We start from the raw sequence: 140,515 nt of genomic DNA on the forward strand, positions 1-140,515 counted from the left end.
TAGATATTATTTAATCTAAATTTAAATTTAATTTAGATATTATTTAATTATTAATTAATTGAATTCAATTAATTAATTATTAATTGATTCAATTCCTAATTGAATTAGGAATTGATAATTCCTAATAGATTGCAGTAAAATTCTTGTTTTGTGTTATTGTGTTATTGTTATCAGAAAAACATGCCGAAGCATTTAGACCTGAAGGGTCCTGATGTCTGCAACAATTTTCAAATTATTAGGAATAACAGGGGAAAAAAAAACCCTAGTTACACGTAACAGTGGTCTACTACTGCGCAATGAGCTCAGATTCAGAGGCATAAAACAGTAAGATTACACATGTCGTATGAGGAATTCTGGGGATTCCCACTGTAAAACAGTGAAGAGGTGAAAAATGAAGAAAGAGTATTTTGGGCCTGGACTGTGAATCTAGCTGTGGTCATGTTCGAGCTCCTGCACGCAGAATTGTGGAGATCCAAAGATCATCATAGGTCCTTCTATGAAAGAATATACACTTCATTCATTTGATTCACCCCACAAACACTTAATGAGCACCTACTGTGTACCAGGCACAGCTCCAGACCATGAGTTCACATCTCTGAATAAGACAACCGTTGTCCACTCTCACGGAGCTTCACTTACAGCAGGGCTAGCTAAATAATGAACAGATAAGGACATTACGTCGTGATAGGCAGTATAAAAAATACGATGCACTTAAATCCTAGAGAGTGAGCGGATAATTGCTTTAGATTAGGCTGTTAGCCAAGAAAGGGCTGAAAAGGAAGGTCGCAAAAAAGAAAAAAAAAAAAAAGCCAACCCTCCTTCGCTCCCCCAAAATGTTATTATCTCACATGATTTTGGAGGGTCTGGAATCTGGAGCCGCTTAGCAGGGGATATTCTGGCCCGGGTCTCTCCTGAAGTGCAGTCAAGGTGTTGACCAGGGCTAGAGGCATGGGGTGACTTGTTGGAGGCAGGAGGACCCACTTCCAAGACCTGCAGCACGGCTGTCAGTGGGAGGCCTTGGATCTTCGCCCTGTGGACCTCTCCGCGGGGTCCCTGGAGTGTCTTCATGGTGCAACGGTTGGCTTGCCTGCCAGCTGAATGAACCCAGAGGGACAGAAAGGAGGAAGCCATGATGCTTTTTATGACCTGGTCTTGGAGGTCTAAAACCATCCCTTCTGCCACAATTCATTCTTCCGGAGCGAGCTGCTGAGTCCAGCCCATACTCGAGTCTATGAGGAATGAGCAGAGTATCAAATAACACTCTTTGCAAGTCCTGAACAAGATTTGTGATTTTTTCTAAAGATTTTATTTATTCATTTGACAGACAGAGATCACAAGCAGGCAAACAGGCAGGCAGAGAGAGGAAGGGAAGCAGGCTCCCTGCCGATCAGAGAGCCTGATGTGGGGCTCGATCCCAGGATCCTGGGATCATGACCTGAGCTGAAGGCAGAGGCTTTAACCCACAGAGCCATCCAAGCACCCCAAGATTTGTGATTTTGATAATTATTAGCATGAGTGTTTTACACCGCTGGTACCTCCCAGGAGGAGGGGTACCGCCTAGACCTTCCGCTTGCCCAGGGGATCCTGACGGTGTCCGCAGGAAAAGATTGTGGGGAAGGACAGAAGAAAGGGCCAAAACTTGGCCTAGAAACAACCATTACCCTCTGTCTTCATCACACCCACTGTGCCCCAAGAAGGAAGAGGCCACCGTGACATTTTCAGTGACTGCTTCTCCCTAGGATGGCCGGGGCTGCCCAGTGGGGTGGGACCCGGTTGTCTCCAGCATCTGCTCTCTGGCACCTTGCAGTCGCACTTGGGGGGTATCAGTAGGTACGTGGTGGGGGCCGTGCTGTAGATTCTCACGCTTGCCGTCTGTGCACGTGGCTGAACCCTTCTGTGTGTTCATTCCTGAGGCTCGCTGTTCTGTTAAGGACCCCAGTGTTGCTGGAGACGGGCATCACGAACCCCTCCTCACCAGCACAGTGAAACAGAATGATGCTCCCGAATTCACCCAGTCGCCAGAATCACAGGGACAGAAAACACCCCACACTTGCTGTGTCCCAGGTTCGGTGTGAGGTGATGTACATATGTAATGGAAATAATCCTCAGAGCGACCCTGGGTGCTGCTTGCTGTGATCTCCATTTGCAGAGGACACAAAGGCACAGAGGTGCCTGTGGCTCGGAGGGCTGAGCACCTGCCTTTAGCTGGGGTCACAATTTCCAAGTCCTGGGATGGAGCCCCATGTCGGGCTCCCAGCTCAGTGGAGAGCCTGCTTCTCCCCCTGCCTCTGCCTCTTCCCTTGCTTGTGCTCTCTCTCTCTGTCTCTCTCTCTCAAATGAATAAATAAAATCTTAAAAAAAATATATGCCCAAGGTCATGGCATTCAGAGCCTGATCCAAGAATCTGTGTGCAAAACCATCACGCTAGATTGCCTCTTAAAAATTGCACAGGTCACAGGACACTGGCTGAGCCCGTCAGAAGAGCCTGGGACGCTTGATCTGAGGGTCATGAGTTCGAGCCCCACATTGGGTGTCAAGATTACTAAGAAAATAAATAAAATAAAATAAACTTTAAACAAACTTGCACAGTTCATCTTTAGCGTAAATTGCAAGCAGGAGGCGGCACTGAAATCACCTATAAATCACCTATATATAATTGAGCATTAAGATTTAGGAAACTAGAAAGCCCACATAGCGTACAACACTAAGCAGGCAAGAACACAGGGGATGCTGTCCCAGGATCTGCTGTGGGGAGCAGGGGAGGTCTGCAGCTCTCCTCCCCCAGGTCCCACCACAAGACCCCACGGGAGTCTATCACATGTTGTTCCTCTGCCAATGTCCAGGTTTGCAAAGGCCACCGCAGCAGGCCCAGGCTGCCAGGGACACTGGTGGCAGGCTTCCAAACGGGCAAAAGGTGGCATATGTTCCTGAGACCCCCTATAGGCAGAAGGGCACTTACAGAGGGGAGGCAGAGGATTTCTGGTCATTGAAACTCAGGTGAGTTTTGTGCAGGGAAGAAGCAACTGACTTCCGTCCTGCGACGGAGACCATTCTTGGCGTCTGTGAGCAAAGTAGCGTCAGCTTTCCAGACCGTCTGTCTCTGGGTCTGCTCTTGACATTCTCCTTTGAACCGGGTCATACTGGGTCCTTCAATGGAGGAGTTCAACGCAATCTTGAAGATGCGTTCATATCTAAATGGCAGTCATATTGTTTTTAAGTTAAAAAAATTAAAGTTCCTTTATGAATATAGTCTCCTTGCAGCCACTCTGGCCACCCCCCTTTTGCCCCACCTAGTCCATTCTACACCTACAGGAGGCAGAGACCGCTTTTCCCAGGGCACATCCAACTGTGCTCTGCTCCGGCTTAAGACTGACATGCTGTGTAGACCACGGACAGCAGTGGGAGCCGTCATGCTGAGCCGGGCACCCTGCCTGGCATCAAACAGTGGGGCAGTCCCCAGGGAAGGCGTCCTACTTGCTGGGATGAGACCCTGCAATGCCCCCCACGCCATGAAGCTCAGATTTCACCAGACTTGCCTTTCTAGCACAGGACAGAGAAGGTTCGTGGGTTTTGTTTTGCTTTTCAGATGTAAAGGTCTACTCCCTTAAACCTCATTCCTTGATTTGGTGCCAAACTGGGCTTTTTCCTTTTTTTTTTTTTTTTAAGATTTTGTTTATTTGAGAGAGAGAGAGAGAGCAAGCATGAGCATGGGTTGGGGGTGGGGAGGGAGAGGGAGAAGCAGACTCTCTGCTGAGCAGAGAGCCCGATGTGGGGCTCAATCCCAGGATGCTGGGATCATGACCCGAGCCGAACCGGATGCGTACCCAACTGAGCCACTAAGGCAGCCCCCAAACTGAGCTTCTAAGCCTCTTGCTATAAAACCAAAACCAAGTAAACTTTGACTCCGAGGTCAACCGCTGGCCTTTTGTGTTTAATTTCTTTCTTTAATACAGCCCTCTGTGTGCTCTTCAGGCTAGAAGAAAGCACAGGGTCCTTGCAAGGACCTTCCCAATGGCCCCTGCGTGATCCGGGACTGCCTACCTTCTGCTCTCCCTCTCTCTGGTGCCGCGACACCGGCCTCCTGAGCGAGCCACGCCTTCCAGACCCGGGGTGTTCCCATTTTGCATCAGGACAGCCTGATTCTGTTCTCCACCACCGTCTGCAAAAAACCCCGATATCCATCCCTTAAGTCTCCTTCCAAACATTACACAGCGCCCTCAGAAGGGTCTGGCTGGTTCTTTGCCCCCTTCTGTGATCCTGGCACCCGCCGCTTCTTGACAGCTGCGGAGCCATCATTATTTAGTTATTTAACTATTTATCACTACTGGTTTAACGTCTCTCCCAAGAGACCATAAACCCCAAGAGGCGGAACCCACACCAACTGTTGCTGAATCTGTCACCTTTGCTTCCCGCTGTGTTTGGTGTACAGGAAGCGATCAGCTCTTTGCCCATTGGCAGGAGGGTTCTGAAGCCCAGATGTCAGGGTAACACATGGGGGCTGCGAAGGGAACTATGGGTAGGGCTGGGTGGCTGCCTGGTCCCTACCTCGTGGTCCAGCCTCCTTCCCCGGAGCCTGGCCAGCCCATAATCAGGTATTGTATTCTTTGATCTCCAAGTGCATTCCTGGGTCCTTGTTTCATCAAGTCCGGATTTTCCTTCGGACTCTTCCTCCCCCGCTGACCTTTCTTTCTGCGAATTGGCCTTTAATCCTTGACATGAAAGTGCGTGTTCCCAGAGTACCTCGACATGCAGTCATCCATTCCAGAGAGTTTGGCGCTTCTTAAAAAGGGGAAACAGGGTTACCGTCCGAACCAGCAAGTCTACCCCTGTGAGCACATCCCAAGACAGAGGACAACCCACATCCACAGAAACGCTTGCCCAGGAGTGTGCGCAGCAGCACCGCTCACAGCAGCCAAAAAGGAGAGTCAACCCAAATGTCCGTCGGCTGATGACTGGGTATGGAAAATGTGGTATATCGATACAGCGGAATATTACTCAGCCGTAAAAAGGAACGACGCATCCACTCACACGACAGCACAGATGAACCTTGGACACGTTGTACTAAGTACATGAAGCCAAAGGCAGGAGACAAGAGTGTACTCCACTTCCACGAAATGCCCAGAAGAGGCAAATCCGGAGAAATGGAAAGTAGACTATTAGCTGCTTAGCGCTGGAGGTTTGGGAGAAAATGGGTAATGGGTATGGCGGGTTTTTGGGGGAGCAGGGATGGAAACATCTGGAACTGGCGGGGGGGATGGTCGCACCATTCCGTCAACCTACTAAAGACCACTGCAATGTATACTTTAAATGAACGAGTTACATGGTGTAGGAGTTCCACCTCAATACGGCTGTTCAGTTTTTTAAAAAGCAGTACGTCCTCACCTCGCCACGTCAGGAATCTGAGATGAACCTACCGACAGATGTGGACTTTCTCTTGCCTCTGTCCCCCAGTCCCTCACTCATGAAAAATCCCTAGATGCAAGTACATAAAAGCTTCATCAGAGGGCGCCTGGGTGGCTCAGTGGGTTAAAGCCTCTGCCTTGGGCTCAGGTCATGATCCCAGGGTCCTGGGATCGAGCCCCGCATCGCATGGGGCTCTCTGCTCAGCAGGGAGCCTGTTTCCTCCTCTCTCTCTGCCTGCCTCTCAGCCTACTTGTAATCTGCCTGTCAGATAAATAAAAATCTTAAAAAAAAAAAAAAAAGCTTCATCAGATATCGGGAGAGTCCCAGATGGATTCCTGTCCACTCATCAACCCCTCAGAGGGCAAGAAGCCCCAGGGGAATGCTGTGTGAGACTATCACTAATACACAGATATTGGGTCAGGTGCACAGCTCAAAGATTTCCTTCCCTCCACACCTCATCTTGGCCTTTGACCCCTCCCTTGCCACAGTCCCTCTTGTCCCCTCCCCTTCCCTTCTCAAGCTGTTTTGACTCCTTTCTTGATCAAGGGCAGAAGGCAACGTTTCAAGATGGCGCCCGCAACCTTCACTCCCTGGCGCTACTCCCACGTTCTGTGGTAAAATGGAGATGGTCTGGATAAAATTCTTCAAATGACCACTCGCCCTCTTATCAGTCCTGGCCTGTGGTGGGAGCTGTCTCAACGTCCAAATGTTAGAAGTTCCAGAGAGGGGAAGCACATGGCCCTCAGTGTGGGGGAAGGGGGAGAGAAGCCTGGAAGGGTCAGAGCGCCTCCAGCTTGCACAGAAGATGTGGGACCCTGGCCTGGAGTCTGGGAAGGGACAGAGAGGGTAAGATCAGGTGGGTGGCTGAGGGGGGTGTCCTGATCTCAAGGGCCAACAGCTAATCCCACAGAAGCATGGACTGTCCAGCTAGTTGAGAGAGAGAGAGGTCGCTCGGAGAATCGTTCAGCTCTCTGTTCGAATCCTGTCCTCAGCTTTTGGGCCATCGGGGGCTGTGTGTGTAGTGTGGCCTTACACCTGACGGACATGAGGATGTCTGTCTGCCTGGCTGTGTGCAGGCTGGGCTCCTTCTTGTTCCCTTCCTCCCCTCCTTTCCATCTGGAAGAGCTAACAGATCCCACGGGAATGGTGTGTTCTAACCCAGAAAGGGAGTCGGCGAAGGTCTCCCTCCCTCTTGCCTCCCTTTACCCATAAAACACCCAGAGCCCTACTTCCTGCCTTTGCTGACCAGAACCACTCATCTTGGGAACAAATTCGTTCTTTCTGCCTCAACAAGCTGGTGTCTTTTCTTGTTGCAAACACTCTAATCAGGCCCTTAACTCCATCTTTTTCTTGGAAGGTGGCCTCCTGCGTCTGGGAGCCCAAATCTGCTCTAACCACAGTCTTGGGCTTTTCTCTGTGGGTCCTGGGCCCAGGGTAGATGTGCTGACGGGCTGGGGAAAGGCGTGGGGGTCTGTCTGCGGCCGCTGCTCTCCGCTGCTCCTCAGTGAGAGGTTCTGGGGGAACCCGGGGCCTTTCTGCCCCTGTCTGTGGGCTGGGGAAGGAGTCTGCGGATTTGTGGCTTTGCCTGGAATCAAGAAATCTGCCTAGACTCACAGAATTTCTTCTTCCCGGCCAGGGCTGGGCCCCTTTGGAACCTTGAAAAGTGCCGCAGTATCAGAGTGACTTAGCCATACATGTGTGAACACGTGTGGGGTGAGATAAGCTTGTGTGTGATCTCAGGGATTCTAAGTGTGACTCTGTTTGCAGCCCCCCCACCCTGGTCAGTCAAGCAGGAAACCTGACACTCCAAGGGTAAGGAGTGGGAGGGCCAGGAGGGAGGGAGAGGAGGAGGGAGGGGAGTCTAAGGGGAGAGGGAGGGAGGGGGAGGGGAGGAGGAGGGATGGGGGGAAGAGGGAAGATAAGAGGTAGGGAGGGCTGGGGGGGCAGGGGGGGGGCTGGGCCAGGGCTGAGGGCTTCCAGGCCCGCCCAGGAAGCGGGTTCAGTGCTGGAAGTCTGGACATCTCAACCCCCACCTTACAGACACAGCAGAAAGGGGATTTGTGTGTTGGGGGAACCCTGTGTCCCACACCCTCTCCCACCCCAGAACCCTCGAAGGGGAGGGGAGGTAGTTTAGAGGCACACCCTTCCCCCCCAAACCTGTTTCCAGCTGCCCAGACTTCCATCTCCTTCCAATGAGAGTCTCGACTCACCCCCCACTCCTCCTCCCCCCCCAACCCCCCACCTTTCCACCCCACCGCACCCCACCCCCAGAGCTGCACTCCTGGACCTCGCCCTCCTGCCCTCCCAGCTTTCCGGGATGGCCCCTGCCTCTGGCCCCTTCCAGAGAGAAGTCCCTTAGGCCAGGAATGCCACCTCCGCAGCCCTCACCTGTGCCGCAGGGGCAGCTTGAGGTAGGACTGCCCTGTAGTTCTGAGTTTCTTTTCTGGGTGTTTCAGGTGAGGGGGCCTGGGGGTCCCGGTGAGACTCTGTGTAAGTTGGTGCAGACAAAGCCAGGGCTACCTGCCGCCCCCAGCGGGATCCCCCCCCACCCCCCGCAGGGACACTGCCCCAGTGCTCCCAGCAGGGATCCCACAGGCTCCCTGGATCCCTTGTTCCGTCCTGCTCGGACACAGGCTTTGGAGGGGAAGCAACCGTGCTCCCGCCTGGCGGAGGAAGACCCGGCCCAGGGCAGGCAGATCCACTGTGCATCCTGACCTGGTTATCTGTAGCCAGCGCCCCCGAGCAGGCATGCTGCTCCCGGAAACAGGGACAGTGGAGCCCTGTGGGGTTCGCACCTGGATGATGTGTGCGCGAATATACGTTTAAAAAAATGCTCATTTGTTCTTTTTATTGTTTCTTTGGGTTTTTTTGGTTTTTTTTTGTTTTCTTGGTGTTTTTTGGGTCCGGTCTCTGGTCTGAGTGCGAAACTTTCCATTTATCTCTACTCAGTTCTGCTGATTTTTTTCCTTTAAGATTGTGTTTATTTGAGAGAGACAGAGATAGCGAGGGGGGATGAGAGCGAGAAGGAGACTCCCCGATGAGCAGCAAGTCTGATCCGGGATCCTGGGATCACACCTGAGCCAGCAGACGCTTAAGGCTTAACTACCGAACAGCCCAGGTGCCCTGAGTTCTGCTGGTTTCCGACCATCATTCCCGCTGGCTGAGAGAGGAGTCCTTCCGGGCCTGACGCCTAGTCCCATATTAGCGTGGCTGGTACCACAATGCCTGTTGTAGGGTCCTGGCAGGTAGGGGAGTAGGGCTTGGCCACTAGGTTGGGGACAGTCCTTGACTTGCCACCTATAGAACTCCGACTTGGGAAGCTGCCTCCATGTGAATCTTTGAACCCCACTTAGGAACCCCAACTAAATTTTTTTTGAAGTGATAGAGGAAAGAAGGGTCCTGGGTACTCACCCTACTGCTGGTCTGTTTCTCTGTGCAAGTCCAAAGCCTCAGACATGTCAGGCCTGAGACTTGTTTTCTAGTCCCTGGGCTGCCTAAGTGACCAGCTTCAAGAGGGGGTGATTTCTCCCCCCAATGGGCCATCTTCTCCGTGAATAAGCCAAAAAAAGAGGCAGAACTTAGAAACACCTTACAGAATTTAATGTTTTCAGGGAGGGGAGGGACTGAGGCTCGAGGGGGGCAATGGCAGGGTGTTCGCCAGCACAAAGGCACAAGGGTCCCAGATGGCTGAACTGGGCTGACAGGACCGTGAGCTCACCGGAAACTTATCCTCTCTCAGTCTCCGCCTCAGAACGTTCTGGAACCGTGGCTGCTTCTTAAACCCGGACTTGCTGCTGTTCCTTCTTCCTCACCTCTGCCCAGATGTCCGACAGATCCTGAATGAACTGCTGGATCTAACAAGGCCAGGGGACCCGAGTTAGCCCACCCAGCACCAGGCCATCCCGTCCCCACACGTAGCACATCTGGGCATAACCCGGAAGGAGCCACTGTCCTCCTGGGACTGACTTCTTGGGGGCTTTAACTTTCTCTAACTTGACAGTCATTCTAGTTGAAGCGACAGGCCTAGCAGACCAGTAGGCACAGACAGGGAGCTCCTGGGGACCGACATGGTGACAGCAGGAAAAAGAACAGTGGACAGTCTGGTGGAGGGAGAGGTGAGGGGACACTGAGCTGACCCGGGCACTAGAAGCCTTTGGAAGGTGGGGGCCAGCAGTGTTGGGGGAAACAGCTCCCCACAATGTAATAGCCTTCAAGCAAGGCATTCACTTGGAACCCAGAACTGATGCCCATCTTGACAATCCTGAGTCACGGAGGGAAGCCAGAGTTCTGTTCACCAGCTTCGGTTTCAAAGAACATGGGCTCCAGGCGCCACGTGGGGACCTGGTCTCCTGACGCGGCTCTGGGGAAATCAGTTCATTGTTCTGGGACTCAGTTTCTTTATGTTCAGAAGGGCTGGCCTCGATGACCTCTAAGACCTCAGTTCTATCTCTCCTTTTCGAGAATGTTCCTGGAGATGGGACTACACAGACCATCCCAAACTCTCAACAAACCCGGGAATACTGTTGCTATTATGGATACAATTCCTGCTTTTGTAAAAGAGGAAGGAAAGAGTCAGTGAATTAAACGATCTTCCCCAGGGTTACAGAGAAGACAAGCCCAGAATTTCCTGAACTATGTTCTTTTAACCAGTCATCACACATGCCCCCAGAAAGGGTTCTGTGGTCAAGTCAGCTGTAGAAACGTTATCTGTGTGGAGAGTCTCAGGGCAGGACCACAGCAAAGACCATCTGACTTTGCTTCCCTGGGAGTTTTCCAAACCCATTAGCCCATGAACTCCTTTGATTCCCCCATAGGAAACTTACCCACCTCTTGGGGTCCTAGGATTTGCCAAGTGCAATTAGGAAAATGGCGCCCCAGAAAGCTTGGGTTTCGTTCAAGGAACACACTGGACCTTCCACGACACAGTACCGTTGAATTCAGATTCAGCCTTTTGCAGAATCATGTTTCTTAAGGTGCACCGTGGGACCATGCTCCTAAATTCTAGATAAGTGCCTGCCTTCCAGAGCCTGTGCATGGATGGGTCAGGGATGTCGTTGGGACGTCCATGCCCTGGGATGCTCTGTAGCCTCCTTGGGAAATTTCAATTGGAGCGAAGCACCAGAAAATGTTTGCTCTGAGCACAAGTACGTCTTCTCATTTTGGTACCAGAACTATGTGTTGCTTTTCCTTCTTGTCATCAGGGGATGCAGAACCAATGACTGACCCTCTCAGGCTCCTTTATACTCCAATCTGCAGTCTGTGTTTCTCACTGGTTCCTGGACCTTTGGTTGGAACTTTTACTTTCCCGGGTCCTTGTTTCTAATTGTCTCAGGCTAGTTGATTACGTGTACGTCTGTTCATAGGTTCACGTCCCACGGAAACACGGTGGGATATTTTTAAAATAATGACTTGGGGAGTAGGAAGTGTTCTTGTGGAAGCAAACTGAGGCCGAGAGCAAGTCAGAAAACTCAGAATGGGGAGTGGGCGGGCTGGGAGCTAGGGTCTGAGCAGGGGATGCTTGGGTAGGTCGGGGAGCTGGAGATGATCACCTCCTGCCCCAACCTTGCTTTCCAATAGCTAACGGAGGGGGCCTGAGGACCTCCAGGAGTCCCTGACACCATTCTGCCAGGGACAGGGGTTTGCAGGGGCAAAGTCCTTTTTCAATACCACGAAGACATCACTTGTCTTTTTCTCTCTTGAGCATACACGTTGGGGTGTTTCCACCATAGAAGAGCTCTATCGCAGAAGGCTGAATGTGGAAGCAGAAAGCAGAATCCATCCACCTGTCCTTGGGGAAGCCAGACATTAAACAGATTTGTGATTGCGTGACTTGTCCCCCAAAGTATTGTTTTGAAAATGTGTTTTTCATCAAGCAGGCGTTGATGGTGATGGGCTTCTTCTCGTCATTAAACAGTGACAATTCTTTTAAAAATTTCTGTTGAGAGTTTCTAATATGGGAAATATCAGTAGATAAAAGCTCTTTGCGGGGGGGTCCTCCATCCCGTTTTAAGAGCGTGCAGGTCTCCTGATACCAAAAAGTTTGAGACTCGCTGCTTTGGGACAAACGTTCTTATTAACTGCCTTCACGGTCTTCCAGTTGTCAGTAACTCTGCTCTAGACGCAGTTTGAGCAGATCGTCCAGTTTGGGGAAAATCCCTCTTTTGGATTGATCAGTGGGTGAAATCCTTTACATTTCCCAAGTCTTACTTTTTTATTTTTTAAAAGATTTATTTGAGAGAGAGAGAGAGAACAGACACACGTGATTTGGGGGAGGGGCCGTGGGAGAGGGAGGGAGGGAATCTCAAGCAGACTTGCCACTGAGTGCAGAGCCCCATGCAGGACTCGATCTCACGACCCTGAAGTCATGACCTGAGCCGAAACCAAGAGCTGGACGCTTAACTGACGGAGCCACCCGGGTGCCCCAAGTTTTCCTTTTTTTGGTTTTTGTTACAAAGGGCAAGTACCTTCCAGTCCATGGCTTTTATTGGCTTGTGTCTCATATTCATTCACCAAACACTTATTGGGCACCTACTGTGTGCCAGGCACTGTTCTAGATACTGAGATACAGTTAGGAACAAGATAAGCACAAATCCCAGCCTTCTGGAGCTGGTAGTCTATTATTTCATGGCAAAGCCTGAGGCTTTTGCCCAAGGAGTGAAGACTTAGTCACGGTTCTCTGCATGTCATGAGAAGCACGGGTAGTGCGTCTGCTTGTGCGGAGTTCCCCCATCTGTGGGGTGTGTGCTTGTGCGATCGGTAGTGAGATGACTTTGGGGTAATGGTGGATACATGTGGTAATGTTCGATGCACATGGCATTGAACAACTTAGAATCATACAGTGAGACACCTATTTCCTTCCCAATTTCCTTACAGTTACTTTTTAAATTTTTTATTTATTTGAGAGAGAGAGAGAGAGCACGCACACAAGCAGGGGAAGAGGCAGAGGGAGAGGGAGCAGCAGACGCCCACTGAGCAGGACCCGGGATCATGACCTGAGCTGAAGGCAGACGCTTAACCCACAGAGCCACCCCCCCCCGCACCCCTCCTTTCAGTTACTTCAAAGAGAAAACGTCAGATTGGTACTAGTAAGACCCTAACACTTCCTTAAACTTGCGGATTCCTCCTCCTACCCCCTCAACTCTCTTTTTCCAAGAATGGGCCATGGCGCGAGCCTTCAGCCTCTCTCTAGAATTCAGTAGGATTGGTGTGCACAAGTACCGGATTCTACAGGGATCCCGCCCTTGCCCGCGTTGACTATGGCCAACAGGGTCTTAGCGCTAATGCAGGGGTTCTCAAAAGCGCAGAACCCAGGCAACCACCATCATCTGGGAACGTGTTGAAAACTGGAAATTCACGGGTTCTTATCTCAGACCTACTGAGTCAGACACTCCAGAGCTGGGGCCCAGCCACAGCCCCCAGCCCGCAGGGGACTCGGATCCTGCTGAACTTGAGAACCACCGCCCTGGGGGGGTTCATTCTCGCCTTGGATCAACCGAGGACCGTCTCCGCTGAATAGACCCAGCTGGGCAGGGCACTTGCGCTCCCTCTTACCATGTCCAGCTGTTTGTGCGTGTCCTCCAGGGACACGGTGGTGGTCTCCTTCAGCTGCTTGCTCACGATCTGGAAGAGGTTCAGCGTCGCCATCTTAATGGTGCCAAGCAAGAGGGTCTTCTTGGCGGCAGTGTTCTGGATGTGAGCCCAGCGAGATTCCTGGGGTCGGGGTGGGGCCGGGAGGTGAGCAGGTGTGCGTGCACACGCGTGGGTGGGCGCCCCAAGCCACGCCCCAGCCACGCCCCCCAGCGACGCGACGCCACCCCCACCCCCACCCCTTGCTCACCCAGATGATGACATCGCTGCGGGCCCGGTCAAAGCGCATCTGCAGCCGCGCCAGCTCGTTGTTGTGCTGCAGGATCTCGTCGTCCTTCTCCTCCATGTAGCGCGCCAGCCGCGCCTTGGCGCGCTCGATCTTCTCCTGGCCCTCCTGCGCCGACTGCATCAGGTCCTGGTGCATGCTCACCAGCGTCTTGTAGCGCGAAATCACCTCGTGGATCTCCTCGAACTGCGACGAGGGCTCCATCAGTGCACTGCAACCCCCCACCTCCAGGGCCAGATGGCGGGGTGCCCCGCCTGCCAAACCTCAGTCTAGGGGTCTCAGCCTAGCGGGAGACCCTGCGGCAAGGCCAAAGGGCAGAGGCCGCGAGGACTTTGGAGTCCACCTGCTGGCCCTTTTGGGTTGCTAAGGGCCACTGGGACTTTATGTTGGGGGTAGGTGCCACTGGAGCTGGGGTCCTCGGTCTGCCTGTTGGCATCGCCTGGGAGCTCTGAAAAGGACACCTGTCTGACTCCGCCCCCAAGAGATTCATCATATATATATATATATATATATATATATATATATATATATAACTTATTTGTGAGAGAGCACAAGCAGGAGAGAGAGAGGGAGAGGGAGAAGTAGGCTCCTTGCTGAGCAGGGAGTCCGACACAGGCCGGGTCCCAGGACCCCAGGATCAGGACCTGAGCCCAAGGCAGACGCTTAACCGACCAAGCCACCCAGGCGCCCCAAGATATTCATTTTAATCAACGGGTTCGAGGTGGTCCCTGGCACCTGAATTTTGCAAAAAGGGCCCCTGGGTTATTCTAGAGGGTGCTGGCTGGGGCTCGAGGGTCAGGAGGGTGAATTTTGAGACATCTCCCAAGGCAATAATTATCCTGTCCAACAAGAATGAATGGAGAACCACTTGTAAGGCAGGCAGTTGGCTAAGTGCGAGGCACAGAGCAGGAGATAGGAAGCCAGACCCTGCTCTTATGAAGCCTATGACTTGGGATGGTGTGGAGGGAGGACAGACAGACAAGGAAAGCATTACAACACGAGTGATAAACCCTATCGATGACCGAGGAGAGGGGTCTGGTCAAAGACATGTAGCAGTATCTTCAGCAGAAGTCTTTCTGGAATTTGCTCACATTTGCTGAGATCCCCTTCCAGTGGGGACGGGAGATGCCACCAGTGGCGCACGGGGCCTGCCAGGCGCAGCTGCCTGCTCCAGCCTTGTGCCGGGCCAGGACACTCTGACCTGACCTTGCAGGCCAGCTGTCCTCCGTAGAAGGTGGTATGAGCGCTGGCCTCTCCATCCATAATGCCTCTGTGGGGAAGGGCCACCCAACTCAACATCAGAGGAGGTGGGAACAGCCAGGCAAGGTTTCCCGGGGGGAAAGGATGCTGCACTGAGACCAGAGGTATGAACAGAAGCTGGCTGGCCACGGGCAGGTGGGGGAAGGTGAGGAGAGGGAGAGGGAGCTGCTGCCTGCAAACCTCAGGGATGTGTGGCATATTCAAGATGCTCAAGGGAGATTAGTATGAATAAACTGTGATCAAGATGGGGAGGGACAGATCCATCGGAGGAAGTAACAATAGTGCCCAGGGGCCCCTGAGGAGGAGTGTGGACTTCCTTCATTGAAGGAAGCAGAGAGATTACTTGATGTCTGCATTTTGAAAGGTCATGGAGTACACGCACCATGCGACAGCGTGCGACAGCTAAAACGAGGGGAACTACCAGGAGCACCTGTCGAGGACTTGGTGCCGGTCCAAAGGACACAGGCACCAACCAGAAGAGGCTCCCACTGTTTAAAGATGGGACACTTTGCATATCCGAGAGAAAAAGTGCAAACGATCACACATACCAGATACACCGACCATCCAGGAATTCATACTAATGAATCAAGTGCTTAACAAGCTTTTCCTTTAAGACTCACAAAGTAAACAAACAGCTGGTGAAGGGAAGATTCTCTTGAGGAAGGCTTTCTTGGCCGTAGTTTCCTAGCTAACAGGTGAAGAAGAGACAACAAAACATTCCCAGCACCCTAGAACGGCCCACCAACCCCTTTCAGCACAGCGTCTGTCCCCACTGCCAAAGAAACCAGAATTGTGGCTTCTATCACCAAAGATCCACCTTGACCCGTTTTTAGATCTATCAGCGGGATCACACGTATGTCCTCTTGTCTGTCTAGCTTCTTTGGATCAGCATCAGAACGTCTGTGATACTCAAGGCACAAACATGCCACGTGGGAACCTTGTTCAGACCCTGATTGGAACAAAACAATTGTATGCAAAGCAGGTACGTAACAGATGAGGGAAGTCTGAACACTGACGACTTGATGTTAAGGAATTACGATCACATTTTTACCAGGTGTGACAATGGTATTGGCCTCATCTTTTTTTTTTTTTTTTTTTAAGATTTTCCATTTATTTATTTGACAGAGAGAGAGAGAGATCACAAGTAGGCAGAGAGGCAGGCAGAAAGAGGGGGAAGCAGGCTCCCCGCTGAGCAGAGAGCCCGATGCGGGGCTCGATCCCAGGACCCTGAGATCATGACCTGAGCCGAAGGCAGAGGCTTAACCCACTGAGCCACCCAGGTGCCCCTTGGCCTCATCTTTGAAGGTCACATGCTGAAATATGGATGAAAAAAAAAATCATTTGTTTCCCAGTGGTAGCAGTGGGATGGTCCTGGGGTTGATTTGATGAGTCTATAATTGTCGGAATTAGGTGATGAGTAACGGGCATTTGATAGATGATTCTATTTCTGTATATGTTTGAAATTTTCTGTGATGAATAGTTTTTTTTTTTTTTAAAGAAAAAGTATCCTTGATCAGAAAAAGCAAGTTACAGAGGCATGTGGAACACTCTTCAAAGTTTATGGAGATATACTATGGGACCAAAATAATACCCACAAGCATGAGAATGAGCGGTTAAAAAGTGAGGATGGCGGCCAGCTCCTCGGAGAGGGGAAGAGAAGGGGGCTTGGAAGGCGGCTGCCCAAGAGGGGTTGCGGTAGTGCCTTATTTAAGAAAAAAGAACTGGAAGCCAATAGGGGGAAATATTAAGAGTTGGCAAGGTGCAGTGGATACCTGGGTGCAATTATGTATTTTTCTATACCTTTCCGTGTGCTCAAAATATTCTGAAAGACTTAGGGGAAGACGGAAAGAGAGGAAGAAAGAGGGGCAGGAGATCACGGTGGGAGAGCGTGGCCAGAAATAAAGGCAGCGTTGAACTCCGGATGAGGGGCACTGGGGGTCTGGAAGAGGAAGGGGCAGGGGCCGGATTCCAGAAATACTTAGGAGGCCAGATCTGATGATTGATGGGCTGCGGAGAGGGAGGAGGGGGAGGAGGTGAGGATGAGGCCCCAGTTCTAACATTCACAGCAGGGGACACACTCCGCAGGAGGACTGGCTGCAGTGTGTGTGTGGGGGGGGTGGTGCGTGGAGAGCTGATGGGCTGAGCCCGAGAGTCCAGACCGAGGGCATTGGGGCAGGAATCTCAGAGCCAGACACAGGCCAGGCTCCTCGGTTGTAAGACACACCTTTCCCTAGGTCTTATTGGAGTCTTCTCTTATAATGTACCTGCTGCTTTGAGATGTTGTCTCTGCTCACTCCCCTCCCCGTGCCCCATGACGAATGAAACTTTTATTATGTGTTATGATGCACATAACATGGATTTGGGCTTCACACATGCTTAATTCTAGTTCTAGTATGGGATTTTAAGAGATTAGCTCTGGGACTTCAGAAAGCTGTCCATCTTTTGTCCCCCCCCACACTTGCACTGCACTCAGGACACACCCCCGAGGGCGTACCCTGTACCTATACCTGGCTCTCACCCCCCCCACAACCCCTCTTCCCATGAGGGGCCCTGCCTGCTGCTGTCACATGGGAGTGTGGGAGGCCCCCCAGGTTGCTCAAAGAGAAAAGTGAATGGTCAAGGACAAAGACCTGAGGACCACTGAAGGAAGGAGCTAGGAAGATGAGTACTCCCCCCAGCGCCCCCCAAGAGGCTGAGGAGGAAGGGGGGAGGGTGGGAGACAGGGGAGGAGCCCCGAAGAAAGGGCAAAGCTGTTTCACGGAGGCAGCCACCAGCCCTGGGCGCCGACCCACCAGCCCCGGGCGCCGGCCTGTGCACGGCGCTAACTCTACACTGGGCTAGGTGTCTGCCAGTTTCTCTCCCTTATTCTCACACCCGAAACGAGGTGGAGCAGGAGACGATGCGGCCTGATCCCACTGCCGGCAAGGCTGGTCCCTAGGGGTCCCAAGCGAAACCTTGCTCTCCCAACACACACACACAGACACACACACACACACACACACGCAGAGACATACACATGCCACCCAGATGCACCTGCGGACCCGGGATCCCTGGGAAACAAGCTCCGCCCCCACCCTGCAGGGCCCCCTCCCACTCAGCTGTCTGCTCAGAGCAGGGTGACCGTCCTGCCCCCCCCTCCCTGCGGCTGCACACCTCCTCTGCTGGCCCCAGGCCCTGGGGCAGTCCCACCCCCACCCACCAGCTCACCTCCGAGCTCTCCACCACCTTCTCCAGGTACTTGTTGAAGATGGAGTAGTCCTGCAGCCTCCCGCTCAGCCTCTGGTGCTCCAGCCGCAAGGCCGCCATCTCCTGCTTGGCCATGGCCAGCTCGCGCAGGCGCTGCCTCTTCAGTTCCCGCTCCTTGTTGGCCTTCTTCAGGGCCCGGATCCGTTTCTGGTCGTTCTCCTGGGGCGGGTGTGGGGGTAGGGGGAGGTGGCACCCGTGGGACACTGGGCCTGTCCTCCCTCTGTCTGCCGGGGATGGGTAGGGATCGCTGGGCTGCCCGTGTGGGTCAGGAGGTCTGGATTTTCTCCCTGTTTGGTGCTTGGTACTCCATGACTCAGTTTCTCATTTCTGTAGGAACCAGAGGCCCCGGGGGATGTGCTCCAGCTGGGGGAGGAATCAGTCAGGCCGGAGCCGCTGGTGCAGACTGATGTCCTCAGAGAAGGGGCAGTCGGGCTGACACCCCCTTCTTCATTCTACAGAGCCCTCCTGGCAAGATCAGGGACACACACACCCCTCGCAGTGCACCTGTGTAGCTTCTGTCCCTCTTCAGGGGCTCCCGGGGGGCTCCACGGGTGGAGGACATTGAGAGGCAGGTGGAGAAGGCACAGGGAGGGTTTGTACTCTGCCCCGTGAGCCTGGCAGAGGACCCAAGGTCCCCTAAACCCTAAATGCTGTATCATGATCCCCTGGGGAGCTTTTTAAAGAATGCAGCTGCTGGCCTGCCCCTCAGGTCCATTGAAAACACAGAGTGTCCAGGGGCTGGGTGGGTGGATAAGGGGCTGAGGCCCTGTCGGATTCATCTGTGCACTCCCCGTGCCCAGCCCCTCCGTGTCATCTCCCACCCATCCAGTCCCCGAGACACTGTATGTACCAGGCACATGCGAGGAAATGGTGACCCGCAGTCCAGAAGGAAACGGGAAATGACAAACTGTAATGAGCGCGGACATAAAGGGAGAAGCCCCAGGCCTTGCTGAACCCTAACCCAGGGTGAGGAGTCAGCAGGAGCAAGGAGGAGGAGGAGGAGGGGGAGGAGGAAGGGAGGAGGGAGGAGGAGGAAGGGAGGAGGAAGAGGAGGAAGGGGGAAGGGGGGAGGAGGAACGGGGGAAGGGGGAGGGGGTAAAGGAAGAAGAGGGGGAGTGGGAGGAGGAGGGGGAGGAGAAGGAAAGAGGAGGAGGGAGAGGAGGACGAAGAGGGCAGTTGGGAACCCGCAGGCCCTCGCACCTGGATGAACTGCTCGAACTTCTGGATGTGGGCCTTCAGCTGGGCCTCCTTGACACCCAGCTCCTCCCAGCGCAGGTTCAGGGTTTCCATTCGGCGCTGAAATATCTTGGGGCCGGGGCAGCACAGAGGTCAGGAGCGCCCCTGCGCCTCCTGCTCCCGGAACCTCTGCCCCTAGGCCTCCCGCCTTCCGTGCCATGCAGGGTTCAGAGCAGACGTCCCAGGCCCCTGCTACCCCCAAGACGAAGATCCCTTCTCTCTCCTGGGAGGGAACACAGAACCTCCGCGCAGGACTCCTGGCTCCAGCCACTGCTGCCCACATGATGGGTAGGGAGGTGTCCTCAGTTTCTGAACCCCGTGGCCCTTCCCGCACCCCAGGGCCAGGCCCCCACCTCCTTCTTCTGCTCCATAGCGCGGTGCATGATCTTGGCTTCCTTCTTCTTCTCCAGGAGCCGGATGGATGGAGACTCCGACTGGTTCTCAATGTTCGGGAACTTCCTGCCCAAGACACCGGGGAGAGAGGACTGTGGGTTCTGAGCGCGTGGGACAGGCTGGGACTAGGCCAACACCAGAGGGGGCCAGGGGGAGGAGGTGGTCCTGTCCCCCACGGGAGGGAAGGGACTGGCATGTGGGGAGGGAGGGCTGCATTGGCGTCTGGGAATGGCAGGGCAAGGTGACAAGGGCTGGGGGTCCAATTGGGGCTGTGGGTTGGTGCCAGGGTCGAGGCAGATGACTTGGGGCTCAGGGTTACAGGGGGGAGGGGAGAGGCTGGAAGGGGGCGCATGGGGACAGTGGGTGCCCCCTGACCCGGAGACACTCACTGCAACAGTTGTAGCAGCCTCTCCCCATACTGCAGCCGAAAGTACTCGGCCAGGTCTTCCTCCTCCATGATGCCCAGACTCATCCTGATGCTGCCCCAGGGGGCCCTTCAGCCCAGTCCTCACAGTGAAACTGAGGCTGGGGCGGGGGCGCGGTTGCTGGCTGGGCTCTTGCTTCTCCCTTCCTGCTGCTTCTCAGGGACCCACAGAGGGAAAGACGGCGGGAGACTGGCGGGTCCGCAGCTCAGGGTGGGTGTGGGCAAGTGCCGGGAGATCGGGTTACCCGGCAACAGGCCTCCTGGTTCTGTGGGCAGCCCGCAGAACCCAGGCTCTGCCCTCTGACCCTTGTCCCCGCGTGGACCCCAGTCCCGCTGGAACCCCGCCTTCATTTAACCTCCCCGCAGGAGCTCTGGGAGATTAGGCCTGATCAGGTTCTGGCGTCAGGCCTGGGAGGCAGGGTCTGGGGGTCCACGGCCCAACAGGGGGTTTCGGTGGAGGGGAGTCCTTGGGGGCTCAGGTGTGTATGAGGGTAAGGGGGCGGCTGGTGCTGGGACAGTCCGCCCAGAAGTAAAGGAGGCTGGGGTGGGGGCCCGCGGGAGGGGGGAGGCCCCGACCTTGAGGACCAAGCGGTGGGTCCGGATGGCCGGGAGGGAGCCTGGGGACCAAAGAGGCCGCGGGGGGTGGGGGGTGGAGGGGTCCCCCGCCCCGCCGGTGTAGCCGGCTCAGGGCCAGGGCCCTCAGAATATGAAGAAAAGCTGCCCCCTGGCACCGTGACCGGCACAGATTTCCCACGTGTCCCCGTTGAGGGCTGCCTTCCTTCATCCCGTGAGCGCTCCAGACTGGAGACCCCGTGGGAAGCGGGAGCCCCGGGGTCTCGGGCTGAGGGGCGGGCGGTGCCGGCCTCGACCTCGAGTCCCTGCTCCGGACACAGGCTTCCGGCCGAGCGCCGTCCCCTCGGTCCCCCGCCCCCGCGCCGGCCGCGGGGTTCGGCCCCTCCTGGTCTGGGGCGGGGGTCCCTCCCGGGCCGGGCGGTGCCCCAAGCGCGCAAGCCCACCCCGCGGCATCGCCGGTCTTCTGCCGCCCCCTGCTGGCCGACCGACGCGGGCCCGAGGGGGAGATGAGGTGGGGGCGCTGCCCAGCCCCCTCCCCAGTGCCCCCAGGAGCCGGCCACCGCCCGCAGGGACAGGGGTGGGGGAAGCAGGACACCCCCTACCCCTCCCTCAGGCCCCCAGTCCGCAGTGGTTCTCACCGGGAGCGCCCCAAGAAACGGGGTCCGCTAAAAGGGGACGTTTCTCTCCTTGTGCGCTCCTAGGGCTGGCGCAGGCCAGCTGGGCTTTACCTTCTTTTTCCCCTTGAGGGGGGGGGGCTGTCTGCTTCTCGGGTCACCTGTTTGCCAGAGTATATGCACGAATCCTGGGGTGCATCTGTGGCGTCAGGGGGCCCAGGGCCAAGCTCCTTCTGGGGCTTCCTCCGCACCTCGCACGAGAACCTTCTTCAGCACTGCTCGCCATCAGGGGTCTCTGGGGTCTCACTACCCCGCCTCAGAGGCTGTAGGGAGGATGCAGGGCTGTCTGGGAGTCCCAGGCTTTCGGTTCTTTCTGGGTGTACGTCCAGATATGGGATCGCCTGGTCACACCTTAGCTCCAGTATTGTGTCCAGTATTGCGTCCAGTATTATGAGGAACCACCGTGCGGCCCTCTAGGGTGACTGCGCATTTCACATGCCCGCCAGCGGGCCGTGACGGTTCCAATCTCCCTACACCTCCACCAATGCCGCGCATCTCTGTTTTTTCAGTAGCAGCCATCCCGATTGGGTGAGAGGTGATAGCTCACCTAAAATTATATTACCTTTAAATTACGAGAGTAATAAGGGATGACATTCTCATTCTAGAACATTCAAGTGATACCAGTCTAGCTGGAGCCCAGTTGGTCCACCATCAGACGCTGTGTCCCAGAGCCCATGTTCACATGAGCTCCAAAAATACCCCTGCCGAGGGGTGCCTGGGTGGCTCAGTTGTTAAGCTTCTGCCTTTGGCTCGGGTCATGATCTCAGGGTCATGGGATCAAGCCCCACATCGGGCTCTCCGGCTCTCTGCTCCGCTGGGAGCCTGCTTTCCCATCTCTCTCTGCCTCCTTCTCTGCCTACTTGTGATCTCTCTATCAAAGAAATAAATAAAATCTTTAAAAAAATAAAAAATTAAAATCTCTTCCATGGGATGTCTCTCCTCCAGGTCCTACAGATACAGAACTCAGGGTCTGTGAGCTTTCCAAAGAGCCTAAACAATGTTTGAAGCCTGGAAATGATTATTGGCTCTCAGATACAAAAAGGAAGCCATGAAATAAAGGATAAATGTTTAATTAAAAGCATACAAACGTAATATCCCAACTTTCTGAGTTTTCAACTTTAGCATTTCACACATTCAAAAGGAATCTGAAGATCCGATTTTCTCACTTCTCAAGAATTTCCAATTCTGCACAGATTTTTGGAAAAAAATCAAAGCAAATTGAGAACTAAATGAGTTACTCACTGACAATTTCAAAAGTGAGGTTGTGAAAATCCTCTCACTTCCCCCACCCAATCCAAATCGTGTTCAGTGTTGATGGGAGTGAATTTTAATTTGCTTGCTATGGTGGGGGTTAGGTCTTCCTTAAGTTCCTTGCAAGGTTGGGTTTCTAAGATGGCCCATGTAGGTTTTCACTAACAGAATTGTGCAAGACAGCAGTCTCACTGAACCCAGGAAACATTCTGTTACTCTCTTTGGCAGCTCGTGGAGCCTGAGGATGACAGGCCCCAGTGGAGGCAGTTTCAAGGGCATCTTGCCGCACAAGGGAGAGGTTCTGCCTCTTGCTGGCTAGCCATGCGCCAACTCTGAACCTGGAGTCTGGCCCCAAACCTCAGCCTGCTCCGTGGTTTGTCCTTGAAATAGTAAATGACTCCTTGCTGTGTTCTGATGCCTGCTTTCCCACCGCTTATGTTTCTGAGAACAGAATCCCCACTGGCCCCAACTAAAAGACCTCTGCTGAACAGTAGCTGAAATCATCCCTTTCCTTCTGACCTCAGTGTTCTAGGAATGTGGCCCTCTCCCTGCATCAGGAAGCTGGCGGATGCTCTTGGTCCTACTATGGGAGCTTCACCAACGACCTCGTGACCTAGGAGAGAACTACGTCAATAGCAATTAGCTTCTTATTCTCTGATCCAAGTTTTTCCATCTATTTTATTATTCTCTTTGCCTTTAGCAAGGACTCTTTGCTTTATCTCAAACAAGTATTTCCACAGTCGTACTTCTCCATCTTCGGACATCAAACCTGATTTTTAAAAGATAAAACGTTGCCTTTGAATACACACATATGTAATAAAAATGTAAAGAGCTATGGGGAATAATAGTAGACAAATTTAGGAAAATAGTTACTACCACTTGGTGCTGATGGGGGGAGGGTTACTATAAATTGGTAATGAATAATATCTTAGAAGGGGCACAAGTGTTCATTATATTATTCTACATACTTTTATTATTGCAGAAATATTTAATAATAGATTTAAAGGGAAAGACTTTTGTTTCTGCTCCCACGGTGGTTAAATGTGTTTGTTATTCTCAACACCTGCTGTCTCTCCTCTTAACCTCTACTCAATCACTGGTTTTCGTTTTTCTTGTGAACCTCTGCCAGCATCCTCTCCCTTCCCCTTGTTCCTTGAATCTTGATTGACATTCCTCCTCCAAACCTGACATCTGTTCTTGCTAATAATGCTCTCACTAGGTGGTCCCCATTATGCCTCTTTATCTCCTTGGAAACTGTGGAGTCTTAAAATATCAATGTCTCTTACCTGCCACCTCTGCATTTCCTGTGCAGAGTCACAGAATTTTAGAGCTAGAACCATTTGAGATCATCTATTCCAAACTTCTCATCATGTAGAAGAAAAAAAAAAGGACACTTGGGGATTTAAGTTCATCTTAAATGCAAAGCCAGGATTCCAAATGAGGCTAACTTCAAGTCAGATTGAAAACCAGGAGGAGGTCTTTGGTCCTGTCCCTGGAAATGTTGTGGAGGTGGGAGGCAGGTTGATGGATTCACTAAACTGAATGCAAAAACTAAGATGATATATTTATAATTGCACCAAAAAGAATAAAATACCTAGGAATAAACTTAACCGCAGAAGTGAAGGACTTGCAGTCTGAAAACTACAAAACGCCGATGAAAGAAGTTGAAGACAACACAAACAAATGGAAAGATAGCCCATGCTCATGGATTAGAAGAATTAATATTGTTAAAACATCCCTACTACCCAAAGCAGTCTACAGATTCAATGTAATTCCTATCCAAATACCAACAGCATTTTTCACAAAACAAGAACAAATACTACTAAAGTTTGTATGGAATCACAAAAGATGCTGAATAGCCAAAACAACCTTGAGAAAGAGAAACAAAGCCGTGGGTATCATAATCTTAGATCTCAAGATACACTACAGAGCTGTAGTGATCAAAACAGTATGGTATTGCCACAGAAGTAGTCACACAGAGCAATGGAACAGCATAGAAAGCCCTAAACCCACACTTATCTGGTCAATTAATCTTCAACAAAGCAGGCAAGAATATACAATGGGGGAAAAGACAGTCTCTTCAATAAATGGTGCTGGGAAAACTGGACAGCTACAGGTAAAAGCATGAAACTGATCACTTTCTAACATCATGCACAAGCATAAACTCAAAATGGATTAAAGTCCTAAATGTGAGGCTTGAAACTGTAAAAATCCTAGAAAAGAACACAGGCAGTAACTCCTCTGACATCAGCCATTTTAACAATTTTCAGATATGTCCTGCAAGGCAAGGGAGACAAAATAAAATATTAACTATTGGGACTACATCATCAAAATAAAAAGCTTTTGCACAGCACAGGAAGCCATTGTTAAAACAAAAAAGCAAAATAATGAATGGGAGGAGATATTTGCAAATGCTATATCCAACAAGGGCCTAATATCTAAAATATATAAAGAACTTATACAACCCAATATCCAAACCCCCCAATCTGATTAAAAACTGGGTAGATGACCTGAATAGACATTAAAAAAAAAAAAAAGACATAAAAATGGCCAGCAAATGCATGAAAAGATGCTCAACATCACTCATCATCAGGGAAATGAAAATCAAAACCACAATGAGATACCACCTCACACCTATCAGAATGGCTGAAATAAAGAAGACAAGAAGTAACAAGTGCTGACAAGGATGTAGACAAAAAGCAATCCTCCTACACTGTTGGTGGGAATGTAAATTGGTGCAGCAACTGTGGAAAACAGTATGGAGTTTCCTCAAGAAACTAAAAGGAGAAACACCATATGATCCAATAATTCCACTACTGGGTATTTACCCAAAGGAAATGAAAACACTGATACAAAAGCACCAATTCAAAAAGATACATGCCCTGATGGTGATTGCAGCATTATTTAACAAGAGCCAAGATATGGAAGCAACTTAAGTGTCCACTGATGGATGAATGGATAAAGGAATTGTGGTATATTATGGAATATATAATGGAATATTATGCAGCTATATAAAAGGACGAGGTCATGCTATTTGTGACAATGTAGATGACCTAGAGGATATTATGCTAAGTGAAATGAGCCAGACTGTAAAAGAAAAACACCTTATGATTTTTTTTGCATGTGGACTCTAAAAAAGGCAAATGAACAAACAAACCAGTAACAAACAGAATCAGATCTATAAATGCAAAGAACAAACTGACAGGTGCCAGAGGGCAGGGGGAGGGCATGATAGACAAAATGGTGAATGGGAGATACAGGCTTCCAGTTATGGAACGAGTAAGTCATGGAAAGAAAAGGTACAACATAGGTAACACAGTCAGTGGTATTGAAATAGCATTGTACAGTGAGCACAAAATAACATATAAACTTCTCAGATCACCATGTGGAATGTCTGAAACTCAAGTAACAGGCTGTGTTAACTCTACTCAAATAAAACAGAAATTTTAATTTTTTAAAAAGATTTTATTTATTTTTTGAGAGAGTGAGTGAGAAAGCATGAGTGAAGAAAGGTCAGTGGGAGAAGCAGACTCCCCACCCAGCAGGGAGCCCAATGTGGGACTCAATCCCAGGACTCCAGGATCATGACCTGAGCCAAAGCCAGTTGCTTAATCAACTGAGCTACCCAGGCATCCCAAAACAAAAATTTTAAATAAAAAATGAAGAGGTGGTTAAGGTAAAATAAGCTCATTAAGGAATTTATCAACTTAGAAAATTTATTGGTGTCCTTATAAGAGAGGAGATCAGGACACAGATGTGCAACTGTGGAGAGGGAAGACTACATGAAGACTCAAGGAGAGAAAGACCATCTGGGAACCAGAGAAAGGCCCCCAATGAGAAGAAACCAATCTTGCCAACACCTTCACCTCAGACTTCTAGCCTACGGAATTCTGAGAAACTAAATTTCTGTTGTTTAAGTCAAACAACAGCAAGTCAAAAATCTAAGAGGAAAACCCCAGTGAGGCAGAAAGTGGTTGGTGGTTGAATGCTTCTCTCTCTCACCATGTCTCTCTCTCTCTCTTGTTCTCTCAGCAGTCTAGAGCAGAAGAGGGCCAGATACCTAGAACAGGGTTTATATCATTTCCTTTCTCTCCTTCACATTGCTGTGGGATGACTGCTTCACACACTATTGCCAGTGGATAGAGAGAATTGACATTTTAATGATGTTAAGTCTGTCTACCAAAACACATGATAACGCTTTTCATTTGTTCCAGTCTTTTGTCCTTCAGCAGAATTTTAAAGTTTTCTTTATATAGGTCTTGTATATTTTTTGTTAAATTTATTCCCAGAAAGTCTATTATTTTGTTGTTGAAAGAGAAAATTCTAAAAGTTTCCAGAGAGAAAGCAGATCACCCACAAGAAACAATAAATATGTTGACATCAGACTTCTCAACATCAAACTGGATGCAAGAAAACAATGGAATATTTCAAAAGACTTGAGAGCTTTTCAAATCTTAGCATTATTTTATGCATTTTAACTGTTATTAAATGTGATCATGAGGGGATCTTGGGTGGCTCAGTCAGTTAAGCATCTGCCTTTGGTTCAGGTCATGATCTTGGGGTCCTAGGATTGAGTTCCACATCAGGCTCTCTGCTCAGCAGGGAGTCTGCTTCTACCCACCCCCTTCTGTGCTCTCTCTCTCTCTCTCTAAAATAAATAAATAAACAATCTTTTAAAAATGTGACCATGAATTAAAAATATTGTCAGGCATGTATATCCTCAAAAACTCTACCACATCAAGACCCTCTTTGAAACCATTTAACAAATTATTTTCTTAGTAGCTGCCCTGGGGATTACAATTAGCATTTTAATTTAAAACAATGTAGTTTGGATGGATAATAACCTCATTTCAATAGTCTACAAAACTTTTGCCCCAGTATACCTCCATTCCCTAACAATATGCTATTATTGTCATATGAATTACATCTTCAGACATTATAAGTCAATCAATCAAGCTTTATAATTATTGCTTTATGCAGTTGTTTTTAAATGACATAGAAGAAAAGAATTATAATAAAAATACATTTATATTGCCTTCTATATTTATGTACATAATTACCTCTCCACTATAGTGCTCTTTATTTCTTCATGTGTGTTCAAGTTACTGTCTGGTGTCCTTTTAAGGATTCCCTTTAGTATTTCTGAGCAGATCTTATAGTGACACGTTCTCTGTAATTGTTTATCTGGAAATATCCTAATTTCTCCTTCACTTTTGAAAGAGAGTTTGGCTGGATATAGAATTCTTGATTGATGGTCTTTTTCTATCAACCCTTTGAAGATACCAGTCTTCTGCCTCCATGATTTCTGATAAAAAGTCAGCTGTTAATCCTATTGAGGCTCACTTGTACATGAGAAAAAGTTTTCTTTTTACTGCCTTAAAGATTTTCCTGTCTTTGGTGTTCACCAGTTGGACCATGATGTGTTTAGGTGTGGATCTATTTGAATTATTTTACTTAGAGTTTGTCAAGTTTCTTGGATGTACACATTAATTGTTTTTGTCAAATTTGGGAAGTTTTTAGTCATTATTTTTTTTTTCAAATATTCTTTATTCCCCTTTCTCTTCTCTTTCTGGGACTCATATTAGGTATATGTTGCTATTCTTGATGGTATCTCACAGATCTGTGAGGCCCTGTTCATTTCTCTTTCTTTCTTTTTTTCACTCTTTTCTTTAGACTGGATAATCTCTATTTTTAAAAGATTTTATTTATTTATTTGACAGAGATCACAAGTAGGCATAGAGGCAGGCAGAGAGAGAGAAGTGGAAGCAGGCTCCCTGCTGAGCAGAGAGCCCAATGAGGGGCTTGACCCCAGAACCCTGGAATCATGACCTGAGCTGAGGGCAGAGGCTTAACCCACTGAGCCACTCAGGCACCCCTGGATAATCTCTATTAATCTATCTTCAAGTTTGTTGATTCTTTCTTTGGATAGCCCAAATTTCCTCTTAAGTCCCTTTTGTAAATTTTTCATTTCAGTACTTGTACTTTTCAACTCTAGAATTCCTCTTTTAATTTTTTTTTGTAATTTTATTGTTGTTGATATTCTTTATTTGGTAAGGCACTGTTTCATATTTTCCTTTTTTAAAATATTTTATTTATTTGAGAGAGAGAGTTCACTGGGGGGGGGCAAAGGGAAAGGGAGAAGCAGACTCCCCATTGAGCTGGGACCCCAGTATTGGGCTCAAACCCAGGACCCTGGGATCATGACTTGAGTTGAAGACAGATGTTTAACTGACTAGTCACCCAGGTGCCCCTCTTTTAATTCTTAAGGCATGTATCCTTTAGTTCTTTAAACATATTTATGATAGCTCGTTTAAAGTCTTTGTCTACTAAATTAAACATCTGTGCCCCTCGGTGATGTTTTCAGTTGGCTGTTCATTTTACTGTGTATATGACATACTTCTTGGTTTCTTTGCAGAGCTTGCAAATTTTTGTCTAAATTTAGGCACTTAAAATAATGTATTGTAACAACCTAAAATCAGATTCCTTCTCCCCAGGTTTGTTGTTGTTGCTGGTTTTTTAAAAAAAATCTTTATTGCTGTTTTTCCTGTGGCTGCTTATTTGTTTAGGGAATTTCCTAAATGAATTCTGTCCATTCTATATTCCTTGCAGAGTGCAGCTCTCGACCTCTTGCTGGCCCTTATTTTTTTCCTTAAAGTTCTTATTTTTAAATCTGGTTTTCTAGGGTTTACTCTTGGTTCAGTATAATTTAGTGGTGAACCAATGATCAGTCCAAAGATTTCCCTAAATGCCTTGTGTATATGTCTCCTACCCTTTTACAAGGGGATCTGTATCTGAAAGCACACATCAAACTTCAGTTTACAAAATGGCTTTAGCTCTTACTTCCTGAGTGCACAGGGTCTGAAGGTCAGCCAGAGGTCAGTGACTGGAGCCTTCTTCTCTCTGAGGTCTCTCCCAAGCATGCACACTGTACAACCTTCTAGATCCCCAGGAACATGTCGGAGCTTTTCAAAGTCGTCTGTGGTTTTCTAGTTATGCAGAGCTTACTTTTAAACTTCTGTTGGTGTTGGCCAGACTCTTGTTTCCTCTAACCAAAATCACAAACTTTGGCAGCTGATGTGTTGCCAGAAGACTACTATTGTTTTTGGTAGTGCCCTAAGTATAGTTTTTATTTTCCCCCGGAGCTGAGCTGTGAGTCAAATGAAATAAATAGCCACAACACCTTGGCAATGAAGGTTTTCCAGGGAGCTGCCAAAGTGGACAAAATATTGACAGGGCTCTAGGGATGGGGCTCTTAACAGAGCTTCAGAAGAAGTCAGTCTTCTCCATTAGCTTTGAGACTGTTGACTTTTCACGACTACTGGGCCACCAAGCTGCGGAGGGAGGGAGGATGAGAATAATCCCAAGTTAAAATGTGACAGGCACCACAGTCTTATTGAAGCTCAGTAATTTCTTTTGGTTAGATGATTCCCAGTTCATGTTGTAGCTCTGGCACTTTCCCAGAATTCTGAGATGGTTGGTTTTGGTTATTTGGCCAGTATTTTTGTTGCTTTTATGGAAGAGTGGTTCACCAAGGTCCTCGTTTTACCATTCCAGAAGTCAACCTCCCTTGAAAGCATTTTTAAAGGAGAAGTACTTCGCCAAGATGGGACATTAATTCAAAATGAAGCAATGAGCTAGGCAAAGTAAGAGAAAGAACATAACTTAGAAATGTGAAATGCTACTTAAATTAGCAATGCCTCCCTCCTAAAAAAAAAAAAAAAAAATCTGTTACAGATAATTTGGAAGTAACACCCTGGATTGGAAGCATGGCTGGGGGAGGGGCATGGTGACCTGGTGGGAGGAGGAATGGCTGGAGGGTGATGGAACATGTCGTGTTTAATCTAGAGCTGTCAAGGTTAAGAAATCGACAGGACAAAGAATAAATTTAAATAAGGGTCATGATACATCAGCATTAACCATGAGGAGGGTATAAAAAGGATGTATTGTTTTCTACAGAATAATTTGATCTTCGCAACAGAAAGCAGAAAATCCAAGGCAGGAAATTTTGAACTATTCCAAAGATGGAAAGGAGCAGAGAGAAAGCACAATAAACACAAAACACAAAATGATTCAGCAAAATATGTCCTGAAATAAAGTTAGGGTAGGCTGAGTCAAACTCACAGATCAAGACCTAGAGACTTTCTGATCAGATGTAAAACAAGATACAGTGATATATTGTTAGCAGGGATCATAGAAGCAAAATTGGAAAACCAACGGTTAAAAAAGCCTGGCACATTAAGAAAATAAATAACTCTAGGGTAGCAATTTTAACATCAGAAGAAAAAGAATGAATTTAGGGTAAAAATAAAGGACCAATGGAGAGCTTACATACTAATAAAGGATAATAAAAATATACCAATCATAAGTATATATGCACCCAGGAATGCAGCCTTAAAATATATAAAGCAACAAATAGCTAAGATGGGGAGATGGATATACCAGCAATTATATTTTGAGGTTTTAGCACTTCTTCAGAATATGATACAGCAAGCAGACCCAAAATAAGCAGGATAGAATATTTGACCAAGACAATTAATAATCTGGAGCTACGCTTGCACACACATACCTCTTTATATCTAACAAACAAAGGACCTGGCCATGCATTACAAAGGATGGTATTGGTTACATTTTCCAACTACAATGAGATGCAGATACAATCTAGTAAAAACAGAACATTTAAAAATCCCATATTCCTAGGAAAAAATGAAAACTACATTTGGGCTAACAAAGAAACCGCAAAGAAAATCACGAAACATTTGAAACTGTACTGCAAGGTCAGAGTTTGTACCAAAGCAATACATAAGGGAAATTAACATTCTTGACATTTATTGGAAAACAAGAAATACTCAGAACAACAGAGGCGAGTGTGTAACTCAAGGGGGGAAAGCAACAGAGTAAACCCAGAGAAAGAAGAAGAAAGGACGCAATAGAGCTAATGAAGAAATGAAAACAAAAACAATGGACAAAATTAGCAAAACCCGGGACAGGTCTTCTGAAAACTCTAAACACAAAACTCTGATAAAAGTAGTTAAGCAAAAAGGAATGTGTTCAGCTAAGTGTGCGTGACGTTTTTTGGTTCATACTTGTCAACTTAGTTGTGAGACAGCTGTTTCTCTTCCAAAGAAAGATGGAGTAGTAGGAGGAGGCGGAGCCCCTACAGGAGGCAGAGCCTATGCCCTGGAAAGCAAAGACTTCCCCAGACAGCCTGTGCATATTTCTACCTGCAAGCGAATCTGGGAAGGTAAGCATTTCACTTGAACACATTTGCTGCCAGGAACATAGTTTGGGTAGAGGAGAGAGAAGAATGAGTGTTGAGTAGGCAAGCAGCAGTTTCTGTCTCAACAACTATACACCAATGCATGTGAAAACTTGAGTAAAAAGGATACAGAAAAACGTACAAGGTCAGATGAATAAACAGAGAACTGAGAATGTTTGATGAACAGTTCTACCATTTGTTAACCAGATGAGCCTTTTTTTTTTTTTTTTAAGATTTTATTTATTCACTTGACAGACAGAGATCACAAGTAGGCAGAGAGGCAGGCAGAGAGAGAGGAGGAAGCAGGCTCCCCTCTGAGCAGAGAGGCCAATGCGGAGCTCGACCCCAGGGCCCTGGGACCATGACCTGAGCCAAAGGCAGAGGCTTTAACCCACTGAGCCACCCAGGCACGCCGACCAGATGAGTCTTATCTCTTATGAGTGGCTCCATAAAATAGAAAATATAAAGGCGAGACTGGCATAACCATAATGACAAAACTAGCTTAGGAAAAAGAAAAAAAAGCCAAGTGAACATTTATGCAAAAATCTTCAATAAAAGTCCAACAGTGTATTTTTTAAAAACACAATTTATTGGGATGAAATAGGGATTATCTAAGAGTTCACGGCTAGTGTGAAATTCACTACATGAATGGACTAAGGAAGAAAAATCACATGACCTTCTCAATAGATGCAGGATATTCTTGATAAAGTTTGTGCTGAAAATGTCATGAAAATGAGGAAGAAAAGGAAAGGTTTTTGTTTTTTGTTTTTTTTAACTTAATAAAACCCTCAGCAGACATCACACTTGATACTTTAGATGCATTCTTTTCAAGGTCTGGAGCAAAACGAACGTGGTATTAGAAGGCTTTGCTAACACACTTCCTGCCTGGACAGTTGCAACGGTCTGCCCAAGACCCCAAAATCTCCGCCCAGCTCAGACCTATTGTTTACAAGGCAAGGGGCAAGAGAGGGTCAAAAACTTTCAGTACATGTGTGGTGGCTTGTAAAACCTCGCCAGAAGCAGCATAATGTTCAGAGGAAGGACTGAGAAATTTGCAGTGGTCGGATCTGCCCTCAAGCCACGTTCCACCGTCTAATAGCCTCAATGCTGGGCAACTCAGTCAGTTAAGCTCTCCAAGACTGAGTTTCCCGGCTGTAAAATGAGCCATAGTGCTGTGAAAATTACGAGCATTCCCATATGCAGGTGTCAAGCCCAGAGAGGGAAGGCACGGTTCAACCTGCCCTAAGGTTGGCAGCTAGGGTCACCAACCTTGCTGTCCATGGCTCCTCCTACAAAATCCACTGCAGACTCGGTTTCTCGGCCCCGGGCCCGTCCCAGCCTCTGATCCCTGGTCCCTGGCCACTTATCCAAACCAGTTGTAACACAGAGACTGACAAGAGTGGCTCAAACAGACCTAGCCTGGAAGTTAGTTAGTTCACCTGTAAAAGGAGTTCATGCTCTGACTGAATGGGACAACCTTTGCCAAGTTCTTAGCATGGATTCTCAGGATCCTTGCCAGTCCGGGGGCGGAGCCCAGATTTATCTTTGAGCACCAACTCTGCTCAGTTGAAAAGGTCACACAGTGAACCACCAACATCGGAATTTTCTAAAGGATCGTCCAGGAAATACTAGTTCTGCAAGATAGTGGTGGGAGTTACTGCGAAGGAGGTCAGCTTACCACATGGCTACGGGGAATTACAGGTCCGACAGAGCCAAACGAGTTTGTTAGGGCTTTACGGAGCCTTTACTAGCTAAGGGGTGCTGTAACCTTCTAAGAGGTGACAGTAGTTTATACCATTTTCTGACACATGGTGGGGGAGGGGGGACACATGGCTCTTCATGTCAGCATTCTCCCAGAACTTGCCCCATGCATGTAACTTTTCTTTTGGCTGATTCTTTTATTATTGTTGTTTTTGTAATTAAGTAATCTCTCTGCCCAACACGGGGCTCGAACTCACGACCCCGAGATCAAGAGTCGCATGCTCCCCAACCAAGCCGGCCAGGCTCCCCTCTTCTGGCTGATTCTGGGTTGTTAACACTTTTCGGAGTTCTAGGAATCATTCTGGTGACTTCTGGAACCTGAGGGGGAGAGGGGAACCCCACATGTGTAGCTGGTTGGTTAGAGTGAGGGTGGCCTTGGGGGTCCGAAAGGAGATGGGGGCAGTTGTGTGCCCTTAGCCAGTGGAATTTGGCCTAACCCAGGGTGCTGGGTGTCAGAAGTCCTTGCAATTATGCAATGACAGAAGTTAGACATAAAATCGTAGATACCATAGTCTTTAGTATGTTTTACAAACCACTACATAGTGACAGAGAACCAACCGGTCAGTGGCTCTTTAGGACCAGAGTGGAGGAGGGATTCCCAAGGGGCAGGAGGAAATCTGGGGGGTGATAGATAAGCTCATGATGGTTTCAAGGGTGTGGATTTGTGTATATGTCAACTTGTACCATTTAAATATGTGTATCTTATTATATATAAATAATACCTCAATAAAGCTGATTTTTTAAAAAAAGATTTTATTTATTTATTTGACAGACAGAGATCACAAGCAGGCAGAGAGGCAGGCAGAGCGAGAGGGGGAGGCAGGCTCCCCACTGAGCAGAGAGGCCGATGTGGGATGCGATCCCAGGACCCTGAGATCATGACCTCAGCCGAAGGCAGAGGCTTACGCACTGAGCCACCCAGGTGCCCCAAGCTGATTTTTTTAAGTTTGGGGTTGGGGCACATGGGTGGCTCAGTCAATTAAGCATCTACCTTAACTCAGGTCATGACTACAGGGTCCTGGGATGGAGTCCTGCATTGGGCTCCCTGCTCAGTGGGGAGCCTGCTTCTCCGTCTGCCTGCTGCTCCCCCTGTGTGTGCTCTCTTCCTCTCTCTCTCAAATAAATAAAATCTTAAAAAAAAAAAAAAAAAAGCTCACTGTCGTCCTCACCTGTCACGACCCTTTCAAGAACCTTCCATGGTTTACCTAAAGCTTACAGAATTGAGGCCTTCCGTGACCTGGCCCTAAGCTCTCTCCCCAGGCTTGTCTGTCAGCAGCACACCATGCAAACCCCACGCCCCCACCTCCCCGAACTGTATTTCTTGCCATTCCCCAAACAGACTCCATGCTTCCCCCCCCTCGGTAACTCTGTTCATCTGTTCCGCTGCCTGCAATACCTCTCCCCGAGTGACCACTTTCTCTCCACCTGTTAGCTTGGCTTAAATGTCATCCCCACGAAACCTTCCTTGAATTCCTGAGTCAGGAACGATCTGTCCCTTTCCTCACTCCTGGGATGCTGTTTGCGGGGACTTTTCCACCAGGTCCTGTTCTGTCTAGGTATGCGTGTGTCTTTGCACAAAGCCAATCTCCCCGTTAGACCACTGGCTTCTTGGGGTTGGGGAGGGACAATGCATTTTCTTCATTCTTGAGTTCTCCAGGACAGGGGCTATGATTCTTCACAGAGGACGGTCACATTAACTAAATAGCCCGAAGTTTCTCAGTATCCTCCCCGCAAAATCTTTGAGACCCTTAAAATGTCAGGTCCCTTACCTCCTCCTCCTCTCCCACCTCCTGCTCCCTTTTCTCCTCCTTCCTTCCTTCTTCAGGTCAAACCATGTTTACTAACTTCAGTCCTTCCCCAAACCAAATCCTGTTCCCCATCCTTTTGTCTACATTAGAGGGACACACCCATGTTTGCATTTTGATATTATTGTGGGTTCCGTCTACATAGTAAGTTCTGCCTCCTGTCCAGTAAATTTCAAGTGCACCTGCCTTAAATCTTAATACTGAATTTCCCTCCTTTTCTCCCCTTCCTTAGCCGCACAGCATGGTGATTAAAGCCTCGGGCTCTAGGGCCACCAGACTGGATGTGAGTCCCAGCTCTGCTACATGTTGCCTCTTGACCTCCAGCCAGGTCCTGAGCTGTCATTCTGACATCTGTAAATTGGAGCAGGGGGGACATCGGCTGCGTCCTAAGATCGCTTGGAGGACTAAGCGAGCCAGCGCATGTCAAGTCTAGCACACGGTCACTGCTCAGTAGCTACTGTGCATTTTCCTGCATGCTAGAAGCGTTCCTGGAAGGAGTGGCGAGACAGACAGGGCTGGAAAGGGTAACTGAGCGGACTATCACTCAGAGAGTGCATTAAAAATACAGATTCTTGGGGCATCTGGGTCGCTCAGTGGGTTAAGCCTCTGCCTTTGGCTCAGGTCATGATCTCGGGGTCCTGGGATCGGGCTCTGCATCGGCTCTCTGCATCGAGAGCCTGCTTCCCCCTCTCTCTCTGCCTGCCTCTCTGCCTGCTTGTGATCTCTGTCTGTCAAATAAATAAATAAAATCTTTAAAAAATACAGATTCCTGGGCACCGGTCAGGAGGTTCCAACGGAACCACGGAGCCTGTCTTTTTGGATCTGCTCCCCAGATGACTTGGGTGGAGAGCCGGGCTTTGGAAACTGTGGCATAGCAGAAAAGGATCAAAATTCGGGGTAGAGGGGCGCCTGGGTGGCTCAGTGGGTTAAGCCTCTGCCTTCAGCTCAGGTCATGGTCCCAGGGTCCTGGGATCAAGCCCCATATTGGGCTCTCTGCTCAGCAAGGAGCCTACTTCCTCCTCTCTCTCTGCCTGTCTCTCTGCCTACTTGTGATTTCTGTCTGTCAAATAAATAAATAAAATCTTAAAAAAGAAATTCAGGGTAGGGAGATTAGGGTTCTGGTGGTGTTTCTTGCCAGCGATCCAATGTGTAACTTCTCCGAGACTCTGTCTTCTTTGCAACACGCAGAAAACAAATTTGGTTGATTCACAGGGCTGTTGGCAGGGGAGTGGAATTGCTAAAGCCATTTATGCCTGGGAATCTGGCTTGTCATGCAGGGAGGGACACAGACTTTGCAGTGAGACAGGCCTGGATGTGAATTCCACTTCTGATAACTGTGCTAGACATTGCTAGTTGACCATCCGACATTCAGCCCCCTTTTCTTCCTCACACAACCCTGATTTTACTCAAAATGCAAACGTGCCGGGCGGAAAATACTCCACCTCCCAGACTCCTTTGCAGTTCTGGGTGGCAGAAATCTGCCAATTTCTGGAAAAACTTTTGTTTTCCTGATACAGGGTCTCATTCCTGTTTCTCCCTTTGCCCTCTTCTTCTTTTTTTTTTTTAATTTTTTTTAAATTTTATTTATTTATTTGACAGAGAGAAATCACAAGTAAATGGAGAGGCAGGCAGAGAGAGAGAGAGAGGGAAGCAGGCTCCCTGCCAAGCAGAGAGCCCGATGCGGGACTCGATCCCAGGACCCCGATATCATGACCTGAGTCGAAGGCAGCGGCTTACCCCACTGAGCCACCCAGGCGCCCTGCCCTCTTCTTCTTGCCTGGAATATGAGATGAGAGGGCTGGTGGTGTGGCCGCCATTCTGTTATTATGAGTGGACAAATACGGGGTCTACGAGTAGAAGGTGATGGGAGCAGAGGGATGAAAAGACTCCCTGGGTGGCATCACTGGGCTGCTATGCCAGCTCTGGACTGCCTACCCCCAGACTTCTTATGTGAGACAAATCCCTAGTTATTTAAGGCAGAGGCTAATTTTGTTGTTGGTGGTTGTGGTTGTTTATACCCTAAGGCTTCTCAGGGAAAATTGAAAAAGTATAAATTTTCTAGAACCACGTATGACCCAGTGGACATTCATGTATTTGTCTCCTTTCCCCCAGTATGAGACGTTTCCGCATTCATAAAATGAGACCCTTGGAAATCTAGTATCCTATACTTACCTGATTATAAGGTAGAAGACTTGGTCTCTGGTGCTGGCTTCTGGAATAAAGAGCCCTTTCCTGCAGGGGGTGGGGGGAGGGTGGGGGGGTTTGAGCGGTCACCCCACTGACTGGCTAAGCACTGGCACAAATGTGGACCAACTATGGCATCCCCAACCCTATACAGGCTGTGCATCCCAACCAAGCAGTTGCAAACAATCTCTGTGAACTTGTGTGGAGTAGAGCGTGCATGGTATGGGCCCAAAGACAAGAAACTGCTCTTGCTCGGACCCAAGTATGGGAGACAATTCTAGCGATCGGACCCCTGGTGACACACGCACATTTGACAGTAAGAATGAAAACATATTAACTTGAATCCCTGAGCCCCCAGTGCAGAGTACGTCACCCAGCATTGGCTTAGGTCTCTGGGGGTGAGTGTGGGCACCCGCTTGGCTTTCATTCCCATTCTTACCTGCCCACAGCAGGGCCTCTGTAGGACCTGGCTCATGCTCTTTTAACCACGGCAATGCACGTGACTCACCAAACAGAGCCCGCTGCCCCCTCTGCCAAAGAGAATCCTGGGGGTTCCCACCATTCGTGCACTCCCACTGTGGCTCAAATCAACAGCACCAAGAGTCAGTACCATGAAGCTCTTGCAAACCTCACATGCCAAAACATGGGGTCTACAAAGGGCGCCTTTTTTTTTTTTTTTTTTTTAGCAAATGCATTTTTCTTCCATTCTTTAAAAAAGATTAAACAGCAAAAAGTCAAATCTCCTTTTACCTTAAAAGTAAAGAAAATCATGAAACGAGATGATCCCCGGGGTGGGGGCTGGGGTCCTGCACAGAATTGTACTCTCTCTCTCCAGACTCCCTTGCAGCCCCCTGGCGGGACGCAGGGCTTGTCCTCAGCAGATGAGCTCTTGTCCAGACCCTTGGGTGCCTTCCCGGGTTGGTACATCGTGACCTTGTCTCCGCCCTTCTATTCTGAGTCCTCCTCCCTCATGGCCTTCACCAGCCAGTCCCGCTCTGTCCCCTGCTCGGAGTCACTCGTGTCGCTGGCCTCCATGACCAGCAGTTTCGAGTAGTTGATTTTTTGCTCCTGGGGCAGTCGGGGCTGAATAGACAGGAACAGGGCCAGCCAGAGTAACAGGACCACGCAGCAGGCCTGATAGAGCACAGCCAGGCTGAAGGACATCACCACAAAGCCCCCCACAACGCTGCCCAGGCTGCACCCTCCCCCAGAAATGTGGCCTTGGAACATTGCACCCAGAGATCTCGCTGTCCCGGGAGTGGCCAGGTCCTCGACGGAGGCCTTCACGGCCCACCACAGGGCCCCGCTGCTGATGGCATTCAAGATCTGCGCAGGGAGGACCGACCACCAGCTCCAGAGGAATGAGTAGTAGAGGAGCTGGGCTGCCAGACAGCCCAGCCCCAGCCCCACCGTGCCCACCCTCGACAGCTTCCTAAGCAGTGTCGTTTTGAACGGATGGAGTAAAATCTCCCCCAGCGAGCCCAGGGCCACCGAGAAACCCATCACCAGCTCGCTGCTCCCATGGTCTTCCATGTGCCAGAATAGAAAGTTCTGCACCGCACTGGTGGCCGCGCCTACCAGAAACACAGTGAGGGCTAGGACAATGAGCCGCGGGGCGCCGCCCACGAGGGACAGCGCTTTGATGGTCTTGTAGCTGGGCTCCCGCCGCCTGCAGATGGGGACCGGAAAGGAGACGCTCACCAGTAAAGCCAGGGTGCCGACCAGCGAGTAGCCATAGAAATGCAACACACCCCGGGGGCCATTTGTCATCAGGACACATTCCAGCTGCCCCACCAAGGCTGTGACACCGCACACACCGGCTGACATGCCCAGCGGCCTCCAGATCCACAGGCTTCTGTAGCGGTCAGTGGCATCCACAAAATCCAAGTATTCATAAAGGCTGTCGTCGGCCACCTGCTCCAGAGGGGCTGTCAGCAGCTCCCAGAACACCAGGGAGCCCAGAGAGAGGAGGAAAGTCCAGTGTAAGCCTTCCAAGGAGAGGTCAAGGCCCCGGGCATTCCCCTGGGATGCTGACAAGTTGGCTGGACCCCCAGCCAGCAAAGGGAGGACTGTCCTGCCTGAGTTAAAAGCCCCTTCCCCAGGAATAGCCTTCACCCCTGCAGTGACAGGATGGAGAGCTGGGGACGTGGTCCTGGTGTAGCCAGGTGGCCCGCCGGCCAATACGTGGACAGTTCCCGCAGGTGCCTTCATGAAGCCAGCGGGGTCCACCATCCTGGTGCGGCTCTCCCCTGCGGGGCTGGGAGCCCCCGCCACATGGCTGGAGGCGGGCTGGGCCGAGGGGACAGTCACAGTTCCTGCGGCCCCCAGCGGAGGAGCAGTGGGGGTGGCCCTGTCGCTGGCGTTACAGGAGCGGTACCCCGGAACTTCGTGCAGCGGCGGCACGAGGACCATCACCATGCTGGCCCCCACCGAGCCGAGCAGCGAGCCCATCAGAAGCACCCTCCTCTTCTGGTAGCTTTTGGCCAGGAAGGCACAGAAGGGACCCCAGAAGGCGGCGATCAGGTGCTTGGTCCCCATCAGGATGCCCACCCAGGGCGCGGCCAAGCCCAGCTGCCTCAGGTAGAGGGTCAGGAACGGAGTCACGCAGGCGTCCCGGACCCCGCACACCAGGTGGAAGAGCTTGGCCACCCCCAGCGCCCTGCTGATGTCCCACTGCGGGTTGGCGCTCATGGCGGCCCGGCTCCGTCAGTCCCGGGCGGGCGAGGGGCCGAGCTGGGCGCGGGGCGGCCGCGGGGCCATGGCCCGGGAGAGGGCGCGGGGCGCGGGAAATCGCCTCCGGCCTCGGGCGGCGGCGCGGTCACCGGGTCAACGGCCGCCCCCCACCCCCACGCCCCGCCACGTCCGGCGGCCGTCCCGGAAGTGGCCCCGCCCCCCGGGACGCCGCACCTGCGGGGCGGGGCCGGCGCACCTGCCGGCCGCACCTGCCGGTCGCGGCGCGAGGGTGGGGCCTGTGACCTGCTCCGCGCGCTCCCAGCTAACCTGCTTGAGCTCCTGAGCTGCCTCGGGCGACGAAAACTGGGCGGCGGCGCGGGGAGCGGGAGGGGACTTCATGATGGGGGCTCCCTCCCTGTCTTCCTCAGGTCTTGGCGCCCCTCTTCCGTCAAGGACCGCCCTGTAACTTTCAGGGACCCGACTGTCCACCCTCACTGACAGATCCCACCCCCTCCCCTGCACGCATCGCCACCCAGAGCTCCACGCGTTTCCGTTTTGCGGGTTTATCTTGCTTCTTGGCTGTCTCCACCAGGATCCCAACCCCAGGAAGGCGGCCGTCCCAGCCCCTGTAACCCTATGAACGTATTGAATAGTTTTAGTCTACACCTGAGGGTGCCTTAGCGGTCTAGTTACCGGCTACACCCTCCATGAGCCACCTGCAGGTAAAGTCACCAGATACAGTGATATCAATCATTTCCGGTTTAAAACCACTCCGACTCACTGGGGACTGTCCCCAGTCCCTCTCTCCCTGGGTTCTGTTGGCGGGGTCAGTGGAGGATCTCAAGTCCATCCACTCCTCGGTCTTCACTCTGTCTAGGGCTGATGTCTACAGAGAGGCGGGCACCATTCTGTACTGGTGCTCCTTGGACCCCTCTGCCTAGACGCCCCCCCAGGCACCCCCTCTTACAGGGAGTCTTCCAGACTTGCCCCCACTCGCCAGGCAATGAGGTTGAAAGTAAAGCAGCTACATCTGTGCTTTTGGACCTGGGAACCTGAGAAGGGTTCATCCACACCCTCCACCCACTCCCCACTGCGACCCTGCCCTCTCCTCTGCCACCTTCCCTCCTGCCCCACACCTAGTCCAAAGGGTGAGGACAGTGGTCCCGTCTCCCTGGTCTTCCCTGTTTTACATCTGGATATACGTTTTGGAACTCAGAAGCCAGGAATTTTCACGTCTTTACTATCCGGCCAGGTATTAGGTCAAAGCAGAATCGCTTTAGTGTGCCTTTATTGAATCTGACATTTCCTCTCCTCCAGGAGGGACACCTGCCTTCCCATGCATGCGTGGACGGTGGCTGGAGGGATGGAAAGGGACAGACTCAGGAGAGAGGAGGTGCCTTTGCCCTGCTTCCCACTTCCCCCCAGGCCACAGGGCCCTGGACGATGCAGCAGCTCTCACTTGGGTTTTCAGGGGTGACGGGGGAGATTGAGTGGGAAGGGTGGGGCTAAAAATAGACGAAGGCATGTGGACATTTGTGCACGGAGCTGGGTCTTGCTTGCATGTGCGCAGCTTTGCTGGAGCTGTCCTCGGGCCTGGGTGTGGGCCAAGCTCCCTGAGCTCCACGGGCACAGCCAGAAGCCACCCAGCGCAGCCAGGCCTCATCCCGGCTGCTGGTGTGAGTGTTTGGAGGCTGATGGGGTAGTGTATCCTTCTTCTTGGTCTGGGGCTCTTGGACTCAGCCCTTCTGCCGCCCTTTCAGGCTCACTGGACGATGCCAGAGAACGTGTTGATGGGCATCAGAAGGGGCTTGGGCTTGGCTCTGGTCCCTTCTGCCTCCGGCTGGTGTGAACCAAGCCACGATGCCCTGGACTTGTGAGTCCCAGAACACGGCTCTGGGCAGGGAGCAACCTCGATTCTGCGGGTGGAGAGAGGCAAGCTCAGGAGACCCACCTCTGGGGTCAGATGTGCTGGAGCACAGTGAAGACAGCTCCTCCATTACAGGGTAGACGGGAGGAGGCCTTGCAGAGAGAGAAAGGGGAGATAAAGAGCACCCAGGCCAGGAGTAAACACCGGGAGAGGAAGTGTGCCTGCGTGGGCCCCTGTGTGCACCCCGTCTTACCCAAATACTGCACCCCAGTGGGGGGGACCACGAAGGGTTGCATTAACTGGGGCACAGATGCCATAGAAGGTCAGCCTGTGTGAGGGGGTCAGCACCCATGCAGGGGGTTAAACCTATTGCAGCTAACATTCATCGAGGAAATCTCCAGAACATTAATATCATCGGCTGCCCCGTTCATTTGCTTTTCTCCCTGGACTTCCAGGAAGCCATGGGGCAGTGGCCTCAGTCCACACCACCAGGTGGACCACACCTGCCCCACCCCAAGGTCTGCCTGCGTCCTGGGCTAGAGGCAAGGGGTGGTAGGGGCTGGCTCCATGGGACACAGAGTAGGGGCGAGGCCCGACCTCACCTGACCACATCCCTGTACGTTCGCCGACCGTCTTTGTCCAGCAGCAGCGTCAGGAGCCTCTGGTCCTGGCTCTGGATCTGGATGGTGGCTGTCCGGAAGGTGTTTGTCACCGTCTACAACCAAGAGCTCATGTGAGTGTCACCTTCGCGACAGCCAGCCTTGCCAACTCCTCCTGCTCTCTCAGTGTATTTCCACAGTCCAGCCCACCGGGTCCCCAGCTCTCTTCCTGCAAGTGACCTGGAGCCCCTGGGCTCCCCCTTGGACCTTGGGTCTCTCATTCCAGCAATTCTTCTCCCAATCTGTTGTCCTAGACCTCAAACCACCAGGAATGCAGGGGCCAGTGCTTGCCAGGTTATCCAGGGGCCCCTGCGCCCCCAAATCCCAGGCACATGTGTTACATGTTCAGTGTTGGGGGCAAGATTTGGGGGGTTCTCTGAGTCCTGACCACCGTTCTCACAGTGGGATTACACACAAAATTATTTTCCTGGGAAGCGGCCACCTGCCCTCATGACACAGACCAGACCTATAGCTCCCTGTATCATGGAAGCATCTAGGAAACAGACACAGGTGGGGCATTCAGGGGGCCTTTCGCCCCCCGACATGCAGACAGCAGTTCTAGGTGGTTCATTCCCACAACAGTCTGAGCCTTTAGCGTTCATTCTTGTTCAAGAATTCTCAAACCCTGTCTCCTCCTATGAATCACCTTTCCAAAATATAAAGTTAGAGATCCTGATTTAAGGGGTCTGGAGTGGAGCCCAGGCAAGGACTTTTCTTCCTTCCTTTCTTTTTTTTTTTTTTAAAGAAAGATTTATTTATTTGAGAGAGAGAGAACAGGGAGAGGGGCAGAGGGAGAGAATCTCAGGCAGACCCCCACCCTCTGCCGCTGAGTGCGGAGCCTGATGTGGGGGTTTCAATCCCACCACCCTGAGATCACGACCGGAGCTGAAATCAAGAGTCGGATGCTTAACCGACTGAGCCACCCAGATGCCTTACAGACAGCCTGCCTGGGTTGCAGTCTCAACTCTGCCACTTATTGGTTGTGTGACTTTGGGCATGTTTCTTAATCTCTGTGCTTTTATTTCCCACCTATTGAGAAAAACAAAAACAAAAACAAAAACACGGTAGTAATAGCAATTACGTTGTAGGATTATTTTGTGAACATTAAAGGGGAGAGAATACACCAAGTGGCCAGGACATGGTAAGCCCTGTATTTGTTGGCCTGTTGTTACTCTCCTTCTTCTTAACTATAGTTGTGCAAGGAGCCACGCATGAGTAGTGGCTTTAGTTGTCAAAGAGGACGGGGACCACACTGTGGATTCTTTCACTGTTTTCCTAGCCCAAGCCCCCTCCTGCCATCACTCTATCTAAAGACTCATTTATGAGTTGGAACAGGTCGGGTGGGGAGCAAAGGCAGAAAGACCCAAGCCTTGCGAGACAGAAGGTGACACAAAGGGAGAGAGGACTTCTCCCCTGCTGTTTATCAGGACCAACGGCAGCTTTGGGGCCCTCAGCTATGGTGGGGCAGCTGCGGCCCTGCGGCGGGCAGTGGAACCTAGTGGACACTGGCCAGACTGCCAGCTGGATGACTGTGAGCCCGGGGATGTCGTCCAAGACCTTCCAGAAGTACCTGGAGGGACTGCAGGGAGGCCGGGGTCCTGTGTGGGCTGGGGGATGGGGAAGCCAGATGCATTATGATAGCTTGGGGTACTCCACCTGAACTGAGCCCCACTGGTGAGGGACACTCTGGGTTCCCACAGGGACAAGACTTAGGGTCTGGAGGGACTGACTGTCATCTTCTAAAGCTTTCAGTAGTAGGTGTGGGACGCAGCTCCCAGACTCCCAAAACAGTGCTCCTTCTCTGAGTCAGGCCGCTCTAGGTGACTCCCAGTAGGATCTGGGCTCCCATGACCCAGCCCTCCAGGTAGCCAGAGGGAGTCCATGGGCCTCCTTCCACCTGTGTGCCGTGTGGACAGATGCCTTTGTTTCCCCTTTGTGGCCAGCCTGCTTGGACACATGCAGACCTGCCTGGCTTTGGCCCATGGGGGACCCCAGGACTCAGATTTCTCTATAGATGCAGCCCTGGAGGTCAGTTGGAAAATCCAGGCCAGCCAAATGTGCAAGGGGTCTCCATCTCAGCTCCCAGTTCACTACTGGTGAATAGTGGGCCTACTGGTGAATGGTGTGGGCCCGCCTCCCAGGCCCCCAGAGCTCCAATCCTACCATTCCTGCCTCATCTCCCGCTATTTTCCTACACCAACATCACAGTCCGGCCAATATCGTCGCTGCCTCTTAGACTCAGCAAGCCAGCCACAGTGAGCGCCCTTGCCCTGCCGGTCTCCTAGCAGAGAATGCCCTTCGCTCTAGCTCGCCAGGAGCCTCCCTTGCCGCTGGGCGTTCATCATCCACCCATCGGTGCAGATCGGGCCTGGGATCCAAGAGCGAAGAAGGGCTCCTGGAATTTCCCCCAGGAAGGCGGTGCAGGGTCAAAGGGAACTCGATGGGGCGAGAAGTTTAGATTGTTTAGACAGGTCATTCGAAACAGAAACTGTCGCAGGGAACTGACCTGCAAAGAGGAAATGCAGGAGGGTAAAGCGTTCCACCTTGGAGTCTGAGGCTGTGCAGGAGGAAGGCAGGTTTCAGCTCCAGCCAATCGGAGCTCCCCTGCAGCGGATGGGCTGTCTCAGAAGCACTTGGGTCAGGGTTTAAGTTCCGGAGGGGGTGGGGGCGGGGACAGGCTAGAGGCTTCAGCAAACATCTGGGAGCACCAGCTGTGGCCCCGAGTGTTCTGAGTGCTGGGGAGAATGGGGAGGACCAGGAGGACGAGGGCCGGGTCCAAGGCACTCGCAGTCCATCGCCGTACGGGGACCATGCCAATTAGTGGTGTTTCGCCTGCTCCCCTGGCTGGGTCCCCAGGGCTCTAGCCCTGGCTTACCCAACAGTGCGGTGGGGGGCAGGGCTGGGTGTGGAGGGAAGGGGAGAGAGCATCTAGGAGGGCCTCTTGGGGGAGACAACATCCGAGTTGCAATTTGAAGGAGCTACGAAAAGAAGGTGGGGAAGAGGAAGTTGGGACCGTGTTTGAGTTCATGTACAACACCTGAGCAAAGGCACGGACGTGTGTCTTCTAGAACACTTCCACATGCTAGGGGTAAAGGGCTGGGGGTTGTGGACATAGCGGAAGAGAAGCGACGCCATGCCCCAATGAAGTTTCTCTGCCCTGGGAAGTGACAAGAGGGGTTTTAAGCACGGACAGGTACATCCGAGTTTTATTTTAGAAAGAGCACTCGGCAGAGATGTGGGGGGGAGGGACCTAAGGGGCACTTCAGTGACATCAGGGGAACAGCTAGGAGGCCGTGGTGTGTGTCCAGGAAAAGGGGACGGTGTAGGTCTGGACTTAGGGTGACCAACCTGTCCTGATTTGCCTGGGACTGTCCAGGCTTTAGCACAGAATGTCGCACACCCCAGGAAGCAGTCCTCAGTCCTGGGCAAAAGGGCGGTTTGACAACCTAGGTGGCTCAGGAGGGGAATGGTGGGGAAGGGGAAGGTTCGAGAAGTGCTGAGATAGAAAACCAGCAGGACACAGGGAAGGGAGGAAGAGGAGGTCTCTGAGGAGACTCCCAGAACTCTGGCAGAGGTGACTGGGTACTGACGGTACCATGGAGAGGTCAGCCACAGTGGTGGGCGGCGGGGGCGGGGGGGGTGAAGAGGGGAGATGAATTAAAGATCATTGTTAGCACATACTTTTAGCACATACTTGGCACGCACTCTTCTGAGAGCTTTGCACGGCCCATCGTTTCGCTCCGCACAACAACTGGGTAAAGTCAGAGCTATTACTATCATCCCCATTTATAGGTGGTAAGACTGAGGCACAGGCAGGTTGATTAACTTGCCTGAAGTCACACAGCTGGTAAATGGCAGAGCCGAGCTCTGAACCCAGGCCGTCGCCGGGCTTTGGTTTTGCAGGTCTTGAGTTTGGGGTGTTGTAGGGCGTCTGGTTGATGCGGAGTTGAACGCAGAGTCAGAAACTCAGGGGGGCGACTGTCCAGGGGATAGAGATTTGGGTGTCCTGAACGCATCGGACACAAACCACGTATGTGGGTTCTGGAGTCCAGGAAATGAGAGAAGTGAGCCATGGACTGAAGTTGAGAACAATAGCGATTTAATGAGCTATTTAAGGAACCCATTTAGGAAAGAGTTCAGGGAAAGGGGCCAAAAAGTCAAAATGAATTGTATCCATTATGTCTCCACTGTATCCATTATATAGAACTTTGAGAAAAAGAGGAAAAAGGAAGGAAATAATTTTTAAAACACTAGAAAACACGTTAGAAACAAAAGATGGGAGTCTCCAGACTGATGATATCCTTTAAAAATCTATGATAATGAATGAGAAAGATTCCACCAAGGCTATTCCAGAACCTTCTATGAGGTGAAACGTCAGAAACTTCTAGAAAGGGAGAGAAAGGAACAGTCTTCTACAAAGACTAGGCAGAAGAAGGCATCCTAATCCCAGCAGCAGTGTCAGAAACTAGAACAACTCGAACCAACTGAGATCAAACTGATAAAATCGAAGCCATACTGGGAATATGGACAAAGCTTTATTTTGGAAAGATGACGTAGACCAACATTTCTACGCTGCAGATTAGAGTAATATGATGTGTTTCACCTAATAATTAAGTACCTTACTTTGTATTCTGTAGACAGAAAACACACATGTCCTCCTTAGGTATTGCAGGCTATTGAAAAAATCAATCCTATATGAGGCAGTGAAGAAAAAGCCCTATAAGTCCTCAAGTTGAGGTCACGTGGGTCAGATGCTCTGGTTGTCCCAGGGGCATTTGGTGATGACTGGAATCAAAGGGCTTGGGTTTCAACAGTCAAGGGGACCCAGGGACAGGCCCAAGGGACTGGAAACTGAGACCCCCTTCAACGACTCTCATCGAAAGAAAACCAGCACCTGTGTTATGGGGTGAGGAGGACGAGTCTCCCCTGGGAATTCCAAGCCACAGTCTACCCTTTGATGGGTCTGGGCTATACATGTTCACTGTCTGCATGATCTGGGAATTTCTGAGCTAGAAATTCACTCAAAATATGGTCCTGGGCTGATAATAGCCCAGAAGCAGAATTTCTCTAGAAGGTCAAGTTTTCGACCCTGGTTTCCCACAGATAAAACCCCAACAGGCAGGAGCTCCCATCTGAGGAGACCTACAAGGAAGGAAGCATCCATATGTCTGTAGCTATCCATCATGCACAGATATACAAAAGGAGGCTGGCTGGATGTTTGCTCTTGGAATAGTAACGCATCTTCTCCAGAAAAAGGGACTCAAGTGGTTTTACTTGTGTTTTGTTTTGCACTTCCCGTGTTATCACTAAACTTTTGTTTATAGGTTAAAGGGAAGGGAAGGAGTACACTAGTCGCTAGAGAGATAAAGCGGTCATGGTAGAGATTTTCCTTCCAGGAGGGAAAAGACCTGAGCACATTTCCAGGTTACGAGGGAGGAGTGGCAGATAGGGTCCACGCTGGAGAAAAGGGACCAACATATTGAACAAGAGCCCAGAAGAGATACGAGAGGCTCGAGCCATGAGGAAGGGTCCCTCTGAGGTGGGACCTCCTCCAGGTGTTTGCTCTGTGGATGTGGGATTTATTCTAGAAGCACTCAGAGCATACAGACTGAGTAGGTAGCTTGACAGACTGAGTAGGTAGCTTGATCCCAAGTGTCTCCCTGGTAGTTGGTGTCGTGGGAGGAGTGGGAGTCTGGAACAGGTGTAATCGTGGGAGTCACAGCCCAGCCGAGTAGGGAAGTGAAGTCCAGAGAGGCCAACAGATACAGAGCATATGGGCAGGTCCTAGGTCTGTACCAGTAAGGGAATCGCAATCAGAAAGTATCAATAAGGGCCAAGGGCAACAAGGCTGGAACTGGTTCGATGTGGTCGGAGGTTTGTTGCACAGGAGTCTGAATGCTGGTCATGTGGGGGCAGTCAGAACGTGCCTGGAGTTTCTATTTTTCAGGCATGTTCTAGGTCCTTGGAGGCCCAGCAGGTGGAAAGCAAGACCCTAACCTGCCTTACTCATGCTCAGGACTTCTCAGGTTGGGGAAAGGCAGATTCTTTCTGATAGGAAGATGGGCTTCAACAGCCAAGGCTCAGAAGTGATTTCCCCTTCTCAGAACACCCCAGGCTCCCAGCCACCATCCCTGAGTACCTCAATGGACCCCATACTTACAGAGAAGGACCTGCCCGCCAAGTTGGAGGACTTGACCACCTCCGTCACGCTGACATTCAGGCACGTGTGGTCTGTGATGGGAGCAGCAGAATGTGGGGCATGGGGGGAACCTGGGAAGAATGAGGTGGGATGTGACCTTGACGGGGGTCATTTTTCTGGCTTCATTACCTCTCCATTAAAAAGCTGCTAACACCAATGACGCCTAACTCCTAGGACTCAAAGAGTTGAGGTGTTGGCTTTGAACCTGGTCTGGCCTCCAATGAAGGTGTTTGGTGATGTCAATCCACCTGACGAAACTTTTCGTCATTCCAGAACACCAGGGACCTAACGAGAGAGCTCATAAGTTAATTTATGATATGCACCTAAATTGGAACCTTTTATTGTCCCCATTTTAGATTTAGGTAGTTAGGTAATTAGACTGACTCTCTGATTCATCACTGTATAGCTCTAATCAGAGCTAATCAGGTCATTGGCCAGAATTAGATAACTGGGACCAGCGGTGCCTTCTGTGAACTGGAGAGTTCCTGTTCCGTGGAACGACATTTGCAATACAACATCTCCAGACCCAGCACAGCTAGATCTGGGGCCCGGAGCAGAGGAAGGTGGGTAAATGCACCTGCCTCTCTCCACCCTCCAGTGGGTGTCTCATCAGGCTACAGGGTGTAGCCAGAGACCACGGCAACAGTATGTTCCCCGCTGCTGACAAGCCTGATGGTGGTCCCAAGCCTCGCCCAGGTACTTGCTGGCCGGCCCTGGGCCCAGCACCAGGAGCGACTCAACCTCACTCTAGGATCTCAGGAACAGGTGGGAAGCCCGACTCTCCTGGCTCTCCCCGTCTACTGTCACTCAACTGTCATCGTCTCCTTCTCCCCCGTCCACCCCGCTTGTCATGCCTTCTCTGCCTCTATCTGCTGTCCCCGCTTCTCACCATCAGTGTCACTGGTTGGAAGGGCCTTCAGGACCAGCCCAGTGGCCCGCAGGGACCCGGTGACCACTTGGGCGCGGTGGCTGAGCAGGGCCTGGGGAGGGGGGAGGCAGAAACAGACGGGGTCCTCAGAAGAGCCCTAGCCCTGGGCATCCTTGTGTCGACAGTCCTGCTTCCCGCCCCGGCCCTGACTGAGATTCTTGTCTGTGTCACTCATGGCCAACAAGGGGCTGGCAGAGAAAGGCTTAGAGCACTCTTGGCCCCGGGCAGCACGTTCAGCCTCCCAGACCCAAGGGAGTATATCTCTGCTGTTATCAGTTCAAGCGTCTGGTTGGCCAGGGAGGAAGGGATTTTTGAGCGATGGGACAGCCCCGTTCCTGAAATCAGATGGCCTCCTGGGCTGCATGCAAGGCCGACCGTAATCTGCCTGTCTCTGCAAAACTCTCCAAAGGCTGGGAGAAGCCTGGGGGAAGCTTTAATAAAAGGGGCTGAAAGTTCTTCCAGCTCTGTCTGCTCCCATTTGCACGTCCAACACCTGCTTCCACCCTGCTGTACCCTCCTCCTGCCCCCCTTCCTCTGAGCACGCCCACGGCCACGCACCTTCTGGTAGCAGATGGACAGCTCGGCCCCTGGGCCATCGGCTGCGCCCTTCCTCCTGGGGGAAAAGCCATCTGAGGGACAGGGGAGAAGAGGCTGAGGGTGGGGGGGTTCCTGCCCCTCCTGCCCCTCCCGCCCCGCTGTCCACCTCACTGGGGGCGAGCTGTGCTCCTGAATCTTGACAGCCTCTCCCCCTGCATGGAAGGAAGCACCATCCAGGCAGGCTTGGCTGAGCCAAGGGCATCCGGTATTCAGCGGAGGTGAGAGGAGGGAGGACTTTCTGGAAATGGGCTTGACGGAGAGCTGAGGCCACCCCCGTGGGAGGCAGGGGACGGATGCTCACCTTTGAGGAGTCTGGAGTCTTGGACATCCACCTTCAGCTCAGTGAGGAAAATGTCCTCTGTGGGGCCTTGGCTCAGGTCCCTGAAGATCTGGAGGGTTGTAGGGGGGCAGGAGGAGGCTATGAGGAGGCCAGCTTTGCCATGAGCTGCTCCCCCAGGGCCTGGGTCTCCCACCATCCTACTAATGCCAGATTCTGAGCCACATTCAGTGACTTCCTGCATCTGTGGTCCACATGCCTCCAGCCACGTAACGATTTGATAAATCGGGGAAAAAGCTGGTCTCAAAACTCCCTGTACCCACTACCATCTAATGGGTAGGGGGAGGGGGGCACGGAATTCCACGCGGGGTGGGGCTGTGTCTGGTGAGGGCCAGAGAGGAGAACCACATTCCTGACTTGCATTGCAAGGCAGGCTGGGAAGGAAGGGCTAGAGGGAGCTGAACCCCTACGGGCAGTGGGGGGCAGAAATCTGGAGCAGGGGGGCCTCTGAGGGGAGCTGGGTAGCGCAGTGGGGAAGAGTGGCCATGGGAGGGGGTGCTGGGGCACAATCCCGCTTTGGGGGCACCTCCACCAAATCACCTAACTCGAGCCCCAAGCCACACAATTAAATTCGTTCCAGCGGCCTCTGCCCGTGGCTGCCCGCGCCCATAAACCCAGATCCGTGAGCGGGGCAGGTGTGCTCCTGGGGCCTCCGGCTAAAGGCGTTGACCGTGGATGGTGGCCTAACCTTTCCTTGGTGGTGCCGAGATGTTTACTCCTTTTACCTGCGCTGTGAGAGGTTTCTTCCATTCGTTCCACTTTGTGTTGTATTGTCTTTTGGAAACCCAAGAAAGGGCCTACATCCCTCATTGAGGTCAAAAAGAGGGGAAAGACCCACCGTGGGATGCCGAGGGAAGGAGAATCCAGGAGACAAGAACGGCAGAGGCGGCCCCCAGAAACCTCCAGGGGATGGAACGGGACGGTGCAGGGCCTCCCCAAGAACATGGGAGTGGGGACTTGTGGAAACAGACATTGGGCTTGCACTAGCAGGGGGGCCCCAGCAGAAGCCCAGGACACGTGCCTGTGGACATCAGCTCTGCCACAGACGTTTGCGGGGGGAACGCAGGACGGGTCTTTGGGTGAACAGGACACAAGGGACCAACATCTGGTGGGGGAGGGGTCTCAAGAGTCCCTTTTGTTGCGACCTTACTCTGCACTGGACACCCTGAGAAAGGCCCTTGACCTATGTGACCTCCTTTAACCCCCATCAGCCCTGGGGGGTAGGTCTCATTGACCCCCTTTTAGGACCCCGGACACTGAGGCTCGGACATGTGCGCTGACTGGCCCGACGTCACAGGTGGCCAAGCTGGGCTGTCTTTCAACATCTCAGCCGCTGCTCTGGAATCCTCCATGTGCCCTCCTCCTTGCCCTGCCCCTCCCCCCCACGCTTTACCATATTTGAAGCCTCACAACACCCCTAAGGCTGGTGAAATTCAGCGTGGCTCCTTGATAGGCGGACAGAATGAATTTTAGAAGAGTTGAGGTGCCCATGACCACAGAGCTAGCAAGTGGAGGGACCAGCAAGGCTGTGGACACTCTGCCAGCCCACTGGGCCTCTGACCCCACATTCGGGCCCCCCGCTGGCCCACCATTGCCACACGGATCCACCATCCTCACACACTTGCACGCACACACACACTCACGCCCACACATACACCATTTACTGTGTTAGTGGTAGGAGACTGAACACTCAGATTCAAGGGGCCCCTGGCTGGCTCGCTGGGTAGAGTGTACAGCTCTCGATCTCAAGGTTGTGGGTTCAAGCCCCATGCTGGGTGCAGAGATTATTTAAAGATAAAACCTTTAAAAATGAGATTCACACAAAATGCGGACCCATCTCTCCAGGGACGCACAGTTTCGGTGGGGATCAATGCACAGAGCAGGCATGTGACAGATCCGTAGGGAAAAGCAAGGGCTGGTCCCCACAGTGCTGTGGACACAGGAGAAGCACCTGAGCCCGCTTGGGGGGCAAGAGGAGCAGAGGTGAGGGCTGGTGAGGATGCGGTCGGGGGACGAGGTGGGGTCGAGAAGGGCAGTCCAGGGTTGGGCATGGCGTGGGCAAAGCCATGGAGGCAGGAGCATCAGGGCGTGTATGGAAAGCAAAGACAGAATGAAGGGGCTGCTAGGTAAGGAAGTCTCCCTGAAGGTCGCAGAAGAGGAGAAGCAGGAGAGAAGGTTCCAGAAGTCAGGTGAGGGGCAGGCTTCATGAGGGGGGAGGTGTGTGCCTTCATCTTGCAATTGTGATGCACACACGGATATCACAAATGTAATTGTACAGTAAAGGAAAAAAGTATCATGGCCCACGGTGCCAAATGCAGAAAAGAGCCCAAAAGAGAGGACAGGAGAGTGTCCTTCGGGCCTGGCACCTGGAGGTCACTGGCAAGAACAGTGTCATAAGAGCCAGAATGCCTGGTTGGAGGACAGAGTGAGACAGAAAATACGGAGATGGTGGTCAGGCCATCTAGCCCGACAACACTGGCTTCAGGATGGATGGACATGTGACTCATCTCCTGGGTCACAGTGACAGGCATACAGATAGGCACTAGCCTTGATCCCACTGGAAAAGGGGTACCCTCTCCCCACTGGGGTTGCTGAGTTTGAAAAAAATGCTGGCCCAGGATGGCTATGGGTCATCGCCAGGAAGGGAGACGAAAGGAGACAGGTGCGGTACCCATCATCCCTGGAAACCCCAGACCCAGCTTTGCCAAAGCCGGTCAACTCTGCCCTTGCCGGCGAGGTGAGCTGATACATCTCTTCTCCCGACGCCGGTTTTTATGTCTTGCAACTGCGAGTCTTCCCTGACACAAAACAGGTGCCAGGAGGAGTGGAGGGCAGTGAGCATCCTTCCACCCCGTGGGGACCGGGAGGCCTGCCTGCTCAGACCCCGTGTCTACGGAGGCGGAAGCATCAGGGAGTGGAGATGCAGGGGTGTGTCAGGGAGGGACACTAAGAAAGCGACAACTGTCAGCAGACGCTGGTCGAACTTGGCACAGAGGGCAGAAACACCGCTCTTCCAAGAGGGCTCCTTTCTGGCTGGATCAGCCTACAAGAGCTAGAAAGTCTTGGGAACCAGAGAGGGTTTAAAATTTCGACTTCTCTGCTGCCATTTGAGCCTGGGAGCTTGAAAACAAGGTGGGAGATAAGGTCGAGACAAAGTCTGGGAAGAGTCAGATCCTCCAGCTCTCCCTCTCAGGCCCTGTCACTGGGCCACACATTTAGCAGGGAAAACAACAGAAACCTTGCAGGCTAAGGAGGCAGGTCCTGGGGGAGAAGATGAGAGGGTCTTGCCAGGACGAGAATCTGTGATCAGAGACTGGAAAGTGAGCATCTAGGATTTCCAAGGTAAAGCAATTCCTGGTAATTACTTTCTCAGTTGCCTGTCTCCAGTCCACCACAGGGTCAAGGCCTAAGGCATCCCTCCTCGAGAGCAAGTTCTTCTGCTTGCGCTGGAGGTCTTTGAGGCTGGGAATTATCTGATGCATTCAGAGATTGGGAAGCTACAGTTAACAACCAAGACCAGGGAGTCTGTGATTCGTGCCCTCGTACCCTGTGTTTCCCCAGAGCCAGGGTGTTAAGGGGGTGGCATCCCAGGGTCCTGCTGGTGCACTACCCATGGAGTCCCAGGGTGGGGGATACTGACCTTGACAGTGTAGATCTGGAAGTAGATGGGCAGGGTGCCCATGCGAACATAGTAGGTGATGACATCCAGGATGAAGGGGTCCACAGTCCGGGATGTGTCCAGGGAAGGGGGCTGTGAGGGGGCAGAGAAGGTCTTCAGTTGTGGGGGCTCCATGCAGTTGTGGAGGCTGCTATTCTGGTAACAGAGAAACTCTAATGGTCCCACGTGCCCTCTGTTGGGCACCAATCCAGCTGGGCACTCAAACACACTCCAGCTCTTTCCTTCCCCCTGATATCCACTCCTAATCCAGGCAAGTCCATCCTCAATTCATTCCACTTGCACAAAGACACTTGGGGTGCCTCTAGGTCAAAGGCACTGAGTGGGGTGTTTGGGGTAGACAAGATGCCTGAGATTACAGCCAACGATCACCAAGTCTGGGCTGGGTTCCAGCCACCCACTGGCCAAACAACCTGGGGCTTGAGAAGTGAGGGGATCTGCTGTCTCCTTCAGCTCTTGGGGTATCTCCATATATCAACAGATTAATTTAAACATGTGGGTTATTGGAAAAACACTAGTGTCATGTCTTACACAACTTCCTCCTATGGATATAAAGCAGAACCATCAGATATTTTTTTTTCCTTTTAGATAAACAGAATGCTTACATAGTACCAGAACTGGAAAGCAGCTAGAGTTTATCTCATCCAACCCCTATCTGATCCTATAACTCTCTATAGACCAGAATCTCCCGTCTGGTCTATAGAAACACTGTTCCCTTCAGAAAGGCCACACGGAGGAACAGAGAATGTACTCCAACAAGGCTGTCCTCACCTACACTGTTTCCCATCTCTTCACATGGAAACCGCTTTGGGAGGAAACATTGGGGCTGTACAAATTGTTAACTCTGAGGGCAAGGAGAGCAGGGAGGGCCCCAAATCCCACGTATGTCCCAGCATGAAAATAAAAACTACTGGCAAAAGAGCATAAGTAAGGGGTGCCTGGGTGGCTCAGTGGGTTAAAGCCACTGCCTTCAGCTCAGCTCATGATCTCAGGGTCCTGGGATTGAGCCCCGCATCGGGCTCTCTGCTCAGTGGAGACCCACTGCCTGCCTCTCTGCCTACTTGTGCTCTCTCTGTCAAATAAATAAAATCTTTTTTTTTTTTTTTTAAAAAGGAGAGAGCACAAGTAAGATCCTCCTCCTCTAACAGCCTCCAAGTTTTGAGGAAAAAGTATTTCAATACCCAGCTAAACAGTCGCCTGTGCATACACAAAGACATTTTTTGGGTAAGTGGTAACTCAAGAAGGAGGCCTCCCCCCACCCCTCCACGAGAAGGTACTAGAAAGCACCCCACTCAAGTAGACTGTCAAGTCAGAAATTAGGTACCTAAAATCAAGGTGCATAGCATCCTAAAAGAGGCTGACTCCCCTCCAAATTCCAATCGAAATCCTGAGGGGGGATTAAAAAAAAAAACCCCACCACATTTCTAATATTTATCTGGAAACAAACAGAAACAAACACAGTCTGAAAGGTTTCCAAGAAGAAGAGTAAGGGGATAAGCTTGCCCTGCCAGCTATTAAATGAAAAAATGCTAACGTGGCCGGAAATGAATAGATTGACAAGAAAGAGTAAGTGTCCCAGAATAAACTCAAGCATCTGTAAAAACTTAGTAGATGATAAAACTGGCATTTCAGACTGACGGGGCAAGATGGCTCATGCAATAAATAGCTTTAGGACAACTGGCTGAGCATTTGGAAAAAAGCAATTTGCATGCCTCACACTCAACCCTGAAATCGATCGCAGGCAGGTTATTTAAATGGAAAAACCAAGACCTGAAAAGTTCCGGTAAATGATCAGTGAATATTAATTTAATCTTGGATATAATTCAGTCTGTGGAGAAGACCTCTCGAAGCAGGACTCCGGTATCACAAAGAATAAAGTCCTGTGTGTAACTGCATAGAAATATCGAACTTCTGTAAGTCAAAAACTGCTACTGACGAACTTGACGAGCAAGTAAACAAAGTAGAAGAAAATGTCTGCAACCCCAAAAAGGTTAAAAGTCTCTTAATAGGAGGGGTACCTGCCCGGCTGGCTCAGTCAGTGGAACTAAAAGATTCTTAATCTCAGGGTGGCAAGTTTGAGCCCCACATGGAGGTAGAGTTTACTGGAAAGATACAAAAAAGACTCTCCTAATAGATGAAGGCCTTTTCAAGTCAGTAAAAGCTGGGAGCTCCCTCCCTACCGCCCCGCCCAGGAAGGTTGAGGGTACAGCCTGGTTTTGTGGCCAAGAGGATACGCTCTGGTTCCAAGCAGGACTCTACCTCTCATCTTACCACTTCGGACAAAGTTACCTAATTTCTTTGCACCCCGGAAGCTTGATCTGTACAATGGGGACATGGCAACGTTAGCACCCACCCGTAAGAGTGCCTGTACTTGGTAGGGCTGCTGTGTGTCGAGCCCGTGGGAGCTCTCAGGAAGCAAGGGTTCTTACAATCACAGAAAAACCGTCCCACGAACCTCAGAAGAGAAGGGACAAATCGGCCTATACACTTATGGGAGAATGTTCTGCTGCATATTTTCCCCAGTGTCCCCCCACCCCCAAGCAGGTGCCTGCTAAGAGCTCCAGCATGAGCTGGTTAGGGCTCCTCTCTTGTGCTCCCTTCCAGCCTCATCCCACCCTAGGGGACCCCAGGGCTGACTCTTGAGGCCGAGAGCCAAGGGTGGTATCTGAAAACGGGCCCCTCCCACCTCCCCCCTACCCTCGCGTCTCCCCTACCATTTCTGCCAGCTTGTGGATGGCCGGGCAGAGTGTGTTGACTGTGTTCTGGTACCACGGGTCTGCGCGGCCCAGGAATGCCGCCAGCTCTTGGAGCTCCGAATGTCTGCTTGTCGCCGGCTCCTGGGGACAGGGGGACAGGGCAGACCCATCAGGCTTGGTCTCTTGGCACTTTCTTCCCAGCCAGAGGGTCCCCTAGACAAACTGGCCAATCACTGAACCTCTTGGTTCTCTCTCAGTTTCTCTGCCATGTGAAGACGATTGGGTTTTACTCTCCCAGTGAAGCTGGGGTACCCTGGATGGAGGGCCACTTGCCAAGGACACTGAAAAAGGACCATGAGCCTTGGAAGTGGAGAGACAAGGACTGCTTTGAATTTAATGCTCCCCGAAAAGCAAACAGAGTGGGACAGCAGAAATGCAAAGATGCAAGGGTAAGCTTGTCCCCTACCCCCCAATAAATCAGGGGCTCCCACTGCCTGAAATTTCCTTTTATGTGACCCCAGGAAGTGTGCTGTGTGTGTGCCTGCATATGTGTATGTGTGTGTGTGTGTGTGTGTGTGTGTGTGTGTGTGTGTGAGAGAGAGAGAGAGAGAGAGAGAGAGAGATGGTCCCTGTTTGAACAGACGCTTCCAATGAATTCCATTAGAAAAGCCAAACAAGGGGCGCCTGGGTGGCTCAGTGGGTTAAGCCACTGCCTTCGGCTCGGGTCATGATCTCCGGGTCCTGGGATCGAGTCCCACATCGGGCTCTCTGCTCAGCAGGGAGCCTGCTTCCTCCTCTCTCTCTCTCTCTGCCTGCCTCTCTGCCTACTTGTGATCTCTGACTGTCAAATAAATAAATAAATAATCTTTTTAAAAAAAAGAAAAAGAAAAAGAAAAGCCAAACAAAATTCAGCAATGGGCAGGCTGCCCCCAGGAGGGCACATTCAGCCTCCAGGGCCCGGGTCTGGGGATCCTGGGACATAGAGCTGCCCTGGAAGGGCACTCCTGGCCCCGCATCCTAAGGAAGGACGGTCCTAGCCCCTGGAGTCAGGGATGTGGTTGCTTGGCCCCTAAGCCAGACCCCTGCTGTGGACAGCCCCTCGGTCCTCCCCCACATCCCCCCTCCCCTGCCCCGCCCTGCCCTGCCCTGCCACCTCAGGCGCCAGCACAGGGATGTAGTAGAGCTGCAGGCTGAGTCTGGGGGTCAGGCAGAACTTCTGGGTCTCCCGTTTCCTGGCAAGGGGCAGCAGAGCACAGGGGTAAGGGCAGGTGCTGTGGCTTTAGACAATTCCACGTCCTGGTTCTGATCGTTAGTCTAGACGGTCGGGGGCGTTGGGGGTGGGCACCCAATCTCCCTGAGCCGGTGTTCTCAGCTATAGAATACATACAGTAATGTCTATCTCAGGGGCGGGGGGCAGTGGCAAGGATTACAGAGCTCATGGCAAAGAGCCAAGCTAGTGAGTGTGGTGCTGGAGTCTGACCGCACCCTTGCTGCATCCTGGCCAGGCCCTCCCACCCTGTCCCCAGCTGTCCCCCCACCAGCCCCCCGCCACAGGGCCCTACCTGAGGCTGTGGTAGGCCTGGGCCAGGCGTCCCAGCATCCTGTCGTCCCCCAGGACCAGCACCCTGGCCGTGTGAAGCCGGGAGACCCCCGGCAGCACCCCCCCATCTCCGCTGGGCAGGCCTGTCCTGCGGTGTAGTCCCTGGGGCCCGTCCCAGCACGCAGGCATCAAGATGTCGGCGGGCCACACCCGCTTCTTGATGCCTCCTTTGCGCTGCAGCCCAGCACGCTCCGTCTCAGGGCTGCCGGGGACAGGCAGCTCATCAGCACCCATGGGCAGGTCCCGCTCAATGCCACTGTCAGTGGACAGCATGGATGCCCGGGCCAGCTCCCGGTCTGGCCAGAGGCCCTGCAGATCCAAGGCCTCCAAGTCGGCACTGAGGCGCAACTGGGATCGCGGGCGCAGGAAGAGGACCAGCTCCTTCCCTGGGATGCAGAGAACATGGGGACCGTCAGGGCAGAGAAGTTACGGGAGGCTGGCAGGGCCTTACCCCAGGAAGGCCTGTGGTTCCAGGTTTCTCAAACACCATTCAGCCCAATAGAAGCCCCATGAAGGAACAAAGGTTCTGTGGCCAACAAAGATGGAGAACCCTGAATATTCCTGCCACCTGTAGTTGAGTTCCATTAGTAAACATGTTAAAGGCTCTGAGAAGTCCTGTGGTAAAGAAGTCATCTTCACTCAGTAACTCCCATTTAGCTGACCCTGGGATCTTCTTTATCATATCCACTCCCTGGCTTCCTCCCATCCTCCCCCGGTCTGTAGCTTCCCCTGGGACATAGAGAACAGGCCATACCTGCTCCAGGAAAGACTTCTAGGCTTTTCTAATCTACTTCCATTTTACTATCCATGAGAAAACTGAGTCAGCCTAGCGTGACCCAGCACATGAAAGGAAGTGCCAGGACTCGGACCCAGTTCATTAGCTCAGGACTTCCTGGCATGATCCACACCCTTGTGCCCCCACCGCCCTGCCTGGATGGAGAAGGGCTGGGGACAGCTGCATGGGAACACCAGTGTGGACAGAAGTGTCAGGCAGGCGGGTCTCTTTGGAAGGGCCTCCAGCTGTGGGAACGGTAACTTCTTTCGTGTCACTGTCATTGTGTCCCTTCTTAGGGACATTCATTGTTGGGGTCAGCATGGCCTGCAGCAATTCATAATCCCAGGAGGCCAGCAGCTAATGCACTGAGCTATTCTGACATGGAGAAAATGGGTCCTTCCGCATATGCAGAACAACTCAGGCACTAAGGAGCACACACGTGGACACACACAGAATGCGGACACACACACAGACATGCAGACACAGTACACAGTCACAGGTGGACACAGACCCGTGAAGGCAGTTTCACATGCACACACACACACACACACACACACACCCCTCTTTCCAGCCAGCACCCCGCCAGCCAGGTGGGAGGCATGGGACTCACAGAGCTGCTCTTCGTCGGTCCACAGGTGGAAGGAGATATGGGGGCTGGGCAGAGGGATGCTTAGCTGTGGGTCCTGCAGGGGGTCACCTGAAAGCAGGAGGAGGGCTGTGGCATTCCCCTCTGCCCTCCCCGCTCCAGCTCCTGTAAGGCCCAGAGGGGGTGCAGAGACCCTCTCTCCCACATGGTCCAGCCCAGGCTTCCTCTCTGTCCCATCGGCTCACCCAAGGCCCAACAGCGCACCTGTCCCCTCCCTGCCCAAGGCTGTTTGAGCGCCACCCCCCCCCCCCGCTTCCTCCAAACTTCCTGGCTCGACCGTTAGGACCTTTCACAGACCAGCTCAGTGTCTTTCGGGACCTTTCCTCCCATGGTGGGTCCCCTCCTGCTAACCCCAAGCCAGAAGTACAGCCTGGCCAGGACGCCTTTCCTGCTGCTGTGTTTCTGTAACACAGCCTGGGTCTGATTCTTAAGAGCTGGGTGATGTTGGGCGAGATCTTTCAGCCTCTTTCTAACTCAGGCTTCTGGTCTGTAAAACGAGGGGCACAGTAATTTCTATCTCAGAATTTTACTCTGAGGATTAATCCATGCAATATTCAAATATATGCCAGGTGCCTCCGAACAGCAGCTGGGCCACGTTCTCAGCCCCCAACTTCCAAGTCCCCAGGCTCCCACCCGCCTCAGCCCCGCTGAGGGCTGTCAGGTGCACCGCTGCTCTCTGGCGCCCCCCTGCGGGCCCTCGCTGCCCCCGCCTGCTTACCGCAGCAGCGTCCCCTGGCGGCCGCCGCCGGCCCCAGCAGCCAGCCGTAAATCTCCTCCAGCCTCTCCAGGTGTCCCTCCCGGCTCGGGTTGGGTTCGCTGGCCATCTGCTCCACGGCGGCCACCACGGCGTGGAAATAGCACTCCAGGGCGCGGCGAGGGCAGGCCTGCCGGGGAGGGGCGCCAGAGCCTGGGTCCCGGCCCAGCACCCACCCACCCACCCCAGCTCTGAAGTTGCCTGAAGCTGCTTACACCTGTGGGTCCCTCCAGTCCCTCACACCGAGGCTCCCTGCAAAGTCTGGACCCCAGAGGGGCAGGGATCGCCGTCCTGTATGCAAACTCCGGGAAGGCAGACCTTTGGTCACAGCTGCACCCAGGGCCCCTAGAACATTTTCAACCACAGAGTAGTTGCTCAAGAAAACAGTTGCTGATTATTCCCTGGACTTCTGTCATTCCTGCGCTATCCTGACATACCGTGCTGATATTTACTTGCCATTTGTCTTTCAATCAGCTCATTCTTTTTGGTTCAAAATGACTTCAGAGGGACAATTTATGTTGCTGCTCTATCTGTATAAAAAGGCTAGTGGCTGAGCATATCCTGCTAAGATATGCTAAGATGAATATTAACAATCACAAGGCACTATTATTAAATTCTAGCCAGGTACTGAGGCCTGCCAAGCTTTAGAGCTTGGAGCTTGTCTTCTTTCTCTCTCCTTCTAAAAGATTCATTATTTATTTTAGAGCAAGAGCTCATGCATGAGTACTGGGGAGAGGGGGTGAAAACCGTAAACAGACGTGGGGCTCCCACCAGGGGCTCACTTCAGGGCATTGTGGGGTTCAATCTCACAACCCTGAGCTCGTGACTCGAGCTAAAACCAAGGGTCAGACGTTAACCAAACCAAGAGCTGGGTCTTAACCAACTGCACCGCCCAGGCACCCCTGCTGCCTTCTCTCTTTAAAAGAGGGAAGTTAGGGCGCCTGGGTGGCTCAGTGGGTTAAGCCGCTGCCTTCGGCTCAGGTCATGATCTCAGGGTCCTGGGATCGAGTCCCGCATCGGGCTCTCTGCTCAGCAGGGAGCCTGCTTCCTCCTCTCTCTCTCTCTGCCTGCGTCTCTGCCTACTTGTGATCTCTCTCTGTCAAATAAATAAATAAAATCTTTAAAAAAAATAAAAAATAAAAATAAAAAAAAGAGGGAAGTTAGTGTTAAAGAAGTTAGGGGTAAAGCACCAAGCTGAGCCCTTCTCCTTAATGGAAATTAACGGAACCAGGTTTTGGAAGCCTCTCTCTGTGCATTCCATGTTCTCAAGCATGGCTGCTTCCTGCTTCCTTTAGTATACACGGCATCTGTTCTACCAGCTCATTTGCTCTCTGATTCCATCTTCTATACTCTCCCTCTCTTCCACTCTGCTTTGGCTACACAGGTCTCCTTATTGTTCCTCAAACACGCCAGACATGCTTACACCCCAGGGCCTTTGCACTTGCTGTTCCCGATGCTTGCAGATTCTCTGCGATATCCACATGGCTTGCTCTTTCACTTCCTTTAGGACTTGACTCAAAAGTCACCTGACAAGGAGACTTCCCTGATCACACGATATAAAATTTCAGCCCCTCCTCCCAATTTCACATCCTTCTTAGCACATTTCCCCCTTTCGCTGTTATTTATCATACTGTACATTTTATTTATTATCACACACACAGAAAAAGAAAGAGATACACTACAATATAAACTCCTGGAGGACAGGAATTTTTATCTGGATCCCAGCATCTAGAAGGAACACGGCCTGGCATGTCGTGAGTGCTCAGTAAATATTTAATGTATTTATAAATTAAGCACCAAGATGAAATGGACCCTGAGGGTTTTTCCAACTCGGATTCATATGTTCCTCTAATTGCATTATTTGTTTGTTCTGCAAACATTTATTGGAGTCCCAGCTGGTCAGAATGACGTGCTCTCCCTTAATCAGGAAGCCACGACCCTCCTTGGCAGACCTCTAGCCCAGAACGGAGGTGGGCCTGCCTGTGTCCTTGTTAGAACCCCACATCCTCTAAGCCAGGAGACGAGCTCCTTCAGTGGCGGGGGGACTGAGGGAAGACAGCCAGAAGATATAATCGAGGACACTTGCTCAGAGGGTCTTACGGGCCATTGTAATGACTCTGGCTAGGACACCGTGTGATGTGATAAATGCACGTGACTACTCAGATCCCCCACTTTCAGGACTGAGACACACCCGAGTCCTGCTGCTGGGAGTGATGACAGCTGTCCACGGTGAGCTGACCTCTTGCCAAAGTTGGCCTCCGCTGAAGAAAGCCACCTCCAAGCTCACACCCAGCTCCCGAGAACAGTCCACTCCCAATAACTAGCAGATGGGGAAGGAAGAAAAAGGTCTGGTCCCTCATGGTAATTCAGGACAACTCTGATTCCTACAGAAACAGCTGTGGGCAAACTCCTTCTGCAATAACTAAGAGGGCTCAGGAGCTTGAAGACAAGAGGGACAGCTGACCCTGAGGAGATGCGGCTGCTCTCCAGTCCCACTGCTGATTTGGCGAGATCTCGCCCCCAAAGCTGTGTCTCTAGGCCCCTTGCTTGGCCTCATCCGCACATTGCTCCGGAAATCCCTGACACCCGCCTTTGCAAAGCAACACCCGGTTCCTGTTCCCCTGACCCCACGGTGCGGGACACACAGCCCCAGGTGGCACCGTCCCCCTCAAAGATGTCCTGTACCTGCTACAGCCCATGGCCGGAGCACCTCTAACCTACTGGAGCCTTGGCTGTGCATAGCCGCCCAGGCTGAGTCAGGCAGAGAAATTAGGATGCAAGCGGGTGAGTGTGAGAAAGGAACGAAATGCCCCGGACAGGAGCAGGGGGCAAGTTAAATAACTAGCAGCGCGCTCAGAGGTGAGAATATGGTGCAGCCATCAGGGCTACATATTTTCCAAGGAAAACACTCTGATGCGGTGTATTTCCAGTGGGATGGGGGAAATCGGCATTATGTAAGCGCACACATCCATGAGGTATATAAAAACCATATACAGAGTTTGGGAGCTCCTTTTATTAAAAAGGAGCGGTGGGGGAGCGGGGCTGGGAAGTGGCAGAACATAGGTCTGATGTCGGAGATCTGGGTTCAAATCCTGACTCAGCCTGTTTGTATCTGTGTGACCACGGGCAGATCAGCAACCTCTCTGGGCCCGTTTGGATCCTTCTACCCATTTCACAACGTTAAGATGGGATACCCATGAAGTGCTTAGCGCGGTGCCCGGGACACAGCAGACATTCACTCCACGGCAGCTATGAGGATGAGTGCTGCCAGTTTGGTTCAGGAAACAGACTGCAGTGTTCACTGCTAGTATGTCTGGGCATACAGGCCTGCGGGATTTTTGTTCCCTCTTCTGACTTACGTGCATTCTCCACCCCCCATCACATTCCGTGAGTGTGTCCCCCTTTTTACAGGAGAAGCGGGAGGGTGAGTGGGAGTGCCGGTGTGGGCGGCAGCCCAGGAGGGCTGGGGCGGGGCCATTACCTTCAGCTTGCTCTGCAGGGTGCTGGTGTGGCAGGCGTCCCCGAGCGCCGCCTGCAGGGCGTGGGAGACCACATGCCGCATGCAGACCTCTGGGGTCTGCTGCACCTGCGCCGCCTCGATCTCCAGCAGCAGGGCGCTGCACACGGAGGGAGATACCAGCTCCGGATCCACGAAGAGGAACACTCTGAGAGCAGAGACGGCAGGGGGCGCCGGTGAGGGTAACCCCCAGGAGGAGAGCCCCCGGAAGGGCACCGTAAGAGCCTCGCAGCCCCCAGGTGTTTTGTTTCTCCAAACACAGGAGCCTGGAGTTTGAAAGTTGAGGTGGGGGGATGGCAACAGGGAGCGGTGGGGACTGGGGCAGATCAGAGCAGGCAGGAGCAGCTACCCCCTGCTGGGGTGGTGAAGGGGGAGAGGGCTAGGTTAGTCTCATGTCCAGGTAAGCCCCAACCGAAATGCTGCTCCCTCCCCTAGCTCCGTGGCCCACTGATGACATCACCCTCCAGGAGGGACCCTAAATCCTTCCTGCCCAAAGGCACTCTGGACCCTGAGTGCACCCCATCTCCTCCCATCACCTGATCATACCCAAAAAACTAGCCTCCTGCACCTGCTCCCCTTCCTGGATGCCAGCTCCTCTGGGTCCCTCCAGCTCCCTGCACCCCAATCTGCCCCTTCCGAAGCTAGTTCAGTAGTAGCACCTGCAGGGCAGGAGGCAAGGCACCCCCACTCCATCAGCCCCTCTTTCCAACACGACAAGTAGACATTTGCTCAATCTTGTATAAAGGGCCGGGCACACACAGACCAGTGCCCCAGATTCCACAGTGTGCTTGTGGCCTGAGCTGTAAATACCCCAGGGCTGTCTCTGGCTGCCTGGCTGGTTGATGCTGCATCACCGCCAAGGATTGGGTGGGACAACAGAACTCCAGAGTGGCTCAGTGTCCATGTCACCTTCTGCATGGGAGCAGGATGGCTCAGAAGCCAGCCCAAGAAGAAAGACCTACCCTGCTTCTGGGGAGTCTCCAGAGAAGCCAGGCCCCGTACACCCTTGACAATACACCCCCCGGCTGGACACATGGCATGGACGGGAAGCTCTGCTGGGGTTCGTCCCCACCCCTCCCAGTCCCCCTCAGTGAGCAGTCACGGAGTCCCAACACCTAGAGGGCACAGAAGGTAACAGCCTTCCTGGGGCCACTCACCTCTCCTGGTAGGGGTACAGCTCACTCGTCAGGTTCTGCTCGGCAATGACCAGCCTTTGGTACAGCGTCCCTGCAAAGCAGACCACCTCAGCCAGCAAGCCCCTGGTCCCTGGCCCTCCTTCCTCACTTCCACAGGAGGTGTTGGGACTTCAGAGCTCCAGGGACCTCAGACAGAAAGCAAGACCATGACACGCTACTGCTGGGTCTGAACTGGGGCAGCGCTTTCCTGAGGTAACCTTTACCTGGGACAGCTCTTACTTGAGACAGCTTTTACCTGGGACAGCGCTTACCTGGGACAGCTCTTACCTGAGATGGGTTTTACCTGGGACAGCTCTTACCTGGGACAGATTTTACCTGGAACAGCGCTTACTGGGGACAGCTCTTACCTGGGACAGCAGTCTCTGTTTTCAGCCTTATGGCACAATCCAAGGCTACCGTGCAGTAGGGGGCGGGCAGGGTTAGCAACCTCGTGCAAAAGTTGTAGGTTCTCCGGTAGAGCTCTTCTGTGATGCCGGTGGCCTGGGTAGGAGGGAGGAGTCAGGTGCCTGGAGCCCTAGGACAGAAGGCTCTGAACGGGGCAGGAGAGTGGGATGGAGAGGAGGAAGGACGGGTCTGACAGCCAGAGCTGGGCTCACACCTCTCTCCCAAACGTACATCCCCAGCGTCTTCTCCCAGCACCCGTGACACACCTCCCGACACCCTGCTCTAATTCACTGTGGCGGGAACCCATCTCCTGTTCTGCTAGCAAATCCACCCCCCTCAGCGCCCTTTTCCTCATTCCTGCAGAGCTCCAGGCTCCAAGCTTGGCTGTCCCGTGGGCACGATGCTCACAGCGCAGTGCCCGGGGGCTCCCCTTCTCCACCCACACGCTAGGCTCCTGCCCTGCTGGAGCCCAGCCCCATCCTGCCCCTGGATTCCAGCAGCCCCTGAACTGCTCATCACGCCCCTCATCCCCCTCGCTGCCCACTCCCACCCCCGGCACTATACACAGCTCCTGGTTCCCGTTCTCAAGACGATTTCTCCACGGCTTGTCTATCCTCTGTGCGGGGTCAGCGATGGCCCCCAGCGCACAGAGGAGCAATCCCGAGGACCTCCTTCTGACATTCAAGGCTCTCATGCATTCTACACACCGCCTTCCCCGCTTCCCCCACTTCTGCCCCAGGACACCCCTCCGTGTATTAGGGCGAGGGCACAGCTGGAGTGGAGAAGCCAGTTTAGGGCAGGCAGTCCAAGAGTTCTAGGCCCGCCCACGCAGAGACAGGCATCCTCTGAGGGAGAAGACAGTGTCTGGCCCTGGTGCTCATGGGGTTCCACGATGCCCCCACCCTCCGCTCTAGCTCACCTTAGTGAGCACGTACAGCAGAGTATGCAGCAAGGGAATGATGACATGCCGGAGGTCTTCACTTACTGCCTAGAAAACAGGAGACCACGGGGCATTTACTGGGCTGGGGCTCGAGGGGGGGCTCACCACCTCCTAGCAGGGCACAGGTTGGGTGGGGGTAGGTGTGGGCAGGAGATGGGGTAGAAGGCAAGCATCCCACCACGCCAAGGGGAGGGAAAAGAGCACGGCCTGCCCCAGCAAGGAAGGGGTGGGGTGGGGAGGGAGCATGGGGGTGGAGAGGACTGGGAGAGCCTGGGGGGTGGGCGGCATCCACTCAGGGTAGGAGCTGGTGCCGAGCAGTAGGCCAGTCCCCGACCGTGGAGGTGCCCCGAGAGCAGCATCTCCCAAATGGATACGACACAGAGCATGGGGGAGGGGATCCTTTTGGGGAGGTACAAGAACAATTTTGAAACATTTTTAATAGGTATGCATTTATGTTAATCCGCGTTTCCTGTTCCCACAAGTGGGGATTTTCCATGTGTGGCCATGGTATAGAACTTCTTTCTGAAATACGCTAAGTCACGTGAAACCGTGGAAGTCTGCCCTTCAAGAAGTAGAGGAGGGAGACAGAGCTGCTGAAAATCACGCAGGAGGTCCACAAAGGACCAGAGTTGGGGGGAGGGTGGATGCAGCAGTGATGGGACTGAGGCCCCACCTGGCTTGACCTCTCTCCCTCCTCCCCACCCCCCACCCACCTCTCCGAAGCCCAAGAACCCACCTTTTCCAGCTCTCTGAGCAGAATACGGACCAGCACCGGACTCTTCCCCGGATCTCTCTCGACCTTCTTGTGCAGGGACCATCTCCACATGCCTGGCCAGGACAGAGGGGACCCCAGCACATGCAGGCGGGGCATGGGGGCTCTTAGAGGCGATCCCCCTGAGCTGGAACCGGAGCCCTTGGAGCCCCATGCTGTGACTGTGACTGGCTACAGAACTGACCCCTCAGCTGGGCGCCTGGCTCTGGTGACATAGTGGGGAGGGCTTGTCACACGTGGAGGATTTCTGCTCCACTGCCTGTCAAGGACAGTGCATTCTTGGGGTGGAAAGGCAGGGATGTGGGACATGAGTGGGCCAGAGTGTGCGCGTGGCCTATGGGCTGGCAATGTTCAGACCTCAGCACCTGGGGCCACGTGTCTGGAGGTCGTGCAGGTCAAGAGGAATTTTGCTCACATGGGGAGCTGGGGAGGTGGCTGAGAAGGAGTGGGACAGAGGCTGCCTGCTGGCTCTTACCTTGGTTGCTCTGCAGGGCTGGGGCCTGAGGGCTGAGTTCCCGGAGAACGGCTTGCACGCTCCGCTGGAGGTCCAGCTCCGCATCTGGGCAGCAGGGATGGGTGGGGGGAGCACTGGGGCCAGGAGCTTTGGAGCTCAGTGACCCCGGCCTCACCCTCGCCCCCATGTCTGCTCTCCCTGAGACCATCTTTCACCCCTTCTTTAAGCCCCAAGAGGTGCCCCAAAGTGATAAACTTAGAGCAGGCAGCCAGCACACAGCTCTCCAATAAGCCTTTCCATCAGCACCTCCCTGTTCTCTGTAAAACCCACGTTCCCCAAAGCACCGTGGGTATTCCACTGGTGGCTCACAGGGCTGTTTTAGGGATACTCATGCTGTCCTAAAACCTGAATAATTAGGCACTTATCTTTATCTGTTCAAAAAAATATGTGTTCCTAAATTTCAAGTCAATTTCATGTCAGATCAAGGATGGGACAGGAAAGGACAGACTGTCCCCTCATCAAACTGAACTCAGGCTTTGCTAAGCCAACTTCCCCTCCAGACCCCAGCCCTGGCCCGGTTCTGTCCCTCCCCTATCCCGCTGGCCTGGCCCAGCTTGAGCAGAACACTGTTAGCCAAATCTAGATGCCCCAAGTCTCCTTGGACTGATTTCCCACCTGCCCCACCCTCTTGCAGTCCATGGGCTTGTAACTCCCCTGGTGTCTTTGTGTGATCTGGAGTCGAGCCCCATCTCTGTCCCGTGGTGTGTTTGTCTTGAATGAAGTCTCCTTTGCCACTGGAACCAGTGTCACGAGATCGTTCTTTCTTCAGCTGTGGTCCAATGGCATGCCAAAGTGTGAGCGTGGTACAAGAATGAGCCACTGACATCCGGGAAGCATGGGAGTGGTGGGGAGCCCCCTGGCCCATCTCCCACTGCAGGAAGAGATTAGCTGGCCGGGGCGGGGGGGGCTTGGGGCTGGGCACCTGCAGCCCATCGCCTGGTGCGGGGCCACACTTCTGGCCACTGTGACACTCCTCCTCCAAGACTTGCACCCTTGAGGCACCTGACTTGGGCTCAGGGCTCCCCAACCACACTGCTGAGCCTTTCTTGGCCACAGCTGGGTCGAATGCATTTCCACGAGCAACTCAACTCTTTCTCCTTCCCTCAGAGCTGGACACCTGTCAGCGCCCTCTCCGTAGCCTGCCCCTGGGCTGTGTCCCCACCTCAATCCCTGCGTGGCCACCCCATCGTGAGGTCTGCTTCTCGGAGACTCCAGACTAAAAACAGGAAGCCTGAGAGACACTTCCCACACCATAAATTCCTCTTTTTGACTGGCTCTCATCAAGCGTCTGTCTTCCTTCACGAGCAAGTGTGTCTTTGGTTGTCAGAGAACACCAACCACACGCCTCAGGGGTTCCTCTTTTGTTGGGTTGTCAGGAAACTGACAAAGTGGGGGCCCAGCCTCAAAAACCAGCTCATCTCCAGGGACAGGGACGTCTCCTGTCTGCTCCTCTTTGGGACTCTTGCTTTATGTTCTACGAAACCTGTATCATAATTGTCTCACACTCCTTTGGAGGATGCAGATAGAGATCAAATGTTTTAAACAATCAGCAGGTAGAATGTGTTCAGCCAAGGCGCTGGTGCTCAGAGACCGACCCTTCTGGGGTTCTGGCGTGTACTCGGCTAAGCTGGCCAGGGCTCCCCTGCTTCTCGAAAACCCCCCACCTTTCTCCTGCCGCTCGCTTGGTCCCCTTGGACCTCATCAAAGTCTGTTTCTGAGTCTCCCAGAGGCTGAGAGTGGGAGGCTCTCACAGCTCAAGTTTCTCCCCCGGCCACACTGCTGGGCCGTGCATCACCCCCCACCCTTCCGTGCCCCCCGCCCCCCTGGCAAGGAAATCATGAAGCCTGGCATGAAGGCTGGTCACAAGCTGCCTTTTTACCTACCTGTGTCCACCTTACATGGAGATTTATTTATTTTTTATTTTATTTATTTGACATAGAGAGATCACAAGTAGGCAGAGAGGCAGGCAGAGAGGGTGGGGGGAAGCAGGCTCCCCGCTGAGCAGAGAGCCTGATTCGGGGCTCAATCCCAGGACCTTGGGATCATGACCTGAGCCGGAGGCAGAGGCTTTAACCCACTGAGCCACCCAGGCGCCCCAACCTTACACGGAGATTTAATGAGTTAATGCAGGCAGAGTTTTTAAGACATTGTTATGTCTACTTTCTTCTTTCCTCCTTCCTTCCTTCTACCTCCCTCCATCCCCAGCCGCCTCTCCATGGACAGCACAGACTTCAAACTATGATAGCCATCATCTCCTCCCTGCCCCTCACTAGAAGGGCAGCCAAGCCTTTGTCTTCTGAGCCCTGGGTTCTCCTGCCTTGCACAGGGAGTCAAGCTTTTATGTTTCAGAGAAAAATAGAGAAGTTGCCAATAGCCCCAGGAGACAGCCTCACATAAAGTATGTTTTCGAAAGTCTGGGCGGCCGGAACAAGCGCTCAGGCTTTGGTCCACATCTGGCCTGCAGACGTGTTTTGTTTGGGCTTGTAGAGTGTCTTGGAAAAAAAAAAAAAATCAAATCAGCTGCCAACATGTACAAATCAGGAGATTTTGCATGAAAGTTTGGGTTTCTGGCATCCCTGGAAAGTCTGTTGACACCAGGCATGCATTCTTCGCACATGTTGCAACTGACAGGGCCGGGAAGGGGCTGCCCCCTTGAGACGGGGCCCAGCTACCCCAATTCTTCATAGCGGCCCCCTCTCCTTGTCTGGCTCATCGACACCCTGTACCTGGCCCCTTGAGTTTGAGACCCCTGGCTCTGGGACTGAGACAACCAAGCTGGATTGTCTCAAAGGATAGGGATGAAGGCTGCTGCTTGTAGCTACTGAGGACAGTGGCAACCCGAGGTGGGAGGCTGTGAGAGCACACGTTTATGGGGACCCAGGGAACGAGAAAGACTGGAGCTGGCTGGGACACAGCCTAGGGGGGTGGCAGAGAGCTCAGACGGAGGCAGGTGAGCACTATACTCTGCGCTCAAGGGCCATAGCTGTGGTCTCCTGGGTTACCGTTGCCAGCGCATAAGAATGTCTCCAAAGGAACCCTCTCTCTCCCTATGGACCGTGCATACCTGGCCAACCTGTTTGGGGACAGGGGTGTGGCAGCTACAGTGAATTGAAGACACAGCCTCTTCTCATCATGAAGACTTTGTAACCCCTGGGCTTACAAGATCACAAACAGGGGGGAGGCAGCCCAGGCAAATGACCCTGGAATTTGTACTGACCTTGGAAAATGAGAGATTGAAGCTGGATTTGATCTGATTAAGCAAACGAAAGAAACAGGATATTTCTTGTGCCTCAAGCAGCTCAGGGTTATTTGTATATGACATGCATGTCTAACATTACTCTTGTCTCAGAACAGCCAATAATAAAGGCCATTCATAATTATTACCTTCCCCTCCATCCAGGAATGTGGGATATTACTATTAGGCATCATGTTACTATTAATATCTAACATTTAAATTGCACGTAAAAGGCGTACACTCAGAGAGTCTTACGGAAGTGTGATAAGATAATGTGAGGTGTTCAACAAAACCGAGTTCATGTTTGTTCTGGGTCGCCAGGAAGACTACATTTCCCAGAATCCCCTGCAGCTAGATGGACGCCATCCTGTCCAGTGGAATGTGGTGGACACAAGGTATGACATAAAATCCTCTGCACTGGGGCGCCTGGGTGGCTCCATGGGTTAAGGATCTGCCTCCAGCTCGGGTCATGATCCCAGGGTCTAGGGATCGAGCCCCACCTCGGGCTTCCTGCTCAGTGGGGAGTCCGCTTCTCCCTCTCCCTCTGCAGCTCCCCTTGCTTATGCTCGCTCTCTCTCACTCTCTCAAATAAATACATAAGACTTAAAAAAAAAAATCCTCTGTATTATCCTCCACCTCTCTCTTCCTATTCCTTGGCGACTTTGGAAGACGTGTTGGTGGAGATGGTGCCACGAGAGGGAAGGAGTCTCATCCCTGAAGGACTGGAGCCTGGCCTGGATGGTGATGTGAGACGTAAGCATTGGTTGTGCTAACCCACCAACATTGGGCTCACGGGTATACCAGCTAGCCTTTCTGACAGACCCTCGGACGCGCAGATAATTTTCTGGAATCTCATCTCACTGGCTTCTGAGCAGAGCCCTGGGAGCTTAGTAGGGCAATACAGTTCTCCCTGCTCTGCTTTGTAGATTCCAAGTCAAGAGCTCTTTGTCTTGTGCCGTATTGTCTCTCGGAACACAGAGGTCAGGCCCAGAAGGACCTCGGAGGCTCTCGTCCCATTTGACAGCTGGACAAATGAGGCTGGCATCTGTGCGAGGGCACAGAGCTGTTGGAAGAGAGCTGTCCCTTTGGCGGATGCTCTTCCTCTAAAGCCCCACACTTATATGTCCCCTTATAGTCACCTGCTTACCCGGAAAAGGGAGAACAACATTATGTTTATCTATGTGTATCTGGGCTTTGAATACCAAAAGCCAATGCCCCAGATAAAGGTGCCTGGACAAAGAGTCGCAGCTCTAAAGGCAGTTCAAGGTCCAGTCTTCAACTTCAGGCCATTTGAAGCTATAGCAGCACATGGCCATTCCGGCTCTGCGTTGCCCTGTGGTCCCAGACAGAATCAGATTTCTCCCAAACGTCCTTGTAGGATGCTTGCCTTTTCCCTCCTTCCCAATCTTGGCTTCACAGAAGAACCACCCGGAGAGCTTTAAAAAAACACTAACATACAGCCTTTTGTTCTGTGGAAACTAGCTTAAATCAGATCTCTGAGAGTAGGGACTAATAATTTCTTTTTTAATAGCTCCCCAGAACACTCGAACGGATAGTTAGGGTAGGAATTACTGTCTTAGCTCTTAAGCTGAGAGCTCTGGACAATTGAGCTGTTAGTCAAGGAAGGAGTTAGGTGCCAAGATGCTCAGAGTTCACAGAGGCCGATTATCCCTGCATAAAGGATGAAGGTCACAGGGTCAGAATGGCTCCTTCCTGGCTTCATGGTGACAGGAGGAGATTCAAAAAACATAACGGGAGGAAGTTTCATTTTTATTATTGCTGTATTTCACTTGTTTTGCAAGACGTATACATTTCTTCAGAAACGTGACCCTGGGAACTAGGCAGTAGACACCATGGCTCTAACTCTCTTGGGGTCCAGCCATGACATGAATAAAATCTTCTAAGATTTTTCTAAGCAGACCTCTCTTTGTTGTCTTGAAGTCACCCCATACCTACTTGTCACGGTTTTTTATGTGTCACCTCGACTGGGCCACAGGACACCCAGATATTTGGTCAAACATTCTTCTGGGTATCTCTGGGAGGGTGTTTTTGAATGAATTTTTTAAATCACTAGACTGAGTTGACAGACTGTTTTCCCTAATGTGGGTGGGCCTCATCTAATCAGTAGAAGGCCTGCACAGAACAAAAGGCTGACTTGCCCCGTCTCCAAGTAATAGGGAATTCTTTCTGCTAGACTGCCTTCCAGCTAGGACATTGGATTTTTCCTTGCCTTTGGACTGGAACTATACCATAGGCTCTCCTGGGTCTCTAGCTTGCCAACTGCAGGCCTTGGGGCTTGTCAGCCTTCATAATAATGTGAGCAAATTCCCCAAGACAAATCATTCTGCACATGGTTGTACAGTAGGACGCCCTTCCTAACATACCCACAGAGGCCCAAGGCATCGGGATGGAGAAGGCTGGTGGAACAATCAAACTAAGTATTTCCTCAGCTTTTTTTTTTTTTTTTAAAGATTTTTATTATTTATTTGACAGACAGAGATCACAAGTAGGCAGAGAGAGAGGAGGAAGCAGGCTCCCCGCTGAGCAGAGAGCCCAATGTGGGCCTCAATCCCAGGACCCTGAGATCATGACCTGAGCCGAAGGCAGAGGCTTTAACCCACTGAGCCACCCAGGTGCCCTTTCCTCAGCCTCTTTAGCCAACGAGTGGAACTGGGGCAGGGGTAGATGTGTCCATCCAGATGCAAGGGTTATAGGGACACTCGGGTCACTTGGTACCCACAAAATTACTACCAAAGAGGTTGTAATTTCCAAGGGATGCTCCCCTCAAACTGGAGTACTGGAAAGTATTGCCCTTTTCTGCTCTCCGGATATCAGTCATCCGAGTCAGCTCCCCTCCCTGGGATGGAAATGGCAAATACCAACAAACACTTTCTGGACCATTCTTTTCTCAAATCACTATAAAATCACTAACCCCAGGGCCCATTTCCTCATGTCAGCTGAGCCATAAAACAACTGAGAGGAACACGGTTGGTTTGTGTTTGTGTTCTGACTCAGACTTGGGACTCCCGAGCTCTGTAGAGATGGATGTCACTGGGTACATTGGTTCCCTGGTTTTCAGAGGGTGAACTTTTTCTGACCTTGACATATTGACCATCTGGACCTCCCGGACTGCCCTTCCAACCAGGGCCAAGGACTCGTCTGGGAATCCCCTGGTCTCAGCCTCTCAGCTGGTCACTGAAATCTGGGCTCAGCACCCAGACACACCATCAACCAGAGTAATGTTGCTCACAGTTTTCTTCTATCCCATGCCTGATCACCCTTGCCCTCATGTGGAACAAAAGCTCAGATTTGCAGGGATGGAAAAATAACTACAGCTTTGGTGCCTGTGCCACACTGTTCTTTTGTATCCCTTAAAAAAAATAATTTTTCAGGTGCCCCTCTTCTTGACTCTAGAATGACAGAACCCTTTAGGGCTCTAAGAAGGTGGAGAAGGTTATAAACATTTGTAATTTGGGAACACAGCCCATAGAACTGCAGTTCTGATCATGAAACACCCCCCTCCCCCTTCAGAGCTCCCAGGGCAAGCATCAGAATTTTGGGATGTTTCCTTCTGCCCATCTGATGTGGGAGGGGGTCACCTGTCGTATGTCTATGTCTATGCAGTAGTGTGTGTGTGTGTGTGTAAAGGACACATGTCTGAGAGATGGTAACAACCCAGTAGCTGCACCTGCCTTGGACATGCCCTCCCCTTCCCTGGATCAGGGTCTTTAAGGGCATCAGAGTCTATGTCTCACGAGGAGTGCTGTGGGATTTCCTGGGTGACCGTTGGTGATACACATCTCGAGGGAAGGGTCATCTCTCCTTGTGTCCCAGGTTGATAAGGCATGAAGAGTCTGGGGTTGGGAATGAGCTAGACCTTGGTTCTTATGGTGGTTCTGCCACTTACCAGCTGTGTGGCTTGCACAAATTACCTAACTTGAGCCTCCATTTCCCCTTCAGTGAAACGAGCAAGATTACATTGATACTGTACCTCACGGATCCTTCTGATGAATGCACAGGACAGCCCTCAGTGAAATCATTCAGGGCATAGCGCTGGACTGAGACTGCTAGGGTCAAACCCTGGTTTGACTATATGGTATCTGTAGGTGGCCTTGGGAGCAGTACCTCTCCCCTCTGGGTCTCACTTTCTCCTTCTGCAAAACGGGGTCGATGATAACATCTATCTCATGGGGTCTTTACGAAGACTCAGTGAGATACTATTTGTCAAGTGTTTTTATCACTACTTGACAAATTATAAGCACTACAGAGTTTTTTGTTAAGTAAATACAAACATATGGTGATAGATCTTGGCCCTCATTGTCATTATCCCCAGTGTCCAAGCAGCTGGGTCTCATACAGGTGTGTGGCTGTCCACTCCTCAAGATGTTCTCGCATTTGGGCAGCTGAGCTTGGGGTCTGGGTGAAGGTGAAGGTGGTCCTCCCAACCCTGGGGGCCTTCTCACCTGCAAGGGAGGCCTTCCCCACGACGAAACCAGGCTTGTGAGACCCTGCTGCCCCCAGTCATACTGACCTGAGCTCTCCATGGAGGCTGGGGTGTGAGTAAGAAGGATGTGGTCGTCTCAGGCAGCAGAATGGAAAGTAAAGTGGTTGTTTTTCCGCAGAGAGGTGGTTCTGCAAAATAAGAAGCAGTTAGCTAAGTGGTGGGAAGGTATAGAAAGTGTATTTGGGGGAGCAGAGAGGCTCCTAGGGGACTTAGACTCCTAACATTTTGGAGGAATTCTTCTATGGTGCTGGCTGTGTGCTGGGTACTCTTCTAAACATTTTAAAACAATCGAATTTTTAATATTCATATTAACTGTATAAGGTAGGTACTATCTTCTACAGATGGGGAAATTGAAGCACGGAGAGGTTAAATAATGATTCAAGGTCAAAGAGATGGCAAGTAAAGGAATGAGCACCGAACTCAGACTATCTGGCTCTCAAATGTCATGACCCCTGGCTGCCCCACCGTGACCCCAGTCAGGGGAACCCCCCACAAAGCCTGCTCCCCAGAGCAATAAACTCCAAAACTGAAAAGCAGAACTCTGACCAAATCCAAGAATAAATGAATAAAGATACACCTGAGAAAGCTAATTCAGAGAGAGAGAGAAAAATAAGAAAATATCAGGAATGGTAAGTGTCATATATACTCAATGGAATAAAATATAATGTACTCTGAGTAACTGTAACCTATTGATAATCATATAAAAAAATCATATAAATGAGCATTAAAATGTGATAGGCCATTGACAATGATTAGAAAAGATAACACAATGCATGCCACATATGTACATATATGATATGTAATATGTTTATTTGTAGCAAAAAAAAAAATGAACCTATATCTCACACATGGTTTTCTAGGGAAATAAAAATGACACAAAAGGCTCCATTGAATTAGGAAAACTGCTTTTGTTAGTGATCAATGAAGAAACAAAGAGAGCCATCAAAGAATTAGCTCTTAAAAAGTAATATATGTCAGGGCACCTAGGAGGCTCAGTTGGTTAAGTGTCCCACTCCTGGTTTCAGCTCAGGTCATGATCTCAGGGTTATGACATGGAGTCCTGCATCAGGCTCTGTGCTTGGTGTGGAGCCTGCTTGAGATTCTCTCTCTCCTTCTGCCTCTTCCCCACTGGTACACATGGTCTAAAATAAATAAGTAAATCTCTTAAAAAAAAAAAAACAGTTGATATATGTCTCAGATGGTTCCTCTGATAAGTTCTCTCAAACCAGCAATGAAAAATGTTAAGCTATTTCAACTATTCAAAGCATAAAGAAGGAGAGATTCTCTGAAAAAGCCAACTTAGCCTTGATAGCAAAATCTAATAAAGATAGTTTAAAAATATAGATGAATCACTCCCCACCCACCACGACAGCTGTTTAAAAAAGAAAGCGACAGCAAGGGTTGGCAAGGATATGGAAACATTAGACCTGGTGTGTTGCTAGTTGGAATTCAAGATGGTGCAGCTGTGGTGGAAAAAGAGTATAGTGATTCCTCATAAAGTTAAACACAGATTTACCACAGGACCCAGAAATTCCACTCCTAGGTAAATACCCAAAAGAAGTGAAAATAGGGACTCTAGCAGATACTTGCATATCAGCATTCATGGCAGTATTATTCAAAATAGCCCCAAACTGGAAATACTACAAACATCCATCAACAGGTGAATGGGTAAACAAAATGTGGTATATCCATATGATGGAAAATTATTCAACCTTAAAAGTGGAATGAACTTTGGACACATGCTACATCATAGATGAGCCTTGAGATCATCATGCAAGTGAAATATATCAGGCCAAAAGGACAAATATTTGATTCTATTTACATGAGGCACTAACAATAGGCTGATTCACAGAGAGAGAAAAGTGTAACAGAGGTTACCAGGGCTTCTGGGGAAGGAGGAGAGGAGAATTATTATTCAGTGGGTACAGAGATGATGAAAAATTTCTGTAAATGGACTGTGGTGATTGTACAATGTTGTGAATGCACTTAATGACACCAAATCCATATACTTTAAAATGGCTAAAATGGAAAATTTTATGATATGTATATTTTACCACAATAAAAATTAATGTTAAAAGTATAAAATATCACTGATCAAATTGAATGAATTAAAATTATAATGTATTCTGAATAATTCTAGATGATTGACAATCATAGGAAGGAATGTTAAAATGTGATATACCATTGGCAATTATTAGAAAAGATAAAACAACTGTTGCCGAAGATACAGGAAAATTTTCTCTGTACTCAGTTGGTGAGAGCAGAAATTGGCATAGCTTTCCTGGAGGGTAGTTGGGCAATAAACATCAAAATTCAAAATGTGTATACTTTTTGTCCAAGCAACTCCATTCTTAGGAATTTATCCTAAGGAAATAATTGGATAAGTGCATAAGGAAAGTATACAACAATATCTGTCAAAAAATTGTTTATAAAGGGAGAAAAACAGAAGAAACTTTAAGGCCCAATGGCAGAGGGTCAATTAAGCAAATTAAAGTTACTCATGCAATGGAATACTAAGCAGACATAAAAATGATGACATATATTTACAATTACTGAATTAAAAAGATTTTCAGAAGTATTCATCTCAAACACTAGGTAACAAAGCAGTTAACACATTTCTAACACATTAATTTTTAAAAATGTATTTCTAAATTTCCTCAGATGTATTGTAAAAAGTCAGTAAAAACTAAACATCAGGGCTCCTGGGTGGCTCAGTTGGTTAAACAACTGCCTTCAGCTCAGGTCATGATTCTGGAGCCCTGGGATCGAGTCCCGCAATGGGCTCCCAGCTCTACAGGGAGTCTGCTTCTCCCTCGACCTTCTACCTTCTCATGTTCTCTCTCTCAAATAAAGAAAATCTTAAAAAACAAAACAAAACAATAAACAGCTAAACATCAAGATGTGACACTGAAGGTCCTGGCTCTAGTTAACATGGAGTAAGTATACTCTGTTGTAACTCTTCCACTCAAAAAAAAAACCTAAAAATTCTGGATGGTATGCATGGAATGGCTATCGGAGGATTCTGAGAAGTAAATGGTATCAGGCAGAATGGGGAAGAAAACCAGTTCATGAACAATCTGGCAACGAGTTTTCTTCACTTCCCCCCTCCCCCTTATCCACTGGTCTGGACCACAAAGATAGCCTGAAATTCACAAGTCCACACTTAGGGCAGACAGAAAGAGCTAGAATAAAAGCCTCTCTTTCTGGTCTTAGCATAAAAAAAAAAAGGTCCCAAAAGGATTGAAGAGATGGGGGAATTTACTTTTTATTTTGCAATTCCTCCTTCCATATCCCCCAGGCAATCTTTTAATAGCAACAGCAGCAACAGTGGTTGGCCATGGTGGCCAAACAGGTGCCTAAAATTCTGAAAAAGGGAAATTCTTCCCTCTGACTAGAGGAACTATAGTTCCAAGGGCATGGGAAGAATCCTTAATGCTTTCTTCCCTCTATCAGAGGAATAAAATTAAGAAATAACAAACTGAAGATGAGTAATAAAGTGGTAGACCTGAATAAAAATATATCAATTGTTATATTAAATGTAAACAGTCTAAACACACTAATTAAAAGACATAGATAGTCAGCATTTAAAAAAAACAGAACCAACTCTATGCTGATTACAATAAATTTACTTCAAATATAATGTCATAGGTAAGCAAAAGAACAAAAAAATATATATATTACTTGAATATTAATCAAAAGAATGCTGAAGTAGGTGTATTAGTATGAGACAAAGTAGATTTCAGAGCAAGGAAAATTGTCAGAATAAGCTTCTTATTACATTTCATAATGATAAAAATGTCAATTCATGAAGAAGTTATAACAATTCTAAACATTTCTGCACTTAAAAACAGAGCTTCAAAATACACAAAGGAAAAACTAATGAAACTAAATTACAAGTAGGCAAATCCACAATTATAGCTGGAAATTTTAACAGTACTCTCTCAGTGACTGATAGAACCAGCAGATAGAAAATCAAGAAGGACATGGAAAAACTGAATACTATCAACTAACTGAATATATGGAAAAAATGAATACTATCAACCAACTGAATTTAACTGGCATTCATAGAACACTACATACAACAATAGCAGAATATGAATTATTTTCAAGTGTACAAGAAACATTCACCAAGATAGACAATACTCTTGGTTATAAAACAAACCTCAATAAATTTAAAATAATTGAATTATACAAAGTAGGTTTGTTGATCATAATGAAATTAAACTTGAAATTAGTAACATAAAAATAATTAGGATATCTCCAAATACCGGAATATTAAACAACACATTTCTAAGTAATCCATATGCCCCCAAAATAAAATAAGTGGGTTAACACTTCCCAACTCATTTTAGGAGTCTAGCATTCTCCTGATATCTAAACCAGACAAAAATAGTACAAGAAAAGAAAATAGACCCATATCCTTTATAAACATAAATGAAAAAAATTCTGAGCAAAATATTATCAAATGAAGACAAGGAATATATAAAAAGAATAATGCATAACAACTTGGTGAGGTTTACTGCAGGGATGCAAGACTGGTTCAATATCTGAACGTCAATCAGAGTAATCTGTTATATTAAAGACTAAAAAAGAAAAACCATATGTTCTTATTAGTTGAGGCAGTAAAAACATTTGACAAATTTTTAATTTTATGATAAATACATTAGAATACATTAGGACTAAAAGGGAACTTCATTAATCTGATATAGGGCTTAGACCAAAAAAAACCTCTCAACTAACATACATAAAAATTTTTTAAAAACTGAATAGTTCCCCTCAAAGATTAGGAAAAGGCAAGGACATTCACTCTCACCACTTCTACTCAACAAATCAACATATTATTGGAAGCCAGTGTAACAAGACAAAAAAAAAAAAGTAGAAAAAGAAGAGGTGTACATATTGGAAAGGAAGAAATAAAACTATTTGCAAATAAAACAGCCCTATTCACACATAATAGGTGTACATATATAATCCCTAAGAATCTACCAAAAAAATCTCCTAGAACTAATAGTGAGTCTGCCAGGATCACAGGATATAATGTCAGCATACAACATCAGGCATATTTCTATATGCTAAGAAAGGAACAACTGAAAACCAAAATTTAAAATGCAATGCCATTTAAAGTAGCTCCAAAAGGAAAAGAGAGGAATACTTAAAAAGAGAAATAGAGCTAACAAAACACTTGTAGGATCTGTATGACGAATACCACAAAATGCTGATGAAATAAATCAAAGAACACCGAAATAAATGGAGACACACCCTGTTTATGACCTGGAAGACCCAATTTGGTTGAGATGTCCCTTCTTTCCAACTGATTTATAGATTTAATGTAATTCCAATAAAAATATCAGCAGATTTCTGTTGCAGATAGAAGATAAGCAGATTCTAAAATTTCTAAGAACTGAAGTAGCCAAAAAAATTTTTTTTAAATTTGAGGACTCATCTCCCTATTTTAAAAACAACCATAAAATTATTAGTGAAGGACTAGACACAAATCCAAGGAATAGAATAGAGGGTCCAGAAATAGACACACATTGAAACAACCAATTGATTTTTTAAAAGATTTTATTTATTTATTTGACAGAGATCACAGAGAGGCAGGCAGAGAGAGGGGGGGAAGCAGGCTCACTGCCAAGCAGAGAGCCCAACGTGGGGCTTGATCCCAAGACCCCAAGACCATGTCCTGAGTCAAAGGTAGAGGCTTAACCCACTGAACCACGTGGGCGCCCCCAACCAATCGATTTTTTACAAAGTTGTAAAGACAATCAAAGGGGAAGGATAAGTCTTTTCAACAAATTGTCTGGAAAAATCAATCAATCATCAATACACACACACACACACACACACACACACACACACAGCACCTCAACTTAAATTCCATACCTCAAATCAAAACGAACTTAAAATGCATCACAGTCTGAATGTAAAAGGTAAAACTATAAAGGTTTAGAAGAAAACACAGGGAAAAGTCTTCATGACCTTGGGTTAGAGAGAATTCTTAGATATGATACTAAAAGCATGATCCATAAAGGGAAAAACTGATGAACTGGACTTTACCAAAATTAAAAACTTTGGCTTTGCAAAAGTAGCTTTAAGAAATGAAAAGACAGGGGAGCCTGGGTGGCTCAGTGGGTTAAGCCTTGGCCTTCGGCTCAGGTCAATCCAGGGATTGAGCCCCGCGTTGGGCGCTCTGCTTGGCGGGGAGCCTGCTTCCCTCTCTCTCTGCCTGCCTCTCTGCCTACTTGTGATCTCTGTCAAATAAATAAATAAAATCTTGAAGAAGAAGAAGAAGGAGGAGGAGGAGGAGGAGGGGGAGGAGGAGAAGGAGGAGAAAATGAAAAGACAAAGTACAGACTTGGAGAAAATATTTTCATTTCAAATCACAAATGTGACAAAGAACTTGTATCCAGGACATAGAAAGAATTCACAAAACTCCATGATAACAAAACAAATAATAACCCCAAGCAGGAAAAATAATTGTTTAAACAGTTCGTAATATATATATCCTGATTGGGGTGATGGAAACATCAGTCTACACATGTGTTAAAACTCATAGAAGGAGTCGCACCTGGGTGGCTCAGTGGGTTAAAACCTCTGCCCTCAGCTCAGATCATGATGTCAGGGTCCTGGGATCGAGCCCCACATCTGGTTCTCTGTTCAGCAGGGAGCCTGCTTCCCTTCCTCTCTGTCTGCCTGCCTCTGCCTACCTGTGGTCTCTGTCTGTCAAATGAATAAATAAAATCTTAAAAAAAAAAACTCATAGAAGGGTATAGTAAAAGCAGTCCATTTCACTGTATATAAATCTTAAGTACATTATTTTTTTTAGAAAGAGAGGAGCCCACACCCCAATTTGTAACTGGCACCATGTGGTTATACGCTTAAATACTTATCACCAAACTCTAGAATTTACTAAACAAAGAAACAAAAAGCACTCCTCACTTGATGGGTGTTTTCACAGGTTTGTAAAACCAGATCCCTGTCATTTACACACGTGACACTAACTGCCTCTGGGAATGCACTTAAGGGAAGGGGCCGGGAAGGCCTCTGATCTTTCAATAGACACCTTTTCGGACCATTTTAATTTTTAAAACTTGTGCATGTTTTATGTATTTTAAAAGCAAACAAGTCTCTATATGGATGGCTGATTTACAGAAAATAGAGTACGTGGACACCTACGACCAGGATGGAAAATACAGATTCTGAGAACCTCTACAGGACACATATCCAGTTCTTTTTTAACAAATTAATTGCGAGGAAGATGCGGTGGTGGTGAGAACACATGTGAAAATTAATGGTGCTGGGGGGTGGGTGGCTAGGAATTCACAGAAATTGAGATTTTTTTTTATTAATTTTTTATTTTTTATAAACATATATTTTTATCCCCAGGGGTACAGGTCTGTGAATCACCAGGTTTACACACTTCACAGCACTCACCCAAGCACATACCCTCCCCAATGTCTATAATCCCACCCCCTTCTCCCAAACCCCCTCCCCCCAGCAACCCTCAGTTTGTTTTGTGAGATTAAGAGTCACTTATGGTTTGTCTCCCTCCCAATCCCATCTTGTTTCATTTATTCTTCTCCTACCCACTTAAGCCCCCATGTTGCATCACCACTTCCTCATATCAGGGAGATCATATGATAGTTGTCTTTCTCTGCTTGACTTATTTCGCTAAGCATGATACGCTCTAGTTCCATCCATGTTGTCGCAAATGGCAAGATTTCATTTCTTTTGATGGCTGCATAGTATTCCATTGTGTATATATACCACATCTTCTTGATCCATTCATCTGTTGATGGACATCTAGGTTCTTTCCATAGTTTGGCTATTGTGGACATTGCTGCTATAAACATTCGGGTGCACGTGCCCCTTTGGATCACTACGTTTGTATCTTTAGGGTAAATACCCAATAGTGCAATTGCTGGGTCATAGGGCAGTTCTATTTTCAACATTTTGAGGAGCCTCCATGTTGTTTTCCAGAGTGGCTGCACCAGCTTGCATTCCCACCAACAGTGTAGGAGGGTTCCCCTTTCTCCGCATCCTCGCCAGCATCTGTCATTTCCTGACTTGTTGATTTTAGCCATTCTGACTGGTGTGAGGTGATATCGCATTGTGGTTTTGATTTGTATTTCCCTGATGCCGAGTGATATGGAGCACTTTTTCATGTGTCTGTTGGCCATCTGGATGTCTTCTTTGCAGAAATGTCTGCTCATGTCCTCTGCCCATTTCTTGATTGGATTATTTGTTCTCTGGGTGTTGAGTTTGCTAAGTTCTTTATAGATTCTGGACACTAGTCCTTTATCTGATATGTCGTTTGCAAATATCTTCTCCCATTCTGTCAGTTGTCTTTTGATTTTGTTAACTGTTTCCTTTGCTGTGCAAAAGCTTTTGATCTTGATGAAGTCCCAATACCTCAATATCATCAAAGCCATCTATGAAAAACCCACCGCAAATATCATTCTCAATGGAGAAAAACTGAAAGCTTTTCCGCTAAGGTCAGGAACACGGCAGGGATGTCCATTATCACCACTGCTATTCAACATAGTACTAGAGGTCCTAGCCTCAGCAATCAGACAACAAAAGGAAATTAAAGGCATCCAAATCGGCAAAGAAGAAGTCAAATTATCACTCTTCGCAGATGATATGATACTATATGTGGAAAACCCAAAAGACTCCACTCCAAAACTGCTAGAACTTATACAGAAATTCAGTAAAGTGTCAGGATATAAAATCAATGCACAGAAATCAGTTGCATTTCTCTACACCAACAGCAAGACAGAAGAAAGAGAAATTAAGGAGTCAATCCCATTTACAATTGCATCCAAAACCATAAGATACCTAGGAATAAACCTAACCAAAGAGACACAGAATCTATACTCAGAAAACTATAAAGTACTCATGAAAGAAATTGAGGAAGACACAAAGAAATGGAAAAATGTTCCATGCTCCTGGATTGGAAGAATAAATATTGTGAAAATGTCTATGCTACCTAAAGCAATCTACACATTTAACGCAATTCCTATCAAAGTACCATCCATCTTTTTCAAAGAAATGGAACAAATAATGCTAAAATTTATATGGAACCAGAAAAGACCTCGAATAGCCAAAGGGATATTGAAAAAGAAAGCCAACGTTGGTGGCATCACAATTCCGGACTTCAAGCTCTATTACAAAGCTGTCATCATCAAGACAATATGGTACTGGCACAAAAACAGACACATAGATCAATGGAACAGAATAGAGAGCCCAGAAATAGACCCTCAACTCTACAGTCAACTAATCTTCGACAAAGCAGGAAAGAATGTCCAATGGAAAAAAGACAGCCTCTTCAATAAATGGTGCTGGGAAAATTGGACAGCCACATGCAGAAAAATGAAATTGGACCACTTCCTTACACCACACACAAAAATAGACTCAAAATGGATGAAGGACCTCAATGTGCGAAAGGAATCCATCAAAATCCTTGAGGAGAACACAGGCAGCAACCTCTTCGACCTCTGCCGCAGCACCATCTTCCTTGGAACAATGCAAAAGGCAAGGGACGCAAGGGAAAAAAAGAAATTGAGATTTTTAAAAAAAATACTTTATTTATTCAACACAGAGGGCTATCACAAGTAGGCAGAGAGAGGGGGAAGCAGGTCCCCACTGAGCAGAGAGCCCGATGTGGGGCTCGATCCCAGGACCCTGAGATCATGACGCGAGCAAAAAGCAGAGGCTTAACCCACTGAGCCACCCAGGTGCCCCGGAATTGAAATTTTTATCAACCAAGACGATGTGTGACTTTATTTTTTATTGTGGAACAGAGTGTGCCCAATAGCGTTGTGAAACCTACGAATAAAATGGACACCTGTGAGCCTACCATCCAGCAAAGGAAGACTCCTGTCATGTTGCTCTGCGTATGTTAACTTAAAAGCAGGGTAACTTAAAATAAATGACAAAACTATTAAAATAATTGCCCTTCCCTCTCTTCCTGGGCACCTGTGGGGCTCATCTCTGGCCTCTTTCAGCTGCAGCCCCTCCACACCCTGGGTGACATGGGTGTCTCAAAGTGCCAGGTAGAATGTCAAAGTGTTTCATGACAAAATTTTGAAAAAGAGCTTGGTGTGGAGATGAGGGACCCAAAACTCCACCAAAGAAGGAACGTGTTGAGCATTCATTGCTGCTCATTCTTTCTGAAAAGCCTTCGTGGCGTGTTTTTGTGGTTGAGAGTAGACATCGAAACTGAAGGAATTGTGAACACGCAAACCTGAAAATCCAACTGTCGATGAAAGCATGTGGCTGACCCCAGGATGTCCCCAGTCTGGGGGGAGGAGCTGGAAATGGCAACGTGGGGTGGTCTGAGCCACCACACGGTGGGGACAGGGCAGACCCTGACTCCAGACCCAGTGATGCAGAGAGGCCAAGAGAAGCTTCCCAAGTGGGACCCAGGATGTGGGATTTCCAGGTCCCCCTCTATTAGCTGTGATTAAGAATGAAAAGATAATCTCTGCCCAATGCACGGGGACCAAGCTATCATCACTTCTTGCTCAGATCATGGTCATCCCCCAATAAGTCCCCCTGCATCCACTCTTTCTCTACACCCCAGTCCTTGATTAAAGCTCTCCAATGGCTTCTCTTGGATCTTAGAATAACACCCCACTCCTCACCTTGCCTAAATCTTGCCTCATTTGGACCCAGTGGACCTCTCCAGGTTCATCTCTCCCCCCTCTCCTTCTGGCTCATGAGGCTCTCATCTCTTGGCTCACTGTGTTACTCACACTTCCCAGACCTGCCTCAGGACCTTCACACGGCTCTGCCTGGAACACCTTTCTCCACAGTAAGCTCCTTCTCAATACTAAGGTCTCATTTAAAATTTTGCCTCCTCAGAGAGGCCTTTCCTGGTCAATCTACCTAAAATAAACCCCACCACCCACCCTAGGTGATCCTCTAGCACACGCTTTTATTTTATTCATAGCATTTATCCGTTTCAGAAGTTCTCCTGTGTCATGATTAATTTTCTTGGCTATTCATTAGAACACGAGCTGCACCAACACTGGGCCTTCCTGGGTCTATTCACCACAGCATGTCCACTCCTTGGGCAGTGCTGGTACCCAGTAGATGATGAATTGACATTCTGTAGAAGAAAGGTGAAGCATCTTGCCCAAAATCACATGGCTAATGAATGATGAAACCAGGGCTAGACCTCCATCTCAGCTGAGGGGATGAGGTCATGGCCACCTCCCTTGCCCTCTGCACCCCTTCTTCTCCCACCTCCAAATCTCACAGGGCACCCTCTGTACTAGTGGAAAAGAAAGAAATGAACACTCAGGTAAGCTTCTGTCCAGGTGGAATCCACGGATAAGGAATATTGAGCATCTCGAAGGAAAAGGAATCAGAGAGAGATAGATTAAAGACGTGTGCATGTCTCAGGACTCACGGTGCAAAGTTGGGGCTATTCTGGACTGGTTTTTAACAGAAAGTAAAAATTGTAAGAGGTGTAAACAACCAGTGTCGGAAAGCCTCCTTAGCTGTTTTTCTCTTCATTCATTTGCTCCCTCGTTCATTCAGCAAACGCTTCTTCGGTGCTTATGAATATTTGCACAGGTGCTGGAGATGCTTTGTGGCCCCCCTGCTCCTCCACAGACCTCTGTGATCTATTTCCTGTCCTTTGGGGCTGTTGACCATAAGATGGTGGGGGAGCCCTCAGGGGACAAGGTTACACCCAGACAGGAAATAGAAAGAAGCAGAACGCGGTCATTCTCAGAATGCATCAACATTACCTCTCTTCACTTCATGATGGCATGCATTTCTTAAGAAATGAAGCTGCCCATTTTGGCACCGAAACAGGTCTCTGATGGTCTTCTTGATGAATCTCATGGGGGCTCATGGCACATCATTGTTGCATGCCAACAACTTCAGGGGCTGTCTGCAGGTGATGGCAGCCTCCATCCTGCCCTGAATGGCTCGTACTTTCTGACTCCTTGGGTATGAGTCCCGTCTCAGCAGTGGGGGTGCACCTTGCACTTAGTGGGTGAATGGGGGCTACCGTTGGGTGGACCGTTTTGTTAGCCTTTTGGTAATCCACCCTGCTGGGGAGGGTGAGGTTTTGTAATTCATCCATGTGAAGAGGCACTCGCTGTAATGTGTCGGCTCAGAGGGGACTGTTCTAATTCCAACAAGAGCAGCCATCTCTGCTCTTCCAGAAGGCTGGGAAACCAGATAAGCACATGGGATTGTCTTATAGGTAAAATCCAGAAACAAAGCCTGAGAAAACAGATCCAGGAAAAGAGCAGGAAGTTCCACAGACAGGGAACCTCCAGTTGGGCGGCTCAGAGGCCCCAGGGCTCTCTTCCTAGTTCCTGGGAGTGTTCAAAATGACTGATGTTACTAAGCAAACCAGAGGATCTATGGAACACGGTCCAGTCCAGACAGCAGAAATTGGGCAAGGGTGTGGGTGTTCAGACATGAATGAGGGAGACGCGGTCCTTGCCCTTTGAACTGGGGCCCTGACTTTTAAAGGATTTTCTAAGGACAGCATTGTGGCCCTAGCGGCCACACGCCTACCCCACGATCAGCACACTGACACTCTCAGGGACCTGTGTCCACAAGTTCCAGACAACGAACCCATTTCCCAGATTCGCCCCAGGGCCCCAGTGACACGCTCTGCCTAGTATAGATCAATAAAACTCACTTTTTGATGAACCACCATGCCAATGGCAAATTGAGAAGATTCAAACCACTCTAGAGTGAAAAGCCAGTATCCTTAACCCTTGTCTGGGCCATTGGCTCCCCTACCCAGAAGAAGCCAGAGATTCAGAAGATCTGAATCTGTGGCCAACTCTTAAGAAGTCATATTTTATATAAAAATCCAGACTCCCAACTTTTATATAAAAGGAATTAACAGGGAGATCTGGCAAGACGGGGTCCACTTCCCTGCATGGCAACAGCCCACAGGTGTGCCCACCCTGTGAGCAGAGGCAGAGACACCCGTGTTCCCTGGTGCTCAGGAGCTTGGTTGGGGCATCATTCATGCCACTGCGGGCCCCTGTAGGCAGATGGTGAGCCATCTGTAAGCTACACTGGCGTCTCCAGTCCTAATGTTTCACGAGCAGCTAATAATGGCTTTTCAGGGGTGCCTGGGTGGCTCAGTCCGTTAAGCGTTCGACTCTTGGTTTCTGCTGGGTCATGATCTGATCTCATGGGTTGTGGGACTGAGCCCCGTGTTCAGCTCTGCGATCAGCAGGGAGGCTGCTTAAGATGCTCTTTTCTCTCTCTCTGCCCCTCCCCTGCCTTTGTGCTCCCTCTCCAATAAATAAATCAATCTTCAAAAAAAAAAAAAAGATAGTATTTGTGAGCTGGGCACTGGGGTTGCCAATGGTGCCCATGTGAGTCAGTCAACAAACACCCACGGAGTGCCTCTCCACTTCCCTGGGCACCATGCAAGGAGTCCCATTTGTGAATGGACTGGTTGCCTCTGCTAGAATGTTCCCTGAGGGCAGGACTCTGTTTATGCACTGCTGGGTCCCCATTACCTGACGCTGCTTATACCAGTAGAAGGCCCCCGATAAATATCTTTGAATGAACGAGTATTAGGTGCTCACAGGAAGACAGGATAAGGTCACCCTCCCTGACCGTTCTCAGGCCAGGGAGCAGAAAGAAGTCTGTGGGGGTACTACTGGTTGGACAAATGGCACATGAATCGAAGACTGTGTTGGTGCTCAGAATGCTGGCGAAGGAGATGCCCATGTCGGGGAAGGGGACCCAGGCGTGGCGGTGAGAAGGACATCGTCCTCTGCCACCTGTGCATGGGGGTCCAGCTCAGGTCCCACCTTGGACAACACAGGTTGTAATGTCCCATTGTGGCTTTTGTGCCACTACTGGAGCAAAGGGCACATCAGAGATCAGCTCATGTGCCTCCCCCACTGCCCCAAGTCACCGCAAGAACGTAACAGCACAGGAAAGGAATACACCAGCCTCTGCTACCAGTCGGGGAGATTCCTAGCAGCTGGTGTCGGCAGCAGGGAAAGCAGCCTGGGGTGGGTCCCCACCACGCAGGAGAAGCACCCCCGTCCTTGCAGGCTGCCTCTCACCCTGCCCCGCCCCCTGGTGCTCCTTCAGTGTTGCCTTTACTGAGCCTTGCTGTGTGCCTGATCCTATCCCGCAGGCACAGGTAAGAAAATCAGGTCTTCCACAGGGGACCCAGGAAACGGATGGATTCACTCACTCATTACTTCGTTCAGCCCCTTCTAGACAGTGAGACACCGTTCCAGGTCCTGGGGATAGGGCAATCATTTAAAAGAGACAAAAACAGCTGCTCTCATAGAGATTGGACTTTACTGGGTGTGTGACAAGCATGCAGGGTATGGACGATAGATTCGATAATTAAGTCATATACTAGCTGATGGTCAGTGCTGTAAGGACAAGGCTCGGGAGTGGAATGTGGGGCTCCAGGGCTGGGGGTGAGGTTCTAGAAGGTTGCTCAGGGAGATCTCATGGAGGAGGTGAGCTCTGGGTGGAAAACTGCGAGAGGCATGGGAATGAGTGGAGCCGTACTGGCCTGGGATGCTCCGACTGTATTCTCATGTGCTTGTCGCCCCATGAGTCATCAAGTCCTCCGTCTTGGACTCTCCAGTCTTATGTTTTCCGCTGGTAAAACTGTGGCCGGCTAACTGAATAGTTGTGGGGGGGGGGAGATTTGAGGCGCTTCACAATTCTTTACGTAGGGACAAGATCAGAGACAAAGGATGAATGACTGGGCTGGGATTCAGAAGGTATCATTCCTTAAATACAGAATATTCGCAATGAACAGTCCTCAGAGCAGGTGCAAAGCCTTGGAGTGAAACACACCCTGCGACCCACCACAGAACCACCGAGGTGGCTGGAGGGGATGGAACAGGAAGAAGCCAACGGGAGCAGGTTCCCGGCTGCTGTTCCCAGCCCACTGCTGGTGCAGGACAAGGTGGGGAAGACTTCTAGCTACAGGAAGGGCTCAAGGAAGCGGGCTCGGGGATCTCAGAGGAGGATCTGGGCAGGCCTGGCTCAGGGCCCGTGTTCCAGCAATGAAGACCCCAGCTTCTGACGATCCCCCGCCCACCCCCAGTACCCCAACCTTCCCCCATCGCTGGCCCCTGGGCCAGGTTGTTGTTTACATGCAACCTCCCACGTACCCTCCCTGCGGCCAACCCCCCAGTTCTACAACCAGGGAAGGAAAACACGGAGTTCCCCAAGATGGCAGCTCTGCCGCCCACCTGTCCTCGCTCTGGCACAGGGAGAAGGGACCTCCCCACCACTGACCCACTTCCTTCTCCTCCCACCAGGGCAGTCTCAACCCCCCTGAGTTTGGGGGACAGATGCTATTTCCAGCATTCTGACCTTTGTGCTCCATTGAGAGTCATTCTTGCCGACAGCACACCCCCGTTCTTTGGTTCGGAGCGTGTGATTAGTGGACCCACAGCAGAAATGCAGAGCTCAGCCCGTGAAGCCCACTTGGGCTTTCTAGATTCCCGAGGCGCCAGGAATATGGGGGCCCTGCTCCCAGCTGTCCCCTGGGGATGGGGCAGGCCTGTTTCCCCTGCCGTGTCTGCCTCTGGCCGGGGAGGAAACACCTGGATGTGAGGGAGAGCCAGTCTGAGCGGTGGGGGGTAAGGGAAGGAGAGCATTGTTCTGCGGGGGCGGGGGGGGGGGATGGAGAGGGCCGGGAGCCTGGGAGGAATCTCCCGGGGACCAGATTCACAGCCAAGTGGCGGGGCTGCCTGGGTTCCAACGCTCTCTGTTGCTGTGAGTGACATCTTGGGCTACTGCTTAGAACCTCTGTGCCTCAGTTTCCCGATCTTTAAAGGAAAGCTAATAATAGCCCCAACCTCATAGGAGTATTGCCAGGACTAAATGAAAGGATGCTCACCAACGTCTCAGAGGAAAGGCGCAGAGCATCTACCGTCTGCAAGCCCTCTAGGAGCTCCAGCTTCCACAGCCAGAGTCACAAGCCACACATTCCCACAATCCCATCGCCGCATTCCCACAATCCCCCCCGCCGCATTCCCACAATCCCCCCCGCCTCATTCCCACAATCCCCGCGCCGCATTCCCACAATCCCCCCCGCCGCATTCCCACAATCCCCGCGCCGCATTCCCACAATCCCCCCCGCCGCATTCCCACAATCCCCGCGCCGCATTCCCACAATCCCCCCCGCCGCATTCCCACAATCCCCGCGCCGCATTCCCACAATCCCCCCCGCCGCATTCCCACAATCCCCGCGCCGCATTCCCACAATCCCCCCGCCGCATTCCCACAATCCCCCCGCCGCATTCCCACAATCCCCCCCGCCGCATTCCCACAATCCCCCCGCCGCATGCCCTTCCCTGCTCTGTGAGTTCGCACACCTGCCGTCTCACCTATGCACATTCCCTGCCCCTCCAGGCTCACGTGTCGCCTCCCCACGCAGAGCCCCCACCCCCACCCCACCCCGAGGCCGCCTGCACGAACCCGCCTCACCTCACCGAGGCCCCCCACGCCCTTTACTTTCTGGGGGTCATTCTTGCCACACTCGGCACCACAGCGGCTGGAGCACAGAGACTGGCCTCGCGCGGCCCGGGGAGAAGATGCTCGATCGTGCGCGTGGAGAGAAGTGGCCGGGCCAGCGTGATGGTCACATGCGTCCCCAGGGGCAGGACGGACAGAGGATGTCCCAGAAGGGGTGCGGGCGGGACCAGAGGCTGACCCTGACCGGCGCCTGGCTCGCTTGCTCTGCAGCCCTAGCCACCTTGCCTCACATCTCCGAGCTACGAATCAGGCATCAAACGCGCACCCGGCCCACCTGCCGTTGCTCGGGAGAAGCCTCGGCCGGTGGGTACGCGCGGCAGCGCCCCGCGTGTGTCAAATGTTACACTATTATGGGCACTTAGAGCATTCAGGGAGGAAAGAAAGAGGTCCTCTCATGGGTCCCGGGTCCCTGCTTCTTGTGAAAAGGATTAGAGGATTGTCACTTGGCCCAGTGCCGCTAGCGGCCTCCATATCTCGGAAACCCTTCTCCGGAAAGCTTGCTATGGAAGAGCCAGGGGCGTCTTAGCCCCTCGGGCTCCCGGCCGACATCCCTCCTCTCAGCCCCTCCATCCGCTCTTCTCCCATCTGCGTCTCCCCAGCTTCCTCCCAGGACACCTTACACCCCAGCCAGCACCTACCTTGTTTCGGGAGGAACTCGGTTCCGCTAAGTCTTTCCGCTGACGGGCTCCCCACAGTCCGGCTCAGGGAGGCTGCTCTCACTGGAGACCCCGATGACTTTAGTCTCCACGGCAGCCTCCGCTCTGCAGAGAAAGGCCCCGTGTCGCCCAGGCCCTGTTATGTCCCCTCCTCTTCCTTCCCCTTCCCCGTGGCCTTCAGAGCTCCTCCCAGAACACATCCTGCACTGAAGCTGATTTCTGCAGAAGCTCTGTGGTCACCCCGGAGCCCTGGGGGTTCTTTCTTTGGAAGGGGGCACCTCCACAGAGTACCCCCACATCCCCCGCCCCGTGCTAACCAGGCTGTGATGCCCGGAGGAGCCCTGATCTCTTTCCCAAGCTCCAGGCACCCCAAACCCACTGTCCCTGCCCGGACACTGCCAGCCAGAGGGTCATCCAGCATATCCAGCTCAACCTGGACAAACCAGGCTCTCTTTCCCCCAACCCGTGCAAACCCACCTCTCTGCTCCTCATCTCAGAATCAAAAACTTGGGTGTCAGCCTCAACACCTCCTTCTCCCTCACCTGTTCCATAAGTGGAACCAAGTCCTGTGTCATAAATTGTCCCCTTTTTCCACCCCATGGCTCTCACCCCTTAATTGGGCCACCATAGTCCTCCTCCTGAATGACCAGAGATGCCTGATCTTGCCTCCATTTCCCAGCCAAAGGCCCCTCTCTGGTGCTGAAACACAAATCTGGTCACTTTATGTCCCCAGTACAGCCTTCAATGGCTCCCTGTTACCTTTAGGAGAATGGCCAGACTCCCAAGGCCTGTCTCGACCTGATTGTTCCCTGAACCCAAGCCCAGGTTTAATCCCATCACTGTGACCCATCCCAGGAATCTTGGACACCTTCAGCTCCACAGTGGTCCAGATGGCCCCTGAGCTCCAGGCTGGAGCATGTGCTGTGGGGTCCCTTTCAGTCTTCCTGGCTCCAGCAGAAAAGAACAAAAACACAAGTCAAAGAGCCTGGAGAACAGCAGAGTGCCGTGCATGCTGGAGGGGGGGGGGGTGTTAAGGACATGGCGGTCAGTGGCATCAAAGACTGCAGAGAGGACACGGGTGAGGAGGCTGATGAAAGCATCTGCTGACCTTGGCAATTAGGAGGGAGCATTTCCAGGGAGCAGACCACCTTGGAGGTGGACCCATTGGCTAGCTCCTCACGTTCTTTTTTTTTTTTTTTCCCTCACACTTCAAAGCCAAGCAATATTTTAGGAAATCTTCAGCACCCTTCTAGACCTTTGGAAAGCTCACAGACACTATGCTCTCAACTGATTTGGCCTGATGGTAAATGGTTCTGGAGAGAGACTGATTGTTGACAGTGCCGTTTGAATGCCTGGATTCAGCCATGCCTGAAACCCTAATAATGCCTGGATATACTCCTGATTGTTTGTGTGATTCATTGCATTCTCTTGCCCACCTGTTCTCAGTAAGACGGATTTCTGTCACTTGGGTTTCTCCTTTGCAAAAAAGAAGTGACTGGTCTTTTTTCCGCCAAGATTTGGGTGGGTTCTGCAGAAGAGTGCATTAAAAAAAAAAAAAAAGAGTCCAGGATTTTAAATCATTTGCTCTGTGGGTCAGTCCCCCTGCCATAGGTAATTTTCTGCACCCCCTCACATGACTGGAATTATATTCTATGTCTTTGAGTTCCGCCTCATCTCTCCACCCTCCCCCAGTAAGTCCCAGGGAGGCAGAGGCGAGGTCTTACTCAGGTCTTACTCATTATCCTATCAGTCCCAGGACAAGAGACTCTTAAGAGATTGTTTGGCTCATTAAATACAACGAATGGATGGATGGGGGAGTGAATGAGGGCAGTAAGTCCAGGGCAGGATAAAGACCAGGGACTCCACCCCCGCATGACCGACACTCAGCAGCAGCCTCAGTCAGTGTGGCCATAGTGGGCAACCCCCCTCCTTATCAGTTTCAGCCTAACTGAATCGGAAATCACAAGCTGACAGGGCCTCCTGTGGCCGCGCTGTCCTCTTTCAACAGCTAACATCTTGCTTGGCCCGCACACTGGGTGTGATAGCCACAGGCTGCCTGGTGACCATGGACAGCCCCAGAGCTGTCCTCTGCAAGAATCAGCTGCGAGATAGGCAGCCAGGAACAAGGAGTAGTGAAGAGGAGGGAGAAAGGAAGGACCAAGAACCCCTACGTGTCCCTTGCACCACCCAACCATCACCAGGGTGAGGTGGCACTGCCCTTTTGACTGATCCCAGGGACGTCTTGCCTCTCCAGAAGCACTTCTTAGCGTGGAGTCTCTTTTCCAATGTTGCAAAAAGACCCTCTCCAGCCCCTTCTAGTCACCGAGCGACTTTGTATCATTGTCTACCCATCACTAAGCAGCCAAGAGCTTTAAGCAAATTACATTTGTAACTTTTAAACCCATTACATTAAATCTTTTTGATAACAGCAGTGGGATAGGGGACCAGAGTTGGGATCTGGGCACTGGAGTCACTCAAGCTTGTTTGCTTTGGATGCAAGACGCCCGGGGTCACCTGTGCTCTCACTCCAGCTGCACCTGTGGGAATTGTCTTGGGAAGCTCAAGCAGCAAAGGCAGACTTCATCAGCCCTTGCCATTTTCTAAGGAATCTGCCCACAGGAAATCCCAATAAGCAATGTAGATCTTCCTGAAGATTACAGGGCAAGGACGGCAAAAGCCTGTACACATCTTCTAGCAAGTGATTTAACAATCCTCCATGGGAAAGAGAGATAGCATTTGATGCCAATCATATGTGGAAGTTAAGAGCCAAAACAGAGGAACAAAGGGGAAGGGAAGGAAAAATAAAACGAAAGCAGAGAGGGAGACAAACCATAAGAGACTCCTGACTGTAGGAAACAACCTGAGGGTTGCTGGAGGGAATATAGCTGGGGGAGAGGGGTAATGGGGTGATGGGCATTAAGGAGGGCACGTGGTGTAATAAGCACTGGGTGTTCTACGCAACTGATGAGTCACTAAATTCTACCTCTGAAACTATTAATACACTGTATATTCCTTAAATAGAATTTAAATAAAAAACTAAAACTAAAAATCTCCCATGGACATCCTATTGTCCAGACGCCCTTGGTCCGTGCCATGCTGTTGGACTGGTGGGCTGCTTTCTGCTTTCTCTTCTCTCCCCCAGTGACTCTGAATCACACACTCCTAGTTCCTCCCGCTCAGACTTTTTCACAAAGGGAAGTCCTCTTAGAAGTGCATTCAGGGCGGGTGCCTGGGTGGCTCAGTCGGTTAAGCATCCACTTCAGTTTGGGTGGTGATTCCGGGGTCCTGGGATCAAGTTCAGTGTCAGGCTCCCTGCTCAGTGGGGAGTCTGCTTCTCCCTCTGCCTGCTGCTCCCCTAGCTTGTGTTCTCTTAAATAAACAAATAAAAGCACATTTTTTAAAAAGTGCATTTAGAGCACTATACCTCCATCATGACCACTGACTCCAGGTTTATAATCCCCAAAACTCATGAACAACACCCAAAACCAAATGGCTGTCTGGTTGGTGAGAAAGGCAGGAGAGGTACCCAGATGGAAACACACCTTCCTTCACGTATACAACCATCTCCCGACCTGGGACAGTTATGGAGATGGCTCACCTACGTGGTGGGGGTGGGACTCAAACCAGGGGCTTCCCGCAGCTCCCCTGGGAGGACCTACGGCGACAAGTCAGAGAGAAGCTTGGCCAACCCTCTTGGGCTCCCATTCCCACTCTAAGAAGACTCGGGCAAGACACGGCAGGTACCCACCTGACGTGCACCTCTGCTTCCAGAGAATTCCCTCCAGCCCTCAGAGCACGGCCCAGGGAAGCAGGGGCAGAGGATGACGACATGCTTTAAAGCAGTGGTCCGCCATGAGTGGTCCCAAAATCAGTGGCATCAGTTTCTCTTGGGAACCTGTTAGCAGCTAGTAGTCTCAGCTATGGATGTGGAGAGACAGAGGAATATGGTGTCCGGGAATTTCCATCCTTATCTCTGGCGGGGCTGTCCTGTGGGGTGAGTGTGCGTGTAGAGTCAGGGGACCGTCATAGGAAGCAGGCTTGTGTTCTATATCCATCCACTCGTTCTTTCAGACAGTCTTATTTTTGAGGAAAGAGAATTTTGATTGTAATGTCAACGTGTTTTGTTTTTTTTTTTTTAATTTTAGTGTTTCAAAACATTACTTAAGGGGCGCCTGGGTGGCTCAGTCCGTTAAGTGACCTCCTTCAGCTCAGGTCATGATCCCAGAGTCTTGGCGAGTCTGCTTCTCCTTCTCCCCCCACTCTTCTGTCCCTCTCTCACTCTTTGTGTCAAGTAAATAAATAAAATCTCTAATAAAAAAAGACTAAGCCACTCACATACATTTTCATTACAAAAAACACTCCTATTACAGAAGTATACAGAGTGAAAAGGAGCACCCCACCCCCGCACCCCTCCCTCCTAGTATAGTTCCACCCCATGATAATCAGTGTTGCCTGCTGGGGTGATTATGCAAAGTGATCTTCCCCGGGCTTTGTTTACCTCGGGAGCACCGAGAGCACCAAAGATCAGTACAAAAGGATCAATTTCTTTCTTTCTTTCTTTCTTTTTTTTTTTTTAAAGATTTTATTTTATTTATTTGTCATAGAGAGAGAAGCAAGAGCAAGCACAGGCAGACAGAATGGCAGGCAGAGGCAGAGGGAGAAGCAGGCTCCCTGCCAAGCAGGGAGCCCGATATGGGACTCAATCCCAGGACGCTGGGATCATGACCTGAGCCGAAGGCAGCGGCTTAACCAACTGAGCCACCCAGGCGTCCCAAGGATCAATTTCTTAAACGTCAAAGTCGGTATTTCCTGGCCCAGCACCATACGCACATGGGTCCAGATGCGGAGAAAATCAGCCCATGCCTCCTCGGACACACCGGCCTCCAAGGTGGAGAAGAAAACTTCCCTCCCCAGGATTTTCCTGTTCTGTGCACCTGTAGTCCTTCCAGACTCCACCAGGGCCTCCGGGCAGGGGCGGAGAGAGCTCTGGGCAGCCCTGGGGGCGGGGCCTAGTCTCCCCGCACCTCCTCTGTCCTCAGGCCAGACGGGGGCTGGAGAAGCCGAGCTGGGGAGCTCCCCAGGTCTGAGCGCTCCCCCAATGTGAAGGAGCCTGGAGCCTCTTGTTTTAGAAGAGACCTATCACAGTCGCTGTGTTCTTGCACTGGAATTCCCACTAGGAATAGGGACAGGTCAGCAGGGCAAGAAAGCTGGACGTCAGGAGGGCTGGGGGTTGACAAGGATCGTTGAGAAAACGCAAAGACCCCAACCCTTTATCATGTGTGCCAACTGTCTGCCCCTCACGCGCACGCGCACACGCACTCAGGCGAGCAGATACATGGGACCTGGCTGGACTCTGTTGGAACCTTCCTCTAGCTGCGCAGGTCTCTCCTACCGTCTGGGTCCCAGTTTCCTCCCCAATGACAATCCTGGTTCTCGCCTTGAAACTTGCTACTAGTTTTGCTCAGAGAAGGCCTCTGTGCGGGGTGGGGGGTGGGGGGTGGGACTGCTCTGTCCCCTCCTGCTGCTCCCATTTCATAGGTCTTGGGGGAATCCCTGGGGCCAGCTCCTGGGCCTGGAGCACTTCCACACAGGGCCACCTTCCTGACTGCTTCCCCCTCCGCAGTGGAAGGTATGGGCTTGTCTGGAGCCCTGCCAACCCCCTGGGCCTTAGCTTCCCCACCCCACCCACTTTCCCACTCACCCCCATGCCTGGGGGGTGTGCCAAGACCCTAGCTTCCACTCTGAAACCACCAGAACTGCAGAATTCCATGACAATGAAGTCAAGCCTCTTGGTGAGCTACATGAACTTTACTTTTCTGGGCCTCACTTTCCCCAGCTCTGACATGAGTGGCTTGAGGGAGCAGCCTAGCTGAGTGGTTAAGAGCCGGGACTCGGACTCCGCGATGTGGGCTTGAATCCCATGTTCTCCTTTCCGCTGTCCCTGTGACCTTGGGCAAGTTCCTTAGTGTCTCTGTTTCCTCATCTGTAAAATGGGTCTAATAGTACCCACCCCTCGGGGCTGTTGGGAGGCATGAGCATGATAACAGAGGTATGTAAAGCTCATGGGCAGTGCTTAGCACGTGGACAGTAAGTACTATAAAGTGTTTGCTAATATCTCATCTTGTGCTAGCTTGACTTTCAGTGGAGATTTTTCTGATCAGGTTGCAAGAACTAGGAGGCTCAGCCTTCCAAGCCCTGCGTTTCTAAGATTCCTCCAAGGGGCACCTCACCCTGTGCAGAGAGGCCCACCACGTGCAGGTGATCGGTGTGGCCCCAGCCACCTTTCCAGTGACCACTGAGAGTTGTGGAGTGTTATGGACTGGGTGTTTGGGTCCACCCCTAATTCCTATGCTGCCCCTCCAGGGGGAGAGTAATTAGGAGGTGGGGACTTGGGGAGGTAATTGGGTCTGGATGACGTCATGAGGGTAGAGCCCCCAGCCCTGCCTCCTAAGAAGAGGAAGAGATGCTAGGGCTGCTTCTCTCCACCGCAGGGAGACACAGTGAGAAGGCGACCATCTGCAAGGCCGGAAGTGGGATTGCACCAGAAGCAGAATCTGACAGCACCTTCATCTCAGATGTCCCAGCCTCTGGACTGTGAGGATTAAACACCCTTTGTTTGCCCACTCTGTGGCATTCATGATGGCAGCCTGAGGAGACCAAGATAAGGGACTGTGGTCTGAGCTGGAACGCTTGTGTGCCTGCTGCAGGGAACAGAGAGGAAGTGGCACAGGTAGGGACAGTCTGCCACCTGCCTGTCTCTGTCCCCAGAGGGTGGGGGAGGACAGCCTCTGCCAGAATAGCCAGCTTCCTTTACCCTGATGACAGGCCTGAAGAAGTAGAGGGATCCAGGGATTGGAAAATAGGGAGAAGCCCCCACCCACCACCCCTAGGGCAACAGTGCTGGATCCCAGCGCTGGAGAGGGTGGTGGTTGTGCGAGTGGGGGAGGGGAGTCCAAAACCCTGGGCAAGCACCAGGCAGGTGGGGTCCACACACACCTCTGCGAAGGGGCTGGAAACAGATGCCTCTGCTTTGAGCAGACTGAAGGGGATGTAGGCATTCCCTGCCCCAGGGATTGTGGGAGAGCTGGTCCCCTGGAGGTGGCACGACTTGGATGTCAGGGACCTCAGGGAAAGGTCTGAGGATGATGACAGACCAGTGCACCTGTCACATAAAGACCAGATAGAGGAAGCTCCAGACTGTCCAGAGGAGAACAAATCAATAAATTGGACGTCATTAAAACTAAGACCATTTGCTCTGAAAAAGGCATCACTGTTAAGATGAATGAAAAGACAAGCCAGAGGTTAGGAGAAAATATTTGTCAAACACGTATCTGATAAAAGACTGGTAACCAGAATATACAAAGAGCTCTGAGAATTCAATAGTAAGAAAACAAACAACCCAATTTAAAAATGGGCAAAAGATCTGAAGAGATATCTCACCAAAGAAGATATTCACATGAAAAACACATGAAAAGGTACTCAAACCTTGCAGTTACTAGGCACTTGCAAATCAAAACAGCAATGAGATATCATCACTACATACCCATTAGAATAGATAAAATCCAAAAAACCATGATGCCACCAAATGCTGATGAGGATATTGGAGCCACAGGGACTCTCATTCATTTGATAAGAATGAAAAAGTTGCACAGTCACTTCAGAAGAGCTTGGCTTTTTTTTCTCTCTCTCTCTTAACTAAATATACATATGATGGAACAATGGTGCTCCTTGGTATTTACTCAGACAAGCTGAAAATATATGTCGGCACAAAAACCAGCCATGAATGTTTATATCAGCTTTATTCATAATTGCCAAAAACTGGTATCGACCAAGATGTCCTCAGTCTGCGAGTGAAGAAGCAAACCGGGCACATCAGTAAAACGGGATATTATTCAGCAACAAAAAGAAAGGAGCTGTGAGGCCGTGCAAAGACAAGGAGGAACATTAAATACACACTGCTCAGTGGGTGAGCCAATCTGAAAGGGGTAGTCACTATGGTTCCAACTCCATGATACCCTGAAATTCATGGAAGTATGGGGGGCAGCAAAAAGAACCACTAGCTGCCAGTGTAGTTAAGAAAATAGTCTCCATTTCTTGAATATATATTTGCTTATCCAGGAAATCCTTTTCTTTCACAAATTCTATTTCCGCGAAACTTCTCCATCTTACCCAAATTGCCAGATTCTTTGGCGAATTTATAATATCCTTTTGTTGTATTTTGTGTACATAGGATCTGCAGAGATGTCCTTTTTCCCATGCATGATATTGATATTGATAATTTGTACTTATCTCCTAGGACACTGGTTGTCTAATTCATAGATTTCCACTCTTACCCTTCTGTCCTTCCTCCTCCGTCCTTTAGGATTTATACCTTTCTTCCTCAGTCTTTTTGAGATGAATATACTCCCTTTGATGACAGTCATTTGAAATTTGATAATTCTAGTTGTACTTGAGATAATGTGAATTTTGTGGCTGAGCAGCGTTCTGTTTGCATGAGATCAAATGTGTTAATTGTATTGTCCAGATCCTCTATATCTCTGTTACTTTTTTGCCTATTTATTCTGTCAGCTACTGAGGAAAATAAAGCCCTTCCTTAAGGTCGTGGAGACCTTAATTCTGTCAGTTTTTACTTTATAGTTTGAAGGCGTGTTATTGCATGCATATAGATTTATGATGGTGATATGTTTTTGTTGGATTGGCTCTTTAATATTTATAAAACGTGCTTCTTTTATTTATTCTTACTTTAAAATCTTTGATATTAGCATAATGCCACCAGCTGTTTGTGTCAGGTTTGCATGGTACTGCCTTTTGCTTCTTCTGTTCTCAGACTTTCTGTGTTCTTCTAGTTAAAGAGTGTCTCTTGTGAGCAGCGTATTAAAAAAAAAAAATCACTGGACAATTCTAGACTGAATTTTTTCCAGCACTTTAAAGATGTCATTTCATTGTTTTCTGACTTCCAATGTTTCTGTTGAGAAGGGAGGTCTCAGTTTAATTATTGATCTTTTGAAGGTTATATTTTGAAGGTTATATTCCCCCCCTCCTTTGGCTGTTTTTAAGATATTCTCATTATCTTTTTTTCTCCCAGGAGTCTAACAATGAGGTGTGTGTGTGTGTATGTGTGTGTATGTGTTAAAAAACGAAACTCCAGACTTTATAGGGATTTCACCAGCTTTTCCATTAATATCTTCTTTCGGTTTTAGGATCCAGTCCAGGGTACGACGTTGCATTTAGTTTTCAAGTTTCTTGCCTCCTTGGCTTTTGAGTTTCTCAGCCCTTCCTTGTTTTTCATGCCACTGACTTCCTGGAGGAGTACTAGTCAGATTATCTCACAGAATGTCCTGCAGTCTGGATTTGTCTGACACTTCCCTCATGATCCGACTGTGGATATGGGATTTGGGGAAGACCAATAGAAGTGAAAGTGTGATTTTGTTTTTCTCCTGTGTGAGATTTGCTGAGTTTATTAAATCTGTGGGTCGTTGTGCTTCCTTGATTTGGGTCGGTGCAATTTTGACGGAAGAGGCACCCCACCAGTTCCAGGCCCTACCACGCCTCTCTCATGCTACCGTGGCGGCCCGAGGTGCCTTTGAGACCAACCTGCAGCTTGGAACCAAGCTGCTCTGAGCCCCACCTAGACGGAGTGATCCCTGGAGGTCCTGCAGACACACAAGCAAGAGTAAGGGATCACGGTTTTCACCCACCGGGTGTCCGGTGTGCTTTATTGTTGGCAATCGCTAGCTGGTGCAGAGAGCGCATCTCATGGCTCCTTCTTCCTCCATGCCTAGTTCAAAGCTGAACTCCTAGGCACGCTAGGATGCTGACCTGCTTCTCGCAAGTCACAGGTCTGTTCCAACATCCTTCCCATCTTCACGGCTCTTCTCTCCTTCCCTGTGAGCCAAGTTTAAGGACAGCCCCCGTCCAGAGGGCCGACAATGAGTTCCCTTCCCTTCCTCTCGGCAACGGGATGAGGCTTCGGTGGAGTAGCGTCAGAGAAAATCCCAGCACAAATACATTTCCCATAGAGAGGAAAATTCACAAAAAGATAAACAGAACAATCCCCCAAGAATCTGATTGCTGCTGCTCCGGCTTGTGACCGGGTTTATGTTAACGAAGCAACTAGCAGTTACTCGTCATGCAGCAAAATAACCGGGGGAGGGGGTCAAGAAATAGGAGAAGAATCAAGTTTTTTTTTTGAAAATAATATTAAATTCTATTCATTTATTCATGGGTATCGCTTTATCCTGTAGTAACCTGTTCACACAACAGAATACATTGCAAAGTCTATGGCTGGCCGCTCTCGGAGCCCAGAGCAAGTATAGGTGGTGAGGACCGGGCGGGGGGTGGTGACGCAGAGCAGAGCCGGCTCCGGTCACTGCTCTCTGGTGGTGAGTAGTCTGGGTTGGGGTTTGGGGGCTCCTGTAAGCCCGGACCTTTGGAGCCAGGTGAAGCAGGAGAAGGAGGGGATGGAGGGTCTCTGGGAGGGATGCGGTCCTCTCCCATGGCTCCTTTCGCCACCTGTCCCGTCCAAATCCCGTCCTCGGCCCTGCCCGCCCCCCCCACTGCCCTAGCCCACATATGCTTCCAGCTTCCAAACCACTCAGACACGACAACTTTTATGTTTTTGGCTCTCATGTCCCATGACCCATTCCCCCCAGCCAGGCACAAAGCACCTGGAGGCCAGGCTCTCCCTCGACCCCTCTGGGATCCCGCCCAGGTGCCAGAATGGGGCCCGTGGATTTGGGGACTGGAAGTCTCCATACACCCCAGGCTAAGGCCTGACGTGGGAGCGGGGGTCATGGGGCCCAACCCAGGAGAGAAGTCAGCGAGGACTGCGGGGGCTCCCGTGCAACCATCCTCTTACCCTCGCCAAGGCCATTCCTCCGTCCGAGGGTGAACCTAACCACTCCTCACCCCCGCAGTCTCGGTCCTGCCTCAAAGGGGAGCGAAGGGCATCCCAGAGCCCGTGACGGTGTCCCAGTGCCAGGTGGGGGGGTGGGGGAGACTTGGCCCTTAAGGGTGAGGTCGCTCATCCGTACTGAGCACCGGCTATGAGCGGGCCACTGGGCCAGGCACTTGGCGGGCAATTTCTTTTTAGGCCCCTGAAGGTCTTAGTGCTGAGGACATGGAGGCTCGGAGAAGCTAGCAGGTAACCGGACTGCTGTAGAACCCAAGGCCCTCCGAGCCAGAAAGGGGCTCCCGGGGCTGAGCGTACACAGGTAAAGCATTAGTGCTGTTTTCCCAGAAGACCCAGGGAACTTGTGAGGCAGAGAGAGAGATGGGGGGAGGGGTGCTACTGAAAGTCTGAGAAGAAGCCCCTAACCTTGTTTCTACCACCTGAATCCCAGAGTAGAGGGGACTGAACTCCAGATACAAAGTGTTTCCAACACTTTGACAAACTAAGGAGGGGGGCCCAGCCGAGGGTTGGGAGAGGAGGCCTAAACCACACCACGGAGCACCAGAACCTCAGATCTTTCTAGAAAGGGTCCTAGACCACACCAATGGCCAGGGCCTCTGGGGTCAGCTCATCCATCCCCCTCCTCTCTACCGTGAGGAATCGGAGGGGCAGTGTAGCTGGCCACAGCCCAGAGGGCCCAGAAACCATCAACCCCCTGCCCGCTGTCCGCCGCAAGGCCCACAGCAGGGCCTGATCGCACAGGGGGCCATCCAGTTCTCCATAGGGAGCGAGACCGGCCACTGTGGGGAGGGCCTCGGTGGATGCTGCCTGCTCCGGGCTTCCTGTCCTGGGTTGTGAGGGTCCCACTAGGGCAGAGCTCCGCTGAAGGTCATGATGGGCAGGCAGAGGAGGGAGCAGAGGTCCGGTGCGGCCTGGGACGGCAGGTCAGGGGACCGCTGGGGTTGGGCGTGGAGGCTGCTCTTCTCCGGCTTGTAGCACGGGGAGACCTCACACCTGCAGGACAGGTGGGAGTAAGGGAAGGCTCCCCACCCGCCTCACCCCTGCAGCTCCTTCCAGGGTCCTACACCCCTTCCCTGGGCTCCCCCCTTCCTACCGGACCACACTCTGCAGGATCTTCCTCTCATCCTGGTCCAGGCACACAGCGAAGGGGCAGCAGTTGGAGCCGATGATCTGCACCTTGTCCACTTTGATCTGTGACGTGCTAATCTGGAAGCAAAGCCCCCGTAAGCCCCCAATCACTGCTCCCGAACCGCCGGCCATGGTCATCCCCACAGCAGCTTTGCGGGGCTGACAGCTAACCTGGGCCAAGGTCCCCAGCCTCCCTGTGGCCCTGCCTCCTCTCCGGCCCTGTCCCTCCCCGACTGCCCCAGGAGAAGGCCCAGGGCCCCACGGTGAGACACATCCGTGCACAGGACTCTTGACCATGGAAGCACCCCGCATCCTCCTGCGCCAGGGTCTCCCGAAGGGACCGCAGCGGAAAGCAGGGGCGTCCTCACCTGGTTGAAGCCCTTCTTGGACTTGGGGTTCTGCCTTTTCACCACCTCCGTCAGGTTTAGCGTCAGGGCCTCCATGCTGGAGTCTGAGGGGCAGGGGCAGCTCAGGCCAGGCTCAGGGCCCCTCCCCGCTGTAGACAGCGCCCTGCCACGCGCACCCTGCCACCACTCACCTAGCTCCTCCTGCTTCCTGCAGGCCTTGCTGAGATTAACCGAGGTACACACCTTCTCCATGTTACTCCAGCGGCTTCGGCCACTGATGGCCCCCTGGAAACGCAGCCAAGCCAGGCCCTCTCAGCCAGAGGCCCCCAAGACCCCCAACCACAGGGAGTCTGTGCTCCCCTGGGGAAGCTCTCACCTGCTCGCTTCGGCACCAAGAGACCCCTGACTCCTGATCCCTGACCCCCATATGGACCTCGATGGCTCCAGCGAGGAGTGTTAGGTGGCTGGCCTCGTCCAGGGATCAGAGGCACAAGAGCTCACAGCACCCAGGCCCACCCTTGCCCCCAAATCCTCTCGCTCCCTTCAGACAGCTCCCATGCACCCAGCCAGGCATGCCAGCCTGTGGTCGCTAGGCTCTCCCTCGCTGTGCGTCTGGACCCCGCACCCTTGCCCTCCCATCCTCAGCCGCGCAGCCAGGCCCTAACACTTCATGGGATCTGCTGAGTACATGCGGTTTGGGGGAGAGCACATTCGTTGTGTGGGGGGGGTGGCTTTGGAGACCAAAGGAGAGAAGGATGTCCACTCCCTCCCCCTTCTGTCCATGGGAGATGGCTGCGGCCTCCCAGCTGAAAAACGAGGGCCTGAGGATGTAGGGGGGCTGACTCTGGGTGAGGAAGGGTCAGGAGCAGGACCCCCAGGAACCCAGCCCCAGCAGTGGCCTCACCTTGCTATAAATAATCTGTAGTGTTAGAGGGACGGCCTCGCGGTCCCCATCAATGCCCAGACGCTTGCTGCCAGGACCTGTGGCACATGGACAGACCTTCACTTCCTCTTGTTTCCAGTAGCCCTCCCAGACCGCAAGGCCCCTACCTTCCGAGGCCCATGTCCCCCGGGGCTCAGGATCACCCACCCGAAGCCTTGATGGCACGCATGGCGGCAGAGTGACCCAGCTCCAGGGAGTGGATGAAGATCTCGGTCATCTTCTCCCCCGTGATAAAGGTCAGCTGCAGAGGGCATGGACGGGCATCAGTGGGGCCCTCCCAGGTGCCCCCACACCCAGGGGCTGCTGCAGCATGAGGCGGTTGGCTGCAGGGGTCAGGGTGGGGAGGTTGCCCGCAGCAGGGGTGTCCTCACCTCTGTCTGGTAGACCTGTAGCAGTACCGGCCGGGCGGCGAAGCGACAGTAATAGAGCAGCATGTCCGCCAGGATGGGCAGCTGGGCCGAGGAGCCCTCCAGGGGCTGGGATTCCGCTTTAAGAGACTGCTGCTGGGGGGAGGGGGGGCGTGGCGGGGCCTGGTCAGGGGAGCCAGGGAGCAAGGGGACGCGAGGGGAAGAGAGATGGACATGCGCATCCATACAGAGATGGAGGCAGACAGAGCCAGGGAAGCCAGGGTGTGATCAAAGGGACACAGAATGGCGGGGGGACAGCCCACAGCCCAGCCTCCGGAGCCCCCTCACCTGACACCAGAGCCCCCCAGGGAGCTGGACAAAGCCGGGAGATGAGGCAGGAGGCTGAAGCTGAATGACCCCAGGACCCTTCTGGGACCCACCCTGTCTCTGCCCTCAACTGCCCTCAGTTTGGGCTCAGTCGCGCTTCTCACCCTGGGCTGCCCTGGAGGCCTCAGGGCGGGTCCCCCCAAAACCAGGGCCTCCGAGCGGCCCCGTGTGACTGAAGCAGGTGCCCCCTCGCGCCCCACGGGGGCTGCTTACCTGGCACAGGACTTCGGGGGGCAGGTGCATGAGGCCCAGCACGTTGCGCTCATACCAGGGGTCGAGCATGCCGAGGTAGTGGGAGATGTCATTGGTGCTCTCCAGCTCCTGGGACAAGGGGGCGGGAGTCATTCCAGCCAGCCGCCCCCGACGGCATCTGCAGCCCCTGTCAGAGCCCCTCCCCGCCCTGAGAGGAGTCTGAGAAGTTTTAGCCAGTGTCACGCAGCGAAGTGCCACCACCACGTGCAGGGCAGGGATGCCCCCCGCCTCCCAGCGAGGCTCCAACAGGAGGAGGCGCCCCCTAGCGGCGGTGACTGCTCCCGGTGGCGACTTCTCATCCCTTCCAGGGGCCCGCGGGGGCCTGCTCTGCGCTCCCACGGCACGTGGGACAGAACCCCAAGTCCAGGAAGGGCTTCAACCAGGTGAGGACGCCCCCCTCTCCGCTGCGGTCGGGACCTACCGCAGGGCTGGGGTGCTTCGGGGAGTCTGTGGGGAGTGGGGGCGTCTGGCTGGAAGGGGCAGGGCAGGCGCTGGCCCCATGGCCTCGCTTCACGGGCACGTAGAAGAACTGGAGCTTGAAGAACCGTGTGAGGAGCGGGCGGTTGTTCTCCAGCTGCCTGGTGAGGAGGAGGCCAGGAGAGAGCCGTCCCGCTCGGACCTCAGCCCGCCACCCGCCCCCCCACCCAGGGCAGGGCGAGCCCCGTCTCCACCCCGCAACCCCAGGTCTGGCTCCTACCGCAGGTTGCTGTAGGCCCGAGCCACCTTCCCCGAAATCCGATCCGAGCCGAAGACCACGACGCGGAGCGTGGACGCCTTGGGGTCCTCGTCCCCGCTCAGGAAGGGGCGGCGGCGCTGGTGGCGCGAGGCGGGGGCCAGGAGCCAGGTGGGCAGCTGCGCACTGAGCTTGGGCTGCGGCAGCGAGCGGGAGCGCTGGGCCCGCGCGAGAGGCGGTGCCGGGCCGTCCAGGGGGCTGCAGAGGCTCCCTGCCCGCCGCAGTGGCAGGCCCGAGTCCGAGCCCCCCTCCAGGCCCCGGGAGTCCCTCCGCAGCACCAGCTGGCCGGTGCTCTTGAAGAGTTTATAGATCCGGTTGAACTTGTGCCCGGGCCTGCGGTGGCCGCGGCGCTCCTGGCTGCCCGGCCTCTTGGGCAGCTCGGAGCAGCTCTCCTCGCTGTCCTCCACGTAACCGCTGTCCACGGCGTCCGAGAGGCCGGAGACGAAGGAGGTCAGCAGCTGGCGGGACAGGGTGGGCCCTGAGGCCTGGGACGAGGCAAGGGACAGGGTGGAGTCGTGGAAGACGGAGGAGCTGGTGGAGAGCAGGGAATCCCTCTGAGCACCATGCCCGTCCGTTTCCAAGTCCTCCTCCTCCTCCTCTTCCTCCTCCTCCTGCTCATCGTCGCCCAGGATCCCTGGCTGTAGCAGTTCCTGTTCCTTGAGCAGGATTTCCTGCAGGATGTCTGCGGGGAAGCCAGGGGAGGCACCGTCTGGGTGTCTGGGTCCTTGAAACCCCTCTTGAGTGCCCTCGGGAGGGACCACAGGCTCAGACAGACCGGCTGGAGGAGGAGGGGGAGGGGCAGGAGGAGAAGGAGGAGGAGGAGGAGAGGGTGGGAGGAGGGTGAGCTGAGAGCCCCAGCCCTTGTTCTGCTTAGAGCCTGCCTGGGTGACTGGGCCCGTGGCAGGTGGCAGGACGGGAAGCAACTGGGAAGGGGGGTGTTGGGGGGTGGGCACCTCGAGGGCACCAGCTGGGCCGCTCACCAAAGCTATCCTGGTTCCAGCTGTACGTGTGACACCTGGCGACAGGGATGGGGATGGTCCGGAGCTGACCAGGTTTGGCAGTATCTGCAAGAGGAGGGGATGGGAGGTGAGGGCTGCAAGGAGCTCGTGGAAGAGAAGAGATTAGCGCCGGGCAGAGGCCAGTCAGCACTCTTTCCCACCTTGGGATGGTGGGGTGCCCGCATGACGGCTGGGTCCCCCCCCCCAGGCTGTGTGGGGCAGAGCCACTGGTCCCTGGGGCTGCTCACCCCCCCCCCCCGGGAAAAAACACGCTGCGCTCTCCCAAGAGCCTCACCTAAGACGCTGGGGAAGCCAGCTTTCTCTCCCACTGCCTGCAGCCTGGCCCGGAGCCACTGCCTGGCCTCGACTGCGTCCCCGATGCCAGAAGCTAGCTCCTGGGCCTCCGCGGTCTCCGTGAAGATGTCTTCAAGCTCGGCCAGGCTCTTGGACTGAAACCACAGGACAAGACAGGCCTGCTCCCAAACCAGGGCTCAGCTGCCCGACTCCTCGAGCCCCTAGGTTCTCTCTGATGGTGACTGTGGTCCCTCTCCTCCCCAGCCTTGGCACCCACCTCCCCGGGGTCCCCTTCTCAGGAAGTGGTCATGAGAGAAAGGCCCAGAGAGGGGAGGACACATGAGGGCAGCATGGCTAACCCATCACAGCGCTAGGCCTAGAAGTCAGGTCTCCCAGCTTCCCTCTACAGCCTATTCCCAGCCCACCCCGTCCTCAGAAGCTCGTGCCCAGTCCCCTGCCTGGGCTGCCAGCCACCTCTGTTGGCACCTCTGTGGGGACCCAGCATCACAGAAATCTCTCAGCATGGCCAGTCTGCCAGCCATTGCCCAGCCACGTCGGTCAGGGTGATGCTAAGGCCCTGGGGCCGCTAGCACGTACCTGCAGCTGGCCGTGCAGCCCCGGGAGGTCACAGTGGGCCCCAAAGGTGGCCTGGAAGGCGTGCAGGAGCAGGGTGGTGTAGGCGCTGTGGGGCGAGTGCCCGGGCGTGCTCAACTTGTTTGCCACAGCGAGGAACTCCGCCTGTACCTCCACCGGGTTCAGCAACAGCACGGTGCTGGGGGCACAGAGGATGGGCTCTGGGGTGGGGGCGGGGACAGCACTGCCGCACCCCTCACTCACACGGGGCACCCAGAGGAGCTGCTCAGCCCACGGGGGGCCTCCACAGGTAGAGGCCAAGCCCAGGGGAGAGGCAGCGGGCTGGCTCAGGGCTCCCAGTTCGAAGAGCACAGCTTGCAGTCTACTTGAGTGTTTTCCAGGGACCTCCTGAGCATGAGACTTCATTTTTCCAAAAGAAATTTCACCTTAATTTTTATATCAGCATCTTTCTGACAGGTCGTTGGGACGGACGAAGGAGGCCTCTAGGGACTTGGGGAGGGGACTTGGGGCCCGGGGCTCATTTTGCAGGGGGGAGGGAACGGGGCAGCCACACGCGGGCGTGCAAGCTGCCCTGTAAGTTCAGGCTAGGGGTCAAGGCTGCCTGTGAGTCTGCAGCTCACAGGCGACCCCCCCTTTTTTAGCTGGCCCCAGCTTGCCTGCACGAGGCTGGGAGTGGAGTTGGTGCCCAGCCCGCCTTCTCCCCAGACCCTGCGCTCCCTCTCCGGGCCAGCCTTGACATGCTGTTCATCATGGAAAACTTCAGACAGACCAAATGTGAACAGAATCGGGAACCCCCCAAGGTGTGGACGGCCCAGCTAGCAGTTAAGCACACACGTCTGTTCTCACTTCGCCCTCCGTCATCCGCCCTCCATCGCTGTGTTTTCGTGAAGCGCTCGAGACAGCGCAAAAGCCCTGCTGTAGAGACTGCGGTGGGAGCTGCTGGAACTGTTCCCCCCTCTCTCTCACAGGCTCCGTGCAGAGAAGGAGCGTGAAGGTGGCCTTCCCGCCCATCCCTGCGGATGGCTGCCCCGGGTCGGAGCCCCCCGCTTCCCACCGACAGGACTGGGCTCTGTCAGTCCCCATCCTTCCGGGGGGAGGGGGGCGGAACTAGTGCTGATCCCTCCATTCGTCAGGAAAAGGGGACAGGCTTGCACAAGCTGTCTCTGCCTGAGCCACTCTCCTTCAACTGAGTGCTCACTCACTCCTTCCACGCAGATGTGAGGGCAAGATGCCACCCGCCGGGCATATGCCCTCCCCTTGCACGCTTTCTCTGCACGCGTGTTCTTACCTAAAGCTCATTTCAGTTCTGTGTGCGCATGCATGTGTGTGTGTGTGTGTGTGTGTGTGTACAGTAGGCTTTCATATAAAATGCATCATTTAGGGGCACCTGCCTGGCTCCGTTGGTGGAGCATGCCACTCTTGGTCTCGGGGTCATGAGTTCGAGCCCCATAGAACTTGCACGAAGAGATTACTTTAAAAAATAAAAATAAAGCAAAATGCTTTTTTTTTTTTTTAACTGTAGGTCCTCATCAAAAAAGGTTTGGAAAATGCTGTTTTAGTAATAGGGAGAAAGATGCTATAGAAAGCACATGGGCCTTTGAGTAAGACTGAGGCTTCAATCCCAGCTCAGACACTTACGAGCTGTGTGACCTTCAGGAAGTCACACTTGGTCTCTCTGACCTCCAGTTTCCCCATCTGAAAAGTGGTGGCAAAGCAAGGTCATGTGTGCCCGGGACCTGGCATGATCGGTGCAGGTGGCTTTTAATGTTTGTTTCATTTTTTAAAGCCTTGGAGCCATTTAGAACTGGGAGGAAAACGCCTCAGCCCAGAGAAACGACCTTATGTACAAAGAATCACCCATGATTCCCAGGTGTTCCTGGTCCTCTCAAAGACTGTTTCCCAGGGGCTGGGGGGTCGGAGGGGGAGGTGGTGCAGGGATGGAGGGAAAGCCAGATGCATGGGGCCAAGAGGGAGGATGGTGTGGGGGTGGGGATGGGGGAACCCCGCCCCAGAACACTCACACAGTAGAGCTGCGGTGACTTCTAATGGGCAGGCCCTGCTCGGCCCTCACCAGCCGCTGGTAGGTGATTCCTGTAGCCAGAACAAAGGAGAGTTGGTCGGTTGACCTGCTTCTCCAGCAGTCATGGCCTTGTGGTGGCCCCACACCGGCCTGCAAAGCTCCCCCCGTGCCCCTGGAATGATGCTCAGGTCCCACGCAGCTTGGCTCCTCACAGACGATGGGTGCGTCACCCAAGGCTTCAAGGTGGGTGGTCTGCAGCGGCCCAGGGGTTCCCTGGCCCTCTCGAGGTGCAGGGGCTCCCCCGAGGGTGTGGGGGCCCCCAGCTCAGTCTCCTCTGGCCCTCCACACCTCTGCCCAGCTTCCCAGGGGCTCTCAGGGCAGCTCAGCCTCCCTGCTGCTGTCCTCCCAGGCTGAGCCCTGCCTCTGCCCCAGCACCAAACTAGCCAACGTCTCACCCTTGCTCCTGCAGCCTGACCCAGGCCCGTGGCTGCAGAACAGACTGTCCACAGGAAGGACATGGTTGTGTGCCCACCACGGGGAGATTCAAGCACCCTTGGTCCTCTCCACCAGCAAGAGCTCCAGAAGCAGGGGCTGGGGTTCGGAGGGCAGGTAGGGGTCCCTGTCAGGGGGCAAGGCTGCCCTAGAATGGGTGTGGGCGGGGAGCAGGAAGGCGAGCCCCTCTGAAAAGTACAAAGCCCCAACCAGCAGGGATCAGAGGCAGCTGCAAACAGAAAGGCCATGATTTTTGTCCGGTCAACTGCAAAAAATAAAAATGACCAGTTTGTGCTGTTCTCATTTAGGACCTAATTGCTTTGACTTGGGGGCCTTTTGCGTGTTGTTTCTCTGACGTAATTGTCACATGTTTAGAAGTTCATGTAATAGGAAAGTCCCTGAAACGGGCTATGGCTATGGGGACGTGGGACGCCACCTGGTGGCCACTTGCATTCATGACAGAGGCAAGCTCCCCTCAGGGCTCCCTGCAAGCCCGTCAGTGAAATGCTGTCCTGCGAACTTCAGTTGCGCAGTCTTCTCCTGACCCTTCCCCCCATGGGATGGCCTCCAGCTCTGCAGAGCCACCAGGCCTGGGGGAGTGGAGTGAGATCTTCCACCCCCACTCCTTCACTGCCCTGCCTGAGGTCACCCTGAAGGACCAGTCCACGCTCTGCTAGGCCACTCTTCCTCATGGGCCACACACAGCAAAGACCTGTGGGCATCCACCCAGCACCCACCCCCTTCTTCACCAAAGGGACCCTGGGCACTGAGCGATAGGTCACATTTCTCAACCTGCCTTCCAGGGGTTGGGTGGGGGTTCTGGAAGACCCCTTTCTGTAACTCCCACTTTCCTCCTTTCTGTTAACTGGTATAGGGTCACGATGGCCGGAGCTCCTGCAGCCATTATTAGACCATGAAAGGGCATTGAGGGTGAGGCTTTCTGCTAAGCATGGTGGAGCAGAAAGAAAGGAGAAGCCTGGTCTAGAATGTTTGTGCGATTCCTGTGCCAACCCTGGACTGCCTTCCAGTGGATTTTTTTTTTTTAATATAAGAAAAAAATAAACTCCTATGAGTTTCCACCAATGTTATACTGGGGTTTCTGTCATGGGCAGCCAGCTTATTTCTGATTCATCCTACCCTGTGATTTCTGAAACAGTGGCTCCCCCACTCTTTTCCCTACATCTCCTTCTGTGACTCCGTAATACAAGAAATACATATATGGCCTTACTGTTCTCTTTCAGTTCCAGGATCCTATCCGTCCAGAGTCCCACACTGCATGGACTTATTTCTCCTTAGCCTCCTCCGCCTAGAACGCTTCCTCAGTCTGTCCCGGTCATCCGTGACCTAGACTCAAGAACCCTGATTGGTTATGGTAGAACGTCCCTTGATCTGGGGCTTTTCGTGTCATCCCAGGATTGGAGGGAGGCAAGAATCGTTGACAAGTACACCAGAGCAGTGATGTTGCGTCCCTCCTAACCCCAGTTTTTCAATCATAAAAATCTTTCATTGATGTTATAACATCAAATACTCAAATTTTTAAATGTTTTGTTTTGTTTTTCTGACAGACCACTTTTGGCCAATTGTAATTAAGACTTTGAAAGGGAGGGAGTGGATTTCAGTTATAATATTTTCTCCTGCCAGCTGCGTCCTTCCCTCACTTTGCGTTCTTAGCAAAGTGGGGTTTGCAACTGGCATCTGAAATGGGGATGGTCTAGGGGACTGAGCTCTTAACCCATGGGGTCTGCGTTAAATGTGGGTAGTTGATGCCAGAACCACACTGGGTCTTGGGACACTCGGTGTCTGGAGTGGGGGAGAATTGGTCGTGGTTTGGGGTGCACAGGTGGGCCTATGCATTTGGGGTGGGAGCATTCTTTGAGGAAGACCCCCATCCGCTAGTCAGAGACATCTGACTTTCCTTCAAGGGTTCTACATCCTCTATTCCATAATCAGAGGCACCCCCCCTCCCCAAAAAGCATGAAATGCAAATGCCTCTGGTCAGTAACGTCCTGAGAGAAGCTTCTGGCCACAGAAGATTATTCAGAATTCACCTGCCACCAGCTCAAGGGCCAAAGTGACTGAATCTAGGTTTGCACCTGCTTCAGCAGAGGGTTGAAGGATTGAAGGCACCAAGTGAAAGGAAAAGTGGCTGAGACTGCCCGGGGAAGGAACGAGCTTGCGAAATGGCAGCTGGGACAGTCCCGGGTTTTCCCGTCACACACAACTCCTGGCTTATGTCTCTGGGCAGAAAGAGCTTTATGCAAATGCGAGAGTAGGTTTCTGGAGTCAAAGGATATGGCTTTTGGGGATCCAACAGACATAGGCTCCAGGGGTGGAGAGCCTGTCAGCTCTGTGAGCATGGGCGAACCGCTCACCTGTCTAGTCTTCGGGTTCAACCTCTGGAAGACGAGGATAAGCTACAACCCCACAGGGTGTTCTAGGATGGGGGAGACCAGCCCTTCCCCGTGGTCAACGCCCGGGCCAGCACCAGCCTCATCCCCAACAACGACAGTCCTGCTTTGGACAGAGAGCTCCTGTAACTTGTCCAAGGGCGTCGGCCAGAAAGTGACAAAGTATAGGTCCTACCAAGGCCCGTGTTCCTTCTCTCACACCCGACTTCAGAGCATGGGCAAGACACGCGAACCTTCTCTGAGTCTTGTTTTCTCCTGCATGAAATAGGAAGACTATGGCTTTTTCCCCTCTGCTCACAGGGCCGTGGTCTGGGGGAGAAGCCATCGGTGTGTGCTTTGGAAACCGTCCTGAGACTCATGGGGGATGCCCCCTGTCGCCGCTCACGATCACAGATCCACTCTTTGCCGGCAGGTTTTGTGGTCTACGCAGCCCCGCGGGGGTTGGAGTAAATACCCAACAAACATGCGGGCTGAAGCCCAGAGGGCTGTGGTGGGCGGGAGCCGGCAGCGCTGACCTGAGGTTTCCTGCCACCCGCACCGGGGACCAGAGGCGGTGGGCCAGCCTACTGGGGTAGAGCCAGGAAGAAGGGGGCGGCCCGAACGCTTGATAACCTGCCCACTTCCTCTGCCCACCCAGCCACATCAAAGCGGGATAAACTGTTTCACTCGTCGCCCTGGCAACTGGCTCCCTAAGGCACCCTGGGTGGAGGGCCTGGCTCTGGGCTCCCCCGTCAGGACCTGTCTCTCCGGCTCTGGCTGCCCAGAGCACGAGCATGGCCCTTGGCAGTGCTCCGACAGGGAGGGGGCATGAGGCTACCCATCCTACAGATGAGAAACGAGAGCTCCTGTAAGTTAAATACGTGTCTTGCCACAGGGGACACAGCTCCAGAATTTGAGGCCACCACGGCGTCATACCAAGTACCAGGAACCACTAAGTGATTCAGCCTCAGCTTCTCCTTGGAGAGCTCACTCCGCAGCCTCCGTCCCGCTGCCTCCCTCGGCAGGGAGGATGGGGGATGGGGACCTGCCATAAGGGAAAACAGTCCCACGTGCCCTGACAAAAGCTTGGCTACAGCCCTTTCCAACCATCCCACTTCGGGATCATAGCGGAAAGGGTGATTTAGCCTAATTTGCTAGTCACCACTGGCCATGGCTGAGGTTCTGAGAAGTGGGAGGTGAACCTGGGGGAGACGATTGAAGGGATTTTTGTCCCATAGAAAAGTGCACCCACAGGCTACGGTGTTACCCCCCTCTATGATGTTAACCAATTCCGCATCTAATTCTGCAATCTTTCTGGTTTATCAAGAAACTTCCATCGGGCTCTCATATCCTCCTTTAAACCAGCCCTGCCATCTTGCGGGTTCCCTCGGTAATGAGCTCAGTGTCTTTGACGAAGGCTCCCTGTGTTTCTACATGTTAGGGGTTTTTTCTGTTTTTTTCTTTTTTTTTTTTTTTTTACTGATTGGAAATGACTCTCTGACATGCCGAAGAGTCCGTGATTTCCTATTTCGGTTCTGCTTTCCCTGGAAGAGGACGAGTTCCCAGCACAGGCAGGACACCACCCTCTCCACACAGGTGCTGGCCTTCCCCTCCATCACCAGGACATCTGCAGTATCACACCGCCCCCCAGGCAGTGTCACGGAGGGAGGCGCTCTGCAGTGAGGGACCAGACTTCCCAGGGTCCTCTGCTCTGAGCCCAAGAACCCTATCCCATCTCCAGCTCTGCCTGCTACTCTGCCTGACTTTTGTTCCCCAGGTGTAGAACCCTGCCATCCCAGCATCAGACCTTCTCCCTCCACAGCCTGCCCTCCACGCTCGCTGGGCTGCCCAGCAGACTGCCCCACCCAGATGCCCCCCTCCCCTGCAAACATCTCAAAGCATAGCGTGGGTTCAGCGGACAAGAGCCGGCTGGTACTACCTGACATTGGGAACGGTCTCCCTGCGTGCAGGGAAGTGATGGTCTCCCCCAGCCCTACATTCCCCGCTCTCCCCTCCTCATTTCAAAGTAAAAAAGAGTCACTTAGATCTGTGATTACCCACTGAAGGCTCTCCTAGGGTATTTGCATTTTGAATCCTTTCTGTCTACCTTATAGGAGAGAAGAAAAGCTTAGCCTTCTTGTTAAAGGAATTCTCGTCCCCAGGAAGAAGCCCTGGCAATGCAGATCTGGTGGTTTGGGGGAGCAGGTGGGGGGAAGGGAATGGAAGAGATTAATCCTGAACTCGCTTGTCCACTTAGGGCGCTTCGCAAAGTTAGACCGGCGAGCTGTCTATTCACCACGTGCCTGAGCACCTCTCCTCCGGGCCTCCCCGGTTTCTAAATTCTTGCACCCACGCCTCTAGGATGCGCAGAGGTCCTAGGAACAGGTGGGCTTTGGGACCCGCCTACCCTAACCTGAGCCCATTCCCACGGATTGATTGGCAGGAGACGGAGAAGCTGATTGGTTGGGAGAAGACAGATCCACAGATGGGCTGGGAGGAGACAGATGAGCGGATTGGTCGGGAGGAGACAGCCAGCCTGACTGACTGTTTGGGGGCGGACAAATCAGATGGTTGGGGAAGGAAGGCAGGAAGCCCCCCACTCCCCGCCGCCGCCACCACCACCACCACCACCACCACCACCACCACCACCACCACCACCACCCCCGGAGTTGACACACTAAGCTGCCTTCCTGAGCTCTCTTGGGTTCCAGGAACTCCTGGAGAGCAGGATTTGGTGTTCCTGTCCTGTGTGTGTGCAGTGTGCGTGACTAGAGCTAGGTGTCATGGGCGCTAAACAGGGTCTGGTACCTATATAAATTTAAGAGAAAAACAAAAAAACAAAAAATGGGATTATAACATATAGCATTTTGGGGACCTGCTTTTTAACTCAACAGATGACTCGACATCTTTTGCCCTCGGTGCCTCTGCCTCTATATCCTTAATGACTGAATAGCTATAGAAGAGCTTTAAATGTTCCCAAATCTGTCAGCCTTCTCTTTGATCCTTTTCGCCTGGGTGGCAGGGGGAGGTTACCATTTGGTATCTCTTCTCCACTCTGCGTGGGTCCTGTAACCTACTTTTCTTCTATTACATTCATGGTCTCTTTTTTCCACACTTGACCTTCAATCCACCTGAAATGTATTTTATGTTTGAGATCGAACTCTTATTTACTGGTTTATTTTTGAGATAGAACCGTAGCTCAGTTTTGATGGTCGGTCAGTGGTCCTGATGCCATTTATCAAAGGACCGAGTTGATTCCTCCTTGGTTTCAGGCCGCTTCGTCATATAACAAATCTTGATTCAATCTGGCAATGCCTCTCTTAGATTACTTCTCCTTAAGTTTGTTTCTCTGTGTAGGTAACATAGAAGAGAGATTCGCATCTCTCTTTCTTCTTTTATATGTTTAGTTGCTATTATAAATTGTTGGGTTTTTCCCCCATCACTGTGTCCTCTCACTGGCGAATGCCATTAGCGCTCTCTTGACTAGTTCAGTCCATTCTGTGGGTGAGTCTCTTAGTCCTGACAGATAAACAATTGCCTGATCTCAGCGTAATTAAAATATTACTTTCTCCGGAAGAAGAAATATTCTATTTTTGCCTATTTGCATAGGTAAAACACCAATAAGCACAGAGAGGAAGGTACTGACTGAAATGGAAATGTCTCTAGCATTTCCCTGTGGGCTGTTACCCCCTTAAGAACACTTCTATATATTACCGGGGTTTCGGATGTTAGGGATGAATGTTGAGTTTTGTCAAATGTATTAAGGGCATCACTAAGGACCTTTACATGACGTTATTCCTTTGAGGCTGATGAATTACTCCCTCGGGCCACCTCACGGTAAATGTTACCTCCTTAGGTTTTCTCTTGCTTTAGAACGGCTTGCCAGGCCCTCGTTTTTGTGTTTATTTGGAGCACTTGCCATTTTTCAAGAATTCCTCCTTTTCAGACCCCACATGTACAAACGTGGCACCAGGCCCTTGTCCACACCTGTCACGGCGCCCATCAACCTGTCCGCCCCTGGCCGGGGTCACTCCCCTGGTCAGAGCGCCATCGGTCCACACATGCATTTCCCTATTTGCTCCTGAGGCAAAGAGGACCAGCAGGGGTCTCTGGTCAGTATTACGTGGGCTCCTCTGTCTGACCCAGGCAGTCTCGGAAACTCTTTGGTGAACCAGAGTCCAAGCACAGACCGTGCAGCGGGGTCTCCTTGCCCTGAACCCCCGCTGCTTCCCCTAAGAATTCTCCTTTGCGTTGCCGCCGTCAGCCACCGGGTGCACCACGAAGTCCCCACGCCTGCCACGCCAGCACTCACCCGGGGCCTTGAGCTCAGCGTCGATGAAGGTGAGCAGCTCCTGGGAGATGCTGCAATAGGGAACGGGCCAGGTCAGGAAGCGGTGGTAGGTCCTGGCTGCTTTCAGAAGGAGATCCGAATCAGGTGGGAAGTGTGGTGTCTGGATGGAGAGAGAGGTCTGGCTGAGAGAGAGCTGCCTGATACTCCGCAACAGACCCTGCTCCTTTCTGGAATGTTCCACAGAAGGCACTCTGTTCCCGGCAGCAGTATGTCCCGGGACAGGGGAAGAAAGAACCGGAAGTTATCCGCAGGGAGGGAGTTACACATGGGCCAGATGGTACCCGGGGGCCATGCTTTCACCCCACATAAGACCCAACACGTGAGAGTGCCCCTTTGTAAAGCTGTCACCTGGGCGGGGGGGGGGTCGTCAGCCTAATGGTGCCACTGCTCCTGGTCATTTGGGGAATGGTCTTCAGTGGCTGAACCACCTGTATTTGCATATCCCCACTTGAGGCAAAGGTTACACTCGGAAGTAGATGGGATCCCACATACGTGTGGCCGTTGGATGCCACCGGTCTGGGGAAGACGGGATGCTCACCCCGGGGGAACCGACTCTGGGGGTACAGAACGGGGTGGACCGGAAACCCCTCAGCAGAATCCGTGTCACAGCTCCTGAACGGGCCGTGGATGACAGACTCCCCACGGGAGCCCAGCTGTGCCAGGCACCACAGCATCCGCACGGAGCCCTGAGGCCTCTCATGGTGGCCCCCCTGGAAAGCCATCAGACAGCTGACACCTGTTTCAAGGTCCCGGCTTATCTCTGGAGGAGTGAGATCCTCCCTCCCCAGCCTCTCCTGCCTCCCCCGGCCCGCCACACTGGAACTTACACAGAGGACAGTTGAGTAGAAGAGAAGGGCCAAGGGCGCGAGAAGGTCATAAGTGCCCTTCTCTTGGACCTGCGGACAGGACAGGAGGAGAGCGTGAGGTTCATCACAGGTGCAGAACAGAGTGGCGTTTTCTTGTTCTGTCCTTTCTTTCTTACGGGAAAAGTAAGGTAACCACAAGGCAATAATTTGGGAAATACAAGTTTAAAAAAAAAAAAAGCACTCACAATATCTCCCCTCCAAACGCAATCACCGCTCATGTCGCAATGAGTTCTCCTAACACCATTTTTTCTCTGTATTTTCCTCTGCAGACATGTAAATCAGTGTGTGTATATTTTTACTCAGTTTTAAACTATTATTATTTATAAATGAATTTCTGTTTTGCTACATCATCTCTAAGACTACCTTTTCCCCCTGCTCCTAGTTACACATTTCCATTTTATTTGGGTTGTATTTTTTCAAATTTGTTGTTGTCATTTTTTTTTTTAAGATCTTATTTATTTACTAGAGAGAGAAAGATAGCAAGAGAGAGAGTGTGAGCAGCGGAGAGAGGGAGAAGCAGGCTCTCCACTGAGCAGGGAGCCTGACATGGGACTCGATCCCAGGACCCTGGGATCATGACCTGAGCCAAAGGCAGACACTCAACCCACTGAGCCACCCAGGCGCCCCTATTGTGTAGCTTTTAATTTATAGATTTCTTTTCCTGATGTCTCAATATTAGAAGTGTTTGTTTTTTCTTCCCTTATGGATTTTTGCTTTGGCAAGCAAGCATCATGTTAATATTCATATACACTTTTTCTTCTTTCCTCTGCAGCTTCATTTTCTTAAATGTAAATTTTTAATGCACTTAGAATCCCACTTGCTGTGTGGTATGTGCTAGGAAACGCACTCTGCATTTTTTCAGACGTTTAGTCAATTTTCAGTACACCGTTTAATAAATCTCACTGATGCATTTTTTTATACATTAAAATTTGTTTATACCTTTGGATAATGCCCATCTTTTTATTACCTGCGCAATATTTCTTCTGCTAGATCTCTGTCATTTATTAGCTTCATTCTGGACCTTTGAGATTATCTTCCTGCTGTTTTAAATCCTTTTACAATGCACGTTACTTTGTGCACTTTTTTCCACAATTTGGATTACTTCTCTAGGTTCGAGTTCAAGAAATGGGATCAACAGATCAAAGCCCATAAACATATTTCTGACCTTTGAAGCACCCTGCCAAGTTACTCTCCAGAAGGACTGTGCCAATTTTAATATGCTGTGCATACGAAAGCACGGGTTTCACTCTAACCCTTCCCTGCATTCCTCATTGTAATTTTTTTTTTTTTTTTTTGCTGATTTGCTAGGCAAAGACTGTCTCATTATGGTTTTAATTTGCATTTATTTTATTGTAACCGAGGCAACATTCTTTCCATGTTTGTTTCCAAGGTTTATGTACTCCTCAACTCATTCTTTGACCCACTTGCCACTGTACATTTGCACGGGATTTAGAATCCTTCGGTCAACATGCTAAAGGTGTCGGCCCCTTCTGGAACTCGTGGGCATCAGAGATGCAGAGAAAGGCCCACCCTCTGTGGTGCACTGAGAATTCTTCTCTTTACCCTGAACCATGTGCCTGATACACCCGCTCCTTGGTCCCTCCTAAAAATCCTCCCCTATTGCTACATGGCTGCAGAGAATTGCGTTTATAAACTAAACACCCCAAAGGCAGTTTAAGCAGGCCAACTGAGTTGGCCTGCTTATTATGGTCGGGGTCTAACAGCACCTTGTAAATGGTGGTACCAGAACTGGGGCCTTGGGTGTTCTGATAAACCAAGACAGTTCAGGGCAGCTGAAAAAGTCACATGTTTAAAAAAAAAAACAAAACACTTAAGAAGACAATTCTTTATAGAAGAGCTAGCACCCTCTTTACGGATCCCCAGCTGTTCTAGAAGCCCAGCCCAGCTGAGCCTGAAACACACCCTTCTTCTTAGTCGGAAAAGCCTCTTCATATGGTCTCGCTGTTTAATCGGTTTTCTCTTCTGTGTCTACTTTCCTGGCTCTTCCCAAGGAAAGGAATTCGGGAGAGCTTCCTCCCTCCTCTCTAGTGAATACCCAGACTTGCAAGAAATGTCTGTCTTAGGAAGCAGCTGAAAGTGGGGGGCGCCTGTGGGTTCAGTCGGTGGAGCATCTGACTGTTGAGCTGGGCTCAGGTTGTGATCTCAGGGTCATGAGCTCGAGCCCTGAGTCGGCTCCATGCTGGGCGAGGAGCCTGCCCGAGATCCTCTTTCTGCCTCTCCCTCTGCCCCTAACCCGCTTGTATTTGCTCTCTCTCCCTAAAAAAAAAAAAAAAAAAAAAAAAAAAAAAAAAAAAGAAGAAGAAGAACAAGAACAAGAACAAGAAGAAGAAGCAGCTTAAACTCAGAATCCGGACTCCTGAATTTTAGGAATCCTCATTCTCTTACTGAAAGGACCACAAGCCCCTCCTAGAAACGTTCAATCCCCAAGCACTGCTGGAACAGAAAAGTCAGGGGTTCCCAGTGCCCTTTGTCAACCCCCCACGCTGGGCCAAGCACACCCCAGAACCAGCACTCCATGGGGACCTTTCCCTCGCGTCTTTGACCCCTGGCCGGCGCCCACCTCTCGGGTTTTCTGCAGGATCTGCTCCAGGAGGATGAGGAAGTGGCCCGGGTCCCTGCTGACCAGCTCCTGCAGGCTCCAGCAGTTGAGACACAGGCCAGCTGCAAAGGCAGAGAGAGAGGTGGGAGTTCGGGTCAGGTCCGGAGAGCAGCGGGAATCCCCGGGGGCTGCACGGGGGCCCTCCTGGTTAAAGGGACGGACTGAGAAGACTCTGGATCAACAGCCAACACCATCATGCCTCATCGAGACGAGTGCCTGCAGTCCTGCAGAGAGCGGCGCTCATAAGACACAGAGACGGGCTGGGGTCCCCTTGAGAGGCCACCATTCTGCGGCTCTGGCTCCTACAGGGGGTGCTGGAATCTGCAAGGTGCAGGGAAGGAGGGCAGAGGCAGAAAGTTCGGGAAAGAGGAGAAGAAGAGTCATGGCAAGCTCTGTCCCAAAGCAAGACCAAGCCTCCGAGAGAGACCGAGAGTCCACCCTGGGACTGCCTGGCTGGGGGCCCAGGAAAGGGGACACTACATCTGTGTAGCTTTTGAAAGCCAGAGTGGGCACTTCTGTCCTTGTGTAACTTCCCCAGACTTCCTTACTGTGCCAGACTCTATTTCCCCGTAGGCAGCAGTGGTAAACCCCTGGAAGTTGGTGGGGTGCACATGGAGGCCCGTGTGCCTGTGCGCGTGTGCGCGTGGTAGAGGCCAGCGTAGCGGGGGGAGGCGAGGGGAGCCAGCCGTGAGCTGCAGGGAGTTTGTGCTGCAGGCACCTTCAGGAGCTTGGGCTCCTTACAAGTTTGGGGAGACCCTCACAACATTTTCATGCGGACATGGGGTTTTGTAAAATTGGCCAAAGTCAGATACTTTTGTCTTCTTTTACGTAATTATGCCGCCCCCCACCAACTCTATTGTCTATGCTTAGGTTCCATCCAGACCGTAGGCAGTAAAGGACCACTGACTGACCCCTACTGTGTGCCGCTAAGGTGCTAGGCTCTTGCATACATGGACTCTGTCCCCCTGAGTCTCCCCTCCGCCCTTCAGGAAGAAGCTCCTGTGGCCGCCACTCTCCCTTTACAGGTGAGGCAGGTGGGGTCCCAAGTGGTTAACCCATTCATGTGACAGCAGCCAGTGAGAGACAGCTTTAATCTAGATCTGTGTAATTCCAAAGACCAAGGAAAACATCTCAGAGGAGGTGACACTTGGTCTGAGGCCTAGATGAGGAGCCAGCTACGTGTCATTCCGAGGGAAGAGTTCCAGGCAGCAAGTGAGTGCAAAGGTCCTGAGGTAGGAAGGAACCAGGGAAGGAACCGGGTATGTTCAAGGAGCAGTGGCTACCTATCTTATGGGGTTAGTCAGAGAGGCAAGTGGGATATGGGATATGAACACTCTTAGAAGCATGAGAAATGATCAAAAGTAGGCACCAGTCTTCAGAGATAGAATTGCCCCTGCCTGCAGATAAGCCTGGGTCCTGGGAAACATGTGATGTGGAAGCTTCCTGATCACTGAAGCTCGGCTGAGATCCCCCCTTGTCCTATGGGCAGAAAGGAGATGGGGCTCTGGAAGGAACCAGAACCCAATGCAACAGAATTCTGGGGTGAGTCATCTATGAATTCCGAGCGGTTCTTTTGGAATCAGCAGCTGTGGTTCTTCTAAGCAGGACCCATAGCTTCTTCCAGGACCTGTGTTTCTGATGCAAGTGAAGAAAGCAAGATAGCCCTGAGGAAGAGGAGGAGGAGGAGGAGGAGGAGGAGGGGGAGGAGGAAGACATTGGGGGAAGACAGAGTGCCACGTTCTGAGGGGCTACTCTCCATCAGGTGCTGTGCCGCGCACCGGCTTAGGGGAGGTCTGGCTCTAGAACCAGAACCCGCCGGCTTCTGTAAGCACTCCAGGGCTCACTGTCACACACACACACACACCCCGAGGCTTTTTGGGCCCCACCAGCCCCTCTACCCTCCCCGCCTCCCCCCACTGGACCTACCTGACCAGGAGGTGGAGCAGCGGCTGAGGCTGAGCCCATGCAGGCAGCGGTCCAGGGCATGCTGGATGCGGTCCTCCGTGCACGTCGTGGCCCCTGGCTGCATCCTGAGTCATCGCCTGCACAGGGGACAGACACCCGTCAGCCGGGAGAGCCACAGGCTGGAGAAGCACATGGACCAGCAGCATGGAGCTCCCTCAGCCTCGCCGAGAGTGCAGCACGGGGGGGCAGGGGTTACAGTCGCTGCAGCTCAATAGTTCAGCGATGCAGGCTGTGAGGTGAATGGGGGCCTGCCTGCCCCACCAGGCAGCAGCAAGTGTCCCCATGAGTGCCTGGGAGGAGCCACACCCCAGTGGGCAAGAGGACTCCTGGAGAAAAATCAGAATCACGTAGGGAGGGGGCTTTTTCTCTGCCCCCCCCCCCAGGCCCCAGGGATGGGCAGGGAGAAAGCTGCCGAACCTCAGTTTCCTTTTCTATAAAATGGGCTTAACAAGGCACCGACCCCAGAGGACTGTTGGCAAGAATGCCACAGCGGATGACCCCAGTGTGCTCTCAGGCCACGAAAGTCATCCCGCCACAGGCTTTGGCGCCCTCCCACTCTCCCGCATTCACCCCTTCTGAGAGGACCCTGTTGCTGGCCTGTCAGGCCAGGTCCTGGTGACGAGCTGAGGAGGCCATGGTCCAGCTCGGTGGAACTGGGGAGGGACCAGGAAACCACAAGAAGAAGCCCTGAGCTTAGAGCTGGGCCATGCAAACGACATGCAAAACTGCAAAATCCAAATGGGAACCCAGCTGCGTGACTGGAACCCTTGGCTCGTGGGGGCCCCATGTAGGCAAATCCTCCTACTTCCCCAGCCCAGGAGGAACCGCACGCCTGATCAGGGACACATGGGCCCTCTGTGAGCTGTCCAGCGTCTCCCCACATCAGCAAGGTCCTTGCTGGGCCGTGCTCCTTGGTGTCAGACACAGACACCGGACCGCTTAATGGACCAAGAAAGAGGTCATCGCGGAAGGTGATGCTGTGAAGACAGATGGCGCCAGGGGCAGGCCAGATGGGGAGCCCATGCTAGGCCATCGGGGAAGCCTCCCTGAAGAGATCACGAAGCTGGATGAGGAAGAGAGGAGAGAAGCGAGAGGAAGAACATTCAGAAAGAAGAGGCAGCATGTGCAGAAGTCTGGGTGCAGGGGCGAGCCTGCCAAGGACTGAGACCCTGGAACAGAGGGCCAGGCCCCCCATCTCCCGGCTGCTGTGGTGGCAGACTGAGCTCGGGAAAACCTCTCACCAGGGATTCAGGACGCTGGCTGTTTCCGTGAGCGGCACCGGCAGCCCAAGGATGTCCCTGGGCCCTTCCAATGTCCCTGATTCCTCCCTGGGCAGCCCAGGCAATGAGTTCACTGCCACTGAGCTAGATGGTGCAGGGTGCGGGCTTTGGGGTCCTGGGTGTGCGTCCTGGGAACGGACCCCAGTGACGAGGCCACAGCCTTCTGCTTGTAGTGGAGCCCCAGGACAGGACCCTCTCCAGCTTAGTCCTCCCCAAACTCAGGGCTCCTGGTATCCATTGCAGGAGCTGGGAGCTCAGGCACCTTCAGAAGGATGACTCTGGGGTGTGGATGGCTCACATGGCATCAGAAGACCCTCTGCCTCCCCAAGGCTGGTTTTTCCCCACGAGCCCCAGGGTGGGTTCTTGGAAGGAGCTCAGAGGCTGCCCCCCACCGCCCGCCCCTGCATTAAGTCCTTCATTTTGCAGAAGGGGAAGCCTAGCCCCAGGGAGGGGATGGAGCAGCCCCAGGGTGGGCGCCCGGCTGGGAGAGCCGGCTGGGCTGCAAGCAGACAACGGAATCGAGGACTCCTTCTGTGCTCCCCGACTGTGGCCAAGACCCAACTCGGGGGACAAAACGTGCTCAGTGACCCACCTGCTCATGTTCTAAAGAGTCACGGTGAGCCAGCAGCGGGGAGGGGGGCAGTTACCCCAGGGGGCCTCAATGGGAGGGGTCCGTCCAGAAGGGGCACAGCCACCTACCCGTGCCCGCAAATACAGGAAGACTGGGAAGACATGCTGTCAAGAATTCCAGAGGACTCTCCTCTCTCTACCAAAGCCAAGGGCGGGGGTGGGGGTGGGGTTTGTCTTTAAGAGAATCCCTTCTCCAGACCAGACACCTGCCAGGTGGGCAGGGGGGGGGGCTGCCATTTTGTTGTCGCGTGACTGCTTAGGAAGCACGCTGGCTTCGGGCTCCCTGTGAGCCACAGCAGGGCTGAGGGGGAAAGCAGGGAGGGCCGGTAAGGAGATGTGAGAGGTCCTTGTGGGGAGGACGAGGGGTGGGGTCTAGCCACAAAAGCTGGACCCGGGCTCTTTTGTTGGTAGTTGGCCCTGGAGGGCTCCCCGCAGGGGAGGCAGGGGAAGGGAAAGTTAGCAGTAAGAGGCTGATGGGGGGATCTCCTCTGGGGAGGCAGATGGAGAGATGGGTCATCTGTGGCACAGAGAAGTTACACGACTTGCCCAAGGTCACACAGTGAAGAGGTGGCAAAGCTGGGATATGAATGCAGGGGGCCTGGGCCTGGCCACTACAGGGCGCTCTCAGCACAGTCAAGATGCCAGTTATCAGAAGAAAAAGAAAATCAGCTCATGTTCACACCTCCCAAAATGAAGACTTAATTAGCTATAACATGGTCTTGCTTTAAGAGAACCTACCTCCCCAGCTATAAGGAATCCTGAGCCCCCCATGTCCATGTCTGTCTACACCAGCTACCCACCCTCCAGCAAGGGGATCAGGACTGGAAGCTCAGTACCTGCTGAACCAGAGCATCTCCAGTCTGAACCTAGGGCTGAACCACAATGACTGGGTTTAGAGTCCCCTCCGCCCAGTCCCTGCGGCAAGGGACACCCGGGTGTCACGAGGCAGACATTAGTCATCCTGCCCTATCGCGTCCCACTGTAAATACAAGATGCAAATCAACGTTTTCAGCCAACACTGCCTCTGCTGCACCCCTGTCCTGAGGGGGTCAGGACACAGTGTCCTGGGGCTGCTTTGAGCAGCCTTCACAGCGCCCCTCCAACGCCTCCTGGCCCACACTCCTTCCCTTCTCCAGGCCCCCAAGACTCCCATCTCCCAGCAGTTGACTGAAGACGATCAAGGCCTTCTCCCGGGATGGGGCAGGGATCCCCAGGGCACATGGCACAGCTCTCAGCATGCCAACTCCCCCTGGCATCATGACACCATATAGAGTTTTCCCTCAGCTGCTCTGAGAGGCTGACTTGCCCAAGGCACTGGGCCCTGGGAGCCCAGGCAGGTGGGAGCCTGACCAGGGCGAGGTGGGGGGACCCTCAGCTGAGCTGCCCTGGGGGTTAACCCAGAGCATCGTGGCTCACCACCTGGTCCTTTGCACCCTCATTTCCATTTGATGAGTCAGTCATCAGCTGTTTCTTGTGACTTGTTAGCAGAACCCTACTGGCTTTGGGGCAGAGAGGAAGGGGAAAGAAGGTGGCACTCCCTCCCTCCCAAAGGATGATGCCTTTTTTCAGAGATCGCCAGGCAAGGCCTGGCTTCCCTCAGCACCTTGGTAAGAGAAGCATCTATTGTGAAATTCCAGCAGCTGCCAGGAATGGGAATGGCCCTCACCCGTGGTGGGGTCATGTTGAAATAGTCGGCAGCCGGGCTTGCCCCCATCTCCAAGTTCCTCTTCTGAGTCAGTAAGGGTGAGTCCTTAGTGGGGACCCTGAGCAGAACAGGGAGGCCTGCAGCTGGGGAGGGGTGAGCCCAGAGGGCACAGAGGGAGACCTCCTCTTCACATGTTCACCTGACCTCATGATGCAAGACAGGGTCATCTTCCCAAATGTGCAGGACTGGTGGAAGGTCTGCTTAGGTCCGACTCTCCTGGGGCAGCCCCACTGGGGCTTCTTTTCTTGGAGGATTTCTCAAACACTGTGGAATGGCAGAGGCAGAGATCTTACATCTCATAGCAGGAGAAATAGGTACCTCCAGGCTCTGGCCGGCACCCACACAGTTCCCCTGCTGTTCTGGAATATTCCAGGCCTATGCTTTGAAACCTTAGTTCCACAGGTGGGAATAAGAAAGGCACCAAGGCATGTGGTCCTGCATGGACCCTCCCCGCGTTGGTCCCTCATCACTCCTCCCTCTGCCCCTGTGGTTTGACCTCCCTTCTCGGGCCCCACTCTTCTCCCCATGACAGTTCAAGGCAGAATCTCTTCTGTGACCTAATTTTAAAATTTCTCACCATTCAAAGCAGGAAGGATACACTCAAAACTAAAGATACTGGGGTAAGAAAGGAGTGAGAAGGAGAGGAGAATGATCTGGGGAGGAGGAAGGGCAACACTTCTTTGGGGCAATTTCTATGTAACCCTTTGACTCTCAGAACTACAGCAAGGTTTTACATACCCAAAATTAAATAAATAGCTCAGGTCAACTGGGATTGCGGCGGACGGGGGACAAAAGTCTACAAAACGAATGGACCCAAATGCATGGTGAATGAGTAACATAACCACATTGAAAGGGACGGGGGAAGAAAGAATTAAATGGAGGAACTTTGGAAAATAGTATTTTGACTGGCTACTATAAGGCTAAAGACAAAAAGAACTACACATCAACATCATTTTGTAATTATTAAACCTGTTTGCCATAGGGATGTGTGTTTAAAATATGGAGACCTCTTTATGTGTGTGCTATGACTAAGCAAACAAGTAAATGTATCATAGGTTATGAGAGCCAGCTTCTCACTGTAGGAGAAAGAAGTGACAAATAAGGAGTAGGGGAAATCTAGAATGAGCCAACCTGGTTAGATGGGAGTTGGAGAAATCAGCATGAACTCATGGATTCTGAATGTATTTACACAGAGATACATAAAGAAGTGAAATGGATGTGTGTATGCTTCTGTTAAAATGCATACATAGGGGCGCCTGGGTGGCTCAGTGGGTTAAGCCGCTGCCTTCGGCTCAGGTCATGATCTCAGGGTCCTGGGATCGAGCCCCGCGTCGGGCTCTCTGCTCAGCAAGGAGCCTGCTTCCTCCTCTCTCTCTCTCTGCCTGCCTCTCTGTCTGCTTGTGATCTCTCTCTGTCAGATAAATAAATAAAATCTTTAAAAAAAATAAAATAAAATAAAATAAAATGCATACATATAGGGGCACCTGGGTGGCTCAGTGGGTTAAAGCCTCTGCCTTCGGCTCAGGTCATGATCCCAGAGTCCTGGGATTGAGCCTCGCATCAGGCGCTCTGCTCAGTGGGGAGACTGCTTCCTCCTCTCTCTCTCCCTGCCTCTCTGCCTACTTATGAACTTTGTCTGAAAATAAATAAATAAAAAACCTTTTTAAAAAATGTGTACATATATTTTCTGGCTCTACCGAAAGAGCCAGGAAAGGACATCCCAGTAGCAATGAGCACACCTAGTGCCCAGGTCTTGGTTTCTAAATACCATTCTCCACTCACAGGAACCAGGGTTCCTTAGAGGAATGGCTGATTTCAGGACTGGGGCAGGAAATATATAAGATGAACCAGGAACATCTTACAGTGCCAGAAAATGAGTCATTCCTTGAAAAGGGATGGGAGTGTCAGAGGACAGGGGAGCCAGCTTGAAAGAGCTTCCAACAGCTAAAGCCAGGACAATTTTAACAACAAAATAAATAATGAAAGTGCTGGATTATAATTTATAGAATGAAATAAATACTCTACATAATGAGTCTACACTAATGTTCTAAACAGCTGAATAAAGGAATAAATGGAGGAGAAGGAACCGATCTTTTTTTTACAAAAGAATACCAATCAATAAATGTGGCTAGAAGGAGAAAAATACAAAACCACCATTAGGCAAATGCCATAGTAGTAACCATCCTCAATATGACTGTTAGAATCTATGGATGAAAATCTCAGAAGGGACAGCATACCTGCATAGTCTCAGAGTATTTCCTCTAAGAAATTAATTGATTGCAAGGGAAAAATAATAATTTCACAGTGGAGAAACCCAGCACCACCTTAACCTCATAATCCAAGTTAATATTACCAACAATAAAATATGTTCAGATCCTATCTCCCCTGATAGGATGCACTGAGAGGGACACGATGTCATTTCTGCAGGATTCTTACCAAAAACATGCATAATCATGACTGAGTCATGAGAAGACATCCTATAACATAACTGAGCAGTTCTCGCCAGAATGTCAAGGTCTTAAAGGTAAAGGAAGATCAAGAAACTGCCATAGATTGGAGGAACTTGAGGAGACACAATGTGGGATCCTGGATGGGACTCTGGAACTAAAAGGAGACATTGGGTGGGGAGAAGATGGCTAAAATCCAAATAAGGTCCACAGTTTAGTGAGCAGTGTTGTACCAATGATCACTTCCTGACCGTACCAAGTTACGTGAGTTGTTAGCATTCAGGGAAGCTGGTTGGTTGGGCTCCATAGTTCTAAGACCCTTTCCATAGGCTTAATATCCTCTAAACATACCTCCAGTTGGTTATTCAATGCCTTACTGTCCTTCGTTACCCTGGTTCAAGTTCCCACGTCATGTGGGGTCACAGTTCCTAATTACGGGTGGGCGGACCAATGCAGGGCTAGCTGCTTCCCCCCTAACCCAGTGTTCCTCGACTGGGATGGAGAATCTCTCAGGCTCTTGGAGGGTCTCCGAGGGCTCCCTGTGAGACTACTTAAACTGTGTTTCCATTTTGATGGCAATCTAGAAATCAGTAGTCAGTATATTTTGGAGCACGTTCATGACACCTATGACCAAATGTTACCATAAAAAGTCAAAGACTGGTCTTCCTTTGAGACCATTGCCTAAAAGGATAGGGCATGCCTGTTCCAAGGTGTGTTCTTGGGGTCTACTAGGGTTCGGGTTGAACACAATGAGTTGATAGAACGTGTTTAGTAAAAGGAGAAACACTTACACCATCTGAGGAGAAACTAGAATATAAATTAGTGGAAAATTTGTGCCTGGCTTTTTACAAGCGTTCAGTAAATGCTATCTATTAGCTATCAGCGTGCTTTCTGGGCATAAACAATTCTATGGCCCAATTCCAGAGAGCTTTGAGACTGGGCCAGGAAATAAAACACTCTCTGGTTGATTCCACTGATGTCAGGCTTGAGAAGTGATGCCTTCTATCTTTCAAAGACACGCACGTACTAGACTATTTGACTAGGAAGGCATCCTGGAAACCAGTTAGTGCATCCTCCCATTCTACAGACAGGAAAATGGAGGCTCTGAGCAGAGAAAGGCCTTGCTCAGATTAGAAAGTGGCAAATCACTGGAATCTGAGTCTAGAACCCGGGGGAGTCATGGCACCCTCCTGCTTAGGTGAGAGTCAACCTCTGCCATCCATCAGTGTTACCTTGGCTCTTCTCCTCAAGGTTATTTCTAGAATCCTTTTTTTTTTTAAGATTTTTTATTTATTTATCAGAGAGAGAGGGGGGCAGAGAGCAAGCACAGGCAGACAGAAAAGCAGGCAGAGGCAGAGGGAGAAGCAGGCTCCCTGCCGAGCAAGGAGCCTGATGTGGGACTCGATCCCAGGACGCTGGGATCATGACCTGAGCCGAAGGCAGCTGCTTAACCAACTGAGCCACCCAGGCGTCCCTCTAGAATCCTTTTTTAAATTTCTTTTCATGGGGTGCCTGGGTGGCTCAGTTGTTAAGCCTCTGCCTTCAGCTCAGGGTCCTGGGATCAAGCCCCGTGTCAGGTTCTCTGCTCAGCAGGGAGCCTGCCTCCTCCTCTCTCTCTGCCTGCCTCTCTGCCTACTTGTGATCTCTCTCTCTGTCTAATAAATAAATACAATCTTTAAAAAAAAAATTTCTTGGGGCGCCTGGGCTGCTCAGCAGGTTGAGCCTCTGCCTTCGGCTCAGGTCATGATCTCAGGGTCCTGGGATCGAACCCCGCATCGGGCTCTCTGCTCAGCGGGAAGCCTGCTTCCCACCTCTTTCCGCCTGTCTCTCTGCCTACTTGTGATTTCTCTCTGTCAAATAAATGAATAATAAAAAAAAATTTCTTTTCACATTATCGCATAAGTATTCAACTCCTTCATGTGTCAGCTTTGTAAATTTAGGTTTTCTGACAACATCATTCATTTTAATCAAGATTTAAAACCTTACCAGAGCTGGGTCTAGAATTTCTACATGGTTTTTAAGAAATTGTTTCTGAACCTGCAATTTTATTTAGCCCCTCTCTTATTCTAAATGTTGTAAAATTACTTTTAAAAAGTGCAGATCTGGATTGGATTTGTATTAAATATTTTTACACTACACCACAATTCTTTAAATAATTCTTGTTGACACTCACGTAAGATGTAGTAACTAGGAAAATGGCAGTGTTTCGTTGGGGAGAAGGCAGCAGCTTTAAGACGGATTTACTTTTTTGTTTGTTTGTTTCTTTGTTTTTATGCTATGTCACCCCTCATTATGAGTTCCTTGTTTTGATTCATTTATTGCTCTGCTGGAGCCTTCTGAGTAACTTCACGATGAGTGTGTGGGTGAGGTAGTTTCTGGGCGTTTCTATGTCACAAGCCATTTCATTCATTGAGGCTACGATGAATTCTACCTTTGCCGATTAAAGCGTTGGCGTAATTCATCATTTTTTCACCTTCAGAATGTTTCTAGGAACCCAAAATAATCAACCAAAGGCATGGTTATCACAAAGAGAGGTAGGTAAAGTGGTTTGCTACAAATACAGAAATTTGGTACAAGATAGAAATCAACTATTGCTTCATTATATGAATAAAAACCAGAAATTGCATTAGAAAAAAAAAAAAGAAAAATATGAAGAGAAAATAAACTTTAAGAATAGGCAAGATTTTGGGGTGCCTGGGTGGCTCATTGGGTTAAAGCCTCTGCCTTCAGCTCAGGTCATGATCCCAGGGTCCTGGGATCAAGCCCTGCATTGGCCTCTCTGCTCAGCAGGGAGCCTGCTTCCTCCTCTCTCTCTCTGCCTGCCTCTCTGCCTACTTGTGATCTCTGTCAAATAAATAAATAAAATCTTAAAAAAAAAAAAGAATAGGCACGGTTTTAATGAAATAAAACTTTTGAGGGACACAAAAGAAGGCAAATAAATGGAAATACATACATTATTATGAGCTGGGAACACTCGGTATCAAAGAATTAAATAAAAATGGATCAGAGCCTCAATGTAAAGAGCTTCAGTGATAAAACTCTCAGAAGACATAACAGAGAGGCTTCCTCACCATGGATTTGCCCGTGATTTCTTGCCTATGACACCAAAAAGCAACAAAATAAAGACAGATAAAGTGGATCTCCATCAAAATTGAAAACTCTGTGCATCAGAGTCAAGAGAGTGAAGAGGTAAACCTACAGAATGGGGGAAAATATTTGTAAATCATCTATCTGACAAGGAGCCAATATCCAGAATACATAAAGAATTCCTACAACTCAAGAACAGCAACAACAACAAACAACCATTTAAAAAAATGGACAAGGGACTTGACTAAACAGTGCTCTAAAGAAGACATCCAGATGGCCGACGGGTACATGAGAAGATGCTAACATCACTCACGGATAGGGAAATGCAAATCAAAACCACAAGGAGAGAGAAGCGCCTGGGTGTTTCAGTCAGTTAAGCGTTTAAGTGTCTGCCTTCAGCTCAGGTCATGATCTCGGGGTCCTGATATCAAGCCCCATGTACCCCAGGCTCCCTGCTCAGCTGGAGGGGTGGGGTGTGGGGGTGACTGCTTCTCCCTCTCCCTCTGCCCCTCCCCCACTCCTGTGTCTCACCCTCCCTCTCCCAAATCAACAAAAAAATCTTAAAAAAAAAAAAAAAAACCAAAACCACAATGAGATACCACCTTGCGCCCATTCAGATGACTACCATAAACAAAACAGAACAATAAGAAGGGTTAGTGAGGGTGAGGAGAAATGGGAAGCCTCGTGCACTGCCGAATGTGGAATGGTGCTGGTGATTTCCCCCAAAATTAAAAATAGAACGACCACATGATCCAGTACGGAGTATATCCAAAAGGGCTGACTGCCGGGACGTGAATGGACCCTGTAAATCTGCGTTAGGGCATCATTATTCACAAGAGCCAAACTGTCCACAGACACAGGTGAATGGATACTCAAAATACGGCATATACCGAAATGGGATATTCTGCAGCCTTAAAAAGGAAGGAAATCCTGTCACATGCTCCAACACGGAGGAACCTGTGCTGAGGACACTGTGCTGAGAAAAATAAGCCAGTCACGAAGAGAAAAATACTGTACAATTCCCTGTCTAGGAGGCACCCAGAGCAATGAGATTCACAAAGACAGAGCTGAATGGTGGTTGTCAGGGGCTGGGGGAGGAGACACGGGTGCAGAGTTTTAGTTTTATACAATGAAATGAATGTGTTTCGCACCACTGATCTATATACACTTACCAACATGAAGATGGTAAATTTTATTTTATTTATTTTATTTTTTAAAGATTTTTATTTATTTAGGGGCACCTCGGAGGCTTAGTGGGTTAAGCCACTGCCTCCAGCTCAGGTCATGATCTCAGGGTCCTGGGATCGAGCCCCTCATCAGGCTCTCTGCTCAGCGGGGAGTCTGCCTCTGCCTCTCTCTCTGTCTACCTCTCTGCCTGCTTATGATCTCTCTGTGTCAAATAAATAAATAAAAATCTTTTTTAAGATTTTTATTTATTTATTTCACACAGAGGGAGAGTGAGAGAGCTCAAGCAGAGGGAGAGGGAGACGCAGACTCTCTGCTGAGCAAGGAGCCCGATGCGGGGCTCGATCCTAGGACCCTGGGATCATGACCTGAGCCGAAGGCAGACGCTCAATGGATGGAACCACCCAGGTGCCCCGAGGTGGTAAATTTCACGTCATGCGTGTTCTACCACAACTTAGAAAGGGAAACAACAAATAATTAATTGACGCCTTTGCAATATTACATAGGAATGTCAATTCTCTGTAAGTTTCAGTCTACAGAACAGGAAGGATGGAAAGAGGGTGGGTAGGCAGGAAGGCTGGCTATTTCAAGAGGCTGTTCTGTGTCAGATACCATGCGGGGCACTTTCACTGGCTTGCCTAGTTTAATGACCGTCATCAGCCCACTACCATAATGAGAGTCACCCATAATTCCGACAGCTCAGGGAGAGCCAGCCACATATTTGCCCAAGTTCTTGGGGTCCCCATTCCTATGAGCCAAGCTGGAAGCACATCCAAAGTTGGCCTGACTCTCAAAGCCCAAATTCTTCCCTGGGCCGTGTTCATAGGAAATGATCCCTGCTGTTTGATAGACACTCAGAGGGCTGAGTAGGGGGTTGTGCCTCTGTGTTATAATTCAAGGCTTCCAGCAAAGACATCCTGCACACAAATTGCCCCAATTCTCATGGCCAGTGATTCATTCCCCACTGGGTTAGGATGGCTCACTTCCTCTGGCCTTGCTGACTCTTCAAAATGCAAGCTCTATGGAGGGATATTTAGCTCACAGATGCGTCCCAGACAGCAGTGAAAGTAGAGAGTGGACATCAGAAGGACTGCAGGGCCACAAAAGGGGGGAAATGGGAAAAGGGAAGCAGTGGTGGTTGGAGGGGGCGTGGGAGCAGGAAGGTGAAGCAGACGGGCACGCAAAGGGAGAGCTGCCAAGGAAACAGAGATAAACCTTCACTTACTCCTCACCTTTGCTCATGCCCTTCTTTACCGAGGGAAGGGTGCCAGGCTGCTTGGGAAGACCAGTGTTGTGGTTAAGACCAACAGGAGGAAATAAGAGGAGGGAAAGGAAGGAGAAAGACACTCATGTCCGTTCAGCTGACTCTATACCAGAGACCACTTAGGGCTTGAAGCCCATGACTTTGTTCCTTCTGAGCAACCTTGCAAAACCCTGAACATCCAAGGATCAGGAGTGTCCTGGTGGCTATGTGACTTTCCCCAGGTCGCACAACTAGCACGCGGCATGGGCAGGAAGATTTGAGCCACGTGAACCCAGTTCTGTCTGACTCCCTCCTACCCAGGGAATCATCGGAAAGAACCAGAGAAGAGAACAGCATGCCCCAGGCTGCCATTGCTATTTTTTTTTTTTTAATTTTTAAAAAATGTTTTAGCTTCTTTTTTAAAAAAAAATATTTTATTTATTTATTTGACAGAGAGAGAGAGATCACAAGTAGGCAGAGAGAGAGAGGAAAGCAGGCTCCCTGCTGAGCAGAGAGCTTGCCGTCTGGCTCGATCCCAGGACCCTGAGATCATGACCTGAGCTGAAGGCAGAGGCTTTAACCCACTGAGCTGCTTTAACCCACTGAGCTGCTATTATTCTAAGTATAATAGCAAAGGCAGCATCTGATGCTGCCCAGCACCCCAGATGCTGCCTTTGCTATTATACTTAGAATAATAGCAGCTAATGCTAACTGGGGGGTTACTATGTGCCAGGCACTGTTCTAGGTTCTTTCTACGAATTAATTCACTGAATTCATAGGAGGTACACACATTCTTGTCCCCATTTTACAGATGAGAGGACTGAGGCATAGAGGGCTCTCTCAGCTGGCAAATGATGCCTGGCCTTTCTCGGCATGCCCTAGCATCTGGGTGTCCCTGTGCAATAAAGGGGAACACAAAACAAGCAGACTGAAATTACTGCCAAGATGGGGAATGCGACAAGGACTACAGGAACTTGCCAAGGTAAAAACTCCCAGGCTAACCCCTGAGTACTTGGCATGGGAGGCTATTTTAATCCAGCTGCCTTTCAAATGCAGAGCCTGTCCTGTTTGCCAACAAAGGCTTGCACGGTAACAAAGCGATAGATAAATAAATGTAAAAGCTCGAGAAAGGCCAATTACACATATACAGGCAGCTTTCTGGTTTTTCTGGAAGCAGCCAAAGACGGTGGTTGTCATGATGACTTGTGTTCATCACAGGCTACTCGCGCTTGCCAGGTTCTTCGCCAGTTTGTAAGACAGAGTGACTCTTTCATAGTTTGGGGCAAGGAAGATTGTGTGGAGCCTTCTGACATCCAGATGCTTTGCCATCGGAATAGATCCAGCACAGACCAGTTTCAGCCATTATTCTTCCCCGTCCCTCCACATTTTTCCTCCCTCCCAGAGAGAGAACCACTCAGCACTCCCGCCTTCTCTCTGTCCTTCCAACAACAGGTGCCTGACCTCAGACACCGACACACACATCTCCGCCCGCCTCCTTCTCCTCCCTCTCTTTAAACTCTTGCCAATTATTTAAGTAAAAAAATCTCTCGCCTCCTCCCTTGCCAGCCCATTCATGAATACGGTTTAGGGGTGCAAGAGAAACTCCTCCGGCAAGAAAAGAAATCGGCAAGGTTTGTGGACGGAACTGAAATCAGAAACTCGTCCTGATACTTGGCCAGGTGTGGTTTTTACAACTTTTTACAAATCAGACACTGATTTCGAGAGATCCAGAGAGCCCAGTCTAGAACTCCCTGGGACTATGAGGGCCTGTTCACTGGTGTTCGGGCAGTGGACGCTGAGGCAGTCTTTCCCTGGTCTCACCAAATACACTCACAACGACAAAGAAAAACTCACAGTCCACACTGAAGACCGACACTTGGTGTGTTTTGGGCATCGTGTCTAAATCAGATGGAAATGGATTTGGGAAATCCAGGTTTCAGTTCTGGCCAAAATCTCTATGGAAGGTGGGCGGGGCTGGCATCATGGCTAATTTAAAGTTTGGCCCCCAAGTGGATGTGCCCCCTTTCCAGACAGTTGGCTGCCTCTGTCCCCTCCGTTCATGAAGATTGGTGGGTTGCACTGGCTGACATGGAGAAGTTCGGGGTGAGGACAATTGGAGAGGAGAAAACAAGAGTCCTACTGTGTCCACATTGTATCACATTTTGAGCACCCAATGTTAAGAGGTGGCATGTGAAGCATGAGCAGGAGGATGATAAGGTGAGCTTTGTGCAGAAAGAGGGGACAATGATGTCACAGACCCTCAAAACAAGAATGATGCAAGGAAGGGTGCCTGGGTGGCTCAGTGGGTTAAGCTGCTGCCTTCGGCTCAGGTCATGATCTCAGGGTAGGGTCCTGGGATCGAGCCCCGCATCGGGCTCTCTGCTCAGTGGGGAGCCTGCTTCCCCCCACCCCGCCTCTGCCTGCCTCTCTGTCTACTTGTGATCTCTCTCTGTCAAAAAAAAAAAAAAAAAAAAAAAAAGAATAATGCAAGGAGGGAGAATGGACTACTGCTATAACATCTAAAACATGAGGACAGAGAAGTGACCACTGGACTTGGATGGAGGTTTGGGCGACCTGGATCAAATATGTAAGGGGGCTAGAAGACCCAAGAGAATAGGCTGAGGAGAGAAAAGAAGGTGAGGGAGAGTCAACTCCCTCGAGAAGCTTGCTTGGGTGGGTTTTATAAGATACTCTGATATTCTTCTGCTAAGTTTCTTTTTTAATTTACCTAGCACAAGTTCATTTCTGCTAAGTGTGACCAAAAGGATCCCAAGATGCTTCCAATTATGTCTTTTTAAAGTCCTATATCTGCATCTAAAAAGGGGCACCTGACTGGCTCAGTCAGTAGAGCATGAGACTCTAGATTTCAGAGTTGTGAGTTCAAACCCCATGTTGGGTGTAGAGATGACTTAAAAATAAAAAATCTTTACATCTAAAAAATTATATAAGGTTACCTGCCAAGGGTTAATCTGAGTCTGAGAAGCAAGATTAGATACCATTTTTACCTTAGGTAAAAAACACTTTTTTAAAAAGATCTTATTTATTCATTTGACAGAGATCATAAGCAGGGGGAGCAGCAGGCGGGGGGGGGGGGGGCGGGCAGGCTCCCTGCTGAGCAGGAAGCCCGATGTGGGGCTCGATCCCAGGACCTCAGGATATGACCGGAGCTGAAGGCAGACGCCCAACCAAGTGAGCCACCCAGGTGCCCTGTAAAAACATTTTTATAATAACATATACTTTACACATTACTTTTTGATCACACAAAAAACAGGTGTTAAGTATGTAAAAAGTTGACAATGGTCTCGCAAAGTGAAGAAGACGTACTTGCTCCTATTCCTCCTGCAAAGTACAGTATAAGTCCTGGACATTATATACAAAACTAACATACAAAGGAAAGAGAAAACATAAAGGGGACATAGTGGTGAACATAATGGAAAAGGATTTCTTTTTTGCCTCATATATCCTAGACTTGGACCCAAGGAGCCAACAACCTGGAGACACCAGTGGGTACAGACAGAAAAAGCCCCAAGAAAAGCCTGGTCTTTCCAGCCAAAGGCTCAGCAAAGAGGCAACCTAGCAAGACACAAAACTTTTAGATAATAACCGCATTACTCCAGTCAAACACCACAGAAAGAACTATGGCACCATCTCTACTAGCAAAGACCAAACTGGGGGGACTGGGGTGGGTGCTGAACTTCGCTCTGACAGGGCTCTAATGAGCTGTCTGACCCCTCCTCCCCCAACCATGAGTGGTATCTCAGAAAGCCAAGCCTTTCATCCTTCCCGCCAGTAATGAGCCCCTTACAACACTACGGTGTCAGTGAGGACCACCAGGGATCCTGGACTTCCAACCCCACCAGACAGTCAAGAGTCCCCCCACCCCCATCCCCTGATGGGGGCGATGTCGGAAGAAGCCTAGTGAGAGCCAGGACTTTCACTGCTGCCCAGTGGTGATGAGGTCACTTCCTCTACCCCATGGTGTTGATGGAGCAGTAATGAGACACCCTTCTGCCTCCCAGGCAGTGTGGCATCAGTGGAAGCCTAGTTGGAAGCCACACTTCCCACTCCCCCCTCCCCAGAAGGAATCAGGAGTGCCTCCTTCTTGTCAACAGAAGCTGAGAATGGGAGCTGGACTTCTACCCTCCCCTGGTAGTGATGCGGCAGTACCCTCTCTCTTCAGGGAAGTGTTAGAGGAAGCCGGCTAAATAAGACCCAGAGCCTCTTAACTCTTATAATACCCCCCCCATTGCCAGGTTTCAGTGGAAAATAACCTGTCACACCAAGGACAAGGAATGAAATGAAGGGAATTATATAAATTAA

General features: G+C 51.2%; 4 protein-coding genes across 11 annotated transcripts in view; all 4 read right to left on the bottom strand.

The window, feature by feature from the left end:
* Window positions 1–9,001: 9,001 nt before the first annotated feature.
* On the bottom strand, window positions 9,002–20,130 carry CCDC42 (coiled-coil domain containing 42). The gene is made up of 7 exons (XM_082706812.1): window positions 19,801–20,130; window positions 19,372–19,477; window positions 18,983–19,087; window positions 17,744–17,941; window positions 13,241–13,462; window positions 12,955–13,113; window positions 9,002–9,257 (listed from the first exon to the last, which is right to left on the bottom strand). The coding sequence occupies exons 1-7, from the start codon at window positions 19,881–19,883 to the stop codon at window positions 9,180–9,182; spliced, it is 951 nt and encodes a 316-aa protein (XP_082562938.1). The 5' UTR covers window positions 19,884–20,130; the 3' UTR covers window positions 9,002–9,179.
* A 17,937-nt stretch (window positions 20,131–38,067) lies between these two features.
* Window positions 38,068–40,213, bottom strand: MFSD6L (major facilitator superfamily domain containing 6 like). The gene has a single exon (XM_082708392.1). The coding sequence runs from the start codon at window positions 40,028–40,030 to the stop codon at window positions 38,288–38,290; it is 1,743 nt and encodes a 580-aa protein (XP_082564518.1). The 5' UTR covers window positions 40,031–40,213; the 3' UTR covers window positions 38,068–38,287.
* Window positions 40,214–41,285: 1,072 nt separating this feature from the next.
* On the bottom strand, window positions 41,286–93,152 carry PIK3R6 (phosphoinositide-3-kinase regulatory subunit 6). Of its 5 annotated transcripts, none has more exons than XR_014305039.1 (21): window positions 92,965–93,152; window positions 75,836–75,936; window positions 68,031–68,114; window positions 67,520–67,611; window positions 66,763–66,831; window positions 65,807–65,939; window positions 65,421–65,490; window positions 64,228–64,411; window positions 60,711–60,876; window positions 59,957–60,043; window positions 58,534–58,957; window positions 58,125–58,203; window positions 56,990–57,112; window positions 54,240–54,350; window positions 50,564–50,651; window positions 50,224–50,294; window positions 49,627–49,717; window positions 48,867–49,022; window positions 48,699–48,769; window positions 42,482–42,594; window positions 41,286–41,928 (listed from the first exon to the last, which is right to left on the bottom strand). XR_014305039.1 is itself a non-coding variant. In XM_082708212.1 (21 exons), exons 5-21 carry the CDS (start codon window positions 67,607–67,609, stop codon window positions 41,775–41,777), a joined length of 2,163 nt encoding a protein of 720 aa, XP_082564338.1. In that variant the 5' UTR covers window positions 67,610–67,611; window positions 68,031–68,114; window positions 68,685–68,838; window positions 75,836–75,936; window positions 92,965–93,090; the 3' UTR covers window positions 41,286–41,774. The 5 variants fall into 5 exon arrangements, 4 of the variants coding, with proteins under 4 accessions (XP_082564338.1, XP_082564337.1, XP_082564339.1 ...); XM_082708212.1 differs by lacking the exon at window positions 48,867–49,022 and adding an exon at window positions 68,685–68,838 and having other exon boundaries at window positions 48,699–48,808; window positions 92,965–93,090; XM_082708211.1 differs by lacking the exon at window positions 48,867–49,022 and having other exon boundaries at window positions 48,699–48,808.
* A 7,610-nt stretch (window positions 93,153–100,762) lies between these two features.
* PIK3R5 (phosphoinositide-3-kinase regulatory subunit 5) overlaps window positions 100,763–140,515 on the bottom strand; it is a 64,482-nt gene continuing 24,729 nt past the window's right edge. The window contains exons 2-19 of one of the 4 annotated variants that reach the window (XM_082708208.1): window positions 124,580–124,695; window positions 122,615–122,715; window positions 119,995–120,063; window positions 119,129–119,267; window positions 111,939–112,008; window positions 109,921–110,095; window positions 109,325–109,478; window positions 109,012–109,095; window positions 107,996–108,713; window positions 107,720–107,876; window positions 107,260–107,367; window positions 106,684–106,812; window positions 106,460–106,553; window positions 106,274–106,350; window positions 105,561–105,654; window positions 105,391–105,473; window positions 104,988–105,100; window positions 100,763–104,887 (exon numbers count right to left, since the gene is read on the bottom strand). In XM_082708208.1, the coding sequence (XP_082564334.1) occupies window positions 104,740–104,887; window positions 104,988–105,100; window positions 105,391–105,473; window positions 105,561–105,654; window positions 106,274–106,350; window positions 106,460–106,553; window positions 106,684–106,812; window positions 107,260–107,367; window positions 107,720–107,876; window positions 107,996–108,713; window positions 109,012–109,095; window positions 109,325–109,478; window positions 109,921–110,095; window positions 111,939–112,008; window positions 119,129–119,267; window positions 119,995–120,063; window positions 122,615–122,715; window positions 124,580–124,682 (2,616 nt within the window). In that variant the 5' untranslated portion in view covers window positions 124,683–124,695 and the 3' untranslated portion in view covers window positions 100,763–104,739. Of the gene's footprint in view, window positions 104,888–104,987; window positions 105,101–105,390; window positions 105,474–105,560; window positions 105,655–106,273; window positions 106,351–106,459; window positions 106,554–106,683; window positions 106,816–107,259; window positions 107,368–107,719; window positions 107,877–107,995; window positions 108,714–109,011; window positions 109,096–109,324; window positions 109,479–109,920; window positions 110,096–111,938; window positions 112,009–119,128; window positions 119,268–119,994; window positions 120,064–122,614; window positions 122,716–124,579; window positions 124,696–140,515 lie in introns of all 4 variants that reach the window. The other 3 variants (XM_082708207.1, XM_082708210.1, XM_082708209.1) reach the window with 3 other exon arrangements.

This window comes from Mustela nivalis, assembly GCF_964662115.1.
Source record: "Mustela nivalis genome assembly, chromosome: 17".
In the NCBI taxonomy this organism is placed as follows: Eukaryota; Metazoa; Chordata; class Mammalia; order Carnivora; family Mustelidae; genus Mustela; species Mustela nivalis.

Excerpts from the sequence above, each read along its gene's own strand:
- CCDC42 (XM_082706812.1), bottom strand. The coding sequence starts at position 19,883 with ATGAGTCTGGGCATCATGGAGGAGGAAGACCTGGCCGAGTACTTTCGG. Across the intron at positions 13,463-17,743 it reads AGGTGGTGGAGAGCTCGGAG|TTCGAGGAGATCCACGAGGT; the intron begins GTGAGCTGGTGG and ends CCCTCGTCGCAG. Across the intron at positions 9,258-12,954 it reads CGCACAAACAGCTGGACATG|ATCCAGCAGTTCATTCAGGA; the intron begins GTAAGAGGGAGC and ends TGGCCTTGTTAG.
- MFSD6L (XM_082708392.1), bottom strand. The coding sequence starts at position 40,030 with ATGAGCGCCAACCCGCAGTGGGACATCAGCAGGGCGCTGGGGGTGGCC.
- PIK3R6 (XM_082708211.1), bottom strand. Across the intron at positions 54,351-56,989 it reads TCCACAAGCTGGCAGAAATG|CCCCCTTCCCTGGACACATC; the intron begins GTAGGGGAGACG and ends GCCCCCTCACAG. Across the intron at positions 48,809-49,626 it reads TCCAACCAGTGACACTGATG|GTTCCCCCCATGCCCCACAT; the intron begins GTGAGAAGCGGG and ends CATTCTTCCCAG.